At 41.7% G+C, this 102960-nt stretch overlaps 12 protein-coding genes and 1 long non-coding RNA gene across 17 annotated transcripts; 12 read left to right on the top strand and 1 right to left on the bottom strand.

The window, feature by feature from the left end:
• The first annotated feature begins 255 nt into the window (after positions 1–255).
• Positions 256–6490, top strand: LOC130383841 (syndecan-2-B-like). Its single transcript, XM_056591683.1, has 5 exons — positions 256–580; positions 3639–3768; positions 4543–4691; positions 5579–5816; positions 6175–6490. Exons 1-5 carry the CDS (start codon positions 521–523, stop codon positions 6336–6338), a joined length of 741 nt encoding a protein of 246 aa, XP_056447658.1. The 5' UTR covers positions 256–520; the 3' UTR covers positions 6339–6490.
• A 2631-nt stretch (positions 6491–9121) lies between these two features.
• Positions 9122–25114, top strand: LOC130383840 (carboxypeptidase Q-like). Of its 2 annotated transcripts, XM_056591681.1 has the most exons (11): positions 9122–9582; positions 10404–10506; positions 10983–11192; positions 12958–13074; positions 14192–14399; positions 15837–16044; positions 18389–18500; positions 18990–19081; positions 20152–20247; positions 20981–21086; positions 22149–25114. In XM_056591681.1, the coding sequence occupies exons 1-11, from the start codon at positions 9514–9516 to the stop codon at positions 22307–22309; spliced, it is 1482 nt and encodes a 493-aa protein (XP_056447656.1). In that variant the 5' UTR covers positions 9122–9513; the 3' UTR covers positions 22310–25114. The 2 variants fall into 2 exon arrangements, with proteins under 2 accessions (XP_056447656.1, XP_056447657.1); XM_056591682.1 differs by lacking the exon at positions 20152–20247.
• Positions 25115–25684: 570 nt separating this feature from the next.
• On the top strand, positions 25685–31590 carry LOC130384718 (zymogen granule membrane protein 16-like). Of its 2 annotated transcripts, XM_056593038.1 has the most exons (7): positions 25685–25744; positions 27587–27691; positions 27807–27859; positions 28413–28536; positions 30137–30236; positions 30390–30482; positions 30567–31588. In XM_056593038.1, the coding sequence occupies exons 3-7, from the start codon at positions 27808–27810 to the stop codon at positions 30711–30713; spliced, it is 516 nt and encodes a 171-aa protein (XP_056449013.1). In that variant the 5' UTR covers positions 25685–25744; positions 27587–27691; position 27807; the 3' UTR covers positions 30714–31588. The 2 variants fall into 2 exon arrangements, with proteins under 2 accessions (XP_056449013.1, XP_056449012.1); XM_056593037.1 differs by lacking the exon at positions 25685–25744 and having other exon boundaries at positions 27256–27691; positions 30567–31590.
• A 167-nt stretch (positions 31591–31757) lies between these two features.
• On the top strand, positions 31758–34055 carry LOC130384925 (prostatic spermine-binding protein-like). Of its 2 annotated transcripts, XR_008895941.1 has the most exons (7): positions 31758–31821; positions 31927–31979; positions 32399–32522; positions 32803–32902; positions 33037–33129; positions 33225–33651; positions 33751–34055. XR_008895941.1 is itself a non-coding variant. In XM_056593326.1 (6 exons), the coding sequence occupies exons 2-6, from the start codon at positions 31928–31930 to the stop codon at positions 33384–33386; spliced, it is 531 nt and encodes a 176-aa protein (XP_056449301.1). In that variant the 5' UTR covers positions 31758–31821; position 31927; the 3' UTR covers positions 33387–33685. The 2 variants fall into 2 exon arrangements, 1 of the variants encoding a protein (XP_056449301.1); XM_056593326.1 differs by lacking the exon at positions 33751–34055 and having other exon boundaries at positions 33225–33685.
• Positions 34056–35923: 1868 nt separating this feature from the next.
• Positions 35924–38091, top strand: LOC130384855 (zymogen granule membrane protein 16-like). The gene is made up of 6 exons (XM_056593234.1): positions 35924–35962; positions 36090–36142; positions 36711–36834; positions 37127–37226; positions 37378–37470; positions 37572–38091. The coding sequence occupies exons 2-6, from the start codon at positions 36091–36093 to the stop codon at positions 37713–37715; spliced, it is 513 nt and encodes a 170-aa protein (XP_056449209.1). The 5' UTR covers positions 35924–35962; position 36090; the 3' UTR covers positions 37716–38091.
• Positions 38092–43244: 5153 nt separating this feature from the next.
• On the top strand, positions 43245–46128 carry LOC130384876 (zymogen granule membrane protein 16-like). Of its 2 annotated transcripts, none has more exons than XM_056593273.1 (6): positions 43245–43284; positions 43412–43464; positions 44034–44157; positions 44489–44588; positions 44727–44819; positions 44931–46128. In XM_056593273.1, the coding sequence occupies exons 2-6, from the start codon at positions 43413–43415 to the stop codon at positions 45066–45068; spliced, it is 507 nt and encodes a 168-aa protein (XP_056449248.1). In that variant the 5' UTR covers positions 43245–43284; position 43412; the 3' UTR covers positions 45069–46128. The 2 variants fall into 2 exon arrangements, with proteins under 2 accessions (XP_056449248.1, XP_056449247.1); XM_056593272.1 differs by having other exon boundaries at positions 43259–43306.
• Positions 46129–51487: 5359 nt separating this feature from the next.
• Positions 51488–54828, top strand: LOC130384949 (zymogen granule membrane protein 16-like). The gene is made up of 6 exons (XM_056593360.1): positions 51488–51544; positions 51650–51702; positions 52252–52375; positions 52721–52820; positions 52959–53051; positions 53163–54828. The coding sequence occupies exons 2-6, from the start codon at positions 51651–51653 to the stop codon at positions 53298–53300; spliced, it is 507 nt and encodes a 168-aa protein (XP_056449335.1). The 5' UTR covers positions 51488–51544; position 51650; the 3' UTR covers positions 53301–54828.
• Positions 54829–57122: 2294 nt separating this feature from the next.
• On the top strand, positions 57123–64929 carry LOC130384241 (protein lifeguard 1-like). Its single transcript, XM_056592350.1, has 11 exons — positions 57123–57224; positions 58895–59026; positions 59060–59102; positions 60220–60298; positions 60699–60752; positions 61077–61167; positions 61306–61343; positions 61877–61964; positions 62739–62828; positions 63316–63363; positions 63840–64929. The coding sequence occupies exons 1-11, from the start codon at positions 57123–57125 to the stop codon at positions 63987–63989; spliced, it is 915 nt and encodes a 304-aa protein (XP_056448325.1). The 3' UTR covers positions 63990–64929.
• Positions 64930–66153: 1224 nt separating this feature from the next.
• LOC130384489 (sialic acid-binding Ig-like lectin 14) lies at positions 66154–75749 on the top strand. Its single transcript, XM_056592711.1, has 10 exons — positions 66154–66249; positions 66352–66404; positions 68460–68519; positions 69131–69454; positions 69589–69882; positions 70153–70416; positions 72021–72144; positions 72484–72583; positions 72705–72797; positions 72906–75749. Exons 1-10 carry the CDS (start codon positions 66239–66241, stop codon positions 73047–73049), a joined length of 1467 nt encoding a protein of 488 aa, XP_056448686.1. The 5' UTR covers positions 66154–66238; the 3' UTR covers positions 73050–75749.
• Positions 75750–76464: 715 nt separating this feature from the next.
• Positions 76465–86331, top strand: LOC130384490 (sialic acid-binding Ig-like lectin 14). Its single transcript, XM_056592712.1, has 9 exons — positions 76465–76485; positions 79701–79760; positions 80395–80718; positions 80853–81146; positions 81417–81680; positions 84149–84272; positions 84948–85047; positions 85184–85276; positions 85373–86331. Exons 2-9 carry the CDS (start codon positions 79715–79717, stop codon positions 85514–85516), a joined length of 1389 nt encoding a protein of 462 aa, XP_056448687.1. The 5' UTR covers positions 76465–76485; positions 79701–79714; the 3' UTR covers positions 85517–86331.
• Positions 86332–89552: 3221 nt separating this feature from the next.
• On the top strand, positions 89553–92011 carry LOC130384492 (zymogen granule membrane protein 16-like). Its single transcript, XM_056592714.1, has 6 exons — positions 89553–89610; positions 89716–89768; positions 90344–90467; positions 90812–90911; positions 91051–91143; positions 91249–92011. The coding sequence occupies exons 1-6, from the start codon at positions 89600–89602 to the stop codon at positions 91384–91386; spliced, it is 519 nt and encodes a 172-aa protein (XP_056448689.1). The 5' UTR covers positions 89553–89599; the 3' UTR covers positions 91387–92011.
• Positions 91987–96660, bottom strand: LOC130384491 (CKLF-like MARVEL transmembrane domain-containing protein 8). The gene is made up of 4 exons (XM_056592713.1): positions 96456–96660; positions 93550–93723; positions 93167–93286; positions 91987–92549 (listed from the first exon to the last, which is right to left on the bottom strand). Exons 1-4 carry the CDS (start codon positions 96594–96596, stop codon positions 92463–92465), a joined length of 522 nt encoding a protein of 173 aa, XP_056448688.1. The 5' UTR covers positions 96597–96660; the 3' UTR covers positions 91987–92462.
• Positions 92748–100022, top strand: LOC130384493 (uncharacterized). Its single transcript, XR_008895880.1, has 3 exons — positions 92748–92979; positions 93541–93771; positions 99421–100022. It is a non-coding gene; the product is annotated as an uncharacterized LOC130384493 (long non-coding RNA).
• Positions 100023–102960: the final 2938 nt, after the last annotated feature.

The raw sequence follows: 102960 nt of genomic DNA, 5'->3' as shown, positions 1-102960 counted from the left end.
AAAATACCTGTAGGGCATTTGGACGAGTATAGATTTTAAAACATTGCAATGACTAACAAGTTAATGAGGCTGTTGCTCAGAGTCTGGAGTTCGACTGTTCACTTCCTGTTTCCTTCCTTTCTCCTTCTCTTTTTCTTCTCCACACGCTCATGATGATGGATAATACATCCATGCTCCCAGTTCCCACCGATGCCTTTTGTTCGAGGCTACGTCACGCTGACGTCACCGCGGGCCACGCTGCAGTGCCAGCCCCAAACAAACTCCCCCGCAGCTGAAAGAAAAGACACTAGGGAGCGGAGAGCAGCGGTTAACTTGAGGCGCCCGAGAAGTTGAACTTATCCAAAAACCTTGAGATTTGACCATCGCCGATCAAACACAAACACACCCGCGTCGAGCGAGTTAAAAGTCACTTTCACGTCATAGATCGAAAGGCCGGGCGGACGATTGTGTTACTTTTTGAGTTACCTCACTTTTGGGTTTTATTGTACCTCAGCCTTCGAGTCGCTGGTGGGACACAAGTATGCGGAGCATTTGGATTGTGTTCGTGATCGGGTTGGCGACCGGGTATCTCAGTGAGAAAGTAAGTGGATTAAGTCTTGTTGTAAAAAAAGTATAATTGGTTCCTGATCGAGTCTAGGTCCAGGTCCGATATGAAGGGCTATAATCTGGCTCCCAGTCGCGTACTTCGGACAACATGGGTAGGGTTACCTGTATTTCCGTCATAAGGAAATAATATGGGCAGCCCATGTGTCGAGATTTTCATTTGACTGATTCCCATAACCCCCTCCTTCACACACTATCGGCATTGCTGGTGAAAGTGTTTTTTAATAGCCTAGAGAAAATAGTCTGTCTCTGTAACAAAAAGGTTTATGTAATAAAGCCAAACAAAAAGACGATTGTGTCTTAAATATATTGATGAACAAACATTTAATATGTGTCAGATGACCTGCTCTGCTTAAAGGAGTTATGCTGGCCAATATCTTTATTTAAGCATAATCTACTAATCTCAACCTAACGTTACACGAGAGAACATGAATGAAACTGCTATAAATAGGCTATATATATATATATATACAATAACATTAGGCTGTCATTTAAACCCATTGTTTTTTATCTTCCATTAATTTGGTAAACTATAGAAAAAGCATCCTATCATTAGAATAAATATTAATTATCATTAACATTATTAAGAGGTGAGAACGGCTGCTAAAATGTACACATCCATAACTCGCATCACGCAGCTCCACTGTTTCCCGAATGTGTAGGATTGAAAGATGGGTGCATTTGGGGCCGGGATGTGGCAGATCGTCCAAGGACCATGTATTTGGGTCAAAGTTCAGGAAAAATAGGAAAAGTCGTTTTTGGAGAGTCTCTGGAATACTTTCGAAACGGTGGCACATACACGACAACCCATCCCTTTTTTTTGTTTTCATTAGCTGTAACTTAATTGCGATCTCTCAGCTGGGGATGCGTCGACTTCCTGTATGAATGACTCAAAGTACACCAGACGGTAGTAATGCATGTTGAGGCAGGCCAGATGCCTCCAGCTAGGCTACCCATGTGCTGCCGCCGGTGTCGCCGAGCTAAGACCTGCACACAAGGGGTTCACGGAAAGGGAGTGAACCGTCGCACCTAGGCTGCTTGGCAACATGGAATATTTATCGTCGGCCCATTAAGGTGCGCTAGATCCGGGCTCATTGGTTCAGGGAGAGTTCTTTCAAGAGTAGCCTGGACACCCACAGAATTTGGAAAGACTGAGATGTCCATGTTGCCCTATTGGTAGGCCCATACAGTACGTCATGGGCCCAAGAGCCTAACCCAGCAATAGTTATTCGGTAGGCCTAGAATATGGTAAAAGAACAACAACCACATGACAAACTACATGACCTCATCCCCACTATAATGGATGCTAAGATGTGTGTTCTTTATTGTAATGAATGACTAAAGGGAGAACATTCAAGTTGAAAGACTTTTGAGTGCTGTGTTTTAAGACACACACACACACACACACACACACACACACACACACACACACACACACACACACACACACACACACACACACAGTGTATTGCAGGTTGTGGACTGGACATCTCGCTGAAAGAGGATGATGACAGACCCGTTGTATGCTTTAGTTACACAACTAAATCGTGTTGTTGACCCTGTGTGCCATTCTCAAAATTATTGGAAAAGATCTGTCTCTAAGGGCAAGTGGATGAGGACAGTTTCAAACAGGCACCCAAAAATTACTACATCCAGAGTATATGGGGAAATAACAAAGTGTATAGGAACCTTATACTATAGCAGATGGTAAATGTATATAATATTTACAATGTTTATGTGGTGCTGGGTGGTTGGTCCCCACATGTGTTGCGTCTTTGTGCGGGAATGAGACAGTCGTTGTGATGACACCTCTCCCAGTTCATGGTAAATGTATACAACGGTCCCTCTGAGAACCTTGGTTTAGCCTTGCAGATGGTCCGCGTCTTCCACGGTTGCAACACGTCTGGATGCCTGTTCTCATTTTGAAAGGTGAAGAATCGCAAAGGGCAAATCATTCATCGTTCCCGCAACAAGGAATTCAATCATTTTTGAATTATGAGGTTGTCATTAAGAGGAAAATCTCTCCCACGTACAATTCATTTTAAATTTGTCTCGTCTTCACTCCATGTAGTCTTGGCCTGGCCGGAGAACATCACTACAAACCCCGACATTTACACAGTAAATACATTGCGTCATTTACCAGAACCCAAATGGGTCATATTGATGTTGCTTATCTGAGTGCAATATCAGGGACAAACCGCAACAAGCCAGGACAATCAACGGGGAAGAATGTAGGAGTGCATTTACGCCGTCCCTTTGGTTTAAGTAGGAGTAGTAGGGCGTCTCTATGTTGTAGATTGTACAGATGTTGGTCAACAAATAAGGATTCCATCTCAAACTTTTGAAATAAATCAAAACTTGTGGCGCATTCGGCCCCTCATTGGAGAAAGTGGGAGCATCAACTGCATATTTGAGGTAGATTAGGTCCCAATGGAAATAGATTTAAAATACAAAAAGGCAAACGGTTTATCTGGTCTGATACCATCTTTGAAAGACACAAAACCGGTCTTGAAGCTATTGTTTATAAGTGACATATTGTTAGTACTTATGATGGACATGACGGATGTAAGGCACATTTTTTTCAGACATCAGTTTTTCTTATCCTCAATGTCGTTGAAGATCAATAATCTCTCCCTATTTCTCACCCACTTGGCGTTGGCCCTGCTTATTTTCCTTCACTTCCTCCATGTCTCCTAGCTTATTGAGCCAGGGAACATCATGTAGTCTGTAGCTCCAGCCGTGCTCAAAAATGGTTTTGAAGTTTTGTCCCTTTTTCTGTTTTCGTAGGTTTTCCTTTTTGTCACTATGTCGCTAAAAAATACCAGATGAAATACAGAAAAGATTTTTGATCGGGATTTGCTCTGTATGTCTTCCGTCGATCTATCTTTATATTGCTAAGATTTCACAGACTAAAGAGAACCTCTGAAGTTGGTTGCTAATTTACGCAGGCAAACATAATTATTGTATCAGTGTAGTATTAGTGAACTTAAAACTAATTTCCGTCACTCAATAATGTGATGTGTTTGTCTCTCCAGCTCCTGGTGTCTTCCCAGACCTCTCCCGGTTCAGATGATATGTACCTGGAGGGTCAGTCGTCGGGGGGCATCCCTTCCGACGACGAAGATGATGAAACCAATATCTCAGGCTCCGGAATGAGTGAATTCGGTAAGAACGCTCAAACACTCCTTCATTTTCCTGCAGCAGGAAGAAGCATTCATACGTTTTGGGAATTATAACCCAGTCTCGAGGGTTATATTGTCATGCAGGCTAAAAACGAGTCTTGCATGTGGTGGCATGAAAGAGTTCACTCTATTGGTTTTGTAAACAAAAACTGGGTGCATTCAAAATAATAATGACTTCTAAAGAATAGTCCTTTTGATTGGAAACGCACGCACACATACACATGCACACGCACACAAACCTGTCAATAAAAAAGCCAGATGTTTGTCCTGAGGTGATAAGTTCGCCAGGTCATGTTTTATGAAGAGCCAAGTGATGCAGTCATCATTATGGGCGGAGTCTGAGGGTTGGTTAAAATACTCTTTGTTGCTATGGCGAATAAGATCTTTTATGACTCTATGACCCTAAGTCATAGATTCAGAAACCTATTTGAAAAATCCATGACATCATGTCATGGAATAGACCCTACCAACTATATCAAATGAATGACATCACCTAGTACAATCTTTTGAGCCTAAAATAAATTGTAATATTGTGTTTCACGAGAGGCATTATGGTCCCTGAGGTTTTCTAACATTTCCATAGCCAGGTGAAGCCTTATCTGAGTGGTTAGCATGAAAGCTTTTTAGGCGAACCACTTTGTTCCTATAAACCAAACAAAGAGTGAAGTGGTTCATCAAGTTTGTTTTGTGTGCATTTTTTCTCCACTTCTTTGAGCACAAAGGTTTTAATCAATGGTTCTTGGTGGTTCTTCCCCAGACACAACGGAGATCCCAGATATAATGAACAAGACAAGGAGCCTGGACTTTAAGACTGTGACCCCGGATGGTACACTGGTGACCACTAGCTCACCGACCATGATGCAGGACGGTACAACCCCTACATACATGATCCAAGCCGAGACTGAGGTAGGCATCGTTGACTTCCTTTTTATTTGCCTGTAAGGCTAAGCGAATTATAGCCTGATTTTTGAAAAACATTTATACTAATAATAATAATAATAATAATACATTTAATTTAGAGGCGCCTTTCAAGACACCCAAGGTCACCTTACAGTGCATATATTCATCATAAATCGTTAAAAAAATAAATAAAAAAATAAATAAATAAACATAAAAAATAAAAAATAAATAAAACAAAAACAAGACAAAACAAAATAAACAAACAATCACGTTAGACGTTGTGTGCGAGTTTGAACAGGTGAGTTTTGAGTTGTGACTTGAAGGTTGTAAGGGTGTCTGACTGTTTTATGTGTGGGGGGAGTGTGTATGTGTACTAGTACTGTTTTATGTGTGTACTAGTCATGCATGTTAGGATATTTAGCATGTTGGGATCATTTACATGTCGCTAAAAAAGGGTGCTGCTTAAAGGAGCACCTGATTCTCAGTATACCCAGAAATAATCGATAAATTCAAATGAAACACTTGGAAAAATCCTAATACACTACTCTAACAACACTGCCTGGTGTGAACCGAAGCTTTCCCAATCATCTATAATTAAATATCAACGTTCATACGTTGAAAATAAGATGGTTGACAATCTAGATTCTCAATTGTATCTTATAAGATTGAATCCTTCATAACACAACAAAAGGAACTTTTGTAAGGTTACATTTTTTTCCACAAAACAAGACAAATTAAAAAAAAGCCTTAACTCAGTCATCATATTGTGGTTTGGGTTGTTCAAATTAACAAAATTTCAAATTCCCTAAGCTTTTTTAAACATATATTTATTCTGTAATATATGTTTTGACATACTATTATATATTCATTTGTATTTGATTCCTTATCACCAGGTAACAGGGCTGGAAGCCTCAGAAGAACCTGAAATTGAACCTGATACCGCAGTCCCCGAGTTCCCCACCACATGCACCGAGGACTGCGACACCAGGGGCGGGGTTACCTCGGACGACGACATCATCCTGCCGGAGGAGAGTAACAGGGTCTTATCTAAAGCCGGCTCGAGGGAAGAGATGGTGGTGGAACCAGAATTCGTGTCTGATAACATGTGGCAAAGGACGGAGGTGCTGGCTGGTGAGGATGGACGACTTTGTCAACACTCGCATGTTTACATAGTGGGCTGTGTAAAGTCCCCCCACCTGGCTCCACGTGCGATGATGTTAACCCAGTGGTTTGATATTTAGAGACTGGTGACCAATGACCTTAAAGCACTATAACAAGTAGTATCAAAACAAAGTGCCTTCAGTAAACGCATGAGATGCTGTGATTGTTCGCTCGTTCGATTAAAATTACACCATTCATTGAAATTGGCCTATTACGCATCCGTTGACTTGCAAATCGTCTATCTGGAACCCCTTTTTTTAACCGGTGGTTCGTATTGCCGACGACCTGTTTGTAAAACGTTGCTCTCGTTCCCTCCCCCGTGGCCTAGCGGTGATAGCGTGCGGCGTGGTCGGGTTCCTGTGCGCCCTTTTCCTGGTCCTGTTCATCGCCTACCGCATGAAGAAGAAGGACGAGGGGAGCTACGCCTTGGGCATGGCTAAAGTCCCCCCCAGTGCCTACCAGAAGCAGCCCCCCAAGGAGTTCTACGCCTGAACCTCAGCTGACCTCGACGGCCGCCAGCGGCGCCCCGGGGACGTGTGTGTTCTCGTTGCGTCTGACAATCAGCACTCAAAAGACACGGGGCATTATCAATCATTCGAAGTCTGAAGGGAGAGTGTTTCGTGTTTCGTTCCAAGAGAAACCCGACACCGCGAATCAACCACCCCCCCCCCCCCCCCCCCCCCCCCGCCCGGTGCAGCCTCATTACCCGGGTTTTTCCAAACGCAACCGTTTTTTCTGATTGGCCAAACGTCGGTGACATCACCTTGTCTAACAGAATGTTGTCACCGATTCACAGAGAGATATAGCAGTCCTTTTGAGGGGAGGGCGGAGTGGGTCAGAGCTTTGGATGTTTTCCCAGGGATTTGAGTTTTTGTGTTTTTTAGCGTGGCTTTTTGCTCTGCAACGCGTTTTACTTTTAGTCGAGCCTCCTCCCCCTTCACCCCTTTCTGTCATATAGTCTTCTTTTCCCATCGCCGCCTGCCTTATTCTCTGAATTATGAATGATTAGACAAAAAACCAAAATGTCGGACTGTCCAATGGAAGGGGATTTAGCGGCTGATGTCGATTCGAAGGCTCAAGAAATTAAAACGAAATAATATCGTATTCAGTTAGTCACTCAACCTCACTCGTCCACTCCTCATGGGACGGTGAAGTACATCAGTATTGAGGACTTTGTACATGTCAGACATCCATTTACGACAGCTTTACCACATCGGGCTGGCCCTGTTCATGCATTTAAAGGTCCCATGAAATGCCACCAGGTTTGAGTGTGATTAGCCGTTACAAGCCGTTTTGAAAATCTGCCCCTTATGACATCATAAGTGGGCGTGTCCGCCTAGATGTGTGACGGATAGATGAGCAACTTTTGCTACAATCCACTGGGTAGGCTGGTAGACTGATCTATCCAGCACACATCTAGGTGGACACGCCCACTTGTGATGTCATAAGGGGGAGATTTTCAAAACGCTTGTAACGGCTAATCACACTCACTCCTGGTGGCATGTCATGGGACCTTTTAAGATCGATTTAATTTATACTTTCAGAGAGCTGCAGCCAAACCAGGACCCGTTCACTTCAGCATTGTAGCAAAGTTTATATCAACATTTAAACACGGACAAGTGTTCATCCTTTTTGAACCTAAGGATGAACACTACTTTATGGTACTAAATATAGGATTATAAATATTCTTGTTGTGAACTGCATTATGTAATTTGTCCTCTTTACATGAGGTAAAGATATCTTTTGTTATCCTGTCGTTTAGGAAACAAGTTTGATTGCTGCATTTTGTTTGCCTTTTTCGATTGATTATTATTTTTCGGGAGATATGAATGTTTGATTCATCTACCTTTTTTTTTTTTGCTATGAAAATGTGTTACTGGACCATCTTTTTTGATTATTGATTTCAATGTTTTGAGAAAAAGTCAAATATAATTGCGAATATCTTTGCCAAAGAGTTATTTTATATACAAATATATATATATACAGGAGTCGCAATGTCTTGCACCTATTCTTATCAATGTTGGTGCTTGTCCATTCATTATAGAGCAACCAAACAATTTCCTTTTTTTCCAAAAACGATGTCTTGGGTCAGCCCCAAACACCAAGTGGTTACCATGGGTCATCGCTGGCGAGGGATTTCAGCCTAATAAGAACAATTTCAACATTCGTGTTCAACCAGACAGGGTATTTACTCAGAGCAAGAAGGCCTGTGTGTGTCCGTGCACGTCTAAAGCTACTACGCCACCAGGCTGGTTGAAGTGCTCCGAGCCGAACACTCTGTGCAACAATAGAGCAGGGAGATATTATCGACCACACCTCTAAGCGTGTCCATGAATAATTAGTGTAATCCACATGCCTTTACAAGTGGACTGACCTAAACCAAAGCACATTCCGCTCCTTACATTCCACGGAGCTTTTAGCGTACAGCTTGAGGGAGCAAAAACAACAAGCCAGATCGTGATGTCTTACAAATGTTTGGTTTAGTCCAATAAATTCAATTTTACTGTTCACTTCGGAGAAAAAAAATATTAACGTTCGGGAGTTTTTTTGTTTAATTAATGGCGCTTTGCTAGCCAACTATTTCTCAGACGCTATGTAGGCTATTTCAACATGGAGGATTTGATATTTGACCGTATATTTCTGACACACATACGGTCATCTTTAATATAATAACATTAATAATGTTAAACTTAACAATAACCAGATGCTCAGTGTTATATCAAAAAGACTTATTTTAATGCAAACATTTGAGTGCTCTAAATCTGGAGAGGGTCGACGAAGGCAGTTGGAATATGTTCAGGTGTACAACAGAAATTTTTCACAAAATAATTGACTTTGTGAAAACTTGGTAAGATTATGTTAATTATATTGAGAACTTGATATTAAACTGCCATTTTTTTTTATGTTGGTGCCATAGTGCTGGATTATTGTTTGTGATCATACACAAGTTTGATTACAATGAAATCGATTTCTATTCTTTTCGGACAAATCAAGCTTGTTCCAGTGTTTTTTGGTTCTGCGATGACGCTAGAAGCACGTATAGGCCTACTGCATGAAGATAAACTGTCCTTAATAAAATGTGGGCTTGATCCTACGCTATTTAATTACATTTCTTCTCACCCGTTTGGACTGGTTGGCCTATGTTGATTCTTGTCTTGTCACACTTTCCCAAATCCTTTTGATCAATATACTATATATATATTTTTTACCAGGTTAAGGTCTGGGTTGGGTTACGTTGTAAATTAATGGTGATTAACCACAAAGTATCTTCATAGGCCTACTTTCTAGCATTCAAACCGTAACCAATGCAAACACATACAGACATGCTGCCTTTATTGATTCTGGCCGAACATCAGAGCATTTGAATAAAATTGGAACGTGTGGCTTTCTGAAAGTTGTAGGGTCGAGCTTATATCCATACAGAAAGGACACAGGCCTATAGTTCAACCCAAATATTACCATCTCAAGTAAACTACATTTAATGGAATTATTGTTCTCCACTTGGAAGAAATTTAGTTAATATAGTCTAATCCAATCATCTGCGGTAATTCTGAAGAACGTCACATTGCGGAAGTAAACAACAGTCTTGTGATTCCCCTGTCTGTAATGTTTAGATTGGTAAATTCTTCTGATGGCTCGCTAAACCTGATCTAAGGGATTTATATGAATGAAAAATAATCCATCAAGAAGCATCATTGAATCGAGAGCAAAGCCAATGCATCTGAAACCGATCAAGGTAAGACCCATCTGAACTGATCAAGAACAGGCTGACAAATATACTAGGCTGACATGAACGTTGTTGAACACATGGTTATAATGGAGTTAACTCGACAGGAAAGGCTCTGGGTCGCAAGGTTCATCAATGCAGTAAGACAGTATGCACGCAATTACTTAATTTGAAGCGCTTGTTTGTAGGCTGTGGTTGACCAATTATGAGTACGCAAATGGAAAAGCAAGTTGGAGGTTAGCGGTGCAGTCACAGAGAAGGCTGATCCACAGAAAGAGAAGTGGTATTGTCCCCTAGTCATGAGACCTGCGCTTGCGATCTCGAGTTTCGTACATTGATCCGCATAATTGGAAAATAAAGCAGAATGTAATCTGATGTGCTGATTGATTTATATTTTGGCTGTCAGAGTTATTACCATCCCATTCAGGTGTGCTACTTGGCTTCTGTAATTTAAACTGCAAGTCCTATCTTGATGCTTTCTTACGAGGCTATTGATACGACTTCCACACCGAGTTTTCACACAGTAGTAAATTGGCAAAACTTCCAAAACCAATATCCTAATGAAATATGATGGGAAGAAACATTTTATTCACTCAACTTAACTTTTATAATTCTATTGCTGTTTGTGTTTATTTATTATGGTTACATCCTCAATAAAATAAGAAACCAATACTACTCAAGCTTTTGATTCACTTCACATACTCACTCACTCACTCACTCACTCACTTAACTCCCCTGCCTGACCGTATGCCCCTCCACTTACTCACTCACTCCCTCACTCCCTCACTCTCTCACCCCTGCCGCCCTCTCTTCTCTGTGTGATTCCACAGATGGCTGTGGAGCATCGACCACTGTGCCTTCAGTCTTTCCCCGTTCTGTTCTGGACGTGTTCACTGCTGCTGGTCGGCTGTGGGTGTGTACCCATGCAGAGAGGTAGACAGTCTTTTTTAAGAAAAAACTTTATTTATCCCAAGATGGGCAATTTAGTTCACAGTTTCCAGTCTCGCATAACACACTACTCAATAAATACAATTAATAGAAATAGGAGGTAGACAAACACATATATCAAAGGCAATCCAACGCACACATTTATCTCACAGTTCATTTCATCCACCCTGCCCCTGGAAACACCCAGCAACACTGGTGGGCCCTCCACCTACTCCTGACTATTGTAATCGTAAGCAGTGGGCGACTCCAACAGTCCTGGCCTTCTGAAACTTGCTCGGTTCTCTCATCTGGATGTCTGCGCGGTAACGGAATGGTTGCAGGTCCGTCCTTAGCATTGTCTATCATTGCTGTTGCGGCCATTCAACTATTTCAGCCAGTGTTCCTCATTGTGTTTTTAAATTTGGAAATGAGTACATTGAAGCACGTCATGTTCCTGATGGCCGTCATTCTGTTCTGTTCAGACATGGCGAAAGAGGTGGCGAGCTACACTGACGTAGCCAATCAGATCATCAAGCTGGTGTTGTCCGGCTCCGCCCAGAAGCGCTCCTATGAACGCCTGTCCAACTTCACGGACGCCATCGGCAACCGAGTCAGTGGCTCCCACAACTTGGAACTGGCCATCGCATACATGTACAACGCCATGAGCCAAGATGGCCTGGATGTACATTTAGGTAGGTCAACTCACTCACTCACTCACTCACTCACTCACTCACTCACTCACTCACTCACTCACTCACTCACTCACTCACTCACTCACTCACTCACTCACTCACTCAGTCTCACTGTGTGTGTTTGTGGATGTCTCCACTACTGACATTTCCAGACTCAGTATGTCCTTCCAAGTCGTTTAAGTCAACCACCTGATTTTTTTTGTAGCAACTACAATGTTCCCAAATGAACAGTCCGCACCTGGCGACGCGTTTGTGAGGAAATAAATGTATGTGTGTGTGGTGGGTGTTAGAAAACACCTGTAAGTGAATGGTACGCTTCTGGTAAACAAGAGAATGATCTGCTTTCATTACTATTTCACCCTGATTGCAGGAGAAGTTGGGGTCGCCCACTGCTTTCTCATACGCTGGGGTGCAGCTAAGATAAGGGCTGTGTTACAGTCCAGGTCAGGAGGTTAGAGTAATGACCTGGGACAAATGGTCCGGACAGCCTGAACTGGCTAGCAGCAACGATCTTGCTAGGGCCCATGATGTTCAATCTTTAGACAATGGGAATTTCGACTCCAGCTGTGAGTTTGATTGGACATTACAAGCCGTTTCAGAATCTGCCCTGTGACTTGTTGACATCGCAAGTGGGGCTGACACTCGTCGTACCTGGTGGTAATGTGGGCGCCTTTTAAGTTGGCTGGTTGGAGTGATACTGAAGGGTTATATTTGAGGGTTGATCACCAGGGGTCCTCTACTTGAGATACTTAAGAAGGTACTTATGCGCTCACCAAACTGCCCTGGAGGGATCCCCAACTCTGTGTTCTTCCTCAATTTCTTCCTTGCTGATAAAGGGAGTTTTTTTGGTGGGGTTTGGGTCAGTGTTGTGGGTGTCTTAACTATTTGGCCTGTTAAGCCTTTTCAGACTGTAATGGTGATAAGGGCTATGCAAATAAAATTGAATTGAATACCGTTGCATACTTTGAAACCAGATTATTTAGCTGTTTAGTAATTGGGCGTGTGTGTGTGTTGTTTGGAGTTCTGGATTGCATGATTATGTACGTATTTCGCATTATGTGACACGCAAAGTGCGTGTATTATCTGGGATAGTTTGAGGGTTGCGTAGGGAGTAGAATACATGACTGGAATGGTGAACTAGGTCAGGTCATGCTTTGTGATGTCTTGAGAAAATGAGGTTAGGGTCAATATAATGGAGCCTGATGGTTCTCTGGTCATGTGTAATGTCTGGCGAGTTATTGGGAGGAAGAATAGAGTATTTATAATCCCTGCACTATGATGTTCACTAGGAAACACCCCATTGCTGCTCCAAACTGACCCTTATCAATCGACTCCCGTGCTAAATTTAACAATATGAACGATACATTCTCATGCTCTGCTTGGAACGTAATCTCCTGATTATGTATTTTTTTCATTATTTAATAATTATTGTTTATATATATATATTATTACAATTATTATATTTATTTATTTATTTTCATTTATAAATTATTAAGTAATGATATATAAATAATGATATTATTTGTTCTTTTGTTTGTGTGTTTATTGTCTCCATTGGTGTTCTTTTAATGATCTTGTGGTTATAATTCTTTGTTCAATGTTTTTGTTTAAACATTATTTAAAACATTACGTTGAGAACCACGTGATGCATCTCAGGCAGTTATTCCTAACGAGGAGTTTCTCACACATCGACCGTCCAACAGCCTTGAGATGTCTTTGTCCACCGCCATGAGGATGACGCTTGTCTTTGTTTCCTGACGAGCAGAGCCGGTTAAGGTCCCCCACTGGGTGAGAGGAGAGGAGGGGGCGGAGATGGTCTTGCCGAGGCCCAAGACGCTGGCCATGCTTGGGCTGGGCAGCAGCGTGGGGACCCCCCCTGAAGGTACAGGTCATGGAGCCGGGGAGACCGTAGTAAGACGGTTTCATCACGTGGAAGGACTTTAAGGCCCAATCCCATTTCTATGTGATTGGGCCTAAGGCCCAATCACATTTCTACCCCTTACCCCTTACCCCTTCAAAACAAGGGGGAGGGGTAAGGGGGAGGGGTAAGGGGTAGAAATGGGATTGGGCCTAAGAACCACGTCGGTCGAGTGATGAATCCGTCACAACTGTCTCTCCTGACTTCGCTCAGACATCCGTTACCGATGTCATGTGACAACAACACTATGACAGGGCTTTGTTTACGACGGTTTTCTATGGTCTGTTATTTCAGAATAGTGTGGTGTCTGTTATTTCCGAATAGCAGACTGCTGCTGTGAATATCATGACGGATGATATGACGCGCATTTTTTTCATAATAATCGTAATTGTTATATGACATTTATTTTGTTTTTTGTGTCAAATAATGAATTTCTTGAGTCAGCAGCCATGTATGCGGTTCGTTAACTAAACAGATGTTTTATTAATATTAGTGCTGTCAGTTAAACGAGTTATTAACAGCGTTAACGCAAACCAATTTTAACGGCGTACATTTTTTTATCGCGCGATTAACGCAAATTTATTAATTTAGAAAATAAAAATAAAAATTATGTTTGTAGGTTCATCGTTTAATTGCACTATAGGCTTTTTTTTTGTATTTTCCTGTTTTGATCAGTATATGCCAATGTTATCAATAAAAAAACATTTGCACAAGGCAAGCCGATGCACTTCACCATGTTGATAAGAGCATTAAAATGAGAAAAATTAATGGGACCAAGAAATCAAGGGATAATTAGCATAGAAAAAAAATTGCGATTAATCGCTAGTTAACTAAGGCATTAATGCGATTAAATATTTTAATCGCTTGACAGCACTAATTAATACCTAAACAACCTGAACAACAGCAAAAAAAAAATCCCCTCTCTCCCATTGAAGCGTGTACCACCCTTTCTTCCTCGACGGCTCACGGTTCGAGTCGGTCTGAATCTATGAGCCGGCTGTACACTGAGAGACGGTTTAGCGACGCTCTGTACCTTCTCTCTCTCTCTCCGCCTGACCCGGCCCCCCCCCCCCCCCTCCAGGCATCGAGGCGGAGGTGGTGGTGGTGAGCTCCTTCGAGGACCTGAGGAGCCGCGGGGCCAACGTCTCGGGCAGGATCGTGGTGTTCAACCAGCCCTTCGTCAGCTACGGCGAGACGGTGGCGTACCGGGCGTTCGGCGCGTCGGAGGCCGCCAAGCTAGGCGCCGTGGCCGCGCTAATCCGCTCCGTCACCCCGGTGTCCATCAACAGGTATCCCCCCCCCCCCTCCCGTCTGTCTGTCTGTCTGTCAGCCTGTCTGTCAAAGAAAAGTAATGTCATTGTCTAGATCAGTGGTTCTCCAACTCTCAACTTTGTGTATACCTTCTATTTGGCAGTGTAAACATGAACATTAAAAGGGTGCAAACACTCACAATTTAGTGAGATACATGGGCCTGTGCTTCATGCACCTGTCGGCTAATGTCTCCCCACAAAAGAAGCGTAACGCCAGGGCAGGGTCAGAGCACGAGAGGTGAATCCCATTCAAATATATTCTTCCTGAAACTAATATTTTTTAGCACCTTTTGCTGTTTCTGGAAGCGCCTCCTCTTTCCCCGGATTCTCCTTCGTCCTGGTGTTCAAATTTACAATACAACCACTTTTTTTGTGATACATTTTTTATTTTATTATTTATACAACTAACAGATAAAATATATAAAACAGTTAGGCATATGCACAAATAAGACAACATACAACATTTGACATAAACACAAATAAGACAACATACACCAATAAGACATAAACGCAAATAAGACAACATTTAATATTAAACAGTTACACATACACAAATGAGACAACACACAGCATTCATCAACACGCACTCCCCCCCCCCCCCCCCCACACACACACACACAGGTCTTGCCCCCGCCCCCCCCACCTATAGAAAATCAGTCATCTGAACAGCTCAGTAGAGTTAAGTCTGAGTCAGAAATGTAGGATAACAGATGTAAAAGAAGTAAAAGACGGAAAGTAAATCATGGCTACTCCCCCAACATACTAACGATAAAGGATGACCACAAGTTGATGTTTTTAGCTTGCGCGCCATGCATGCTGGCCACAGATCTCTCTAGCTTAGTCAGATCTATAACTGTGTTCACCCAGTGTGGATAAGATAGATCATGAGGTGCTTTAAATCTCTGTGCTACAAGCTTTTTGGCAGCAGTAAGGCCTACCAGAAACCAGCGTTGGTGCATCAAAGAAAGATCCAAACCAGTGAAATCGTTCAGCGATAGGACAGTTGGGGAGCAGGGGATGATACGCTCAAGCACTACAGACATTCTGCTGGACACCCTACTCCAAAAGTCTCTCACACCAGGGCAATCCCAGACCATGTGAACAAAGGTTCCTGTGGTTTCTAAAGAGCATAGATGACTATTCCGTTTTCTAAATGTTCTGTTGTCTAGCTTTCAGTTCCCTTAGTGGAGAACCTGAACAAAGCTGAAATAGTATCCCCAGTGGCAACACGGTAATCCAATTCCAAGTCTCCTTTTGACCATCGAGTACATGTCTGGGAGGGGGGGGGGGGGTTCTATCACGACCCAGTAGTGATAGAACCGAGCTCCGCAGGGAAGTTAGGGAACGGGTCTAGTTGAAGGAGCTCTCCGGGAACCCGGTCTTTACTGGGGGGGTCTTTCGGCCGGCCCGGCCAAGCCCCCACACAGGCGTCCAGGACTACCAGGAGGGGGTGCGGCGCATCCCGGCGGCCTGCATCACGGTGGAGGACGCCCAGCTCATGGCCCGTCTGGCGGCCAGGGGTCAGCGGGTGGTGGTCCGGCTGAACATGGGGGCCAAGACGCTGCCGGACGCCGACTCCTTCAACACGGTGGCGGAGATCAAGGGATGGCAGCACCCTGAACAGGTACCCACCTGGGCGGGGGTGGGGGGTTTGGGCTGTACCACCCCACCGGGTAGTGGTTGTTAAAGGTGAGTTGTTATACCACCAGGTGTGAGTGTGATCGGCCGGTACGAGCCGTTTGGAAAAAAACGGCCTCTTCTGACATCACACGGGTGTGTCCACCTAGATGTGTGACGGATAGATGAGCAACGTTTGCTACAGTCCACTGGGTAGGCTGGTAGACTGATCCATCCAGCACACATCTAGGTGGACACGCCCACTTGTGATGTCACAAGGGGCCGGTTTTCAAAACGGGTTGCAACGGCTAATCACTCTCACTCCTGGTGGTGTAATATGTCACCTTTAAGGAAAAGACAGAACTTCCAGTGATGATTGTGGTCCCAAGCAGCTGCCTGATAACCAGATGACGGATGTATTTTAGTTGTTCTGGCAAAGGCTCGGTTCGCAGTTTGTATAAACGTCCATGCACCCCCTTGTGTATATAGTGTAGGGCTGATTGAACAAATGAGCCGATTAAAAAAAGTTACTTATTTATTTACAATCGTAACGTTACTGTACGATCGTAAATAAGTAACTCTAGTTGTTTATTGTTTTATCTCTTTCTACATTCTACAGCTGCGGCCTCCAAATTCTCAGTCTGGGATTTGAAATAGTATAATGTTATCTTATCCCTTAACTTGGTACAGCGATGGACAGGTGCTAAGGATTGTGGGTAATGTTGAACTGGGCTGGACTGACTGTTGGAATGCTGTTGACTCATCGAATCACCCCCGTCCCTTTATAAACTTTTTTGTCTTGCTTTTCAATAAATAATATCAATTACAAATTTGATACAAAATATTTATTTAATACTGAACGTTTTCTAAAATTCCAGCAGACCCTATAGCAAAAATGTAAGAACAATGTACCTTTAAATAATATATCTATATTTTTTAATTATTATTATTATTTTTTAATCAAAAATAAAAATGTTCAGTGTATTTTTTTCGGCCTGGTGTTTTTTCGGCCGTTTATCAGTTCATTCACACTCTGCAGGCATTATGTACTGCTCTACCTTCCTGCTCAGAATGATCTGCTCAAACTGTGTCTTCTGCCATGTGTTCCTCCTAACCCTCATAGGAATAAATAGATTAGTTTAATTCGAACAAGGGTATGGTGAACATTTGAACCCTCCCACTTATGAACCAGTTTCCAGCCGGCGATATGATCTCATGTTTCCCTCTCCTCTCGAGGAGTCTGCTACGCGCTGCCAAGCAGGTTTCGTCACGTCGACACAGTCTGAGCGAATACCGATGAATCACTTTCGCTTCTGTAATTCATTCCGTCAGCTTTCAACCGAATTGTCAACTCGGTTCTCCAGTTGGTTTTTTGCCAAGTTCAACGTTCACAGGAAACTGTTAGGAAGTTGGTATGACAGCCGCACCGCCGATGTCAGCTGTTCCACGGAATCCATAACATACCCTCACAGCCGAAAAAGGGAAACAAAAAGCCCCCTGTGCTGAGACATCACTTATAAGTCTGAGTGACTCATCCTGTGTGGGGGGGGGAGATGTTTTGCAGAAGGGAGAATAGACACCAGGTGATGATCGGGAAAACCCCGGAAATGATTCATGGACATGTGACATGAATCATGGTAGTAACGCAAGGGTTCTGGTGGTGGGCGTTCAATTTCAAAACACAGTTCGAATACTTGTGAGTCGGGGTGACACTCGCAAAGAGATAATATCCCTGGATCTGGCCATGTTTACTTCTGTATAATCGAAACCTCTGTTTAACAGTTTGGGTCGAGAGGGGGAATATTTAAATGTGTGTGTGTGTGTAAAATGTAATGTCTACCGTTTGAGGGAGAATCCTCCCTACGGGATTGTTCTGTTATGAATGTCCTCTTCACAGTGAAGTGGAAAACTGAAACGTGGCCACTGCCAAACTCTTGACATTAACCAGAGCCTGTCTCACTGTGCCCTGTATCAAGCTGTTCCGTCCCCTTTGGGGGGTTTGTATTGCTGCGTGCTCTACCCCTGAACTCTTCTTCAGTATTTATCTTTTTTGGCTGTTTGTTGGAGTTCAAGTGTGTTTAGCCGTTCAATTCTTCAGTGGACTTCGGTTACAGTGTAGTGACTAGCAAGATAAATAGTTGAATCCAAAACGGCTCCATAATATGGGTTTCGCTCATTGCAGTCTTAAAAGCTGCACCACGTTTCAGTTCATGGTTGGGGCGGTTTCTAACTCGTCCTCAGAAGTAAACAAAGAGTTTTGTGACCCATTCTAAAGGGATGATTCTCTTGAGTTTTTGTCGAAAGTTCCTACTGGTCTGTCGTTTCTAACACCGACTCCTTCAACCCACCAGGTAGTCGTGCTCAGTGGTCACTTGGACAGTTGGGACGTGGGGCAGGGGGCCATGGACGATGGGGGAGGAGCCATCATCTCCTGGGAGGCCCTGTCCGTCATCAAGGACCTAGGCAAGTGAGAAGGGGAGCAACAACAACTGCACAGAAGTGGGAAAACAGATTTTTGGACCCTAGTCTATTGGACAGCTGCTACGGGGCTTAAGGACAGGCACACGCGTACACACAAATATTACACAGACGCATATTAAACAAACACACGCATACATGCATGCATACATACATACATATTGCATGCACACACATATTGCGCGCACACACACACTCACATATTGCACACACACGCATATTACAAACATACATATTACACACACACACACACACACACACACACACACACACACACACACACACACACACACACACACACACACACACACACACACACACACACACACGACTAATTAATTCTGTACGGATTCCCCAGAGTGCCAAAGGAGCTAGCATAGCGATGCACTGCTAATGATTCGTTCCAAAGGTTGACAAGACAAAGGCTTAATGCATTTAACGGTTAAAAAAATCGGTGTGTCTCTGTGCGTCCAGGCCTGCGTCCACGCAGGACCCTGAGAGCCGTTCTGTGGACGGCAGAGGAGCAGGGCGGGGTCGGAGCCCAGCAGTACTACCAGAGACACAAGGTACCAGTGTACCCGCAGACGCGCCCTGACGCCCTGTCGACCTCTATGGACCTCTGAAGAATAAGTCCCGCCTCCTCGGTGGAATGTCTGAACTATACCCTTTTGACTGGGTTTTTGGATTGTCGGTGCCGTTAAAGTAGTAAACGATTATAAATGCTACTTTAACGGCACCGATCTTTGTGATCTCTGACTTAATGAAAGGGTTCTTAAGAGCTGTAGATAATTGTGTTACCACATGTTTAACTCTAACGGAATATACCGCACAGAGCATGTACGGCACAGAGCATGTACCACACAGAGCATGTACCACACAGAGCATGTACCACACAGAGCATGTACCACACAGAGCATGTACCACACAGAGCATGTACCACAAAGAGCATGTACCACACAGAGCATGTACCACACAGAGCATGTACCACAAAGAGCATGTACCACACAGAGCATGTACCACACAGAGCATGTACCACACAGAGCATGTACCACAAAGAGCATGTACCACACAGAGCATGTACCACACAGAGCATGTACCACACAGAGCATGTACCACACAGAACATGTACCACAAAGAGCATGTACCACACAGAGCATGTACCACACAGAGCATGTACCACACAGAGCATGTACCACAAAGAGCATGTACCACACAGAGCATGTACCACACACAGCATGTACCACAAAGAGCCTGTACCACACAGCGTATACCACAGAGAAGCTAGGTGGAGTAATGTTTTGTAAACCTTTTTTTTTTTACTCTCTTTCTCTGGTCCTCATGAAATGTTTTTCTCAACTTACCATCGGTTTAGGGCTTGACTAAAGCTGATGGGCATAAATGTAGCTAATGAGCATAAATGTTAATTGCAAAACCAATTTAATTTGTTTTGCAATTTAATTAAAAAAAAAACATGTTATTATTCGTATTAATCTGAAAGATACCCTTTTATTGGCAAGCTAGTCACAAAAAATAAGTCATATTTGACGTGTCTGTTTTTCCTGTCTCACATGATGCTCACAAGGCTTTTACCCCTCCCCTTCGTCCCTCCCTCTCCTGCCTGGCCCTCATGTGACAGGCCAACATCTCCAACTTTGACCTGGTCATGGAGTCCGACTTGGGGACCTTCGCTCCAGTGGCCTTGCAGTTTACGGGCAGCCCAGCAGCTCAGAAGGTAGGGGGGGGGGGATCCTCTGAAGACATCACACCTGTCGCTGACGCAATTGGGCCTTACAATCCAGACAAAGCCTTGAGTCAAATCCAGTATTGGCTGTTGCAGATATGAGAATCCTACACTGCACATCTTGGGAAATCATGACGTACGTCACTGTGGTTCAGCCTTATAGCGACAGATGATGCACTGAACAAAGGAATAGTATGTGATGATGCCGCCTAGGAGGTAGACGCATTGATCTCTTATTAGAGGTGACCGGTTGCAAAAAAGTTCAATTAAATTCCAAATGTTAATTAAATGATTAGATAGGCCCACAGGAAGACGCATGAGTAAGGTATTATGGTGTGTGCATGTTAACTATCTACTCTAGTGTTTAAAGGTCTTGTCTTTACATATAGAGTACATTCAGGAGAGCATGGATCCTGAGGGCCGATATGAGCGTCGTCCAATTGGAGAGCTCGTCAGAGAATAAGAGGCCATCCGCATGTGTAATCATAAACAATTGTAGCGCGCTGAACACATTTGAATTGGCTTTGGGATAAACAAACCTGATAAAGAGTGGAACCTGATAAATAGCGAATAAGACCACTTCAGCCAATCAATAGAGAATATCCACGATGTCGCACAATTGACTCTTGAATTGAAATCACCCAATAAAAATGTAATGAAAAATCCCTGTCAATTCTCGTGTGTGTGTGTGTGTGTGTGTGTGTGCGCGCGTGCGTGCTGGCAGGTAATGCAGGAGGTGGTCCAGCTCTTGGCCCCCCTGAATACGACGCGGCTGGAGCCCCACGGAGAGGGCACCGACATCGGCCCCTGGATGCAGGCTGGGGTGCCAGGTGGGTCCCCTGGAAACACGTCCGCCTGCCTTCCCCCCTTGTTCCTTACCTGTGAATTTTTCGATTGCACAAATAATATAGAATGTTGCTGAGCACATTCAAAATCGCTAAACGCCTTAACGCAGGGGTCTCAAACTCAACTTACCTGGGGGCCGCTGGAGGTAGAGTCTGGGTCAGGCTGGGCCCCATCAAGTATTCCACAAAAAAAAGGACCACAACTTACCCAATCTAAGTTAATGATCGGGCTATAATTAGATTCACGTTGGCTATGTAATCGCTGACAACAGGGGACATTTCATAGTGGTGGGTGGAAACCGGGACATTTTAGTGTCCTTTGGTTTTTCTCGGGACTCAGGACACGCAACTCAAAATTGGGACTGTCCCGGCAAAACCGGGACATCTGGTCACCCTATCACAAGTCATAAAAAAGCGTGGCAAGCCACTCTGCGTTTGACAACAACGCGCGGGCCGCACTAACACTAAACTTTGATGTCAAGTAGGGGGCCACAAAATATCATCCCGCGGGCCTCAATTGGCCCCCGGGCCGCGAGTTTGAGACCCCTGCCTGAACGGAACCGGTCGAAACTCTTCATTACGAGAAACCCCGCTAGCCTGGCCCTAGCAGACACTCGTACTCCAATGACAAACGTTAACTCGCTCGAAGGCGGCCGTCTATTGGAGTTTAAAACTATTGTCTCTGCCCGGTGCCACTCTGGATCTGCCATAACCACTCGCTAACGTTTGACAACTCAAACTAGCGCACAACCTCAACGTCATTATTCTCAGCCACTTCACAGGGACACACATCAGAGGGTACTTCAGTCTAATACCTTTAACCTCTAGATGGCAGCAAACACCAACAATTGTTCTAGTGTGCTGTCACTCCCCTTAAGGTGTGTGTGTGTGTGTGTGTGTGTGTGTGTGTGTGTGTGTGTGTGTGTGTGTGTGTGTGTGTGTGTGTGTGTGTGTGTGTGTGTGTGTGTGTGTGTGTGTGTGTGTGTGTGTGTGTGTGTGTGTGTGTGTGTGTGTGTGTGTGTGTGTGTGTGTGTGCGTCTGATCCAGGTGCGAGTCTCCACGTTGAGGACGACCGGTACTTTTGGTTCCACCACTCGGAGGGGGACACCATGAGCGTCCAGAGCCCCGGCGCTATGGACCGCTGCTCGGCATTGTGGGCCGTGGTGGCCTACGTGGTTGCAGATCTGCAGGACATGCTCCCCAGATAGCCAATCACAACGGGGCAGGCCACCCCGGCCATCAATCAACCACACTAGGGAATAATTAGCACCGGCTGATAATTAGCTTTCCGATCTTATTAAATTCCAAAGGTAGTTTTCATTTTTAATAAGGATTTTGAGTTGTTAAGCCTAAATACTTTTTTATTTTGTTAATAAGAGTGACCACACCAAAGCATGATTACTGGATTAAAAACATAATTTATTTGTAATTGTTTTTTTATGTTTTCGAATTATTCAACCTGTAGTCTGTGATTTCCCATGTTGCATATTATTTTACAGAAATGGTGTACTTTTATTTGTGGACCTATTCCCTGCTGTTGTCTTTTTGTATTAAGGTTCACTTGTAAACAGGGTTGGAAAGTATTATCGGACAGTGGTTTATTTCGTGATTAAGATTTGTACTTTTGGTACTACAATATCGAGCAGATCACGACTTAAGCAACTTTTGTGGATATTGAAACGCACTGACCTGCTATAGTACGCTGCTTTTTATCAGCATTTATTTGCAAGATCAGCAATCATGGCCGAATTTGTTATCGGGCCATGATTAATGCTCTAGATCTTACAGGACATGTAAACAAGTATTCTGCTTTTTATGTTTGGCTATCACATAATTAGCGCCAACAAGGAAGTAATACACATTGACGGGAACATAGTTAGTAATATTATCAGGGTTATCAAACGGATTGGGTCCATTGTGCATTCATTCAGGTTTTCCGACATTAGACGTAAGCCGGTAATTTATCGTCCTTATCTTTCTTTTAGAAGGTCCCTTTCAGGTCGACTACTGTGTAATACTATAGCCTGCAAACCAGAGTCTAATCTGCAAACTCATGTTTTAGTTGCCCTTACCAACTTTCTGGCCCAGTACTGTTTTGAGAGATTTCCATCACAATCAATTTTAAGAAAATACAATCTATCGAGCTAGGAAAACATGATTAGGCACAAAAACGCATGTCTCTTCTACAAAATCATACATGGCATATCCCCCCCTCCACTCAAAATTTGTTAATTATAGAACAAATCCACATCGGATCACAATAGGAGTCACGAGAGGGAACTGCATTATTCCATTAAGGAAAAGTGCCTCGATGCTTTGGTGGGCTACTGCTTCGATGTCTAACACATCTGATGTTTAAGTCCTGGTCTATCTTTTTATTTGTATTTGTCTGATGCTGGCTCTTGTTTGTCCTGCATGATTTATGTATTTTATGGCTTAAACTACTGAATACTTGTATGTGGTTATAATTAATGTTTTATCTGTTGCTTTTATCTTAGTTAATGTGTTGTGTTTTTTTATCTTCTTGTTATTTGTTATTTGCTTTTTAGGGAGCCTATTGTTACATCTGGCCAAGGACTGCAGATGGCAACTAGCCATTTGGCTAAATCTGGCATATTTACAGAAATGTTTATTAAGATGCATTGTCCCTTCGAATAAATAGAAAAAAAAGCAGACCTGACCGTATATTTTCTTGCCGATACAACGGTACACATATAGGCAAGCTACTTGGAAGTGTAATGAGGCAATCTGCCAAGGAGGCCTCACAGCAGTTGGCCCCCAGAGAAGGAGGCATTGTTGGTATTCATGGCTGTAAGTCTGTGCATTAGGATTCACTATCCAAGCCCTCAGGTTCACTATAGGTTACTATAGGTTAACTATCTTTTAGGGACAGATCATTTGTGACGATGACAGCGCATATGGTGGGAGACCAACAGTGTGATAATAATAATTATTTTTATTATTATTTTATTATATATATTTTTGCGATAAAATATTTTTTTATTTTATTTTATCATATTTTACCATATTTTCAGAAGTTACGCCTCACTTTAGTCTCTCTTGACTTACCTTCCGTGGTACCTTTTGTCCTCTAAAGCCGAAGTCCCTCAGATCAAGCTTTCCTTGTCGCTTGGCCATGATGCTGAAATCACCTGTGCAGGCTGCGTTTCCATGTCGCTGATTGACGTGACATCAATTTGTGTCCCCTCATCCCCCCCTCAACTCGAGTGCTGGCTGTAGTTCACAAAGCAGGCTCACACAAAACCTAACATTATCAAACTTCTTCGGGAATTTGTTATCTTTGCATGGAAAATTATAATTTAAATCCACAAACAACATATGTGTAATCCACGCCATATAAAGATTGGGACCAGAAAATAATTAATATAATTAATAATTAATAATTAATCTCTCCATTGAAACCCATTCATATTTATTGATTTATTATATGATTTATTGATAGTGAAATCAGTGATATTGATTTAGCTTTGTGCTTTAGGGCTTTCAAGGCTTTCATGTGCATTGTTAGGTAAAAGTGGTCATTGTTGTCAAAGGCTGATCAATTTGCGAAAGAACAGATGGATTGCAAATCCGTGCACGAATCCGAGGGAACGCCATCAATTGGTTCGCCCACTTACTGTTTTGGAAAAAGCTTTGGAAACTCAACAAAAAGTTTCAGAATATTTCAAGAAAATGTCTGAAACTTTGCCACCTAAGGATTTTTGATTAGGGTATGCCAAAAAATACATGATTCTGAGTCAGCAGGTCAAAATGTTTCCTTCTCGGCATCTCAGGGAGATTCCATTCCATAAATTCTCTGGCAGTCGGATTGTAAATATTATCCCTTCCAACTACGTACATTTATCAGTGAGACCAACCTATGACGTTCTCTCTTTGCAGATCATTTAAGGTTTGCTTATTCTATTTTTATTCTATTGTATTTTATTTATATTTTAAGCACAGAAATACAGAGTATGTCACAAAAACATTTCACTGCACACCCTGTAGGAGTATGTTACAAATAAAAACCTTTTAATCTTGAATCTCTTTGAATCTTTCATGTATTTCCATTATTGTTTGTATTATTATTTATTTATTTTTTCTTTATACTTACTACTATGCTGCTGATGAAATTATGTCCTAATTGTGCGTCCCTAGGTCAATTTTTTGCATACACAAGCATATTTGCAAACTCGAGCAAACATCCAGAGAACTTGTTCCTTTATCAACAAATCAAAGACTACAGGAGAGCAATGGGGGTGGAACTTGAAGTACTCAAAGTCTCAGTCCCAGGTGTGGAGGTGATTTAAAGCTTTGGATGGCTCACTGATAGCACACAGGTAGCATTTGGAAATTCTTTTTTTCTTTACTTTGGGTTAACTTGGTTGCTTTTATTCCATTAGGCATGTTCTTATTACTTATTACTTCAGGCAATCCACTTACGGTTCTTTAATTTAGAACATGCTCTCTATACTGCTGTCACTGAGGCTGCCTCTCTCCCTCTCTCTCTCTCTCTCCCCCTCCCTCCCTCCCTCATTCCCTCCCTCCCTCCAGGCCAGAGATGGGCAACTTTCATGATAAAGAGGGCCACATTTTTCATCATAACCATCAGAGGGCAACATGACTGCACACTTCAACTAAACGTGAGCTGAGAGAAGCTACACAATTTTGAATTTGGTAGATATGATTTCCTGTATTCTGGTGCATTTTGGGGATGGCCACTACCTAAGAAATCGTCCAAAATCATATCCCGGTATGTTAATTTAACCAACATACATTCATTTCATGTTTTCCATGCTCAAACAGCCACATGAATGGTCAGTATTTTGATCAGTGCATAGGGGTCACATACATCTTCATTCAATCATGTCACAAAACTGAAAAACCTTGGCCCAACATTAAGTGCAAAACCTCAATAAACTCAAACCCAACAAGCATGATATTCATTGCAATTGTAGTAGTTGTATTGGCGACTTAAGTGGATATCTTTAATGACTGATATAGTTTCTAAGCAAACTAGACACATGGGTTTGCCTTTGAATTCTATGAATTCTTCTCATTTTTCTTGACCGAGTTTTCTGTAACTCGATCAATTATTATTATTATTTATTTATTTAGTTTTTTTAGGTATTTTTTTTAATTATGTGCGGGCCTGACTGAGTGAGGATGCGGGCCGTATGCGGGCCGTATGCGGCCCGCGGGCCGCCAGTTGCCCGCGGGCCGCCAGTTGCCCATCCCTGCTCCAGGCAGTACACACTTCTCCTACTCTCTAGCCCGTGGAAATAGTATTGGATGCGGCTTCAGCTCCTCCAGAAGGATCCATCACGGTCGTCAGAGACTGGGAGGTGATCCCCCGTTACATTACTGGGTCAGATCAACCTGCAGTTGCTTAACAGGCTGTGGCCACCTGTGTCAATGGAAATAGCTGCTGCTCCTTGCCCAGAAATGCTGCAGATCCAGTTTAATCTTTATGTCAAGATCACGCAACAGGAATGCTGCGCTTTGCTTCGTGTTTAGCTCTTAGAACCACGTAATTATTTTGCTGGGTTTGTTGTGCCCTCGTAAGCCTATGTTTATTAAGTGTAATGATGCATCCCTGATGAAAGTCTGGGACAGAAGATAGGCGTGTCTCCTATTAGTCTTGTACTGCAAAGTTTGTCTGGATGTACTGTTTGGCTATTGTACCCATAATGTACATCTTGATTTTTTTTCTGTACAGTGAAGATTTGGAAAAATAAAAACAAGACATTTCTTCAGAAACCACAAGTGCAAATTACTTCAAATGTCGTACACATGCCCTAGGGCCTAGGCTTTACTCAGATCCTTATTGGGATCTTGATCAAACAAACTAGATACACAAGTAGAAGCCACCCCCCCTTAATAAGTGTGCCAAGTTTTGGGCCAATAGCTTCAGGAATTATATCAAGGTGTGAATTTAAAGAAATGCTTAGCTAAGGGCTAATGCTGAAAATTGTGCAGCAACGGCATTTGATCTTGAACCCATGGCTCGGATTTACTCAAAATGGCTTTGGGGGACACTCATCTCATTGCCCCAAGTAACGTGCACATTCGGATTTCTGTAAAAAGGTGGTCGGGGTTAACCTATTACAACTAAATTTAAAGATTCCTATGCATTATATGTTGATGATTGACTGTATGTTATTAATACACTTTAGCGTTTTCCCCTGTTTGATTATTAGGCTCCAATGGCGCTCCAATAAACACTTGTCATCGGCAGATAGTTACGACATCAATGTTTTTACATTTATCTCCTGGTTTACTTGGGTTGTTCCCGTTGAACATTTTTTAATCGAAAAAGAAGCTTTTGACTTTGTTTGGCCGACCAAATGTCGTTTAGGACATCGGCGACCAGTTACCACATCAATGTTTCCCAGACTCATTTATTTCCTGGTTCAACAGGGTTTTTCCTGTTGAACATTTTTAAGTGAAAAAAAAGCTTTTACCTCTGTTTGAATGTCATTTAGGAATGCTGTCGAGCTCACTTTGGTTGTGAAATTAGCAAGCTATTTAAGTTCCCCCACAGATGAGGAAATAACAGAAACCAGACGCTTAACTGATAGGATCAACAGGTACGGGCGTTATTTTTTATGTATGGTTGCTATCTTTTAAAATGTGTAGTTGCATACTTTTATTTGAGCTTATGTTGTTGAACGTTTTTAGTTTAACAGCTCACTTTTCTTCTAGGATGCTGTCTTTCCTGTTTTTCGCTGTGGCTTGGGTTGCCTGCCTGGCAAAATGTGAGAAACAGATCCACCATGCTGTTACAGAAGACTTTACTAACATTTATTATCTGGCTTATCTGTTATTTGAAAGTTTTCTCTTGGGGATAGCTAGTCGGTACTCAATGCTACTTAACTTTAAACTTGGACTGAATAGTCTGATAGATTTCCCTTAGCCATTTGTTTGTGGGTCGGGATCTAGAAGTTCAAGTTCTTTACTTACCCAGAACAAGCTCTGCTACTTCACTGTATGACTGCCATGATTGTTTTATAAGCTTTCTCTTTGGGCTGGCTTTTAGCCAGTATCCTGGGCCATGTTTGGCCGGACTGGATAGTCTTCTAGCCATTGGTCATTTGTTCATGGATCTGATTCTTTTATACAATTCCAGATAGAAGGAGGGTAGCAATTATTTGCATGATACGTTTATGCATTATTTTGTTTTCGTTCCGAAACACTGTTTCTTTGAAATTACAACTACATTTACACATCAGTGTAAGTCCTTATATCATCAATATTATACTGAAGTTATGCCTACTAAGTTATGTATTGTTCCTCTCTCTTTATCTTCAGCCAATGAGTACTACTCATACTCTCCGGCCCTTGGATCAGGTAGTGGAACTCCCTTCTCGTCCAAAGAAGAAGGAAGTATCACAGGCGTGAAAGTCTGGGAGAACCCTAATAGTTACATTACCGGGTAAGACATAGTAGCTCTCAGTCTGACTGCATCAACACTAGCTTAACACAGAGAGCAGCACTTCTGGCAAAATGGAGGCATGTCAGTTTGATCCTTTGCTCCTCCTGGTCAAGAAAGTATACTCTAGACTAAAGCAAGACTTTAGTCTAGACTAACTCTAGACAAAAGCAAGACTGTCTACTCCTTGGGCCATATCTTGCATCCAGCGCAATTGACTTTCTACACTGACGCATGTGTGGTTGCTAGTTTGCAACTGGCGCGGAGCGTTCTTTTCCTTCCACCGCCACGCGTCGGTAAATGAGGGAATGATCTTGCGCCCCAAGGGGCGGTTCAGCAAAGGGAGGAGGCGTGTTCTGGCGCAAACGTTCCCTGGTGCTATTTTGCAGTTTCAGAAAACAATTCCGCCACAAACCAGGAATTACCTGCGCATGCATAATGTTGCTTGTGCACCTCGTGCATACACTTTGCTTCTCTCATCTACCTAGCCACACATTCTTGGTCAATTATTTGGGAAAGAACAGCTGCTACGGCGGTAATATGTTCCTACTTTTAAATCCATGCATTTGCAAGTACAGCAAACACATATTTTTTTAACAAAGACATTGTGTACAAGCCTATAACTTTTAAGATTGAGTATTTGATTGTGCGAAAACATTGTTTTACCGCGAGTGAGTGTTAAAAAGAATGAATCAATGTGTTTGTATGTTTCACAGTTGAAGTTGTTTGTATGTTTAAAAAATAACTAATGATTGCGGGTGCGCGGGCGTGCGTCCATCTGTTTAAACGCACGCAAACTAAACACGTAACGCATAATACAGTCCATGGCAATGTATATTAACGGGGTGACACGGGCATATTAGGAACACAAGACGATAACGATAATGCATACAATACTGGCAAGAAACAATGTTTGTTAATGTATTGTGTATATCATGAAATAGAACCAGAGTTACCGCATATCATATGTGTGTTAAGTTTTCTTTGCCGAAATTTACTTGAGGAATCAGTATTTCTGAAGTTGTGGAAGAAAACGCTATTCCATGTGTGAAATAGGCCATATTATTTGGCCATAAACTGAGCCATTTGAAGTTTAAAATTCATGTGGTCATGCATCTGTCTCATCGGAGACTGCAAACGCGCTGTCAAACTATCAAATTGTCAGATTTAAATGCGCTCATGGCTCTTAAAGGGGATGGGAGCTGGCACTCTCATTGGTTTATTGCACTTTACGCCCAAACCACACCTACGGGTAATTATGCTATTTGAGGGCAACCCTTTTTAGATTTGCGTTGGGCGCAAGAGTAATTTATCCGCCGGTATAATCATCGCCATAGACCCGCCCACAAAGCTACTTGCGTTTGGCCCTTCTCACTCGCGTTTCAGACTGTAAAATAGGGCCCCTTGACTTCTCACATTTTACGAACCCACCCTCCCTAGATTAATGTGATTTTTATTGTTAGGACTATAAGTCATTATTGTTATCATTATTTTACAACATTAAAGATACCTATAGTGTGAGTGTGTCTGTGTTTGTGTTATTTAACGCACTTGTTCTATGCTGTTACAGTTTTTACACGGTTTGCCCATGTTTTACTTCTAGTATCCAGTTGCGTCATGGAACCAAATGGGGCCATCTTAACGGTCGAGTCACCACCAGTGAAGAGAGATTGGACCTATTTGTAGGAGAAGCCATCATTCAGGTTAAAATACATCTATACTATCTTCTTGTAAATCACTGTCCTGGCAAGCATTGGTAAATTTTTTCATGTCGGCCCTCATCAATGTACTTAGCACTTATTTTTTACTCCTACAACAGTTAGATGTATTTTGATGTCAGTGTGTTAATATTTCAGGTGTCTGGTAAATACAGCCCATCCAACTACATCTATCAGTTGATTTTTGTGACCAACAAAGGTCGTGCTCTCATCGCAGGCCAGCCATTACAGGTTCTCTTTCATTTATTTACTTCATTGTTAATTCTTATAATTTTTGTATTGAGTTATTAAAAAAAAAAAAAATTTTTTTTGCAGAACTCCTTTAACTTTTACCCCAAGCATGCGGAGGCGGAGCTTCTGATGCTGAGTGGGCGGTTCAATAGCGCTGGGATCACATCACTGGGAGCCCATTGGGGGAGGCTCTATGGGGTGGACCCAACGGCAGATGACGCCATGGAATGACTACTCGTCAACCAAACGCTTAAAAGTGCATTGGACTTTTGAGTTTCTATGATTTCCTATTTAGCAATAGAACCCAATAAGCAAAATCATTTTTTTTTTACTGTGAAGTGATTGGAATGAACACAGGAATGAGTTGTGAGGTGGGTTGGTTGTAATCAAACCACTTCATTAATGTTTGTAGTAATGTTTAATGCATCATTCTCATAGTGCAAATTTAATCCTAACTTATACTTAATGTACCTATACACTAGTCTCTAAATTGTATGCAAGGCTTATCGAACTTATATAACCATATGCCTATCTCAATTTATTTAAGTAAAAAAAATTAGGGTTAGAAAAAAAAAGTGGTCCAAAGTTTGATCAAATTTTGGACCACTTAAAACCCTTTCATATATTTTACTTATCAAATAAATTGAAATTTTCTTTTCTTCAAGAAATTCTAACGGCCACACCATCCACCACAACCTTGCTCCCAGAACATATTGTATGCCTCCGATTGAAACCGTCCCTCGCCAAATTGTACCTTTCCCTTCAGGGGTCAATCCTCAATACATGTGAGCTCTGCCTTGAGACTTTTCTTTCAAATTATGGCTTGAATAGGGGTCTGTTTGCCACGGCTTTCAATTAAAACTGTATGTCTTCACTACATAAACCCTTTTTTATTTCTTGCATTTGACATTAAGGCTATTTGAAAAATTATCTGTTAATGATTGACAGATGAATTCTTCCTTTGCAAATCACTATGAAGGGCCCACATTTGATCGGTGGTTTATAATAAACTTTCCTTGCATTTCTAAATGATGACTCTGCTCTCGATCTATTCATTCTGCTAATTCTCTACAAAAACGGTTTTATCTATACTAAACACATTCTACGCATGTAGCTATCTTTGGCACAAAGTCATAGTGCCAAGTAATATGTAAACATCCTCAGAAGCTTCAGATCTTAAAACTACTCATTGGATTTTGCTGTCTTGTTGTGCTTTCGGGTTCCATTAATGAATGCTGATAAGATAACAATGGTTATAAAATAAGCTTGCTATTTAAGTTCCCCCACAGGGGAGGCAATAACAGAAAGCTGTGCGACATCTCACAGATCCCATCAACAGGTAGTGTTGTGATCTTTTAAAATGTGTAGTTGCATACTTTATTTTCCCTGATGTTGATGCTAATTAAAACGTTTTAGTTTACCAACTCACTGTTCTTCATTCTAGGATGATCTCTATCCTTTTGTTCGCTGCGGCGTGGGTTGCTTGCCTGGCACAATGTAAGTTATAGATCCATCCGGCTGCCACAGAACACTTAACTAATATGTTTATCGGTTTTATGAAAGCTTTTCTGCTAGTCGATACTCAATGCTACTTAACTTTTAACTTTGATGGTGTTCCTTGAGCCATTTGTTCATGGGTCAGGTTGCATGAGTTCAAGGTGGAGGAACTGCAATTTTTATTTTTATTATTATTACTAGCCAGCATTCTGGTTCTGGAGTGGCTGAACTGGATAGGCTTCTTGCCAGGTGTGATAAGTCCAAGGGTCCGATACAAATATCAGATAGACGGCAACAATTTGTATTATATTGTCCATTTGGCTACACATTTACATGTCAGTGTAAGTCCTTATCTAATACATATTATATTGAAGCTATGCCTAATAAACTATGAATTGTTCCTCTCTCGTTATCTTCAGCCAATGAGTTCGCATCGTACTCCCCAGCCGTCGGATCAGGGCTTGGAACTCCCTTCTTGTCCTCAGGAGAGGGAATCATCACAGGCGTGAAAGTCTGGGAGGTCCCTAATAGCCACATTGCTGGGTAAGACGTACTGTACCTCACAGTCTGGCTGCATCAACAGGATTAGTTAGGATTAATATGATTTTTTATAGTAATGAATATGAATAATTATTGCTATTATTGTTTTCCAATAATAAAGATTCCTGTGTGTGTGTGTGTGTGTGTGTGTGTGTGTGTGTGTGTGTGTGTGTGTGTGTGTGTGTGTGTGTGTGTGTGTGTGTGTGTGTTTGTTTCTGTTAATTAATGCACTTGTCTTATGCTGTTACACTCTTTGCACGATTTTCCCCTGTTTACCTTCTAGCATCCAGTTGCGTCATGACAACAACTGGGGCGTTCTTCTTGGTCTCGTCAGCCCCAATGAACTAAGCATTGACCTATTTGAAGGAGAGACCATTACTCAGGTTAGACTGCGTCTAAAGTATGTTCTTGTCAATCAATGTCCTGGCAACCATTGGTACATTCAATGTACTTTGCAATACTGTTTTACCACTAAAACAATGAGATGGCTTTTGATGTGCGTGTGTTAATATTACAGGTGTCTGGTAAATTCAACCCAGAGGACCTGATTTGTCAGTTGATTTTTGAGACTAGCATGGGACGTGCTCTTATCGCAGGCCAGCCAATACAGGTTCTCTTTCATTTATTTATTTCCTGTTCATTCTTATCTTTATCCTTTATTTTTATTTAGTTATTGATTTGTATTGTTTTTCTCTGTTGTTGCAGGTATCCTTTAACTTTTACCCCCAGCATATGGAGGAGGAGCTTCGGATGCTGAGTGGGACGTTTGATACCATTGGGATCACATCACTGGGAGCCCATTGGGGGATAGTCACTCCCGGCACAAACCAAACGTTTAAAATGAATACTACTGAACTACACGTTTAAAAGTACATTAGACTTTTGAGTTTGTATGATTTCCCAATTAGCAAAAGAGCATTATAAGCATATTCTGATTGTTGTTTCAGCAAAGTGATTGGAATGAACACATGAATGAGTTGTGAGGTGGATGTGGTTTGACCACTTTAATAATGTTGGCAGTAATGGTTAAGGCTGCATTTTTACTTTGCAAACCAAAACTTATCTGCAACTCATTTGATCCAACACTCGTCCTTTAATCACCTTTGCCTTCAATGGTCAATCCTTGTTGTGGGTGAGATCTGCTTCTGCTCCAAAAAAAATGTGAACACAGCATTTATTAAAAAATGTCTTCACTACATTCACTCTTTTTTACATTTCGTAAAAAAATAAGCTTTTAATGAAAAAAAACAAAAATGAAAATGTGGTCCTTCCTTTGCAAAGCACTATGAAGGGCCTCATGTTTGATCTGCGGTTTATAATAAACTTGCCCTGCCTAACTGAACGATGTCTCTGCTCTCGATCTTTCATTCGGCTAATGAAAGATTGATTTTCAAATCAGATTTTGGTTTCTGCAAAGCGATTGGAATGAACACATGAAGGAGTTGAGGGGTGGATGTGGTTTGACCTTGGTTTGACCACTTCAGGCTGCATTTTATATTGCAAACTAAAACCTAACTACAACTTATTTGATCTATACACTAGTCTATTAATTACCTTTTCATTCAGGGGTCAATCCTGGATAGATGTGAGATCTGCATAGTTTAAAATATTTTAAACCCTTTAAAATTTCTAAGAAATTATATTTTAATGATTGTCCTTAAAATAATTTGTGCATATGAATTATATCTTTGCAAACACTATGAAGGGCCTCATGTTTGAATAGTGGTTTAATAATAAACATTGCCTTGCCTAACTAAAGGAGGACTCTGCTCTTGATGTTTCATTCCACTAATTCTCTACAAAAACAATTGTATAGACTAAACATATTCTACACATTTCAGTCATAATTAAATATCCAAATATCTCAGTGGTTTTTGCTGTCTTTGGTTTTGTGTTGTGTATGTCTCATGTTTTATTTCCTTTGACGTCATATTAAATGTCATGTGTAGATAATCATTTATATAAAAATTGGATCACAAGAAATGCAAGGACAAAATTTGTCACTTTGTCAATATAAATATATTATAAAATCATATATGATTTTCACATTTGTGGAATAAACTTCATGACAAATTATTATTTTATGATAATCTGCCATGAAAATTATAATAACATTTGAATAATCTTCATGGTCTATTGCTTTATTGCATCTGTATTTGAAGGAATTCATGCTGCGGAGAGAGAGTTGTCAATAAAACGATTTGAAAGTGCGAATAGAGTTGTCAAAATGACAACAACAACCATGTCCAAGCAATAAAGTTGGGTAATAATAATAATAATAATAATAATAAAGTAGGCTACAATAAACAATAAAACACATTGCTTAATTTTATTATAGTTTAGAAGCCCAAGATAGTTTCAGTGATATAGTGATATATATTTAATAATTGACCGAGGTGCGAAGTCTGATGTAGTCTCAGGGGATTGACCTCCATTGTAAAATCTTTAAAGTTTTTAAGTAGAATATTTTCAAAAGTATAAAACATTTTAATAAGAAAATTAATAGCGATCAATTCCAAGGTAACATACCCGTTTAAAGTGGAATGGTGTCTCTAGGTTAAACATTGTGGAATAAATTAGGTCCCAAAGTTTGTAGAGAAATGGTTACCACTTTGTTCCACAGGACCCGTGTCCGACATGAGCCGGGCCGATGGAGAAAGCCCAGTAGAGCAGGGGTCTCCAAACTTATTCACTGCGACACCTAAGTCTCCCCAGGACCCAAATGAACAAGAATTCATCATAGATGTTCACAACGCCTCCAATTATGAACTGCTGACAAAGAACACAACAAACAAGGAATTTAAAATGCATATGAAATGTTTTAATTTCATTAAAATGCACATCACAGCAATGTGCCGAGTGTAATGTTACATTTCTCATCACTTCCTTACGAACTTCAACTGTGAACTTCAAACTGAGCAGTGACCTTTCTTCATGAAACGTAAACTCATATAACAGAGGCATCGTCGCAGCAGACCCTGGCTCTTCTTGTTTGAGTAAAATAAGAGGATTATAATAATAAGAAGTTGAGCTTGGAACAGTTCTTGCCGATAAATATGACGTTGAGTGATAAACTCACATGATTGCGTATAGGCTCAGTTCCATCATTGACATCATCCATAGTTAACTTCCAAAGGAAAGTATGTAACATTGCAGTCTATAGTTATAGGCACTTGTCATTGGCAGACAGTTACTACATCCATGGTCCTTCGAATTCTTACATTTATTTCCTGGTTTACTTTTGTTGTTCACGTTGAACAATCTCAAACATTTTTGAAGTGAAAAAAATGCTTATGCTTTTGCATAAGCATTTTTCATTTATGTTTCATTTATGAATGCTGATAAGATAAAAACGGTTGTAAAATAAGCTAGCTATTTAAGTTCCCCCACAGGGGAGGCAACAACCCAAAAGCTTTGAAACATCTCACAGATCCCATCAACAGGTATGACTGTGATCTTCAACATGGATGGTTGTGATCTTTAAAAGTGTCTAGTTGCAGACTTTATTTGCCCCGTTGTTGATACTAATGAGGAAGTTTTAGTTTAACAGCTCACTGTTCTTCAATCTAGGATGCTCTCTATCCTTTTGTTCGCTGCGGCGTGGGTTGCCTGCCTGGCACAATGTGAGTTATGGATCCATCCGGCTGTTACAGAACACTTGACTAATATGTTTATCGGTTCTGTGAAAGCTTCTCTGCTAGTCGGTACACATTGCTACTTAACTTTTAACTGATGATCTTCCTTTAGCCATTTGTTCATGGGTCAGGTTCAAGAAGTTGAAGTTGAACTGCAATTATTATTATTTCATATTTTATTTTTACATATATTATTATTACTAACCCTGTCACAGAACACTTTCCTCATATATGTATCTACTACTGTGTGAAGGCCATGACGGTTTTGAAAGCTTTGTCTTTGGGCTGGCTATTAGCCAGCATCCTGGTCAAGACCTGGATAGGCTCCTGCCATGTATCATAAGTCAAAGGGTCCGATACTCAGATACAAAATTCCAGATGGAAGGCAATTATTTTTATTGTTTTATTATAGTTGTTGTTTTTTATTCCGTTTGGTTACACTGTTTCTTTAAAATTACAATCACATTTTCATGTCAGTGTCAGTCCTCATATCATATGTATTATGCTGAAGCTATGCCGACTAAGCTATTGATTGTTCCTCTCTCTTTATCTTCAGCCAATGAGTTCTCCTCGTACTCTTCGGCCATCGGATTAGGGGCTGGAACTCCCTTCTCTGCCAAAGGAGAAGGAAGTATCACAGGCGTGAAAGTCTGGGAGCACCCTAATAGTCACATAACTGGGTAAGAGATACTGTACCTCTGTCAGTGGCTACATCAACACTGGCTTACCGCAGAGAGGAGCTTGTCTGGCAAAATGGATGCATGTCAATTTGATCCTCTGCTGAGCTCCTCCTTCTCAAAAAAGTATACTCTATGCTAGAGCAAGACTGATTACTCCTTAACCTTTCCTGTGTAATGAATTTGTGTCATATTTTTGAATAACGTCATTTTAGGACCCCCCTCCCCTGTTTATTATGATGTTTGTTCTATGCTGTTACACTTTATACACAGTTCTCCCATGTTTTATTTCTAGTATCCAGTTGCGTCATGGCGCCAACTGGGGCAGTGTTCTTGGTATTGTCACCACCAGTGAACTGAGCATGGAGCTATTTGAAGGAGAGGCCATTGTTCAGGTTAAAATGCGTCTATGCTATGTTCTTGTCAATCAATGTCCTGGCAACCATTGCTACATTTCTCATAAGGGCCTCACCACTGTACATTGCACAACTGTTTTACTACTATAACAATGAGATGGCTTTTGATGTTTGTGTGTTAATATTACAGGTGTCTGGAAAATACAACCCCGTGGACTACATCTATCAGTTAACTTTCAGGACCAGCAGAGGGCGTTCTCTCATCGCAGGCCAGCCATTACAGGTTCTCTTTCCTTTATTTATTTCTCTGTTCATTCTTATCTTTTTTGCATTGAATTATTGATACTTAATTTATGTCTGAATAATTTTTTTCTGTTTTTGCAGGTGTCCTTTAACTTTTACCCCAAGTTTGCTAAGGCGGAACTCCGGATGTTGAGTGGGCGGTCCAACGGCGAAGGGATCACATCCCTTGGAGCCCATTGGGGGATAGTCAATCCACGGGGCAACACAGGGGCAGACCAACCATGAAATGAATTGAACTACACGTTTAAAAGTAGATTCAACTTTTGAGTTTCTATGATATCCTACTTATCAATAAAGCATGATAAGCATGTTCCGATTTTTGTCTCTGTGGAGTGATTGGAATGAACACAGGGATGAGTTGTGAGTTGGGAATGGTATGAACACTTGACGAATGTTAACTAACTGCTACTTATTTTATCTATGCACTAGTATCTAAATTAAACTCAAGGCGTATTCAAGTTAAAGTAAGCCTATCTCGATTATTTGATTTGTAAAAAAGGTGTTAAGTGGTCCAAAGTGATCAAATAGTTCAAGAAATCATAACAGCCGCACCATCCACAACAACGTTGCTCCCAGAACATATTGAACGCCTCCAATTGAAATCCATCCCTCTGCAAATTGTACCATTTCCTTCATTTCATCCCACCAATTCTCTACAAAAACAATGGTATCAACTATACATATTCTACACATGGAGCTATCTGTGCCACACGTTCATGGGGCCAATTCAAGTCATATTTATATATCCTCATAAGCTTTAGATCTTAAAACTACTCAGCGGTATTTGATGGCTTTGGTTTTGTGATGTGTTTGTCGCATGTTTTGTTTTTCTTTGACCTCATAATCTATGTCATGTGTGGACAATCAATTAAGTAATAATCGGATCCCAAAGGAACGTAAGGCTTAGAAGACTAAATGTTTAATCTATATACTTTTGAAATGTGTTTTCTTTACAAAAAAAATTATACATATTTTTGACAACTCTCTCCGCAGCATGAAATCCTTCAAATATAGGTAGCCTACAAAAAAGCAGTAGACCATGAAGATTATTACAATTTTATTAAAATCTTCATGGCAGATTATCATAAAATAATCATTTGTCGTGAAGATTAGTATTAAACTAGGCCTATATATAAAAACCACATTTGATTTTGTAATAAAATATATTGACAAAGTGACAAATTATGTCTTTAAAGCCTTGCATTATTTGTGGTCTCGTTATTATTTTATTGATTTTCCACACATTTAATATGAGGTCAAACAATGCAAAGCACGAGACACACACAGTTTGGCCACGCAGGGTTTTCATTTGGAGGCGTACAATAAGTTGTGGGAGGAATGTTGTGGCAGTCCTTAGGATTTCTTGAAGACTAACTTTAACAGGCCTTACAATTTAGAGACTAGTGTATAGATAAAATGAGTAGTTTTATCTAGTAGTAACTTGCAATATAAGAATGACGCCTAAACCATTACCACCACCATTAGTGAGGTGGTCTAAACTTTCCCATCTCACAACTCATCCCTGATTTCCTTATGATTATTGTGCTCTAGTGATGTGATCCCAGCGCCATTGAACCGCCCACTCAATCAGAAGCTCCGCCTCCGCATGCTTGGGGTAAAAGTTAAAGGACTTCTGCAAAAACAGAGATAGGAAGCAATTCGGACATGATAACTCATTGTAGAAATAAATATGGATAAGAATGAAGAGGGAAAAAAAAGAAAGAAAGAGAACCTGAACTGGCTAGCCTGCGATGAAAACACGTCCTTGGTCACAAAATTCAACTGATAGATGTCGTGTTATGGGTTGTATTTTCCAGACAACTTTAATGTTAACACACACTAATCATAATTCCATCAATTATTATGGAAATAAAACAGTTGTGCAAAGTACAGTGATAAGGCCTATATGAGAATTGTTCCAATGGTTGCCAGGACATTTATTGACAAGACCATATGATGGACGCACTTTAAAACTGAATAATGGCCTCTCCTTCAATTAGGTCCAATCTCTGATGCTCACTGGTGCGGCCGCGACCGAGAACATGGGCCCACCTATAGTGCCATGCTGCATATGGATACTAGAAAAAGATAACATGGGAAAACCGTGTAACAGCACAGCACAAGTGCATTAATTAACGCACGCACTCACTCACTCACTCACTCACTCACTCACTCACTCACTCACTCACTCACTCACTCACTCACTCACTCACTCACTCACTCACTCACTCACTCACTCACTCACTCACTCTCACTCACACACACACACACACACACACACACACACACACACACACACACACACACACACACACACACACACACACACACACACACACACACACACACACACACGCACACACACATTAAAACACACTATAGGAATATTTAATGATAGCCGTCATAATAATAACAATAATGATTTATAGTCAAAACTATAAAGATCATATTAAATAGGAGAGGGGATTTCCTGAAATGTTGTTATTCATAAATATGACACAAACTCACAGCATGGCAGAGGTTAAGGAGTAAACAGTCTTGCTCTAGTCTAGAGTATCATTTCTTGACCAGGAGGAGGCGGAGCAGAGGATCAAACTGACATGCCTCCATTTTGCCCGACAAGCCGCTCTCTCTGGTAAGATAGTGGTGATGTAGTCAGACTGAGAGGTACAGTAAGTCTTACCCAGTAATGTAATTTCAGGGTGCTCCCAGATTGCCACGTCTTTGATACTTCCTTCTCCTGAGGTCACGAAGGGAGTTCCACCACCTGATCCAAGGGCTGGAGAGTAGGAGTAGTACTCATTGGCTGAAGATGAAGAGAGAGGAGCAAATATAGCTTAGCATAGCTTCAGTACAGTATAAGGCTTTACACTGACATGTACATGTAATTGTAGATTCAAAGAAACTGTTCAGCCAAACGGGAATTAACAAACAACTAGTTGAACAATACAAAACATGGAATTTGTATCTGGGAATCGGACCAACTGATTTATGACGCATGGCAAGAAGCCAATCCAGTCTAGCCACTCATAGGTGTGGACCAGAATGCTGGCAAATAGCCAACACCAAGACAAAGATCCGACATGGCCATCACACAGTGAAGTAGGAGAGTGTATATGTATATCAGCAAAGTGTTCTGTAAAAAAGTTATTAATAACAATAAAATAATAATAATTGCAGTTCCTACACCTTGAACTTCTGGAACCTGACCCATAAACAAATGGCTAATGGAAGATTACCGGACTAATCAGTCAAAGTTAAATCATCACTTATCACTTACATTTTGCCAAGCCGCAGCGAACGACAGGATAGTGAGCATCCTAGATTGAAGAACAGTGAGCTGTTCTTCAATCTAGTAAACTAAACATTCTCATTGGTGTCAACATCAGGGCAAATAAAGTATGCAACAACACATTTTAAAAGATCACAAGAATACCTGTTGAAGATCACAGACATACTTGTGAGCTACTTCGAAGCCTTTGGTCAACCCCTAACAATAAAAGCTTATATCCATTATCATTCTTTAAATGACTGGCTAGCAAACAAAAGCACCAGATTTTCTTTCACTTTCAATTCGAATAAACTTAAAGCACAAAAATAGCATGATGCTTCTCAAACACCACCTCCCCCCTCGCACAGAGTGGGGCTGGGTGGTGTTTGTGGCCATCCTACACTACAGGGGTTCCCAAACTTTATCACCCCGGGACCCAGATTGATAAAAAAACATCATAAATGACCATAACATCTACATTTATGAACTACTGATAAAGAACTCAACAAAACAGGAAATTTAAAATGCATATGAAACGTTTGTATTTCATTAAAAGGTAAATCCCAGCAAAGTGCAGAGTGCAATGTTGCGTTTCTCACAACTTGATTTCGAACTTGCACTATGAACTTGAAAGCTGAGCAGTACGCAGTACACTCTCTAGGTCAGCTGGAGTGGGGAGTGCGGTCAAGTACATTAAGTACATAGAACACAAACAAAATTCCACCAAATATCACTATTCTAATAACATTAAGAGCTAGAGATAACATTTTATACAACACTTAAATTATGAATTCAAATGTTTTCAATAAATGAAACATTGAGATTTATTTAACATAGTTAGTTATTATTAAAGTAACAGTGAGCTGTTAATCTAAAACCTTTTGTGGACATCGTCTACTGCGGCCCACGCATCATTTAGGGTCATTGACCTCTTTATATTGGGTCGTCCACCAATAAGATGAGCATATGAATGACGATTCTCTATGGATTAATTTTCCTTATTAAATTAGAAGAGCGTTCTTTTTTTGCTACACTGTCTTTTCAGCTCAGATGCTGTGCAGCTCCTAAACTCAGAATTCTGAGTTTAAAATCAGAATTCTGAAATTAAATCAGAATTCTGAGAATAAAGTCAGAATTCTGACATGAATCTCAGAAGTCTGAGAATAAAGTCAGAATTCTAACATCAAAGTCAGAATTCTGAGATTAAAGTCAGAATTATGGGTAGGCTACCTGTAACGAACCAAAGACTATGAAAATCACTTTAATCTAATTCTGAGATTAAAGTCACAATTCTGACTTCAATCTCAGAGTTCTGACTTTAAACTCAGAACTCCAAATAAATACACACACATGGCCCTCATCCTCTTTCTCATAAGCTGTGATTGAGATGCAGGCAAATTTAAAACACAGCCACAGCAGGTTTTGCTGCATTCCATTCCATTTCCAGGACTGATGTCGGGGACTTTCCTTGTGGGCGGGCATTTGGGTGAAACATGTCGAAGGGTTGGGGAACTCCGCCTCCCCGTGCCAGTCAGGAAATGATGTTGTTTCTCTCAACACAACAATGCAGGACTACACAAATGTGAAGTATTTTTTAATTTTTTAGCATTTTTCTTGCAACCACTGTACAACATAAGGGCTTCTCTCTCCCACCCAGGTTTTTTTTAGGGAGATTATTTTGCAGGCAGGTGTAATCAAAACCGCAGTCCGGCCTCAGAGCTCCCATTAGGTACAACCGAGGTCACCTGGTTTTTACTACAATTCCAGTTGATGCTTCACAAATGCTCATTCCCCATAATAATAAACAAATAAAATTATGGCACATTTAAAATATTCATCGTTTATTTAGCTTTATTAATTACTGTATCAATGAACTCAAGATACAATAAGTGCTGGTTATTATTTAGCAATGACTTTATTTGAATAATGACTACATCCAACCACAAAAATCTAAATTTTCCATTTATTGAATACACTTGAATTCATAATTTAAATCTTATATTACACTCTTATTCTTCTAAAAGTGATTATTGGTGGGATTTGGTTTGTGTCTGTGTTGTTAATACACTTAACCGCACAACCCACTCCAGCGGACCTAGCGAGTGTACGGCTTACCGCTCAGTTTTCCAATTCATAGTGCAAGGTCGTAATCAAGTGGTGAGAAACGCAACATTACACTCGGTACTCGGGATTTCATACACATTTTGAAATCCTCGTTTGTTGGGTTCTTTATCAGAAGTTCATAAACGTAGATGTTATGGCAATTTATGAGGAGTTTATGTGGGTACTGGGGCTACTGCAGTAAAGGATGGCTTAACAAATACCATCCAGCCCAACTCTGGAAGAGAGAGGAGGTGCTGATTGAGAAGTATGCTGGTATTTTTGTAGAGGAAAAGCTGGTGCATTTTATCTATCAGATAGTCATTCAAAGAATGCTGAAATGATGACAGCATTGTTTGGGAAGTATATTTAAGTCCGACACACAGGTTAGGCGGTAACCAAATGCTTCGAAGCAGCTCACAGGTACGGCTGTGATCTTCAACAGGTTTGGTTGGGATCTTTTACAATTTGTAGTTGCATACTTTATTTGCCCTGACGTTGATACTAATGAGAAGGTTTTAGTTTAACAGCTCACTGTTCTTTAATCTAGGATGCTCTCTGTCCTGTTGTTTGCGGCGGCTTGGGTTGCCTGCCTGGCAAAACGTAAGTAATCGATCCTTCCTGCTGTTTCATTACACTTTACCAATATGTTTATCGTTTTTTTTGAAAGCTTTCCCTGGAGGAAAGCAAGTCGGTACTCCATGCTACTTTACTTTGAACTTTGACTGGATGTCTGATAGTCTTCCTTTAGCTATTTGTTCATGGGTCAGATGTTCAAGGTGTAGGAACAGGAATAATTATTAATATTATTTTATTTTTTAGTATTGTTATTACTAACTCTGTTACAGACCACTTTGCTCGTAAACGTGAACACTCTCCTACTTCACTGTGTGACGGCCACGTCTGTTTTGAAAGCTTTCTCTTTGAGCTGGCTTTTAGCCAGTACCCTGGTCCATACCGATGACTGGTTGGACTGGATAGTCTCTCCATTGGTCATGAATCAGCTGATGAGAATCTCAGATACAAATTCCAGATGGAAGGAAGAACTGCAATTATTTGTGTTGTTTTATTAGTTGCTAATTTTTTTTTCCCGTCGGTGCATGTACTTATGTCACATATATTATACTGAAGCTATGCTAAGCTATATATTGTCCTTCTCTCATTATCTTCAGCCAATGAGTACTACTCCTACTCTCCAGCCCTTGGATCAGGTAGTGGAACTCCCTTCGTGACCTCAGGAGAAGGAAGCATCACAGGCGTGAAAGTCTGGGAGCACCCTGGAAATTACATTACTGGGTAAGACTTACTGTACCTCTCAGTCTGACTACATCTACGCTAGATGACCAAGAGAGCAGCTTGTCTGGCAAAATGGAGGCAAGGTCAGTTTGATCCTCTGCTCCTCCTGGTCAAGAATTTGTACTCTAGACTTAACCTTAGTTTTGGAAATCCCCTCCCCTTTTTATTGTGATTAATATGATTTTTGTAGTTAAAACTTGAATGATTATTGTTATTATTATTTTACAACATAATAGATTCGTAAAGTGTGTGTTTGTGCGTGGGTGTCCCTTTGCGTGGTTATTTTATGCTGTTAAACTTTTGACACAGTTTTCCCATGTTGTTCTTCTAGTTTCCAGTTGCGTTACGGCACCAGGTGGGACCGTGCTGTTGGTCGTGTGGTCCACGCCCCACTGAGATTGGACCTATTTGAAGGAGAGACAATTACTCAGGTTAAAATGCGTCTCTACTATGTCCTTGTCAATCATTGTCCTGCGAACCATTTGTACATTTTTCATAAAGGCCTTATCACTGTACTTTACACAACTGTTTTACTATTATAACAATGCATAACAATGTTAATATTACAGGTGTCTGGAAAATACCACACATCCAACTACATCTATCAGTTGATTTTTGTGACAAGCAGAGGACGTTCTCTCATCGCAGGCCAGCCAGTTCTGGTTCTCTTTCATTAATTTATTTCTCTGTTCATTCTTATCCTTTTACTATTGACTTATTGATATTTTATTTATGTCTGAATTGCTTCCTTTTTTTTTCTTCTGTTTTTGCAGAAGTCCTTCAACTTTTACCCCGAGCATGCGGAGGCGGAGCTCCGGATTTTGAGTGGGCGGTTCAACAGCGCTGGGATCACATCACTGGGAGCCCATTGGGGCTTAGCCCCGGAGGGTTATGGAAATAGTACTTCCTAACCAAATGCTTAAAAGTACATCCGACTTTTGAGTTCTGAAGTTTTCCTATTAAGCAATAGAACACAATAAGCATAATCAGATCTTTCTGTGGTGTGATTGGAATCAAAACCCGGATGAGTTATGAGGTGCGTCGTGCGTGTGGTTAGACCTCTTCACTTATGTTGGTAGTAATGGTTGAGGCTTCATTCCTATGTTGCAAACTAAATCCTAACTACTAATAATTGCATCTATACACTAGTCTCTAAATTGAACTCAAGGCTTATTAAAGTTACCAAAAGTTTGATAAAATATTTTGTTGTCTTCAAGAAATCCTGATGATCGCATCAACGATCGATCCTTCTCCCAGAACATATTGTACACCTCCAAATTAAAACCATCCCTGGCCGAACGGCAACCTTTGGCTTCAGGGGTCAATCCTTGATACATGTGAGATCTGCCTCAACACTTTATTCTTTTAAATCATGGCTCAATTAAATATCCACAGAAGCTTGAGATGTTAAAACTACTAAGGAATTGTTGCTGACCTTGGTTTTGTGTTAGTGTGTCTGGTGTTTTGTTTTCTCTGACGTCATATTAAATGTCATGTGTGGAAAATCAATAAAAAGATAATGGCATTTCAAAAATGTAAGGCTTAAAAGACTCAAAAGCACTGGAAACAAATAAATCCGACCTATGACCTTTTGCTAATAACAGTGACCTTCCATGAGGCATTACACCTGTTGGAGCCATTTCTGCTGTTTATGATTTATTTGTGATATTTATATTGTTTGGTAATTTCTGTTATTTTGGAATATTGTAAGTATCGCGATCTAGACTCTGATGTGATGTTTGGTGTAGCCTGTGTCACAGGGTGCTTAGTGTTGGGCACCGTTTGGGCGTCTAAGCCCCGCCCTTCTTGGTGATTCACCTTTGCTTACAGGTAACAGGTGGTGGGTTGTTTTGAATGAGTTGGCGGGTGTAGAAGGACACAGTTTTTGACCGTGGTCTATATCGTGTTTGTTGCAAACCCTAAGTTGTGTACAATAAAAGCGAAATACTGAACTCGCGTACTGAACATCTATCTACCCTCGTCAAAGTGGATCCATGCGAAATCGCGTTGGATGCCACAATATAAGTCAAAAACTCTCCGAATCAATCAACAAGCCTCCGTGTCAGTCTGTGGAGTTCAGCCAAGGAAACAAACTTTCGCAAACAAAGGACTTTGCCTGTTTTGGATTGCCGATACAAAGACAACGCATTAGAAGGATTGTTTGACGCATCCTACAGCAGTCCGTGAGTAAAACGTTTGTTACAGAAATGGAATACCTTATTCAAACCACAGCCAACTATTCCGAAGGAGATTGTAAATATTGTCCTAACAAACTGACTGCAAATGCTGAAAATAGATCGCTGAAAGTAGCGACAAATAATAACTAAAACGGAGTTAAATCTAACTGTGGAACTTTAACCTGGAAAAAGACGTGGATTGAAAAATGAAGCAACTAAAGGATTTAATTGCGTCCCGACGTGCAAAACTGGGAATATGTACGAGAAAAATGAAGAAAACTAAGGTTCTTTTTGATGGACACTCAGGTGTTGAAATAATAAGCGAGAGCATTGCTGCGTTAAAATGTGCAATGAGTGAATTTAAGGAGGCGCACGCATCCAGTGGCGGCGCCAGGGGGGGGCTAGGGGGTGCTAGAGCACCCCCTAGATTGGCCATAGCACCCCCATAGCACCCCCAAGAAAATAATGGTTTATTTATTATTGTTATTTAATTTCATTCTGAGTTCTTAATAAAATGTATTGTGTGATAATAATATTTTAATCACAAAAGAAAATAACAGATTGAAATAAACAGATTGTTCACGTAGCACGACAGACACGTTGCGTGCGTGAACATGATTGTTCACGATGAGTAGGCTAGTAGGCTAGTAACAGTAATCCCGGCGATCGGTCTATTTTAAATCAAGCGTTCACAAAATCACGAAAATGGATCGGCTCTTTTTGAAAGCATTTCTGACTCTTTGCCTGTTTAAATTAATTCTATCTGACATTCTAATCTGCCGTCTTTAGTTAGAAGTGTATTGAACTTGGTATGTTTAGTTTAATTTGTCGCTCATGGTAGTGGTGACCTGGTAGTCATCTGGCGCAAACTTTAATCCACACACTGAAGTAAGTGAAGTATTTGGGATTACGTTATCTATAACATGCTGCATCCATTTTGACCGTCGGAGATGAACGCGGCTTTGTGCGCGTCCGTCAGAAGTAGCCTAATGACAATAATAATACGATCGATTTGAATGGCGCTTTTTATGTACCCCAAAGACCCGTTAGAGAGCAAACGTGTAAACATATGTGACGATATGGTGGGGGGGTGTTGTAGTAGAGAAAAATGCGACTCATATGCTATCACCCTAATTTCATAGCACCCTCAGTAAAACGCCGAGCACCCCCATAGCACCACCAGAAAAAAATCTCTGGCGCCGCCACTGCACGCATCCGTTCAAGCTTTGATGTCCGAGGAAGAGAAGGAGACGGATCCTACTGAATGGTATGAACCTAAAATAAATGACTTTGAAAGCTACGTAAATCATATGGATGAGTGGACACATTCTAAAGTAGAACCACAACGATTGGATTTACAAACAGAAACCGCTCTACAGAGTGAAATTACGCCCGGAGACAGTGCGTCTAGGATTGGATCAAAGACCTCCTCCTCCTCTCTCTCATCCATGCGCGCACAAGCAGCTGCGGAGAAAGCAGCCCTTGCGGCCACTGCAGCAGGGCTGCAGCAAAAGCACGCTCTCGAACTTGAGCAAGCACAACTCCAAACCAGAATGGAGATGATCGATATTAAAACTAAAATGGCTGCAGCTGATGCCAAATTGAAAGCTTTAGAAAGTTACGATTCAAGTGTTCACCTTCAATCCACTAGTGACTTTACATCACACATTCCAGGTGACGGGATGAATGCATATTTGGAAAGCTATGAGGAGAAATCTCCAGCTGAATTCACAGGACTGGGTGATGTTCCTAAAACACCTCTCCAGAGAATGATTGAAGAGGCACCAAAAACAATGTATCTCAATACTGGATTAACGGTTCAAACAGAAGCACAAGCACAGACTTCAACCACCGTTAATGTGGACCAGCCAGCAAGAATTCGTGATCGGATAGAACATGAACATGTGACCCCCCCTCTCGATCTGCAACCTGGACTGCCACACAGTCCACTAAACACACAGAATTATCTTGCAAATTTAATCATTCAACAACAAAGACAAGCCTCTCTGCCAATAAGAGAAATACCTGTTTTTAATGGTGATCTTTTAAGCTACCGTCCATTTATTCAGGCTTTTGAACATTGTGTGGAAAGAAAGACAGACAGTGACCTCGACCGTCTTTATTTCCTGGAGCAATACACATCTGGTCAGCCAAGAGAGCTTGTTCGTAGCTGTCTACATATGAATGCAAATGATGGGTACGTAGAAGCTAAGCGTCTGCTGAATGCTCACTTTGGAGATCCGTATCGCCTCACAAATGCCTACATTGAGAAGGCCCTGGCATGGAATGTCATTAGAGCTGAGGACGGAAAAGAGCTGCACAGCTATGCCCTGTATTTAAGAAGCTGTTGTAACGTAGCCAGAGACCTGTCGGAGATGTCTGAGCTTGACACCCCATCCAACTTAAAGCTGATCCTGTCAAAATTACCATTCAAGCTACAGGAAGGATGGAGAGTCAAAGCATGGAACATACAGGAAGACACGCAGAGAAGAGCAAGATTTTATCATGTTGTGGAATTTGTTGAAAGGCAGTCAAGAATGTTGTTAGACCCAGTGTTCGGCTCTCTCCAACAGTCACCTGCTAGAAGCATAAAAACACCTGAACAGAGGACTGTGAGCAGGAAAAGTTTTGCTACCACAATCACTCCAGTAGTAACTCATGCACCGCTGAGCGAGGAGGGAACCAGAGAACCAGAGAACCTCTCAAGAGTGGCGTTCACAAAGCCATGCATCTTCTGCAAAGGAAACCACTTCATGGAATCCTGCCACCAGATGGCAGCAGAGCAACATACAGAAAAGGTTCAGTTCTTAAAAGAAAATGGAATGTGCTTCGCTTGTCTTATTAAAGGTCACACAAGTAGCGCATGCAAGAAACGTCTGACCTGCCAAACATGTCAGAAAAAACACCCGACGATTCTGCATATCCATATACAACAAGCCTCAATCCAAAGGCCTTCTGCATATCGGGGCCACACTAGCCATAGTGGCCAAGTGGAGCAGTCCACCATCACCAAAACCAGAAGTAATTCAGTTGCTGTTGCATTGGCTACGAAGCATACTGGGGCCGGTGTGTCTGACTGTAAGCTTGCCATTGTGCCTGTGAAGGTAAAGAGTGTGAAAAGCAACCAATTCATACAAACCTACGCATTCCTCGATCCTGGAAGCAATGCATGTTTCTGCACAGAGAAGCTGATGGAAGATCTGCATGTTGAGGGCAGAAGAACTGAAATCCTACTACGAACAATGGGACAAGAAAGAGTTGTGAATACTTACCATGTGAATGGATTAGAGGTGAGCAGCATTGATGGAACAGACTTTATGCACTTACCTGAAGTATTCACACAATCCAGAATCCCAGTGAGCCATGAGAACATTGTTGCACAGAAGGACTTGCAGAAGTGGCCATACTTAAAAGACGTTCAACTTGCAGCCATTAAAGCAGATATAGGTCTGCTTATCGGTGCCAATGCCCCACGGGCACTGGAGCCTTGGAGTATCATTCACAGCCAAGGAGACGGGCCTTATGCTGTCAAGACCCACTTAGGATGGATCATCAACGGACCATTGAGTGGTGGTGCACTTACTGATGAACGTGGCCGACCGTGTGTCTCTTCCAACAGAATCTCTGTGACAAGATTAGAGGAACTGCTGGTCAAGCAGTACAACCTGGACTTCCCGGAAAGGGCTTGTGAGGAGCAACCTGAACTGTCTTTTGAAGACAAGAAATTCTTGAAAATTGCTGATGAGTCAACTGTGAAGAAAGATGGCCATTATATGATGCGACTGCCCTTCCGGGATGAGAACTTGACCATGCCAAACAACAAGACTGTAGCAGAGCTCAGAGCCATGGCGCTGCGGAGGAAGCTCATGAAGAATGAGTCATTTCGTTCAGACTACAATAAGTTCATGAATGCAATGTTTGACAAAGGCCATGCTGAGCAGATACCAGATGACCAATTGTCAAGAAGCGATGGTAGGGTGTGGTACATACCCCACCATGGAGTATACCACAAGAAGAAAAACAAAATCCGTGTAGTATTCGACTGCGCTGCATCATTTCAGGGCACCTCACTCAATCGTCAGTTACTGCAAGGACCTGATCTGACAAACACACTCCTGGGCGGCATACTCGGATTCAGACAGGAACCAGTGGCCATTATTATGGCAGATATTGAGGGGATGTTTGATCAAGTCCGAGTCCCTGAAAATGATGCTGACTTCTTGAGGTTCCTATGGTGGCCTCACGGCAATGTCGACCAACCCCTAGTTGAGTACAGAATGGTAGTACACCTTTTTGGCGCTGTCTCCTCACCAAGCTGCGCCAACTACGCTTTGAAGAGAACTGCCATTGATAATGAGGGCCAGGTGGACAGAGACGTTCTAAATACCATCAGAAACAACTTTTATCACCATGGTTTTTGCTACAATTCCAGTTGATGCTTCACAAATGCTCATTCCCCATAATAATAAACAAATAAAATTATGGCACATTTAAAATATGCATAGTTTATTTAGCTTTATTAATTACTGCATCAATGAACTCAAGATACAATAAGTGCTGGTTATTATTTAGCAATGACTTTATTTGAATAATAACTACATCCAACCACAAAAATCTCAATTTTTCATTGATTGAATACACTTGAATTCTTAATTTAAATGTTATATTACACTCTTATTCTTCTAAAAGTGATTATTGGTGGGATTTGGTTTGTGTCTGTGTTGTTAATACACTTAACCGCACAACCCACTCCAGCGGACCTAGAGAGTGTACGGCTTACCGCTCAGTTTTCGAATTCATAGTGCAAGGTCATAATCAAGTTGGGAGACACGCAACATTACACTCGGTACTCGGGATTTCATACACATTTTGAAATCCTCGTTTGTTGGGTTCTTTATCAACAGTTCATAAACGTAGATGTTATGGCAATTTATGGGGAGTTTATGTGGGTACTGGGGCTACTGCAGTAAAGGATGGCTTAACAAATACCATCCAGCCCAACTCTGGAAGAGAGAGGAGGTGCTGATGGAGAAGTATGCTGCTATTTTTGTAGAGGAAATGCTGGTGCATTTTATCTATCAGATAGTCATTCAAAGAATGCTGAAATGATGACAGCATTGTTTGGGAAGTATATTTAAGTCCGACACACAGGTTAGGCGGTAACCAAATGCTTCCAAGCAGCTCACAGGTACGGCTGTGATCTTCAACAGGTATGGTTGGGATCTTTTACAATTTGTAGTTGCATACTTTATTTGCCCGGACGTTGATACTAATGAGAAGGTTTTAGTTTAACAGCTCACTGTTCTTTAATCTAGGATGCTCTCTGTCCTGTTGTTTGCGGCGGCTTGGGTTGCCTGCCTGGCAAAACGTAAGTAATCGATCCTTCCTGCTGTTTCAGTACACTTCACCAATATGTTTATCGTTTTTGTGAAAGCTTTCTCTGGAGGAAAGCTAGTCGGTACTCAATGCTACTTAACTTTGACTGGATGTCTGATAGTCTTCCTTTAGCTATTTGTTCATGGGTCAGAGTTTCAAGGTGTAGGAACTGGAATTATTATTAATATTATTTAATTTTTTATTATTGTTATTACTAACTCTGTTACAGACCACTTTGCTCGTATACGTGAACACTCTCCTACTTCACTGTGTGTCGGCCACGTCTCTTTTGAAAGCTTTCTCTTTGAGCTGGCTTTTAGCCAGTACCCTGGTCCACCGATGACTGGTTGGACTGGATAGTCTTGCCATTGGTCATGAATCAGCTGATGAGAATCTCAGATACAAATTCCAGATGGAAGGAAGAACTGCAATTATTTGTGTTGTTTTATTAGTTGCTAATTTTCTTTTCCCGTCGGTGCATGTACTTATTTCACATATATTATACTGAAGCTATGTATTGTCCTTCTCTCATTATCTTCAGCCAATGAGTACTACTCATACTCTCCAGCCCTTGGATCAGGTGGAGGAACTCCCTTCGTGACCTCAGGAGAAGGAAGCATCACAGGCGTGAAAGTCTGGGAGCACCCTGGAAATTACGTTACCGGGTACGACATACTGTACCTCTCAGTCTGACTACATCTACGCTAGATGACCACAGAGAGCAGCTTGTCTGGAAAAATGGAGGCAGGGTCAGTTTGACCCTCTGCTCCTCCTGGTCAAGAAATTGTACTCTAGACTTGAGCAAGACTGTTAACCTTATTTTAGGAAACCCCCTCCCCTTTTTATTGTGATTAATATGATTTTTGTAGTTAAAACTTGAATGATTATTGTTATTATTATTTTACAACATAATAGATTCGTAAAGTGTGTGTTTGTGTGTGGGTGTGCCTTTGCGTGGTTATTTTATGCTGTTAAACTTTTGACACAGTTTCCCCATGTTGTTCTTCTAGTTTCCAGTTGCGTTACGGCACCAGGTGGGACCGAACTATTGGTCGCGCTTTCCACACCCCCCTGAGATTGGACCTATTTGAAGGAGAGACCATTACTCAGGTTAAAATGCGTCTCTACTATGTTCTTGTCAATCATTGTCCTGCCAACCATTTGTACATTTTTCATATAGGCCTAATCCCTGTACTCTACACAACTGTTTTACTATTATAACAATGCATAACAATGTTAATATTACAGGTGTCTGGAAAATACCACACATCCAACTTCATCTATCAGTTGATTTTTGGGACAAGCAGAGGACGTTATCTCATCGCAGGCCAGCCAGTTCAGGTTCTCTTTCATTAATTTATTTCTCTGTTCATTCTTATCTTTTTTGTATTGACTTATTGATATTTTATTTATGTCTGAATTGAACCCTTTTTTTTTCTTCTGTTTTTGCAGTATTCCTTCAACTTTTACCCCGAGCATGCGGAGGCGGAGCTTCGGATTTTGAGTGGGCGGTTCAATGGCAATGGGATCACATCACTGGGAGCCCATTGGGGGTTAGCCCCGGAGGGTTATGGAAATAGTACTTCCTAACCAAATGCTTAAAAGTACATCTGACTTTTGAGTTCTGAAGATTTCCTATTAAGCAATAGAACACAATAAGCATAATCAGATCTTTGTTTCTGTGGTGTGATTGGAATCAAAACCTGGATGAGTTATAAGGTAGGTGTGTTTAGACCACTTCACTTATGTTGGTAGTAATGATTGAGGCTTCATTCCTATGTTGCAAACTAAATCCTAACTACTAGTAATTGTATCTTTACACTAGTCTCTAAATTGAACTCAAGGCTTATTAAAGGCACCCAGTGCAACTTTCGAGGCTTAAAAATAAACATTCAATTTCTAGTCTTTTTTACACGTAGTAAGTTTCAATAACTCCATACCATTACATACCGACATTCAAGCAGCAAAGATGAGACGTCGTTGTGTGGTGAGAACTGATAGAAAATCGATAACAACAACAATGCCGCCATTTTCTTTATTTTTTGTAACCTACAATAAATAAAGCAGGCTTCCAGTCAATGGAAAAATGGCTTCTCCCCACCGGCGATTGTTGTTGTTTACGATTTTCTATCAGTTCTCACCACACAGCGACGTCTCATCTTTGCTCCTTGAATGTCGATATGTAATGGTATGGAGTTATTGAAACTTACTACGTGTAAAAAAGACTGGAAATTGAATGTTTATTTTTCATTGAATGTTTACATAAAGTTGCACTGGGTGCCTTTTAAAGTTACCAAAAGTTTGATCAAATATTTTGCTGTCTTCAAGAAATCCCAACGATCGAATCATCGATCGATCATTCTCCCAGAACATATTGTACACCCCCAAATTAAAACCATCCCTGGCCGAACGGTGACCTTTGCCTTCAGGGGTCAATCCTTGATACATGTGAGATCTGCCTCAACACTTTATTCTTTTAAATCATGGCTCAATTAAATATCCACAGAAGCTTGAGATGTTAAAACTACTAAGGAATTGTTTCTGACTTTGGTTTTGTGTTAGTGTGTGTCTGGTGTTTTGTTTTCTCTGACGTCATATTAAATGTCATGTGTGGAAAATCAATAAAAAGATAATGGCATTTCAAAAATGTAAGGCTTAAAAGACTCAAAAGCACTGGAAACAAATAAGTCCGACCTATGACCTTTTGCTAATAACAGTGACCTTCCATGAGGCATTACACCTTCTCTCAATCTCGCCTATATTCACACCGGGCTAGACATCAACCGCAAGATGGACGCCATTAGTCACCACATCACAATCCTAGACCTTCCGTCTTCATTCTCGGTATTTGCCAACCAGACACGACTCATGCCTGTTCATTATTTTATTCCCAGTTACGTAAATTAATGAAGGAATCAGTCCGTTTAGCGGACTGGGTGATGGAGGGCCCTACGCGGCCCGGGCTCCATGAATGATTAACCGCGGTAATAAATGACGCCGTGGAACCGCACCACTACGGTCCAAACCGCCCTCCGAACTTCCTTATACTCTCTTCCTGTTCTGTTTTGTTTCAACCCAAACTTCCTCAGTCGATATATGCGGTACAAAAATACAGGTGTAAAGAAAATGTGTGGGTTTGTAGCTAAGAGAATAAAAAAAAAAAATAGAAAACCCCATCAGAATCTTCGTTGACATAAGATGGAGCGGGAGGGGACACTTTGCTCTGACACAACAACGCCATCTTGCTCCATTTAGGCCCCGTCCACACAAAGCCGAAACGGGCGAAACCGTTCCGGTTTCGATCTATCCGGTTTCGGAGTATCTCCGTAAAGACGGAGTCAAGCGAAACCGGGTAGATCTGTAGAAACGCTGTAGTACACATGCCAGGCCCATAAGGGGCGCTGCTTCTGGTACAGAAATTCAGAAGAAAATTAAATAAGAAGAAGAGGCGAGCATGCGCATAAAGGCTGCCCCCCGAACCACTAACAACACAAACAAACAGTCAGTCAACAGTCTCAATAAATAATGGCTTAGCAACCCAACAAGTGACATGATCTGCTGCAGAACGATTACAAGCCTGTAGTCCTTCATCATCTTTGTTGTTGTGAGTTCTGAGACTCCGCGGGCTTAACAGTCATTGGCTAGAGGGTCGAGGGGTGGGGCGATGACGTCATGGTTAACGGTTTCAGTCGGTTTCAGGCGTCCACACGAATCCAAAACGAAACCGGGTAGATTTGAAACCACCTCCGAGGGTGGTTTCAGAAGTTTGCGGTTTCGGTCAGCGGATTCGTCGGCTTCGTGTGGACGGAAGGCCGAACCGTACAAGACCTTTGCGGTTTTGCCATGAAATCGGCTTCGTGTGGACGGGGCCTTAGTTTAACGGGGACCTATTATGCTTTTTTGACTTTTATGACCTATAAACGTTGTTATAATGATTGATAGTCATGTTTAACCGTACTAAAGTGTCAAATAATGACGTACATGCATTTCTACGTATTCCCTGCTGACAGTCTGGGGTGGCTGTGCAGAGCGCTAAACACTCGGGACAACGTTTGCGATTCACTTGTTCACATTTCCGGGAAAACATCTACGTAGAGGCACTCCTGCCATGCCACCATATGCCTGGTCAAATCTGCCCGCGCGCGCGCTTCAAGGAAGGTAACCAATCACAACGGAGTTGGGTTGGCAGGAGGGGGGGGCGAGGGGGCGGAGAAGGACGAAACCGAGCGTTGACAGAGAATGCTGAAAGCGCCCAGATGAGAGGAAGAGTTTCCCGAAAATCTACATCGTTTTTTGTGTACGGTTAAACATGACTATCAATCATTATAACAACGTTTATAGGTCATAAAAGTCGAAAAGCGTAATAGGTCCCCTTTAGCGTTAAAAATGTCTTCTTAATACCCCCATTCAGCCGAATGAAGGGTACATCCTCTCTCCTCCCCGAGCAGAAGTCCTCCTTTGTCTGTGGGACAGGACTGATAGCGAGTAGACTTTGGCCCCTGAGGCACACACACACACACACACACACACACACACACACACACACACACACACACACACACACACACACACACACACACACACACAGTCTAGGAAGAGGAGCTAGGCTTAATTCCCTGTCAGACCGCAGGTAAGTAGGTGACTTTGTTAACGCATTATTAAAAACCTTTTTATTTATTCATTTATCGTATGACAGTAGTGCCTAAAGTGATAGTTAAGGATGGGGTATTTTGTAAGCGGAATGGTACTTTTATTGCACCGTTTCAGGTTCAGTGTGTGAGATACTATACAGGCGAGATTCAGAGAAGGTGTAATGCCTCATGGAAGGTCACTGTTTCCAGTGCTTTCTCCGTGGAAAGTGAAGAGCCATTACTGGCTTTGTTTGACTATTCTAATGCAAAGGCTTGATGCTGACGAGTTTGGCTGTTTCATTTTGAGTTTGCAGTGTATCTGACCACAGCATTGTTAAACTGATGGTGGACTATTATAGCCGATCATGTAATGAGATAAAACATTTCACGCGATACTTTGACTTCTCTGTAGAATCCATTTTAGTGTAAAATAACATCTGTTGATGACACCTGCATGTCCTCAGTTCAATGGTGTACTTAAACCGTGAAATAAATTACACAATATCTGTAAATATGATACAGCTCTTTCCCTGTGAACCTCAAGCCATGCTGACGCTACGTAAATATCAGTGTTTCCTATCTGCCTTATCATCTGTCTTATATCTTCATTTACTGATTCGTCAATCCACAGTTAATCAAAGTCATAGCCACAATGCGCGTCGCCCAAGGAAGATGCATCTTGTATAACAGGACAATAAATAATACTGCGGTGTGGCTGACATAATCTGTATTCATTGTAGCTCGTGCGTGGAGCATCTTCCACCGCGAGGATTCTGTTGGAATGGAGCCCAAAGTCTACGGAGTTAGAAACGACTATGGGTTCAATCCACCGCCGTACTACGCAGGCTTCGGTTCCTCCAGGCCTCACCAAATTGGCTATGAGGTGAGTGATCTCGGAGGAGACGGCATCAGCCTGGGCAGGAAACCGAACACAGAAAGGGGCGTAGTTTCACCTATTTTCCTGATTCGTTACGGAGAAATTCTCCCTAAGAGTGGATGAGGCTTGCACAAGAGGATTTCAATCAATGTATAGAGTCTACGTGGTGTTCATTTAAAACCCTTACAAACAATGTTCTACAATTTAGGCCATCTAGAGATTACCAAAAACGACATAAACTGGACGTTAACACTACTTTGGAGACATTTTATAAATGATGTACATATTTGAAGTGCTTTATGTACCTATTAATCGAAAGTTCCGGTTAACCTGAAACACAGCCTTAATGGTCAACTTTGCAACGTTCAGCCAAAAGTGAAATGCCTCGTTCAGACAGATCTGAGCTGGTTTGCTATCAGAATTTAGATTTAAATCTCATTCGTAAGACCAGTGATTATTATATAGCCTATCTGAGAACAAATAGGGGAACAGGGGAAATTGTCTAAATTTCCCCGCTTTAACAAAGACAAATACTGAAATGGTCAAAATAGAAATGCTTCCAAATTGAGATTTATTGAGTTTGGTAATTGGTGATTAGTTCACACATTCCAATTTAAGTTCAGCTTTAGGGGAATTCAGAGCAATCCTGGGCTTCTAACCAGTGCCATCCGCTGTGTTGTTTGCCTAAACACATTCGTAATGCTGCCAAATTACTTTATGCTCTCGCTAGGATTGATTCCATTTATTTCCTTTGATCTCATGCATAAGTTACCACCACTCCCAATAAACCTGTAGAATCATATCAATTCAATCCCAGACCATAATCACTCCAAGGATGCTGATAAAAATCAATAAAGAGAACGAGAGTGGTAGAGAGAGACAGAGATATAAAGAGAGGGAGAGGCTGGTTTGTAGTAGGGTACAAATGTCAACTTGAATCGGTGTGTGCAGACCTACATGACCAATTGATTGTGATAGATAATTTGGTTGCTTAAGGATAAAAAAAACGAAACCATAAATCAAAGTACAACTAAAAAAAATTGAAAATACTAATTATAAAAAAAACGAAGTATATATTTATATGTATATAGTTATATGTTATATGTGTCTCTCCCTGAACATATTGTACACCCCAAAATTAAAACCATCCCTGGCCGAACGGTGACCTTTGGCTTCAGGGGTCAATCCTTGATACATGGGAGATCTGCCTCGACACTTTATTCTTTTAAATCACGGCTCAATTAAATATCCACAGAAGCTTGAGATGTTAAAACTACTCAGGAATTGTTGCTGACTTGGGTTTTGTGTTAGCATGTGTCTGGTGTTTTGTTTTCCCTGACGTCATATTAAATGTCATGTGTGGGAAAAGCCAGATAATTAGTATTGGAAAATACTAATTATAAAAAAAACGATGTATATATTTATATATATATAGTTATATATTATATGTGTCTGGTATGCATACGTCCACTGAATGTAAGACTGAACATGAGAGCAGCACCCCAGCAGAGAATCCTATCCTCCACACATTCACGTTAACTCAGTTCCGTTCCTACGGGTCCACCCAGCATGGTGTCCGACCCCTGACCCCCCCACCCTAACCTCACCCGCCTCACCCAGCTCTGCTCCGCCCCCCCCCCCCCCCCCCCCCCCCCCCCCCCCCCCTCCTTCCCCAGGCGCATTTGGAGGAGCAGAAGTCCGGCATCGCGGTGGTGTACCCCCCGGGGGGCTACGACAACGCGGCGTATCCCCAGGGCCAGGCACCGTACGGGGGCGGGCCGGCCCCCGACAACCCCCCCGAGTACTGGGTGGAGGCGGAGGAGGGGGAGGAGGGGGAGGAGGGGGAGGAGGAGAACTGCTTCAGCGACGCGGGAGTGAGAAGAGGTGATGGGGGGGGGGGGGGGGGGGGGGGGTGTGAAGGGGGGGAGATGGTGATGGGGGAGGGGGGGGGGGGGGGTGTGAAGGGGGGGAGATGGTGATGGGGGAGGGGGGGGGGGGGGGTGTGAAGGGGGGGAGATGGTGATGGGGGAGGGGGGGGGGGGGGGTGTGAAGGGGGGGAGATGGTGATGGGTGAGGGGGGGGGGGGGGGGTGTGTGAAGGGGGGGGAGATGGTGATGGGTGCGGGCGGGGGGGGGGGGGAGGGTAACCCGAGAGATTGCCGGGGCAGGGGCGGGGGGAGAGAGAGGAGGGAGAGAGGTGGAGGGGGGAGAGAGAGAGAGGGGGGGGGGGCAGAGAGAGAGAGAGAGGGGGGAGGAGTGAGGTGGGAGAGAGGGGGGGGGGGAAAGAGTGGGTGTAGAGGGGGGGGTCTTTTATTATGGGCAGCACTCGTCCCTGAGTGTGTGACTGGACCACAGAAGCCAATGTTTACCCCTTCATTTGTGTGTTTCCTCGAAATTGATTTGAAATTGAAAATGGTTCCCTGGCTTCTTACAGTCAGCCCCCCCCTTTCAATACATAGCTCAACACGTTCATGGTAATAAACTGCTGCCCGATATGGACCGCGCGTCTCTCTTGCACCTGTTCTGTTTATCCGTTTTTCTCCATCTCTCGTGTGGCTCTCTTCTGTCACTCCTCCTCCTTGCCCACTCTTATCTTAGTATTAGTATAGGTAGTAGTATTATCTGTCGACCTGTCCGCCTGTCTGACTCCTCCTCCTGTCTGACTCCTCCTGTCTGTCTGACTCCTCCTGTCTGTCTGACTCCTCCTGTCTGTCTGACTCCTCCTGTCTGACTCCTCCTCCTGTCTGACTCCTCCTGTTTGTCTGACTCCTCCTTCCTGTCTGACTCCTCCTCCTGTCTGACTCCTCCTCCTCCTGTCTGACTCCTCCTGTCTGACTCCTCTTCCTGTCTGACTCCTCCTCCTGTCTGACTGACTCCCTCCTGTCTGTCTGACTCCTCCTCCTGTCTGACTCCTCCTCCCGTCTCTCTGCCCTCCTGTCTGACTCCTCCTCCTGTCTGACTCCTCCTGTCTGTCTGACTCCCTCCTGTCTCTCTCCCTCCAGGGTTCATACGGAAGGTGTACCTGACCTTGATGATGCAGCTCCTGATTACCGTGGGGGTCATCTGCGCTTTCGTCTACTGGTGAGTCATCCCCGCCAGAAGCACGGCCCCCGTTCTATCTGAGCGGAGAACGCCATTGTCCAATCAGGTGGCCATCAGCCCCTAACCAGCTTCGGATGGTTTTTTTTTTTCGTTAAGTTTTAAGAGCACTATTCATCTGATTGCAGGCATTATGGTTTGGAGTCATTTTTATTTTTGTCGTTATTTACGGCCGTTGAGGTTCGCCAAAGTGCCTCGCTGGTTATTACTCAAACGCAGCGGCAGTTGGCTACAGAGATTGATTCACTCTGGGTAACGGCTGTGACGGACTACGGGCCAATCGTAGGATGTAAAATAGTGGCATGAAATCATTGTGCTTGTTTGAGATATACAAATCAATAAAACAGTTTCAAATGTGCCTCTCCTCGTTGTGTTTCTGTAGGGACACTCTCAGGCAGTTTACCTTGTCCACCTACTGGTTCACCTACTACACATTGTAAGCAGTGCTCGTCCAATCAAGACTCGGCCCCAAGCAAATCAAATCCAATGTACCTGTGTGCCTGTCCACCCACAGCTAGCTTGGTTGTGCATGTGTGTGTGTTTATTTTGATGTGTATGTGTGTGTGTGCATTTTGATGTGTGTGTGTGTGTGTGTGTGTGTGTGTGTGTGTGTGTGTGTGTGTGTGTGTGTGTGTGTGTGTGTGTGTGTGTGTGTGTGTGTGTGTGTGTGTGTGTGTGTGTGTGTGTGTGTATTGATGTGTGGTTGTATGTAAATGTGTATTCATGTATGTGTGTGTGTGTGTGTGTGTGTGTATTGAAGAGTGCAGGTTCTAGTATTAATCTTCACCTTCTGCTGCTGCGCGGGCCTCCGTCGGCGGGTGCCCCTCAACTACATCGCCCTGGGCCTGTTTGTAAGCCTTCCTCATCACACCTCGTAGTGTTTGGGTTCCTTTATTTTCACTCAACATCATCGCCCTCTCCCTGTTTCCCTGCCCGTCTGTTTCACTCTGTTGCTATTTCTAATTTTTTCCTCTCTCTCTACCTCTCAGACCGTTGCGATGGGTATGATGCTGGGCTGCATGACAGTGTAAGTCTCCGGAGCTGTCCTGTTCAGAGAAAGAAGCAGCTAGGAAATAGAGGGACGTTTACATATGATTAGGAAGCCATAACAGCATTGACGCCAACACCTCTGGGTGATATATCGTTGTTGACGATTTGGCAAAGAAGTCAACAAAATAAATCGTAGGAGTTCAACCGAACTCAATGCTACATTTTCTTCTGGGGCTACTTCTCCAGCCAGGCTACGATGAGCCTGGCTGTTTGATGCCTTCCGTCATCGATAATGCATTCCATATTATCCCAATAATAGAAGAATGCCATAACTGATGCTTTTAGTGATAGCAATAAAACAACGGTGGATGTATAATGCCACGCATATCCAACGCGTGGTCTCTGGTTCACTCACATGAAAGAGACTTGTGGATTCATAATAATAAATGAAAGAAACATTTATATTATCCGGAGCTAAACGTTTTTTTTATGCTAGTGCTAGCTAGCCGTGGGTGAGTTCATGTGTGTGTGTGTGTGTAAAAGTGTGTGTCCCCTCATCTCTATCAATAGCAACTTTGCAGCAGAAGCAGTTCTTTGGGCCATCGGGGCGACGGCCCTGGTGTCCTTCTCCCTCAGCATGTTTGCCATGCAGTCTAAGGTAAGGCCCCGCTGCCCCCACCAATACTAAACCCAAGGTGAAGGGAAAGTGAAACCGAAAGTGAAACCGAGAGTGAAACCGAAAGTGAAACCGAAAGTGAAACCGAGAGTGAAACCCGGAGCTTTGTGTTCGGGTTGCAGTCTGCAGAATTGTGTCAAAGCATCTGAATATGAGATCTTTGCAAACACACACTTCAACAAACTGTTGCATAGTTTTGTTTTCTTGTGGGGTTACTGCAGCACGTCCCAGATGAGACAGTAAGGCCAGGTAGTGCCGAGCACAGCTGCAATGCAGGGGCTCTCAAGCGCAGCCTCGGTTGTAGGTTTCAATTAGGGATGAAGGATTAATCGAATTCAAATCAAAATGGCGATGTAATAGAACGCGATATGCAAATCGCAAAGGCTGCGATAAAAATAAATAAACATTGTTACCTTTACTGACTGGAAATCATTACGATTCATTTATCTTTATTTTTATTTTACAATTTAATAGTTAAATAAAGAAGTTTATGATATAAATTGTTTTCAACACATCGGCCTGGCCCAAAGGAAAGAGCAGTTTTTAGGTTGACTGCTTCCAATGTTGTGTTGGTCATACTAAAGAATGATTTATTCGCACATTAAATCGCAATCGCAATATTGGTCAAAATATTTGCAATTATATTATTTCCCCAAATCGTTCAGCCCTAGTTTCAATGTAGACTTACAATGTCCCAGTAGCGCTTCATAATTAGTCTGAACTTCTCCTCTCTCTCATCTCCTGTGTGTTCCCCAGTGGGACTTCACCGCACTCAGGGGCTGTCTCTGGGCCTTCGTCTGGACCCTGGTGTCTTTCGGATTGCTCTGCGCGATAATGAGATCCCAGGTAAATCTAGGGGCCAGACTTGATTTCATTTCTATCCATCAGGACGTATCCATCTGCCCTCAGGACATACCCGCTCAGCAGTTTGCTCACACAAAGTGAGCAATAGCACAACTATCGTTAGAAGCTCTTCTGGTGTCATCGTCACTCTCTCTTATAGACGTCAAACAAGAGCTTCTGGGAGCATTTCGGCAACGGACATACAAATTGCACAGGCAATTAAAAAACATAAAACCCAATTTGAAAAGATTAAATATTACTTCAAAGTACCCAGCTAGTGACTTATCGAATGGGATGTTATTGATGAACGCATTATTCAAGACTGTATTGCATGAGAACACTCTGTAGCACTCAGATGGTTGGCAGATTAGAATCTTAGTGATAATGGGTCCACTAGAAGAACATGGGTTACTGCCTCAAGTTCTATTTGAATACAACTGGAAATATGCTGTTGTATTGAAGCTGTGCTCTTTTTCCTCTGTCTACCCAGTACCTCTACATATTGTACGCATGTATTGGAACCCTGTTCTTCTCCATAGTAAGTACCACTCAAAACACAAAACTAAACGCTGCCCCGAACGATTCAAGTGCATTCTAGAAGATACGTCTCGGATGTGACAAGCATACCACAAAAGAGCAGCTTCAAGCCATGCAAAGAGGTTCAGCCAGAGATCATACGTGCCGGTGGGTGTTAAGTATTGAAGAGGACACTCTTCAACTCTTGTTGTTGAGTCGACTGCGCGTCGCCCGACGGCGGTGGTGAGCTTTCATCATCATCAATAAGTGCATTTATCAGAAGAAGAGAAACAACAATATATCACTGTCGGTCCAGTAAGGATGTCCATAGAACCAAGTTCCATGCACTAAAAATCGCTTGGTTAACCCATTCCCTGTATTCAACAAAGATAGCTAGGATAAGAATACCAATGGAATCCTTACCTGTGCGGGACTACTGCACCTGTTATGTAGGACGGTTTTCCTGAATCCTCGTCTCTTTCTCTCCCTGTTTGCCAGTACTTGGTGGTGGACACCCATCAGATGGTGGGGAAGAACAGGAAGCACTCGATCTCACCTGAGGAGTACATTTTCGCCGCCCTCACCTTGTACCTGGACATCTTCACTCTGTTCTTGCTACTGCTGGAAGCCATCGGCCTGTCCCGTTGAGACGCTGTAGAGATATGGGTTTGAATGACGCGTGTTTAGCGAAAGCAAGGTCCTCTTTAATCGATCTCGCCGTAAACAGATTTATTCCCGTTTATCGCACTTTTGTGTTTAACGACGAGCAATGCACTGACGCTGGTTTTCACTTCAATGGCACTTTTCCCTGTCCGTCTGGTATAATGGTAGGGTTTTTTTTTACGTGATTTGATGGTATGGCTTTAATGTGTTCTGCACGGAGGTGTCTGTCTTTCTATATATTAATTCCCAGGAACACTTATGGCTGATAGGTGGTTGTAAAGCCGAATGTTGGATCAATTATTCAAAATGCATTACACGGTTGTCAAGAGGGGAAATGGATGTAAACATTGTATACTGTTCTTACAATTTGCTGTTATTTTTGTTATGTACAAAAGCCGTTATTGGTCTGTTTGCCTGCCAAGCAGCCCTCCCCTTCCCCTACCTTTCTGTACATGGAAACCCTGCATCTGGGATTTCAATGCAGTTTCCCAATACGGTCCCTTCAAACTCAGATGTCCATCAAGCCCTCACCCTCCAGAAATGTTGTCTCTCCCTGACTGACGGTTCTGTTGGACAGGTAGGCCTTTCCACCCAGATATCCCTCTGCCTAATTGCAGATATTTCTGCTTAGTTGATTTAAAGGCTGCTCTTGGTAGAAACAAAATTTACAGCAGAACGGTTTGACCAAGGCTCATTAGCCGAAAAGGGGATGTCCGCATTAGGGAACAGCTCTTTCCCCTGGAAGACAGCTGAGGGGCTCTTGAATTACCATTATGTGTATCACAGACTTTTAATGCCTTTCTAATACAATTGCATAGGAGCTAAAGTGACATACCCTTACTTTAATGCAAATGTATGAGGATAGAAATATTCATCATCCGTTCCTATGTTAATTCTCGAAAAAAAAACACCACCTTCAATAAAACTCAACTCATTTTATTGGCATCAGCACACTTTTTTCTTTTTTTTTTACAACCGAAAAATCTTAATATGTTACAAAAAGTTTTGTCAGTTTTAAAATCATAATCATCTGAACAATCGGAAGTGCAATACACAGGAGAACACACAATCCTTACGGAGGACTTGTGCCCTACACACACACACACACACACACACACACACACACACACACACACACACACACACACACACACACACACACACACACACACACACACACACACACACACACACACACACACACACACACACACACACTTATGATGCTGTGGCCAGGGAAATGGGGAACACCGCCTTCCTGTGCCAGCCAGGAAATGATACTGCTCCTCTCAACACAACAATGCATGGGTACACAAATGCAAAGGCTTTTTTTTTTTACTATGCAATACCATCTGAAACAGCAAGAACAACATAAGAGCTTCTCTCCCACCCAGGGCCACTTCAGCAGGCTTATTTTAGGGAGAATCTTTTGCAGGCAGGTGTAATCAGAACAGCAGTCCGGCCACAGAGCTCCCATTAGAGTGTCAGGTGTGGACGTCAGTCCTGTGTTCCGATCACGAAACCGCCGGTTCAACCGAGGTCGCCATGGTTTTTACTACAATTCCAGTTGACGCTTCACAAATGCTCATTCCCCATAATAATAAACAAATAAAATAATGCCACATTTAAAATATGCACCCTTTATCAAGTTATATTAATTACTGTATCAATGAACTCAAGATACAATAATTGCTGGTTATTATTTAGCAATGACATTATTTGAATAATAACTACATCCATCCACATAAATCTCAATTTTTCATTGATCGGATACAATTGAATTCAGAATTTAAACGTTATATTACACTCTTATTCTTATAAAACTCTTCATTGGTGGGAATTGGTTTGTATCTGTGTTGTTAATACACTTAACCGCACAACCAACTCCAGCGGACCTAGAGAGTGTACGGCTTACCGCTCAGTTTTCAAATTCATAGTGCAAGGTTGTAATAAAGTTCTGAGAAAGTTTGTTTGCGAGTTTATGTGGGTACTGGGGCTACTGCAGTAACGGATGGCCAACAAAACCACCCAGCACAACTCTGGAAGAGAGAGGAGGTGCTGATGGAGAAGTATGCTGCTACTTTTGTAGAGGAAATGCTGGTGCATTTTATCTATCAGACAGTCATCAAAGAATGCTGAAATGATAACAGCATTGTTTGGAAAGTATATTTAAGTCCGACACACAGGTTATGCGGTAACCAAAGGCTTCGAAGCAGCTCACAGGTACGGCTGTGATGTTCAACAGGTATGGTTGGGATCTTTTACAATTTGTTGCATACTTTATTTGCCCTGACGTTGATACTAATGAGAACGTTTTAGTTTAACAGCTCACTGTTCTTCAATCTAGGATGCTCTCTGTCCTGTTGTTTGCGGCGGCTTGGGTTGCCTGCCTGGCAAAACGTAAGTAATCGATCCTTCCTGCTGTTTCAGTACACTTTACCAATATGTTTATCGGTTTTGTGAAAGCTTTCTCTGGAGGAAAGCTAGTCGGTACTCAATGCTACTTAACTTTGAACTTTGACTGGATGTCTGATTGTCTTCCTTTAGCCATTTTTTCATGGGTCAGAGTTTCAAGGTGTAGGAACTGGAATAATTGGGTGTCAAGCAACTATGTTGCGAGACAACCTATTGTTTTCGTACAAATTCTTATTGGGTGTCAAGCAACTAAGTTGCGAGACAAACTATTGTTTTTGTATGAATTCCTATTATTATTATTACGCTGCCATGGGAGTCTATGGCAGCCCATAGAACTGCTTGGTGAAAAGTTGCGTGAAATTTGGCACACTGGTTCAGGACAGCCCCATTAGCCCATTAAGCCAAAGTCAGGTCGCAAGCCCAACAGCTCTAGCGCCACCAACAGGTCAAAGTTGGACATGCACTCATGTTTATAACTTTCGACTCATTCATCCAATATTCACAAACCAGGTATCATTGGATTCCTTGAACCAAGCCCAGTTCAACACACCTTCAAAATGCTACTACTATCACAAATCTTGTCCAATCATCTCGACACATGGCACACATGATCTTCCGGCCCTGCTTGATGCAAAACATTTGATACACTTTTAAAATTCAAAACCGTTTGCCCGCTAAAGCCAATCAAATTTGGAAGTGAGACGATTTTTCAGCAGCCCTTTGACATATCATAACCAACCTTGGTAAATAGACCCAAGACCCCATTATCGTGACACTAAATCCATTTGGTGACCTTTGACCTCTAGGGGGCGCTGTTATAAATGTCGATGTGTTTTGACTCCTCTCTCTTCACATGAGTATATTTAAAACTTATTTTCAATGTCTGGTGATATTATCAGACCTCCCCGCATAGCTAGTATATTATTTCTTGCAGAAATATCCGCGACAGCCAATGATATTCGACCGCGAAGCCGCCAAACTGGAAACACGCCAATATCTCAGCAGCCCTTTGGCATATCATAACCCATAACATCAGCATGGGGACACTCAATGAATTTGGGGACCATTGACCTCTAGGGGGTGCTATAATGAATGAAGACGTGTTTTAACTCCTCTCTCTTCACATGAGTACATTTCAAACTTATTTTCAATGTCTGATGATACTGTCAGACCACCCCATATGGCTTATAAATTATATCTCATGGCAACATCAGAACTTGGCCACCATGTTGAAAGTTGTCAAAATCAGTTGTAAATTTCCACAGGCCACAAATTATTTCCAATCTTCATGGAACTTGGCATATATGATCTTCAGACCAAGCTGAACAAATGTATCAAACAGCTTTCTCAAATTCAAAAAGGATTGGCCATGACAGCCAATCAAACTTGACAGCGCTCATTAAAGGGTAGACACTGCACTCGTGTGGCGACAAGCGGTACTTAATGTATAATGCAACAATGACTATATTCACCATTCCGCCCACCTACAATATAAACTGCAATTCCCACTGGATTAGATGCTTCACTAACCACCTCCAGAACGGATGCTTGTTTACATTGTGTCTCTTTTAGGGATATTGTTCCGAATACCCCTATGTGTTTGCGACATTTTTTCTGTCAGGCAGACTGTATGGCGCCCTTACCTCTAGGTGGGGTCCTTTTCCCATTTGGTAAAATAATGCTCATCCCACCGGCTGTCGGTATTGCCGATTACCGAGACGGTCGTCATGTAGCCCCCTGGCCGATTACGTCCGTCCGGCAGAATTAGTTTACCGAGTCCCATTATGCTTGACACCCACATTGCTGCTCGCAGCTATATTTATCATTGTTCTACTTTGAATATTGGTATTAAATGATTGGAAATTATTTTAATCAGTCTTGGAAAGAGTGGAAGTTTTACTGGTATTTTGAAATAGACATTTCTTTAGCAGTTTACAATGTCTTACTATAATTAGTGTAGTACACTGAATACCCAAAGTATATTACGATATTAAGTGTAGCAATGAAGTTAATGTGATTTTTGTATTTCTCCTGATGAAGTTCTGGATGAGAAGATGACTGGATCCTGGAGACTATTTCTGCTCTGTAGTCTCCTGCAAGGTAAACATCTCAACCCTCTCTGATGTTACCTCTGATAGGTACTATATTAATACCTGTAGCACTGAAGTTATCTCTGTAGTACACTCTCTAATACCTTTGATGCTCTATTTTTACTCTCTGTAGTACTCTAATAATGCTTGCTCTGTTAATGCATATATTACTCTCATAATACCTGTAGTACTCTCTGTGGTCCTCTGTTAATACCTATAGTACTCTCTTACTACCTGTAGTGCCCTCTGTAGTACTCTTTTAATACCTGGAGTATTCACTGTAATCCTCTGTTAATACCGGTAGTTCTCTTTGTTGTCCTCTCTCATTACCGGACGTACTCTGCTAATACTTTTTAAATACTCATTGATTATTTAACCTTTAGATTTTAAACTTCGAATTTTGAAATGTACCATCCAAATCAAACACAATAAATGATAGTAGAAAATAATAATAATAATGATTATTATAATAATAACTGATAACTTAGCAACTAATATTACTAATTAATTATAATAGGATATATTATCTTGTTTTGTTAGGAAATGCAATGTTGCATTTAAATATTTTGTCAGTTTGTGCATCGATTGAGCCTTTGAATTTTTCAATCTCTTGTTTTAAAGGTGCTGGGTGCAACGCTGCAGAATTTGAGGTCCTAGTGCCAGCAAGTGTTACGACACTCAGTGGATCCTGTGTTACTGTTCCTTGTTCCTTCACCGTGCCGGACAATTATAAAGCCCTTCTACATCCTGGATGTATACCAATATGGTTAAAAGATCAAATACCTATCAATGCTACAACATTCAGGGGAAATCTAACAGCGTACAACTGTACTACAACATTCAACAACGTACTTGAAGACAATGTTCAATATCATTTTAGAATTGACTGTGGAAATCCATTAAGATATATTTTTTCATTAAACCTAAAGACCATCCAGATCAAGGGTAAGTGCAATGTGTGTCCGCCTGAAACAAACATGTCTCTAAGGCCTATTGGTCTTACTGTGGTTCAGATGATGCTGAATGCTGGTAATGCTTGGGTCTCCATAGTAACCGCTCTAAATTGGTTTGGTACCCAGGGCTCCCTGATGCACCTCGTTTGACCACCCCCAAGGAGCCGGTGGTGGAGGGCACTCCTGTGGAGCTGGGGTGCTCTGCCCCGTCCTACTGTGACACCCACCCCCCCGCTGTGACGTGGACCCCCGCCCTGGGGCTCAGCACCCAGCTCCAGCAGGACGATACCGTGACCTCCACTCTGACCTTCAACGCCTCCCACCATTACCATGGAAACAATGTCTCCTGCACTGCAGCCTACTACATACCATCTGGGAACAAAACTGTGACGTCTACAAGATACCAACTCAGTATCTTATGTGAGTCAATGTACTACCTTTTCATTGAAGAGTACATTTTATTATTTGTTTACTTTTTTATATTGATCTTCTCTGTAATATACCTTTTTTTCCTTGATCTTAGAAGACAAAGCAGTGGGTTGATAAACAAGAACTTTTGATGCTTCTCCTGTTTTTCATTTCATTTACTCTATTTTATTGTATTCGGAACAGTTTTGTTAAATTCACAACATCTGACCAACATGACACCGGAGCTGAGGGCTAGGCTCTGATTGGTGGGTTCTCTCTCAGTTGCCCCCAGGAACACCTCTGCTGTCGGCAGCCCGTGTCTTCCAGCCAGAAAGCGAGGCTGCCTGAACCTGACCTGCACCAGTCATGCTAACCCTGCTGTCAGCGAGGTCACATGGTACCGAATACACGGAGAACAGATCCTTAAGATCGGGAGTGGATCATCTCTGTCCATCCAGCTGAGGAACGCCAATTACGTTTTCTTCTGTGAGGCCAGGAATGAAATTGGCACGGAAAAGTCTGATGTCTACAAGATCGACATTCAAGGTAAGTTTATTCAAAACAGGAAACCACCCTGAGCTTGGTGATGTATCTAAAGGTTTCTTCGATCTAAGACAGAAGACAAAGCAGTGTGTTGATCAATTATTCAAAGTAAGATTGACTCAAAGCCAGTGAGCAAATGAAAAGGTTATTTTATTCAAACCTAAATATGTTTCTTATGTACTCATTTCAGTTTTTGTTCTGCTTTTTTGTTGACTCTTACTGCTTATTGTGAGATCAACATTCAAAGTTAGATTGACTAAAAGACAGGAACAAGTCTGAGTTTAGTGATGTAGTGATGGGCAGACAACCACCATGTTTTATCTTTTATTTTACTATTCATATCTGTATCTCAACCCCTCAAGGATTGAGCATGTCCAATTAATTCTCATAAGCAGGCTTATTGGGTGTCAAGCAACTATGTTGCGAGACAACCTATTGTTTTTGTATGAATTCCTATTATCACGCTGCCATGGGAGTCTATGGCAACTCCTCTCTCTTCACATGAGTACATTTCAATCTTATTTTCAATGTCTGATGATACTGTCAGACCATATCGCCTATAAATTATTTCTCATGGCAACATCAGAACTTGGCCACCATGTTGAAAGTTGTCAAAATCAGTTATAAATTTCCACAGGCCACAAATTATATCCAATCTTCATGGAACCTGGCATATATGATCTTCAGACCAAGTTGAACAAATGTATCAAAGAGCTTTCTCATATTCGAAACCGTTTGGCCGTGACAGCCAATCAAACATGACGGCGCTCATTAATGGTTAGACACTGCACTCGTGTGGCGACAAGCGGTACTTAATGTATAATGCAACAATGACTATATTTACCATTCCGCCCACCTACAATATAAACTGCAATTCCCACTGGATTAGATGCTTCACGAACCACCTCCAGAACGAATGCTTGTTTACATTGTGTCTCTTTTAGGGATATTGTTCCGAATACCCCTATGTATTTGTGACATTTGTTCTGTCAGGCAGACTGTATTGCGCCCTTACCTCTAGGTGGGGTCCTTTTCCCATTTGGTAAAATAATGCTCATCCCACCGGCTGTCGGTATTGCCGATTTCCGAGACGGTCGTCATGTAGCCCCCTGGCCCATTACGTCCATCCGGCAGAATTAGTTTACCGAGACCCATTATGCTTGACAACCACATTGATGCTCGCAGCTATATTTATTATCATCATTTTATTTTTTATTATTGTTATTACTAACTCTGTTACAGACCACTTTGCTCGTGTACGTGAACACTCTCCTACTTCACTGTGTGTCGGCCACGTCTCTTTTGAAAGCTTTCCCTTTGAGCTGGCTATTAGCCAGTACCCTGGTCCATACCGATGACTGGTTGGACTGGATAGTCTTGCCATTGGTCATGAATCAGCTGATGAGATTCTCAGATACAAATTCCAGATGGAAGGAAGAACTGCAATTATTTGTGTTGTTCTTTAGTTCATTTTTTTTCCCCGTTTGGCTACACTGTTTCATTTGAAGTTACAATAACATTTGACCTGTCGGTGCAAGTACTTCTGTCACATATATTATACTGAAGCTAGGCTAAGCTATATATTGTCCTTCTCTCATTATCTTCAGCCAATGAGTACTACTCATACTCTCCAGCCCTTGGATCAGGTGGTGGAACTCCCTTCGTGACCTCAGGAGAAGGAAGCATCACAGGTGTGAAAGTCTGGGAGCAGCCTGGTAATCACATTACTGGGTAAGACATACTGTACCTCTCAGTCTGACTACATCTACGCTAGATAACCACAGAGAGCAGCTTGTCTGGCAAAACGGAGTTAGTTTGAGTCTCTGCTCCTCCTGGTCAAGAATCTTTTCTCTTAGCTTGAGCAAGATTGTTTACTTTATTTTAGGAAACCCCCTCCCCTATTTATTGTGATTAATATGATTTTTTTTTGTTAAAACGTGAATGATTATTGTTATTATTATTTTACAACAAAATTGATTTGTAAAGTGTGTGTTTGTGTGTGGGTATTACTTTAAGTGGTTGATTTATGCTGTTAAAGTTTTAACACAGTTTCCCCATGCTGACTTCTAGTTTCCAGTTGCGTTACGGCACCAGGTGGGACCTTGCTGTTGGTCGCGTGGTCCACGCCCCACTGAGATTGGACCTATTTGAAGGAGAGACAATTACTCAGGTTAAAATGCGTCTCTACTATGTTCTTGTCTATCATTGTCCTGCCATGGTACATTTTTCATATAGGCCTCAATACTGTTACTATTATAACAATGTATAGGCTAGCAATGTTAATATTACAGGTGTCTGGAAAATACCGCTCGGCCAACTACATCTATCAGTTGATTTTTGTGACCAGTAGAGGGCGCTCTCTCATCACAGGCGTGCCATTTGAGGTTCTCATTCATTTATTTATTTCTCCGTTCATTCTTATCTGTTTTGTATTGACTTATTCATATTTTATTTATGTCTGAATTGCTTCCTATTGTTTTCTGTTTTTGCAGACCTCCTTTAACTTTTACCCCGAGCATGCAGAGGCGGAGCTTCGGCTGTTGAGTGGGCGGTTCGATAGCAATGGGATCAGATCACTGGGAGCCCATTGGGGGGTATTCCAGGAGGCCACAGGTTATGGAAATAATACTACTTAACCAAATGCTTAAAAGCACATTTGACTTATTTTTATCAAAACACTGGTCTATTAATTACCTTTTCATTCAGGGGTCAATCCTGGATAGATGTGAGATCTGTATTGTCTCCAAAAACATATTTTTCACTTTTAAAATGTCTTCAAATGATCTTTTAATGATTGTCCTTAAAAAATGTGTGCATGTGAATTATATCTTTGCAAACCACTATGAAGGGCCTCATGTTTCATTAGTGGTTTAAAAGTAAACATTGCCTTGCCTAACTAAAGGATGACTCTGCTCTCAATCTTTTATTCCACTTATTCTCTACGAAAATAATTGTATCGCCTAAACACATTCTACACATGGAGTTATCTGTGCCACACGTTCATGGGGCCAATTCAAGTCATATTTAAATATCCTCAGAGCTTAAAACTACTCAGTGGTTTTTGCTGTCTTTGGTTTTGGGTTGTGTATGTCTCATGTTTTATTTCCTTTGACGTCATATGCACATCAAAGGAATGTGCATATGAGACATACACAACCCATAGATTTGTCACTTTGTCAATATAAATATATTATAAAATCATTTATATTATTTTCACATGTATGGAATAATCTTCATGACAAATGATTATTTTATGATAATCCGTCATTAATATGATAATAACATTTTAGTAATCTTTGTGATACTGTTGCATTTTTTGTGTCTTCACTTTAAAGATTTGAAAGTGCGGATAGAGTTGTCCAAATGACAACAACAACCATGTCCAAGCCAAGCAATAAAGTAGGCTACAATAAACAATAAAACACATTGCCACATTTTCTAATAGTTTAGAAGCCCAAGATAGTTTGTGCGAAGGGACTAAGGTGCGAAGTCTGTCTGAAGTAGTCGGAGTCTCAGGGAATGGGCGGTCTACCATTGTAAAATCGTAAGTTTTAAAAGTAGAATATTTTCAAAAGTATATAACATTTAAATTAGAAAAGTAATAGTTATCGATTCCATGGTAACATACACGTTTAAAAAGTGGAATGGAGTCTCTAGGTCAAACATTGTGGAAGAAGTTAGGTCCCAAAGTTTGGGCGGGCATTTCGGTAAAACATGTCGAACTAGTGGCGGACTCAGACTGTTTGAAGGGCAGGGGCGAAAAAATAAAAAGGGCACATTCTGGACAACATGGGGCCCCACCAGCGGACACATGATGGTGTTTTGTTCCCCCAACGGAGCCTTAAAGGCAGCGCTGCCTGGAAGGTCCTATCCCCTAACCTTAACAAGCGCTGCCTTGAAGGTCCCATTCGGTGCACTTGTTACCTCTCCATGTAGCACTTAAAAGAATAGTTGGGCTCATAATTTAAATGGGGGGTCTGAAGGAAAAGGAAGGAACGTCATTCTGTGATGAGAATTTTTTTTGCTTCAAAGACACTGTTTCCCCTTATTCTAGCGACTTTATAAACACCAAAATTAGTTGTTCACATCATTGTGCACTTTCACATTTTAGCCAAAGAAAGGAGGATGCCTTACTGCTTTCATCTTTACTAACATTTAAGCAAAAATTAGACTGGAGAAAATGCAATGTGACGCTACCATACAGTCTTACCATACAGGTGCATAGTTTAAAATATTTTAAACACTGAAATATGTCTAAAAATGATATTTTAATGATTGTCCTTAAAAAAATTGTGCATATGAATTATATCTTTGCAAAACACTAAAAAGGGCCTCATGTTTGAATAGTGGTTTACTAATGAACATTGCCTTGCCTAACTAAAGGATGACTCTGCTCTCGATGCCTCTTTCCACTAATTCACAAAAACAATTGTATCTACGGTACTTAACACATTCTACACATGGAGTTATCTGTGCAACACGTTCATGCGGCCAATTTAAGTCATAATTAAATATCCTCAGAGCTTAAAGCTACTCTGTGGTTTTTGCTGTCTTTGGTTTTGTGTTGTGTATGTCTCATGTTTTATTTCCTTTGACGTCATATTAAATGTCATAATATAAAAATTGGATCACAAGAAATGCAAGGACAAAATGTGTCACTTTGTCAATATAAATATATTATAAAATCATATATGATTTTCAAATTTGTGGAAAAATCTTCATGACAAATTATTATTCTATGATAATCTGCCATGAAAATTATAATAACATTTGAATAATCTTCATGGTCTATTGCTTTATTGTATCTGTATTTGAAGGAATTCGTGCTGCGGGGAGAGAGTAGTCAATAAAAGGATTTGAAAGTGTGGATAGAGTTGCCAAAATGACAACAACAACCATGTCCAAGCAATAAAGTTGGGTAATAATAATAATAAAGTAGGCTACAATAAACAATAAAAACACATTGCTTAATTTTCTTATAGTTTAGAAGCCCAAGATAGTTTCAGTGATGTTAATAATTAGCCGAGGTGCGAAGTCTGATGTAGTCTCAGGGGATTGACCTCCATTAAAAAATCTTACGTTTTTAAAGTAGAATATTTTCAAAAGTATAAAACATTTAAATTAGAAAATTAATAGCAAACTATTCCAAGGTAACATACCCGTTTAAAGTGGAATGGAGTCTCAAGGTTAAACATTGTGGAAGAAGTTAGGTCCCAAGGTTTGTAGAGAAATGGTTACCACTTTGTTCCACAGGACCCATGTCCGACGTAAGCCGGGCCGATGGAGAAAGCCCAGTAGAGCAGGGGTCTCCAAAGTTATTCACTGCGACACCTAAGTCTCCCCAGGACCCAAATGAACAAGAATTCATGATAAATGTTAACAACGCCTCCATTTATAAACTGCTGATAAAGAACACAACAAACAAGGAATTTAAAATGCATATAAAATGTTTTCATTTCATTAAAATGCACATCACAGCAATGTGCCGAGTGTAATGTTACATTTCTCATCACTTCCTTACGAACTTCAACTGTGAACTTCAAACTGAGCAGTGACCTTTCTTCATGAAACGTAAACTCATATAACAGAGGCATCGTCGCAGCAGACCCTGGCTCTTCTTGTTTGAGTAAAATAAGAGGATTATAATAATAAGAAGTTGAGCTTGGAACAGTTCTTGTGCCGATAAATACGACGTTGAGTGATAAACTCACATGATTGCGTATAGGCTCAGACTCCATCATCCATAGTTAACTTCCAAAGGAAAGTAGCCTATGTAACATTGCAGTCTATAGTTATAGGCACTTGTCATTGGCAGACAGTTACTACATCCATGGTCCTTCGAATTCTTACATTTATTTCCTGGTTTACTTTTGTTGTTCCCGTTGAACAATCTCAAACATTTTCGAAGTGGAAAAATGCTTATGCTTTTGCATAAGCATTTTTCATTCATGTTTCATTTATGAATGCTGATAAGATAACAATGGTTGTAAAATAAGCTAGCTATTTAAGTTCCCCCCACAGGTGAGGCAATAACCCAAAAGCTTTGAAACATCACACAGATCCCATCAACAGGTATGACTGTGATCTTCAACATGTATGGTTGTGATCGTTTAAAATGTTGCAGACTTTATTTGCCCCGTTGTTGATACTAATGAGAACGTTTTAGTTTAACAGCTCACTGTTCTTCAGGATCTAGGATGCTCTCTATCCTTTTGTTCGCTGCGGCTTGGGTTGCCTGCCTGGCAAAACTTAAGTAATGGATCCTTCCTGCTGTTTCAGTACACTTTACCAATATATTTATCGGTTTTGTGAAAGCTTTCTCTGGAGGAAAGCTAGTCGGTACTCAATGCTACTTAACTTTGAACTTTGACTGGATGTCTGATTGTCTTCCTTTAGCCATTTTTTCATGGGTCAGTTTCAAGGTGTAGGAACTGGAATAATTGGGTGTCAAGCAACTATGTTGCGAGACAACCTATTGTTTTCGTACGAATTCGTATTGGGTGTCAAGCAACTATGTTGCGAAACAACCTATTGTTTTTGTATGAATTCCTATAATTATTATTACGCTGCCATGGGAGTCTATGGCAGCCCATAGAACCGCTTGGTGAAAAGTTGTGAAATTTGGCACACTGGTTCAGGACAGCCCCATTAGCCCATTAATGCCCTGTTTACACCTACCCGATAGTGGGCCCCGATGGTGCCCGATGGCTAAATCAGCAGCTATCGTTATAACATCGGCAAATAGCGTGGTTGCATCGGGAAACATCGTTACTCTTCCCGGGAACATCGTTAGACAACGGGAAGAAACGGGAAGAAATGCTCAATGATCGGGCAACATCGGGCAACATCGGCAAAGAACGAACATGTTTGTTAATTTTGGGTCTATCGGGGTAGAATCGGTTACCAGGTGTTGCTATGGGCTAATCGGCTATAATCGGGAATAGAACGGGTGTATAACGTAAGACATCGCAAATCGTTCGGGAATTTTCCTGGGCACATCGGCTATATTCGTTAATCTTCTGCGCTTTATCGTGTTTTATCGTCTTTATATCGGCAACCTCAACACACGAATGACCCTCGAGAACCCTAGACAAATAACGATTGTGAGTGACCAGATTGTGTTAAGGAAGACCCTCAATCTGCCACTTGGGTATAAATAGGGGGTGATGGATGGATGTCCTACTTTTATAATTACAGGGTACTTCGCCCATTTAGAACCGGCGTTCTATTATTATAAAATCGCTATTGTAATTTAAATAAATATATAAATAAATATCAGTCTAAACCAGTCTCCCCTTTGCCTTCTCCCGAAATGACGCCAAATGACGCCAAACGCGTCATTTGACGTGTTTGGCGTCATTCAAAATGACGTCAAGTGACGCCAAACGCACTTCGGGTGTCTTCCCTGGCATAAATCGTTATGTTATCGTTATAACATCGGGTTTGTGTAAATGCTACCCCGATAAATTTACCCGATCATATATTTTTAGCCCGATGTCACCCGAATCACCCCGACTTCCACATCGGTGGTCCATCGGCCATTAGCGGCCATTAGCGGGATGGTGTAAACGGGGCATAAGCCAAAGTCAGGTCGCTAGCCCAACAGCTCTAGCGCCACCAACAGGTCAGAGTTGGACATGCACTCATGTTTATAACTTTCGACTCATTCATCCAATATTCACAAACCAGGTATCATTGGATTCCTTGAACCAAGCCCAGTTCAACGCACCCTATGACGTCATTGCGCCATAACGGATATTTCCGCCATCTTGGTTTATGTCAAAAACCTTCAAAATGGTACTACTATCACAAATCTAGTCCAATCATTTCGAAACTTGGCACACATGATCTTCCGGCAAAGCTTGATGCAAAACATCTGATACACTTTTCAAATTCAAAACCATTTGCCCGCTAAAGCCAATCAAATTTGGCGGCAAAGCCGCCAAACAGGAAGTGAGCCGATTTCTCAGCAGCCCTTTGACATATCATAACCAACCTTGGTAAAAAGACCCAAGACCCAATCACGGTGACACTGAATGAATTTGGTGACCTTTGACCTCTAGGGGGCGCTGTTATTAATGTCGATGTGTTTTGACGCCTCTCTCTTCACATGAGTATATTTAAAACTTATTTTCAATGTCTGGTGATATTATCAGACCTCCCCGTATAGCTAGTATATTATTTCTTGCAGAAATATCTGCGACAGCCAATGATATTCGACCGCGAATCCGCCAAACCGGAAACACGCATAGACCCATAACATTGTCATGGGGACACTCAATGAATTTGGTGACCATTGACCTCTAGGGGGCGCTATAATGAAAGAAGACGTGTTTTAACTCCTCTCTCTTCACATGAGTACATTTCAAACTTATTTTCAATGTCTGATGATACTGTCAGACCACCCCATATGGCTTATAAATTATATCTCATGGCAACATCAGAACTTGGCCACCATGTTGAAAGTTGTCAAAATCAGTTGTAAATTTCCACAGGCCACAAATTATTTCCAATCTTCATGGAACTTGGCACATATGATCTTCAGACCAAGGTGAACAAATGTATCAAACAGCTTTCTCAAATTCAAAAACGTTTGGCCGTGACAGCCAATCAAACTTGACGGCGCTCATTAATGGGTAGACACTGCACTCGTGTGGCGACAAGCGGTACTTAATGTATAATGCAACAATGACTATATTCACCATTCCGCCCACCTACAATATAAACTGCAATTCCCACTGGATTAGATGCTTCACGAACCACCTCCAGAACGGATGCTTGTTTACATTGTGTCTCTTTTAGGGATATTGTTCCGAATACCCCTATGTGTTTGTGACATTTGTTCTGTCAGGCAGACTGTATTGCGCCCTTACCTCTAGGTGGGGTCCTTTTCCCATTTGGCAAACATTGATGCGTACTCGCATAATGCTCATCCCACCGGCTGTCGGTATTGCCGATTACCGAGACGGTCGTCATGTAGCCCCCTGGCCGATTACGTCCGTCCGGCAGAATTAGTTTACCGAGTCCCATTATGCTTGACACCCACATTGCTGCTCGCAGCTATATTTATCATTGTTCTACTTTGAATATTGGTATTATATGATTGGAAATTATTTTAATGAGTCATGGAAAGAGTGGAAGATTTACTGGTATTTTGAAATAGACATTTCTTTAGCAGTTTACAATGTCTTACTCTAATTAGTGTAGTACACTGAATACCCAAAGTATATTACGATATTAAGTGTAGCACTGAAGTTAATGTGATTTTTGTATTTCTCCTGATGAAGTTCTGGATGAGAAGATGACTGGATCCTGGAGACTATTTCTGCTCTGTAGTCTCCTGCAAGGTAAACATCTCAACCCTCTCTGATGTTACCTTTGATAGCTACTATATTAATACCTGTAGCACTGAGGTTCTCTCTGTAGTACACTCTCTAATACCTTTGATGCTCTATTTTTACTCTCTGTAGTACTCTAATAATACTTGCTCTGTTAATGCATATATTACTCTCATAATACCTGTAGTACTCTCTGTGGTCCTCTGTTAGCGTTTTGAACACATGCTTCGCGTTGTGCCGGCGAAATGCACATTTCTTGTCGCTTTGTGCCGGCGAAATGCACATCGCTTGGACCCCTGCATAACTGCTTGCAGTTCTAGTTCTCTTTGTTGTCCGGACGTACTCATTACCGGACGTACTCTTCTAATACTTTTTAAATACTCATTGATTATTTAACCTTTCGATTTTAAACTTCGAATTTTGAAATGTACCATCCAAATCAAACACAATAAATGATAATAATAATAATAATAATAATGATTATTATAATAATAACTGATAACTTAGCAACTAATATTACTAATTAATTATAATCGTAGGATATATTATCTTGTTTTGTTAGGAAATGCAATGTTGCATTTAAATATTTTGTCAGTTTGTGCATCGATTGAGCCTTTAAATTTTTCAACCTCTTGTTTTAAAGGTGCTGGGTGCAACGCTGCAGAATTTGAGGCCCTAATGCCAGCAAGTGTTACGACACTCAGTGGATCCTGTGTTACCGTTCCTTGTTCCTTCACCGTGGAGGACCAGTATAAAGTCAATCTACATCCTGGATGTATACCAATATGGATAAAAGATCAAATAACTATCAGTGCTACAACATTCAGGGGAAATCTAACAGCGTACAACTGTACTACAACATTCAATAACGTACTTGAAGACAATGTTCAATATTATTTTAGAATTGACTGTGGAAATCTATTAAAATATACTTTTTACGAAAACCCAGTGACCATCCAGATCAAGGGTAAGTGTAATATGTGTCCGTCTGAAACAAACATGTCTCTAAGTCCTATTGGTCTTACTGTGGTTCAGATGATGCTGAATGCTGGTAATGCTTGGGTCTCCATAGTAACCGCTCTAAATTGGTTTGGTACCCAGGGCTCCCTGATGCACCACGTTTGACCCCCCCCAAGGAGCCGGTGGTGGAGGGGACTCCTGTGGAGCTGGGGTGCTCTGCCCCGTCCTACTGTGACACCCACCCCCCCACTGTGACGTGGACCCCCGCCCTGGGGCTCAGCACCCAGCTCCAGCAGAACGATACCGTGACCTCCACTCTGACCTTCAACGCCTCCCACCTCCACCATGGAAACAATGTCTCCTGCACTGCGGCCTACTACATACCATCTGGGGACAAAACTGTGACGTCTACAAGACACCAATTCAGTATCTTATGTGAGTCAATGTACTACCTTTTCAATGAAAAGTACATTTTATTATTTGTTTACATTTTTATATTGATCTTCTCTGTAATATACCTTTTTTTCCTTGATCTTAGAAGACAAAGCAGTGGGTTGATCAACAAGAACTTTTGATGCTTCTCCTGTTTTTCATTTCATTTACTCTATTTTATTGTATTCGGAACAGTTTTGTTAAATTCACAACATCTGACCAACATGACACCGGAGCTGAGGGCTAGGCTCTGATTGGTGGGTTCTCTCTCAGTTGCCCCCAGGAACACCTCTGCTGTCGGCAGCCCGTGTCTTCCAGCCAGAGTGGGAGGCTGCCTCAACCTGACCTGCACCAGTCATGCTAACCCTGCTGTCAGCGCGGTCACCTGGTACCGAACACACGGAGAATACATCCTTAAGATCGGGACTGGATCATCTCTGTCCCTCCAGATGTGGAACGCCAATTACGTTTTCTTCTGTGAGGCCAGGAATGAAATTGGCAAGGAAAAGTCTGATGTCTACAAGATCGACATTCAAGGTAAATTTATTCAAAACAGGAAACCACCCTGAGCTTGGTGATGTATCTAAAGGTTTCTTCGATCTAAGACAGAAGACAAAGCAGTGTGTTGATCAATTATTCAAAGTAAGATTGACTCAAAGCCAGTGAGCAAATGAAAAGGTTATTTTATTCAAACCTAAATATGTCTCTTAGGTACTCATTTCAGTTTTTGTTCTGCTTTTTTGTTGACTCTTACTGCTTATTGTGAGATCAACATTCAAAGTTAGATTGACTAAAAGACAGGAACAAGTCTGAGTTTAGTGATGTAGTGATGGGCAGACAATCACCATGTTTTATCTTTTATTTTACTATTTATATCTGTATCTAAACCCCTCAAGGATTGAGCATGTCCAATTAATTCTCATGAGCAGGCTTATTGGGTGTCAAGCAACTATGTTGCGAGACAACCTATTGTTTTTGTATGAATTCCTATTATTACGCTGCCATGGGAGTCCATGGCAGCCCATAGAACCGCTTGGTGAAAAGTTGCAAAATTTTGCACACTGGTTCAGGACAGCCCCATTAGCCCAACAAGCCAAATTCAGGTTGCTAGCCCAACAGCTCTAGTGCCACCAACAGGTCAAAGTTGCACATGCATTCATGTTCATAACTTTCGACCCATTCGTCCAATATTCACAAACCAGGTATCATTAGATTCCTTGAACCAAGCCGAGTTCAACGCACCATATAACGTCATTTTGCGCCATGATTGATTTTCCGTCATCTTGGTTTATGTCAAAAACCTTCAAAATGCTACTACTATCACAAATCTTGTCCAATCATCTCGAAACTTGGCACACATGATCTTCCGGCCATGTTTGATACAAAACATCTGATAGACTTCAAATTCAAAACCGTTTGCCCGCTACAGCCAATCAAATTTGACCGCCAAGTCGCCAAACAGGAAGTAAGCCCATATCTCAGCTGCCCTTTGACATATCATAACCAACCTTGGTACATAGAACCATGACCCCATCATGGTGACACTGAATGAAGTTGGTGACCTTTGACCTCTAGGGGCGCTTTTATTAATGTCGATGTGTTTTGACTCCTCTCTCTTCACATGAGTATATTTAAACTTGTTTTCAATGTCTGGTGATACTATCAGACCTCCCCATATAGCTAGTATATATTATTTCTTGCAGAAATACCCGCGACAGCCAATGATATTCGACTGCGAAGCCGCCACACCGGAAACACGCCAATATCTCAGCAGTCCTTTGACATATCATAACCAAACTTGATACATAGACCCATAACATCATCATGGGGTCACTCAATGAATTTGGTGACCATTGACTTCTAGGGGGCGCTATAATTAATGAAGACGTGTTTTAACTCCTCTCTCTTCACATGAGTACATGTCAAACTTATTTTCAATGTCTGATGATACTGTCAGACCTCCCCATATCGCTTATAAATTATTTCTCATGGCAACATCAGGACTTGGCCACAATGTTGAAAGTTGTCAAAATCAGTTGTAATTTCCACAGGCCACAAATTATATCCAATCTTCGTGGAACTTGGCATATATGATTGTCAGACCAACCTGAACAAATGTATCAAACAGCTTTTTCATTTTCAAAACCGTTTGGCCGTGATTCAATCAAACTTGACGGCGCTCATTAATGGTTAGACACTGCACTCGTGTGGCGACAAGCGGTACTTAATGTATAATGCAACAATGACTATATTTACCATTCCGCCCACCTACAATATAAACTGCAATTCCCACTGGATTAGATGCTTCATGAACCACCTCCAGAACGGATGCTTGTTTACATTGTGTCTCTTTTAGGGATATTGTTCCGAATACCCCTATGTATTTGTGACATTTGTTCTGTCAGGCAGACTGTATTGCGCCCTTACCTCTAGGTGGGGTCCTTTTCCCATTTGGTAAAATAATGCTCATCCCACCGGCTGTCGGTATTGCCGATTTCCGAGACGGTCGTCATGTAGCCCCCTGGCCCATTACGTCCATCCGGCAGAATTAGTTTACCGAGTCCCATTATGCTTGACACCCACATTGCTGCTCGCAGCTATATTTATTATTATCATTTTATTTTTTATTATTGTTATTACTAACTCTGTTACTGACCACTTTGCTCGTATACGTGAACACTCTCCTACTTCACTGTGTGTCGGCCACGTCTCTTTTGAAAGCCTTCCCTTTGAGCTGGCTCTTAGCCAGTACCCTGGTCCATACCTATGACTGGTTGGACTGTATAGTCTTGCCATTGGTCATGAATCAGCTGATGAGATTCTCAGATACAAATTCCAGATGGAAGGAAGAACTGCAATAATTTGCAATAAATTTTCTTCCCCGTTTGGCTACACTGTTTCTTTGAAGTTACAATAACATTGACCTGTCGGTGCATGTACTTATGTCACATATATTATACTGAAGCTATGCTAACTATATATTGTCCTTCTCTCATTATCTTCAGCCAATGAGTACTCCTCATACTCACCAGCCCTTGGATCAGGTGGAGGAACTCCCTTCGTGACCTCAGGAGAAGGAAGAATCACAGGCGTGAAAGTCTGGGAGCAGCCTGGTAATCACATTACCGGGTAAGACATACTGTACCTCTCAGTCTGACTACATCTACGCTAGATGACCACAGAGAGCAGCTTGTCTGGCAAAACTGAGACATGTTAGTTTGACTCTCTGCTCCTTCTGGTCAAGAATTTTTTCTCTTGACTTGAGCAAGACTGTTAACCATATTTTAGGAAGCCCCCTCCCCTTTTTATTGTGATTAATATGCGTCACACACCGGGTCAGGTAGTGGCAAAACAAAGGGAGTCCGCACATGAAATAAAGAGAAACTAGTTTATTAGTAACCCGTTTTACTGGTTAAAGTAAACATAAGCAATTATATTTAAACAAAAGAGATTATACTTAAGACCACATGGCGGGTGGAAGACGGAGCCCAGCGCCCAGCCTAGAAGCAGCAAAAGAGACAGAACACATGGCTACCCAACCCTTAAATCTCTGGATCCCTATACCCCCACAGGTGTGGCCAATTGGCCTGACGCCCTTTCCCAATCTCCACCCACAACCAATAGGCAGAGAGAGGGGCAGGGCGTCACATATGATTGTTTTAGTTAAAACGTGAATGATTAATGCTATTATTATTTTACAACATAATAGATTCGTAAAGTGTGTGTTTGTGTGTGGGTGTCCCTTTGCGTGCTTATTTTATGCTGTTAAACTTTTGACACAGTGTTCCCATGTTGTTCTTCTAGTTTCCAGTTGCGTTACGGCACCAGGTGGGACCGTGCTGTTGGTCTTGTGGTCCACGCCCCACTGAGATTGGACCTATTTAAAGGAGAGACCATTACTCAGGTTAAAATGCGTCTCGACTATGTTCTTGTCAATCATTGTCCTGCCATGGTACATTTTTCATATAGGCCTCATCACTGTACTTTGCAATACTGTTACTATTATAACAATGTCAAGGCTAGCAATGTTAATATTACAGGTGTCTGGAAAATACCGCTCAGCCGACTACATCTATCAGTTGATTTTTGTGACCAGTAGAGGGCGCTCTCTCATCACAGGCATGCCATTTGAGGTTCTCATTCATTTATTTATTTCTCTGTTCATTCTTATCTGTTTTGTATTGACTTATTGACCTTTTATTTATTCCTATTTTTTTCTGTTTTTGCAGACCTCCTTTAACTTTTACCCCGAGCATGCAGAGGAGGAACTTCGGATGTTGAGTGGGCGGTTCGATAGCAATGGGATCAGATCACTGGGAGCCCATTGGGGGGTAATCCAGGAGGCTACAGGTTATGGAAATAATACTACTTAACCAAATGCTTAAAAGCACATTTGACTTGTGAGTTCCGAAGATTTCCTATTGAACAATAGAGCATGATAAGCATATTCAGATTTTTGTTTCTGTGGAGTGATTGGAATGAACATAGGGATGAGTTGTGGGGTGAATGTGGTTTGACCACTTCACTAATGTTGGTAGAAATGGTTTAGGCTTCATTTTTATATATTTCAAAATTAAACCTATCTATAACTTATTTTATCTATACACTTGTCTATCACTTACCTTTTCATTCAGGGGTCAATCCTGGATCGATGTGAGATCTGTATTGTCTCCAAAAACACATTTTTCACTTTAAAAATGTCTTCAAATGATCTTTTAATGATTGCCCTTAAAAAATGTGTGCATGTGAATTATATCTTTGCAAACCACTATGAAGGGCCTCATGTTTGATTAGTGGTTTAAAAGTAAACATTGCCTTGCCTAACTAAAGGATGACTCTGCTCTCAATCTTTTATTCCACTAATTCTCTACGAAAACAATTGTATCGACTAAACACATTCTACACATGGAGTTATCTGTGCCACACGTTCATGGGGCCAATTCAAGTCATATTTAAATATCCTCAGAGCTTAAAACTACTCAGTGGTTTTTGCTGTCTTTGGTTTTGGGTTGTGTATGTCTCATGTTTTATTTCCTTTGACGTCATATGCACGTCAAAGGAATGTGCATATGAGACATACACAACCCATAAATTTGTCACTTTGTCAATATAAATATATTATAAAATCATATATATTATTTTCACATGTATGGAATAATCTTCATGACAAATGATTATTTTATGATAATCCGTCATTAAAATGATAATAACATTTTAGCAATCTTTGTGATACTTGGTCTGTTGCAAACATTATGGAAGAAGTTAGGTCCCAAAGTTTGTAGAGAAATGGTTACCACTTTGTTCCACAGGACCCGTGTCCGACGTAAGCCGGGCCGATGGAGAAAGCCCAGTAGAGCAGGGGTCTCCAAACTTATTCACTGCGACACCTAAGTCTCCCCAGGACCCAAATGAACAAGAATTCATCATAAATGTTCACAACACCTCCATTTATAAACTGCTGATAAAGAACACAACAAACAAGGAATTTAAAATGCATATGAAATGTTTTTATTTCATTAAAATGCACATCACAGCAATGTGAGTGTAAAGTGTCCGTTACTCACCACTTCCTTACGAACTTGCACTATGAACTTGAAAACTGATCAGTGACCTTTCTTCATGAATCGTAAACCCATATAACAGCGGCATCAGCGCAGCACACCATGGCTCTTCTTGTTTGTGGAAGTAAGAAGATATGTTCTTCTCTTGAAGCAAAGTTAAGCTTGTAACAGTACTTGTAGTACTGTTGAGCTTGGAACAGTACAACAAAATTGCGTATTGGCACAGTTTCATCATTGACATTTTCAATCATTGTTAATTTCAAAAGGACAGTATGTAATATTGCAGTCTGTGGTTATAGGCACTTGTCATTGGCAGAAAGTTACTACATCCATGTTCCTTCAATTATTACACTTATTTCCTTGTTTACTTTTGTTGTTCCGTTGAACAATCTGAAAAAAAGATCTGTGAAAAATAACATGTGTAATTGTGTTTAATTTATGAATGCTGATAAGATAACAACTGTTGTAAAAAGAAAAGCTAGCTATTTAGGTTCCCGCCACAGGTGAGGCAACAACCCAAAAGCTTTGAAGCATCTCCATCCACAGGTCTGACTGTGATCTTCAACATGTATGGTTGTGGTCTTTTAAAATGTGTAGTTGCATACATTATTTGCCCTGATGTGTGTACATGCATTATTCCTTTGCAGCGGAGTTCATAAATTATGAATTCAAGTGTTGTCAATAATTGAAAGATGGAGATTTATGTGGTTGTATATAGTTATTATTAAAGTAACAGGGAGCTGTTAAACTAAACCTTTTTGTGGACGTTGTCTACTGCGGCCCGTGCCAAATTTAGGGTCGTTGACCTGTTTTTATTGGATCAAGTAAAATGCATAACGATTCTCTGAGGATTAATTTTCCTGTTTAAATTAGAAGAACGTTCTTTTTTTGCTACACTGTCTCTTCAGATCCGATACTGTGCACCTCCTGAGATCAGAATCCTGAGATTAAATCAGAATTCTGAGAATAAAGTCAGAATTCTGACATGAATCTCAGAAGTCTGAGAATAATGTCAGAATTCTAACATCAAAGTCAGAATTCTGAGATTAAAGTCAGAATTATGGGTAGGCTACCTGTAACGAACGAAAGATTTAGAGTCACTTTAATCTTATTCTGAGATTAAAGTCACTATTCTGACTTCAATACCCAACCTTCTGTCTTTAAACTCAGAACTCCAAATAAATACACTTGTGGCCCTTATCCTTTTTCTCCTGAACTGTGTTTGAGATGCGTGCTAATCTTAAAACACGGCCACCGCAGGTTTTGCTGCATTCCATTCCATTTCCAGGACTGATGTCGGGGACTTTCCTTGTGGGCGGGCATTTCGGTAAAACATGTCGAATGGTTGGGGAACTCCGCCTCCTCTTGCCAGTCAGGAAATGATGTTGTTTCTCTCAACACAACAATGCAGGACTACACAAATGTGAAGTATTTTTTGCTATGCAATACCATCTTAAACCAAAGTACAACATAAGGACTTCTCTCCCACCCAGGGCCACTTCAGCAGTCTTATTTTAGGGAGAATCTTTTGCAGGCAGGTGTATTCAGAACAGCAGTCCGGCCACAGAGCTCGCATTAGAGTGTCAAGTGTGGACGTTAGGGTGCACTCACACTAGGCCATCTGGCCGTGACCGCGTGGCCGTTTTCAAACCGTGCTCAAATGGCCCCATTGTTCTCTGGCCTGCACTCACACTAGGCCATCTGGCTGTGGCCGTTGGCCGTCGCAGCTGTGGCCTGGCCACGGAAGGCTCTTGTACATACGTCATCACGTCGTAACACGTCATCACCAAGCGTCCGCTGCATGGACCATAATAAAGTCTGCCGCCAGTCAGAGTTTTAACAACAATGGATAACAACATAGAGAACATACCAACAGTTGAACCGCTTGACGCGATGTTTACCGTTTAATGGGAAAGAAGGCTCGTCGCCTTAATTATGTCCGCGGTCGTCGCATTGACTATACGTCATCCAGCTCAGGTTGCGTAGCCGTGCGTGTGCACGTGTCGGCTCATTAGCATCTGTACTGTAGCGGCCCGTTCCGTAGCAGCACACCTCTCCCAAGTGGCCAAATTGGCCCGGCCTGGCCAGACTGGCCACACTCACACTGGCAGATTTGAGCACGGTTAGGTGCTAAAACGGCCACGGCCACGGCCCGATGGCCTAGTGTGAGTGCATGTTTCGATCATGTTGCGCATCCATTCACGAAACCGCCGGTTCAGCCGAGGTCACCTGGTTTTTACTACAATTCCAGTTGACGCTTCACAAATGCTCATTCCCCATAATAATAAACAAATAAAATGATGCCACATTTAAAATATGCACCCTTTATTAAGTTATATTAATTACTGTATCAATGAACTCAAGATACAGCAAGTGCTGGTTATTATTTAGCAATGACTTTATTTCAATAATAACTACATCCAACCACAAAAATCTCCATTTATCATTTATTGAATACACTTTAATTCATAATTTAAACATTATATTACACTCTTATTCTTATAAAAGTGATTATTGGTGGGATTTGGTTTGTGTCTGTGTTGTTAATATACTTAACCGCACAACCCACTCCAGGGGACCTTGCTTACCACTCAGTTTTCCAATTCATAGTGCAAGGTCGTAATAAAGTTGAGAGAAACGCAAGTTTGTTCGCGAGTTTATGTGAGTACTGGGGCTACTGCAAAACCACCCAGCACAACTCTGGAAGAGAGAGGAGGGGCTGATTGAGAAGTATGCTGCTACTTTTGTAGAGGAAATTCTGGTGCATTTTATCTATCAGACAGTCATCAAAGAATGCTGAAATGATAACAGCATTGTTTGGAAAGTATATTTAAGTTCGACCCACAGGTTATGTGGTAACCAAAGGCTTCGAAGCAGCTCACAGGTACGGCTGTGATGTTCAACAGGTATGGTTGGGATCTTTTACAATTTGTAGTTGCATACTTTAATTGCCCTGACGTTGATACTAATGAGGACGTTTTAGTTTAACGGCTCACTGTTCTTCAATCTAGGATGCTCTCTGTCCTGTTGTTTGCGGCGGCTTGTGTTGCCTGCCTGGCAAAACGTAAGTAATCGATCCTTCCTGCTGTTTCAGTACACTTTACCAATATCTTTATCGTTTTTGTGAAAGCTTTCTCTGGAGGAAAGCAAGTCGGTACTCCATGCTACTTTACTTTGAACTTTGACTGGATGTCTGATAGTCTTCCTCTAGCCATTTGTTCATGGGTCAGAGTTTCAAGGTGTAGGAACTGGAATAATTATTATTATTATTTTATTTTTTAGTATTGTTATTACTAACTCTGTTACAGACCACTTTGCTCGTACATGTGAACACTCTCCTACTTCACTGTGTGACGGCCTTTAGCCAGTACCCTGGTCCATACCGATGACCGCTTGGACTGGATAGTCTCTCCATTGGTCATGAATCAGCTGATGAGAATCTCAGATACAAGTTCCAGATGGAAGGAAGAACTGCAATAATTTGTGTTGTTTTATTAGTTGTTCATTTTTTTTCCACGTTTGGCTACACTGTTTCTTTGAAATTACAGTACTTGCACCTGTCGGTTCAAGTACTTATGTCATATCTATTATACTGAAGCTATGCTAAGCTATATATTTTCCTTCTCTCATTATCTTCAGCCAATGAGTACTACTCATACTCTCCAGCCCTTGGATCCGGTCGTGGAACTCCCTTCGTGACCTCAGGAGAAGGAAGCATCACAGGCGTGAAAGTCTGGGAGCACCCTGGAAATTACATTGCTGGGTAAGACATACTGTACCTCTCAGTCTGACTACATCTACGCTAGATGACCACAGAGAGCAGCTTGTCTGGCAAAATGGAGGCAGGGTCAGTTTGATCCTCTGCTCCTCCTGGTCAAGACATTTTACTCTAGACTTGAGCAAGACTGTTAACCTTATTTTAGGAAACCCCCTCCCCTTTTATTGTGATTAATATGATTTTTGTAGTTAAAACTTGAATGATTATTGTTATTATTATTTTACAACATAATAGATTCGTAAAGTGTGTGTTTGTGCGTGGATGTCCCTTTGCGTGCTTATTTTATGCTGTTAAACTTTTGACACAGCTTCCCCATGTTGCTCTTCTAGTTTCCAGTTGCGTTACGGCACCAGGTGGGACCGTCTAATTGGTCGCGCTGTCCACGCCCCTCTGAGATTGGATCTATTTGAAGGAGAGACAATTACTCAGGTTAAAATGCGTCTATGCTATGTTCTTGTCAATCATTGTCCTGCAACCCATTTGTATTTTTTTTCATATGGGACTTATCACTGTACTTCACACAACCGTTTTACTATCATAACAATGCATAACAATGTTAATATTACAGGTGTCTGGAAAATACCACACATCCCACTACATCTATCAGTTGATTTTTGGGACAAGCAGAGGACGTTCTCTCATCGCAGGCCAGCCAGTTCAGGTCCTCTTTCATTAATTTATTTCTCTGTTCATTCTTATCCTTTTACTATTGACTTATTGATATTTTATTTATGTCTGAATTGCTTCTTATTTTCTGTTTTTGCAGACGTCCTTCAACTTTTACCCCGAGCATGAAGAGGCAGAGCTTCGGATTTTGAGTGGGCGGTTCGATGGCGGTGGGATAGGATCACTGGGAGCCCATTGGGGGTTTGCCCCGGAGGGTTATGGAAATAGTACTTCCTAACCAAATGCTTAAGAGTACGTCTGACTTTTGAGTTCTGAAGATTTCCTATTAAGCAGTAGAACACAATAAGCATAATCAGATCTTTGTGTGGTGTGATTGGAATCAAAACCGGGATGAGTTATAAGGTAGGTGTGTTTAGACCTCTTCACTTATGTTGGTAGTAATGGTTGAGGCTTCATTCCTATGTTGCAAACTAAATCCTAACTACTAGTAATTGTATCTATACGCTAGTCTCTAAATTGAACTCAAGGCTTATTAAAGTTACCAAAAGTTTGATCAAATATTTTGTTGTCTTCAAGAAATCCTGACGATCGCATCAACGATCGATCATTCTCCCTGAACATATTGTACACCCCCAAATTAAAACCATCCCTGGCCGAACGGTGACCTTTGCCTTCAGGGGTCAATCCTTGATACATGTGAGATCTGCCTCAACACTTTATTCTTTTAAATCACGGCTCAATTAAATATCCACAGAAGCTTGAGATGTTAAAACTACTCAGGAATTGTTGCTGACTTTTGTTTTGTGTTAATGTCTGTCTGGTGTTTTTTTTATGTCATATTAAATGTCATGTGTGGAAAATCAATAAAATAATAATGGCATCTCAAAAATGTAAGGCTTAAAAGACTCAATTTAACACTTTCAATCGACATGAATTTATTAAAAAAGTATGTTTTTTTTTTTTTACAATTTTGTAACAGTCTGTCAGTAGGTCTATTGCCTTTTTGTGGCTTTTTTTTTTAAGGATTTCAAGGTGTGGAGAGAGTTGTCCAAATGACAGCAACAACCATCTCCAAGCTAAGCAATACATTATACACTAAACACATGAACACACACACAGCCACACTGCAATCTGATAGCCCAGAAGCCCAAGATAGTTTCATCGTGCAGGTGTATGTGAAGGACCATCTGTTGTTTCATATGAATTACATTAAATACAAATATCGTTTAATTTCCAAACTTTCATGACATGATGACTATATCTTGATAGTCAGTGCGGGATGGTGGTGTTGGTTCCAAACCCTCATTGAGTGGTTCCAAACCCTCATTGAGTCTCCCAGGGTGACAGACAGAGCTACTGCTCCTCTCCGCCGGCTCTCCAGACCCTGTAGCCGAGCCAGCTACTTCCTGCATAGCACAGTGTCGTCAGGAACGCAAAGAGCTGAAAGCAGCGGGGAGGGGAAGGGATAGACATTACGGTAAAGTGGAAACGCCTATTGAGATGACACAAGGCATTTATTTGATATTTACATATATATATATATATATATATATATATATGTAAATATATATATATTTACTCTGTAAATATATATATATATATCCCAGGATGCATAGCGGTTCCCATTAGGACTGGTTTGTTATGCAACTACACTGTCAAACACATGTCTGCGTGTTTATGTTTATTCGACACTTAGGCTACACGTCACTTTGCGTGGTTATCGCTACTACATAGCGATTAGGGGAATGATTCCCTACCAACTCACTAACGGGCAAACGAACGACCATCGAAACGAACTAATGATGCTGCGGCCAGCGGGGGCTTGACCGAGGGAACGGGGATGCAGCCGCAGGTGTGAGAAATACTTCCGGTGAGTTGGCCCACCAAATGTGATTTTGTGTTAATTAAGCCTATATGACAACATTACATTTTGCCTGTTAAGGTGGGGAAGTGGATTTAAAGGCATAATATGCAAAAATGACTGAAATTGCGTGAAAATACTGTTAAAGTCTTTACCAATACTTTGTAAAGTCCCAACAGAAGACAATAGTTCCTACCGCAGATGATGCCCAGCAATTGTAGTTGTGGCGCCCCCTGGTGGCTCTGCTGACTGACGCCGTGCTTACTGCTGCGTTCACCAGATACAGCACAGTGGCACTACCATTAAAACACACAGACTAGAAGGAGGATAAAGCATACATACGATTATTAAAACATAGACTGTGTGTGTGTGTGTGTGTGTCTGTGTCTGTGTCTGTGTGTGTGTGTGTGTGTGTGTGTGTGTCCGCAAATTCACCTCCTCTGTAAAGCAAAACAGTTCATATGTATATTTGTGCACATATAATAGAACCAGAAAGGCTTTTGCATGTTTTACGGTGACCCAGTTAAAGTTGCGGCCATTTTGTCAGTACTTTGACGGCTTTGTCTTTAGCTTGGTTACCACTTTGTTCCACGGGACCCATGTTGCCCTGACGTGAGCCCGGCTGAGGAAGACGATGAAGAGGCCGATGGTGAGAACCCAGCAGAGGATGGCCACAAACATCACCCAGCCCAACGCAGGCACGCTGGAGTACTCCGTCCCACCGATCAGAACCCAGACCAGAAGACCGCACGTCTGGAAGAGAGGGGCGGAGGTGGTTCCCGAGGGCTGGATGGCCTACAGGTACTGTAGGCATGACTTGAGAGCTATTACTTGAGACTAATTTATCAGGTATTAAGTATGTGCTATATAAGTGAGTCAAAATGCAGCCTGTGAATATTGTTTGTTTCCAGTTTACTGCCCCTGTCCATTTCATGGTTTAGATTTTAAACCGCACTTCACACAATCCTATTCCACAGTGGTCTGCTGTGCCTCTCAACTGTTAAAGGGAAAACTATTTCTTGAATAGAGAAATATATAATAAATAGCTGCAGTGATTTCCTATTTCCACGACAACACTCCCTTCCTGCCCCGCCACAAAACAATTCTCCCTTGTTTGGTTTCAGACAGGAAAAGGTTTTTCTGGCCCAAATCCATTTGATTGCAGTCGAGTCGACATGACTGGGTTTGGAATTTAAAATTCCGTAAAAAAAGTTTCATACTTTACTTAAAGGAAACGCATATAAGATACCCACTTGCCGGTTGTATTTACAAGGCTACATTAGACATCAGGCTTGGTACTTTGTGTCATCGAATCGTCGTTGTTAGAATCATTTGCACTTGCAGCTTGAAAGAGGTTACAGAAAGACCAAAAACACTCCCAGAAAGTTCAAGACCGCCCGCGATAAAGACTATGTGAAAATGGCATTCTTTCTCTCATGAAGTGTTCAAAATAGCATGTTTAACCTTAAGATGGCAGCTAACAAAAGCAAACGGTTGTATTGTTCCTCTTTCATTCATAGCAATTAAATTAATCCTTTATCCAGGTAGAGAACAAAGGTTGAGATTTAAATCTCCTTTGCAAGAATGACCTGGCCAAGAGGTGTGTGTATTGGTGGTTATAGCAACCATCCGATAGCAATGCTTAAAGCACCTAGCTTGCGGTATATGTATATCTTAAGGATTTTACTTGTGTTCCTCGCAAAGGCATTAGACAGTGCATGATATAGGAAAACAAAGCTCTATCTAAATAGAATGTGTCAATGCAACATCTCCAGGGTCTGATAACTGGTATCTTGGGGTTGTACCTTTCCTACCAAATCTCAGCCTGCAGCTCACTGGGGAAAGGAAGGGCATGTTGAGGCAGAGGGAGGAAGAGGACCTGCAGATGGCTTTGTGTTTGGTAAACTTCCTGATTTGATCAAAAACAGTGGGATGTGCAGGGATGTGATAACATAGGAACTGTGTTCTGTTTACATAAATGTGCATCCATCTCTTATTGGCTGCTGCATGTGAACAGCAAGAAGACCATTTATATTGGAACGGTGAAGCCACTAAAGTTATATTTCACATTATTATTTACTTTAAAAAGAGAATAGATACAATGGTATTCAATAGTTAATCCTGCCCTTTGTGTTAGGTTTATACTAGAGCCATCACTATTAGAGTTTGTCCCTGTTTTCTCAACAGACAAATTTAATAAGTTTCACACTGATGCACTCACACTCATACTCACTCAAGTTCTAATACAGTCATACTCACACTACTCACACGCTTACTCTCATACTCATACTCTCATACTCATACTCACACTACTTACACTCATTCTCTCATATTTATACTCATACTTTCATACTCATACAAACACTCACTCCTAGTCACACTCTCTCATACTTATACTCTTATACTTACACTTAATCAATCTCAATCCTACTCGCACTACTCACTCTCATTCTCTCCTACTTATACTTGTTCTCTCATACTCACACTCACTCACACTACTACTACTAATAATAATAATACATTTCATTTAGAGGCGCCTTTCAAGACACCCAAGGTCACCTTACAGAGCATATAGTCATCATTCAAAACTATGTAAAACAGACTAAGAATAAAAGGAAAACAGAGGTTAAACATGAAGAATAATAATAATTAATAACACTCAAAGACGCCTAAAGTGAAGGGGGGACCTCACTAACCACCACCAATATGTAGCACCCACTTGGGTGATGCACGGCAGCCAATCGGTGCCAGAACGCTCACTACACACCAGCTTGAGGTGGAGAGTTAGGGATGAGGTGGAGAGTGAGGGAAAAGAACACCCACATTTAAACATTATCACCCACATTTAAACACTATGGACCACACGTAAACCCTATCGACCACATTTAAACACTATGGACCACATTTAAACACTACGGACCACATGTAAACCCTATCGACCACATGTAAACCCTATCGACCATATATAAACACTATCGACCACATTTAAACATGTAAACCCTATCGACCACATTTAAACCCTATCGACCACATTTAAACACTATCAACCACAATTAAATACTCACAGTCGTTCTGTCATACTCATACTCTCATACTCATACTCACACTACTCAGTCATTCTCTCATACTTATACTCATACTCAAACTACTCACAGTCATTCTGTCATACTTATACTCATACTCTCATACTCGCACAACTCACAGTCATTTTGTCATACTTATACTCATACTCTCATAATCATACTCACACTTCTCACAATCATTCTGTAATGCTTACATGTATACTCATATGCACACTCACGCATACTCAAACTACTCACAGTCATTCTGTAATACTTATACTCACACTCTCATACTCATACTCAGACTACTCACAGTCATTCTGTCATACTTATACTCACACTCTCCTTCTCACACTACTCACAGTCATTCTGTCATACTTATACTCACACTCTCCTGCTCACACTCTACACACTCCTACTTACCATCTCGGCCAGGAGCAGCAGTCCTTTGGGGCTGGCCGCCAGGTGCTGATCGAAGGCCAGGGTGGAGGACGTGGAGGGGTAGTGGTCCGGTGGTGAGGGGCCCGGGGACCGCCCGGGGGGGGCCACTGCGGCGCCCTCCATGCTGGGTGTGCAGAGGGTCTCTGTCGGGGCGCGGGGCGGCTCCTCCAGCAGAGGAAGCCCTCGCTTCCAGGGCTCGGCTCGTCCGTCGTCCTGCTAGGGAGGGGCTTATGGGAGGGACGGTGTACCCAGGAAACAGGCTGCTCCGTCTGTAGAGTGGGGGGGACGGTGTACCCAGGAAACAGGCTGCAGTGTCTGTAGAGTGGGGGGGACAGTGTACCCAGGAAACAGGCTGCTCCGTCTGTAGAGTGGGGGGGACGGTGTACCCAGGAAACAGGCTGATCCGTCTGTAGAGTGGGGGGGACGGTGTACCCAGGAAACAGGCTGCTCCGTCTGTAGAGTGGGGGGGACGGTGTACCCAGGAAACAGGCTGCTCCGTCTGTAGAGTGGGGCCTTGATGAGGAGAGTATCCATGGGGATATGTTTACACGTCTACCGTACTTGTGGACCAGGGGCAAAAGAACGGAATAGGTGTTCTATTTCGACCCTCTCCCTTTTGATTTCGGTCTCCCGGTGGCTTGTAGCTTTAATTTAGTTTCATATTTAATTAGATAACATGTTTTTTACATTAGTATTCAAAGTTCAAGGCTGCAAGAGCAACCTTCTGTGACTGAAAGTGATTGATGTTGTGGATAGATTTGCGTGTGTGTGTGTGTGTGTGTGTGTGTGTGTGTGTGTGTGCCTGTACACGCCCTTGTTTCTGTGTATGAAAACGTCTCTCAGCGTGCGATTAAAAAGCTTTTCGATTGATAATTTTGACTTTAATTAATCAAGCGTTTTCATTAATAAGGCTTTCTAATATTTAAATGTTGTCATGTGTCGGTGAAACAAATGGATGAGATCGTTCCAAAGTGACTCAAAAGGTCAAACTTCACATCTCCATGTGGGAAATTTAATCATGTTCAGTATCAGATTAATAAAACGGACCAAAACCGAGAGAACGCAGATGATTATAGTGACCAACAGGGGGCAGCAGATACACACTGTCTCGCACTCAGTCCCCTCCACGTGAGCTATAAGGTCCATCCTGTATGGGCTCCATTGTTTATTAATGGTCAAGCATTGTCAATACAGTGGAGCGAGAGCGCTCACCAGAGCATTTCTCTCCGAGCCAATACATTTCCTATATGTGCTGCTGCCTAATGGCTATAAATGACACAGCGCAACCAGGGCTTATTTGATCTTAAGAGGAACCTATACACTCAACTACTTTTAGACCCTTTTGTCCAGGTTGAAATCCATGAGGAAGCACAATGTGATGAGAAGACCATGTTACTTCCTGGTACTGTGATGTAAGCGTTTATGTGAAAACACAGTTTTACATCCATCCATTCAAAAGAGAGGTCAGAAAACAATCAGTCTCCACGCCACGGCAATGAGTAGGATGGATAGATGGATGGATTGAAGTAGGGATGGATAGATAGATAAACAGTGCATTACAAAAGCGTTATAGGCCTATATTTTTTCCTTTAGATGGCAGCAAACCCACAGATATAGGCCACTCCCCAGTCTTCCTATAAGGTCACCGCAGTATGGCGATCATATATGCCTTTACCTTTACCTTACCTTCTCATAATATAGCCCAAAAGCTTGACCCATGATTCAATAATTGGACCATGCAGGAAATATGTGATCATTTATCTTCTGTTTGACTCAGGAGTCTGGCAGAGACCTACTTGGCATAGGGCCGTTCCCCGGACCTGAACACTTGGTTGCTAGATTGCAAACAGAGCGCTGCAATCAGTTGAAGTATTTGGTTGCTGCTTGCAATGTTCGCCGTCGGATCACCCGGAATACGTGTGTGTATTTGTTATTGTGCTCACTGGACATTGCTTGGTTAACAATACGTTGGCCTTGAGCTATATGGATAGGATAGATGGACCAGTGTTGTGTCCGCATGTTTTACACAGGATGGTTTCCTGTGTAAAAGACCATTGATGGCTACTGTGCTGACAATATTACCACTAAGAATACTGACCTGTTTTAATGTCAACGCTATAAAACAGCCACTTATGACACCTCCTCTGATATAGGACTGCTCCGATTAGAAGTTAAAGTCGTCATAAAAATGTGAGAATCCACCATCTTGAACACACTACATGGTACCCAACAATTCTTATATTTTAACGGGCTCTTTTCTTTCTATTATTTACTTATAAACTTCTAACTTTTCCAAGATTTAATTACATTTTTACATTCATTTGTGTGTGTGTCTGTATGTATTCCATTTTTTTTAACATAGAAGACCTATTATAAATTTGCCTAGCCGTTAATGATGCGCACATCGCAAAGTCAATACTATTTAGCAATCTTATCCTCTCTGTGTCTATGTTGATTCTGTGGTTTTAATCCAGTTCATCACGTGGGGCTATCATTTGATCCTATTGCTAAATGAATGCGGTTTAACACAAAAACAAATGTAAATTAATGAATGACAATAATCTGTAGGGTTAACTGAAAGAAAAAAAGCAATTCTTTTTCAGCATTGTCGACGATTGAATGCACTGTGGTCGGGTGGATTCAACACAAACGTAATTTACAAGACTGTTAAGAAGCATTCAAATCTTAATCTTAAAAGTAGTTTATTAATTTCTGCCCTTTTTTCTCTCCCTTCTCATTCTATTGATTTAGTTTAATTCAAGGGAATTGAAGCTAACAAGGCTACGCTTCGCTAGCCAAGATGGATGGGAGTGTTCGACTGTGTGGTCCGTGGCGATCGAGAACAATTAGCTTCCTTTCGGTTGATCCTTTCATGGTGTGCCTGGAGAGTCACATCTTAAAAGTTAATCAATTAAAAAATAGATTGATGAAATTCTCTTCTCCTCAGCTTGGATATGGTCGTGGCGGGAGGTCAAGGTCTTCAGCAGAAATCGATGAAGCAATTGAGAGAAAGGAGTACGAGGGAGACAGCATGCTTTTCCATTATTTTCATTTTTGTTGTTTTCCGTGCTTGAAATGAAACCCGGGCTGATTCAATTGACAACCATAGATTTATCGAGAACAGAATACATAGAAAATGTCGAGGTACTCCTCAAGCAGTACCTTCTTAAAGCGATGATTCTCCCAACTGCCACGCCTACTCATATTTATCTAAAACATCAATTTGTTCTGCTCATGCTGTCCCTTTGCAACAGGCTAGACAAGAGAGTGTGAGCTAGTACCACATAAGAGTCATATTGCACCCTGAGTACTCGATCACATTCACATAGTGTCTCTCTGAAGCTGTTCATCCTGCCTTCCATCTGCTACACACTGACCCTATGTCTGGCTGGTTGTCATGGCGTCGCATGACCGAACCCTATCCAAACTAATAGTGTGCATGAAGAAGATTACTTAAAGGGCAAGGAGTAGAAGTGACCGAACGCTTGCATTTTCTCTCTCTCTCTCTCTCTCTCTCTCTCTCTCTCTCTCTCTCTCTCTCTCTCTCTCTCTCTCTCTCTCTCTCTCTCTCTCTCTCTCTCTCTCTCTCTCTCTCTCTCTCTCTCTCTCTCCCTAAATCTCTTTCTCTCTGTCTGTGTCTTTTCCTCTCTCTCTCTCTCTCTCACCTCTGCTGTTTTATCATGGAGCCTTTATATTTCCCATCGCTCTCTAACACAAAGCCTCACCACTGTCAGCTGCTCTACTCCTGGGCACAAACACACACACACGTACACACGCACGTACGTATACCCCCAGATACACAGCTGTACCCACCACTACTAGCCACTTACTCTGCATGGAGATGCAAAAAACACCAAACTTCTAACACACGAAACTCAACACACACACACACACACACACACACACACACACACACACACACACACACACACACACACACACACACACACACACACACACACAGAGATGCATGGCTGCCAGCACAGATGTTACTAAGTAATTGGCCAGCGTGGCTTCCTGCTGTGGAAGATTATTTTTTTAATCCACACACACACGCACACACACACACACATGCAATCACTCAAATACATACTACAACACACACACACACACACACACACACACACACACACACACACACACACACACACACACACACACACACACACACAATCACATCCCTAGCTACCACAGGTCCAACCCCTCCCTGCTGAAACCACATGCTTTGCCATCAGTTCTAAATAAAGACGTGCGGTTCACCGGAGGGTACGAGCTAGCCTGCTAACGCTACTATTACCGCTTGTTCCTCTCCACAGGGAGGGAGCCTGTCAACTACACACCATACATAGAGGACGTTTTTTTCTGTACAATTCTAGGAACACGTTTCCTCATTTCTAGAAGCCATGTGACCATAAAACTCAGATCCCATCTTATTCTGATGCACTTCTTCTTCGAGTTGAGAGATGAACCAAAAAGGAAAACCCTGTCTAATTTTATGAATGAGAAGAGCCCGGGTCAAAGTGTGAGGAGAACAACGACGTGGTTGTCCGCTCGTGTCTATAGGGGGATTGAGTTTGAACCACCACTTCTGCAGGAAGCAAAGAACTCCTCACAAGGCCTTAGATTTCCAATATATAGGACAAATGTATTTGTTGTCATTAAAGTAACCCTGTACTATAACCGAACATACTAAGCAGACGACTCGCCAAACCAGCGATCTGAACACCGACATCGGCTGTTGACTTATTCTGATTGGCCGAAATTAATAGCAAGTGACCTGCCGTGAACGTACAAAGTTGTACCAGAGATGGCGCTGTCCCTTCGGTCTCAGTGGTCGGTAGCCTACTAATTTTTCCATCTTGTCTCAAGGGACTTTCCCACCAAATCACCACCAAGCCAAATGTGTCTAACATGTTCTTTCTGCTAGAATGTGACTGTAGGGTCTGTGGCAGATTGATTTTTGTGTGTGTTGTTTAAATTACAATAAATTATCCAGAATTTCCACATAACTTGCTGATGTTCATACAAAGTATTATTTTGCTGAGCAGAAACGAATGTGTGACAAGCAGGTGAAAAAAGTAAACAGTAATTGCATTTTAAATAAAACATTGTATAACTAAAACACGGTGAAACTATTTTTACTCAAGGCTATGTTGTGTTGTAGGCTAATACCGCTGTAGCCGTTAAAGTCTGAATAGCGCTCGGTCAAATAAACGATTGCAATGATTTACCTTTATTAACACAAAGTGTCCCCATAGCTCGGCTTCCCCTTGCCTGTTATTGCATCATGGGATTCATGAAACACAGAGCATTTCCCTTGGTGGACTATTCTGCATAATATCACAGCAGGGGTTCTCTATTGTTGGACTGCAAGGCTTGTCTGAACCATTAAAACCATTGTTCACCTTCCACTTTTTTTCGTATACTTTTCGTATGATGGGCATCAGCTCGACGGACGAGAGTTGTGATTTGATTGGCCCGGCTAAATGTGATCGTGGACGCATCCAGGATAAACAGCTTGTTATTAGAACCGTAAACATTTTTTTTCATTCAAAGGTTATGCGCTATTGCAAATATGGGTTATTTGATGTTGTGTTGACATTTTGCGTAATGGTATAAATAGCATCAGTTACAGTATATACAGCCACGCTGGAGCCCAGTAATAGGTCTTAGTTTTGTTGTAGAGGCAGGCTTTGCACTTCAGAGCCGAGAGACAGGCAGACACACAGACAGTCAGAGAATCAGACATACAAGCAGGCAGTCAGACAGACAAACAGACAAGGCAGGCAGACTCATACTGTGGGTCTGCAATTAAGAGCTCATAACCTTGCGCACATAGGGGAGGGAGGGAGAGAGAGAGAGGGAGAGAGAGAGAGGGAGAGAGAGAGAGAGAGAGAGAGAGAGAGGGACAGAGAGAGAGAGAGAGAGAGAGGGAGAGAGAGAGAGAGAGAGAGAGAGAGAGAGAGAGAGAGAGAGAATAAGATTTGGTGGAGAGATGGACGTATCAAACGGCAGCCGCCTGCTGAGCGGGGAATGGGATCGCTCTCTGGCACCGCCATAAATATTTCAGCAGATGACTTGAAGCTCTCTGTACCTCTCTCTCACTCTGTCACTCTCTCACTGCGTGGATATGTATCTCTCTCTCTCTCTCTCTCTCTCTCTCTCTCTCTCTCTCTCTCTCTCTCTCTCACCCCTCCCCCTCTCTAGCTGATAACAAGTTAACCCCCCCCCCTCATTCCCTCCCCATCACCCAGCACCCTCCTAGCCCACCATCCGCACCCAGCCAACATCAACCACCACTTTCACCTCTCTCTCTCTCTCTCTCTCTCTCTCTCTCTCTATCTCTTTGTCTGTCTCTGTCTCTGTCTCTGTCTTTCTCTCTTTCTCTCTTTGTCTCTGTCTCTGTCTCTGTCTCTGTCTTTCTCTCTTTCTCTCTTTGTCTCTGTCTCTGTCTCTGTCTCTGTCTGTCTCTGTCTCTCTGTCTCTC

The sequence above is a fragment of the Gadus chalcogrammus genome, chromosome 6, assembly GCF_026213295.1.
Source record: "Gadus chalcogrammus isolate NIFS_2021 chromosome 6, NIFS_Gcha_1.0, whole genome shotgun sequence".
NCBI classification, from domain to species: domain Eukaryota; kingdom Metazoa; phylum Chordata; class Actinopteri; order Gadiformes; family Gadidae; genus Gadus; species Gadus chalcogrammus.
This window is presented reverse-complemented; position numbering and strand designations above follow the sequence as displayed.

Bases quoted from the DNA above. Each gene is read 5' to 3' on its own strand.
- LOC130384492 (XM_056592714.1), top strand. The intron at 90,468-90,811 runs GTAAGACATACT...TTGCTCTTCTAG, and splicing joins CCTGGAAATTACATTGCTGG to TTTCCAGTTGCGTTACGGCA. The intron at 90,912-91,050 runs GTTAAAATGCGT...TTAATATTACAG, and splicing joins AAGGAGAGACAATTACTCAG to GTGTCTGGAAAATACCACAC.
- LOC130384855 (XM_056593234.1), top strand. From the start codon at position 36,091: ATGCTCTCTATCCTTTTGTTCGCTGCGGCGTGGGTTGCCTGCCTGGCA. The intron at 37,227-37,377 runs GTTAAAATGCGT...TTAATATTACAG, and splicing joins AAGGAGAGGCCATTGTTCAG to GTGTCTGGAAAATACAACCC. The intron at 37,471-37,571 runs GTTCTCTTTCCT...CTGTTTTTGCAG, and splicing joins TCGCAGGCCAGCCATTACAG to GTGTCCTTTAACTTTTACCC.
- LOC130384925 (XM_056593326.1), top strand. From the start codon at position 31,928: ATGATCTCTATCCTTTTGTTCGCTGCGGCGTGGGTTGCTTGCCTGGCA. The intron at 31,980-32,398 runs GTAAGTTATAGA...CGTTATCTTCAG, and splicing joins GGTTGCTTGCCTGGCACAAT to CCAATGAGTTCGCATCGTAC. The intron at 32,903-33,036 runs GTTAGACTGCGT...TTAATATTACAG, and splicing joins AAGGAGAGACCATTACTCAG to GTGTCTGGTAAATTCAACCC.
- LOC130384718 (XM_056593037.1), top strand. From the start codon at position 27,576: ATGTCATTTAGGAATGCTGTCGAGCTCACTTTGGTTGTGAAATTAGCA. The intron at 27,692-27,806 runs GTACGGGCGTTA...CTTTTCTTCTAG, and splicing joins TTAACTGATAGGATCAACAG to GATGCTGTCTTTCCTGTTTT. The intron at 28,537-30,136 runs GTAAGACATAGT...TTTTACTTCTAG, and splicing joins CCTAATAGTTACATTACCGG to TATCCAGTTGCGTCATGGAA.
- LOC130384241 (XM_056592350.1), top strand. From the start codon at position 57,123: ATGGAGCCCAAAGTCTACGGAGTTAGAAACGACTATGGGTTCAATCCA. The intron at 57,225-58,894 runs GTGAGTGATCTC...CTCCTTCCCCAG, and splicing joins CTCACCAAATTGGCTATGAG to GCGCATTTGGAGGAGCAGAA. The intron at 61,168-61,305 runs GTAAGCCTTCCT...TCTACCTCTCAG, and splicing joins ACATCGCCCTGGGCCTGTTT to ACCGTTGCGATGGGTATGAT.
- LOC130383840 (XM_056591681.1), top strand. From the start codon at position 9,514: ATGAAAAATAATCCATCAAGAAGCATCATTGAATCGAGAGCAAAGCCA. The intron at 18,501-18,989 runs GCAAGTGAGAAG...CTGTGCGTCCAG, and splicing joins GTCCGTCATCAAGGACCTAG to GCCTGCGTCCACGCAGGACC. The intron at 20,248-20,980 runs GTAGGGGGGGGG...GCGTGCTGGCAG, and splicing joins GCAGCCCAGCAGCTCAGAAG to GTAATGCAGGAGGTGGTCCA.
- LOC130383841 (XM_056591683.1), top strand. From the start codon at position 521: ATGCGGAGCATTTGGATTGTGTTCGTGATCGGGTTGGCGACCGGGTAT. The intron at 581-3,638 runs GTAAGTGGATTA...TTGTCTCTCCAG, and splicing joins CCGGGTATCTCAGTGAGAAA to CTCCTGGTGTCTTCCCAGAC. The intron at 3,769-4,542 runs GTAAGAACGCTC...GTTCTTCCCCAG, and splicing joins CTCCGGAATGAGTGAATTCG to ACACAACGGAGATCCCAGAT.
- LOC130384949 (XM_056593360.1), top strand. From the start codon at position 51,651: ATGCTCTCTGTCCTGTTGTTTGCGGCGGCTTGGGTTGCCTGCCTGGCA. The intron at 51,703-52,251 runs GTAAGTAATCGA...CATTATCTTCAG, and splicing joins GGTTGCCTGCCTGGCAAAAC to CCAATGAGTACTACTCATAC. The intron at 52,821-52,958 runs GTTAAAATGCGT...TTAATATTACAG, and splicing joins AAGGAGAGACCATTACTCAG to GTGTCTGGAAAATACCACAC.
- LOC130384489 (XM_056592711.1), top strand. The intron at 69,455-69,588 runs GTAAGTGCAATG...TTTGGTACCCAG, and splicing joins AAAGACCATCCAGATCAAGG to GGCTCCCTGATGCACCTCGT. The intron at 70,417-72,020 runs GTAAGTTTATTC...CATTATCTTCAG, and splicing joins CTACAAGATCGACATTCAAG to CCAATGAGTACTACTCATAC.
- LOC130384490 (XM_056592712.1), top strand. From the start codon at position 79,715: ATGACTGGATCCTGGAGACTATTTCTGCTCTGTAGTCTCCTGCAAG. The intron at 84,273-84,947 runs GTAAGACATACT...TTGTTCTTCTAG, and splicing joins CCTGGTAATCACATTACCGG to TTTCCAGTTGCGTTACGGCA. The intron at 85,277-85,372 runs GTTCTCATTCAT...CTGTTTTTGCAG, and splicing joins TCACAGGCATGCCATTTGAG to ACCTCCTTTAACTTTTACCC.
- LOC130384876 (XM_056593273.1), top strand. From the start codon at position 43,413: ATGCTCTCTGTCCTGTTGTTTGCGGCGGCTTGGGTTGCCTGCCTGGCA. The intron at 43,465-44,033 runs GTAAGTAATCGA...CATTATCTTCAG, and splicing joins GGTTGCCTGCCTGGCAAAAC to CCAATGAGTACTACTCCTAC. The intron at 44,820-44,930 runs GTTCTCTTTCAT...CTGTTTTTGCAG, and splicing joins TCGCAGGCCAGCCAGTTCTG to AAGTCCTTCAACTTTTACCC.
- LOC130384491 (XM_056592713.1), bottom strand. From the start codon at position 96,596: ATGGAGGGCGCCGCAGTGGCCCCCCCCGGGCGGTCCCCGGGCCCCTCA. The intron at 93,287-93,549 runs GTAACCAAGCTA...TCCTCCTTCTAG, and splicing joins GGGTCCCGTGGAACAAAGTG to TCTGTGTGTTTTAATGGTAG. The intron at 92,550-93,166 runs GTAGGAACTATT...CGCTGCTTTCAG, and splicing joins ATTGCTGGGCATCATCTGCG to CTCTTTGCGTTCCTGACGAC.